The following is a 144,179-nucleotide window of genomic DNA, read 5'->3' as shown; positions in this document are numbered from 1 at the left end:
TGACAATAGTTAACAATATCATATGTTACATTTAAAAATTGCTAATAGAGTAGATCTTAGAGGTTCTCATCATAAGAAAAAAAGAATTTGTAACTGTCTGATAATAGATGTTAGCTAGACTTATTGTGGTGATCATTAAATTAAAATTAAAACCATCTTGAAGAACTATGGTATGCCATAGGATTTGAGGCACAAAAAAATTTTTTTCCAGTCTCACATTCAAGTCCACAAAATTTCTTCTACCAGGTTCTAATTTATGACTTAGCCATTATTGTCCTTTCTCACAGGACACATATAAACACTCATACACACACACACATTCTCTCTTTATAGTCCTTTATTAAAATGTAACCATTTCCACTATTATAAGAATAGGTAAAATCTGCTAATGAAAGTTGACTTTGTGGAACGCCGACTTTATGCATTATGTCACAAGGTCTACGGGACACTCCTGTGGGGAGGTGTTTGTGTTCCCACTTTGCCCCTAGGAAACTGAGGCCCAGAGAAGTTAAGGACGTGCAGCCTCTGGAGACTGATCTGAACGTTTCTCTGTCAGACTTCATGTGACTTTACCTCCTGGAGCCTTGGGTTGCTTTCAGGAAAAATGTGAATGCTGATTGTCTTACTTCATAGGTCTCTATAAGGATTAAATAAGATAATAAGCCCAAAGCACTCACCAAGGCACACAGCAAGCATTCAAGGAATGTGTTGTTTTTATTATGATGTGATTGGCCGATGGTCAAGAGCTTCTGGGAGGCATGGCTTGCTGCGCCTTGACCCCAGGGAGGTGGGAGCATAAGGGGAAAGGGTATCTATTCACCTCTTTGTGACAGATTTTGAACTACCACAGATACTATTTTCAAGATGTATCATGACCTTGGCCTTTCCCATCAGTGTTTGCTGGATGATGAATGGCAAAGACTATGTCTTCTAGTTCCCTTTGATCCCTGCAACAGACAATAGAACTAGTGTTTGACGACTTGATTTTGAATATTTAATCAATCAGTCAACATTTATTCAGCATAAACTACTTCAAGGGTACTTTCAAGATGGGGGTTTAAAGAGAAATAAAACCCAGCAAGTGGTCTCCAGGAAGTTCATGGTGCCCCGATGGTTCTGCAGGAGAGCATCATGTTGAATGCAAAACTGAGGTCGGTTTCATGTTTGTTTCTTTGTTATACTCTTCACAGAAGAACATTCACAAATCATCGAAAAGTTTCTTCTCCAGACCACATGACCCCCACTTGGTCATCAAAATGGTGGGTATTCCAATCACGCCGTGGCTGTTCCTACAATCAGTGCACGCTACCGGTTGTCCAGAAAGGCAAGGCTTCAGGTTCAAGTCCTACTCTGTGTACCTGTAGGCAAATCATGGTCCCTATGGTAGGACATGTTTGAATCTGAATCCAAGTCATAGGGGTAGGCAGGCTCCCTCTAAACAGTGTGTACCTTTCAAGTTCTGGCACTGGGTCCACTGTTCGACGCTTTGAAACGAAATCAAAGCTTCCTTTGGTCTTGACTTCAGCTTTAGTCTAATAATAGTCTGATAGGTAGGTCTTGGCAGCCTTTTAAATTTTAACTCTTCCCATTTAATGACAGGAACACAAAGTCTTTGAATTTCTGGGCATGTGTGAGGTGAGTCATGCATCTTATAGATAGAGAAACTGACAGAGGCATGGCTTGCATAAGGCAGGACAGCAACTCCAAGGATCCAGGGAATCCAGGGCCATAAGGTTGCCTGGAATGACTGGGCACGCTGCCCATTTTCTTCTCCCTCCACTGTACCAGATGCAAACATACAGAGAAAAGCAAACTGTGGCTCACTGAGAGGGGAAGAGACAGAAGCCAAGACTTCACAGCATTTGAAAGGGTAGAGACAGACCCAGGTTGCATTTCTGCTCTCCCCATTTGGGGTGGAGAACAGGAGGTAGCGGGTTTCTTCCTTCTTTTATAGGCCTGTGTCCCACTTGGCCCTTGGAAGTCTGCCAGCACTCTTTCTTCAGCAAATGTATGCTGGCTTCTGGGCAAAATGATGTTATAATAAAAACAGAAAAGGTGAACCAAGACATTGCTTCTAATTGCCCCACAGGGTCTTTTTTTCTGAGCCAGAAGATAAGCAATCTTGCATTTTCCTGTTAGGGTTGGAGACATTTTACCTGTCAGCCAAAGAAATCTCCCACTTTCTCGGGAATATGGCTTTTAGCAAAAGCATCCATGATATACTGAACACCAATTTGAGCCAGATACCACTGGGTATTTTGTGGGGTCTCATTTAATCCTCATGACAGCAAATCTTTATTAAGCAACTCCCATGTGCCCGACACTGTATTGGAGACAGGAGATACAGAAAAATAAATTGCACATAGTGCCAGCCCTCCAAAATTGTAGTCTAGTGTGGAAGATATGATCAAGATCAGTTTTATAATGCAGTATTACAAGGACAAAGAGGTGAGCCTAGATTGCTGTGGGAGCACATAGAAGGAGACCCCAAGCCAGGGTGGGGTGCCACGGACCTATTCTTGGAGGCAGTGATATCTAAGCACTATTTGATTGAAATTACTATCTCCAGAGTTACCCTTCAGCCTAATAGAGTTTGGGGAAGCAGAATACTGGCCCCCAAAGACGCCCACATCCTAATCCACAGAACCTGTGAATATGTTACCTTGTGTGGTAGGAGAAGCTTTGCTGATGTGATTAAGTGAAAAATCTCTAGATGGGGAGATTATCTTGAGTTTTCTGGGTGGGCCCAGTGTAATCACATGTAATCCTCTATAAAAGGGAGGCAAGGTCAAAATCAGCATGGGGGGCACCTGGGTGGCTCAGTGGGTTAAACCTGTGCCTTCGGCTCAGGTCATGATCCCAGGGTCCTGGGATGGAGCCCCATATCGGGCTCTCTGCTCAGCAGGGAGCCTGCCTCCCCTCCTCTCTCTGCCTACTTGTGATCTCTCTCTCTGTCAAATAAATAAAATAAAATAAATCTTTAAGAAAAAAAAAAGTCAGCAGTGGGATATAGAAGCAAGAGATTAGAGTAGTGGCAGGAAGGGGCCATGGAATGTGGGCAGCCTCTAGAAGCTGGAATAAAAACAAGAAAATGGATTCTCCTTCCGAGCTCCTGAAGGAACCCCTCTGCCAACACTTGGTTTTTTTTTTTTTAATTTTTTATTTTTTATAAACATATATTTTTATCCCCAGGGGTACAGGTCTGTGAATCACCAGGTTTACACACTTCACAGCACTCACCAAAGCACATACCCTCCCCAATGTCCATAATCCCACCCCCTTCTCCCAACCCCCCTCCCCCCAGCAACCCTCAATTTGTTTTGTGAGATTAAGAGTCACTTATGGTTTGTCTCCTTCCCAATCCCATCTTGTTTCATTTATTCTTCTCCTACCCACTTAAGCCCCCATGTTGCATCACCACCAACACTTGCGAGACTCATTTTGGACTTGTTCTAGAACTGTCATAGAATAAGTCTGTGTCTTTTTAAGACACTAGGTTTATGGCAATTTATTACAGCGGCAAATAGAAAACTTGTCCAATGTCACGAACCAGAGGGGATGAAGCCAGGATTAAAACCAAGAGTGATATCAATTATATCTCCATAAAACTGTGGGGAAACCTCCCAAAACCCAAGAGTGAATATTCCAAAGCCGGGACAGTTTTCCCCAAAGCTTCTGTTACTTGTTGAGATTCCTTGGGTATTTGCTCGACATGTTTTGAAGAGTGAGTCTACCAGTCTCCTTCTCTGCTCTCTCGCCCACAGCAGACTGTACACTTGGGGGGATAGCAGGTGGGATCAGATGATTCTAGCATGCTAGAATGCTAGCTCATCCACGGGCCAGTGAACTGTTTCTTGAGTAGTATATAGCGGAGAGAGAACTGGGTCAACAGACACTCCAGTCCTAGTACTGGTACTAATTAGCTCCATGGCTTGAGCAAACCTTTCACATTTTGGGGCCTCATTTTACTCATGTGCAAAAAGGGCTTGTGTAGGATTTTTTAAAAATTTAAATTCCGTTAATTAATGTGTAGTGAATTATTATTATCGAGGTAGAGTTTAGTGACCTGTTAGTTGCATAGAACACCCCGTGGCCTCCTTCATGCCCATCACCCAGTTACCCCTCCCCCCACCCACTTACCCTCCAGCAACCCTCAGTTTGTTTCCTGGAGTTAAGAGTCTCTTATGGCTTGTCTCCCTCTCTGATTTCACCTTATTTTATTTTTCCCTCCTTTCCCCTCTGCTTTATTTCTTAAATTCTACATGTGAGGGAAATCACATGATAATTATTTTTTTCTGACATATTTAGCTTATCATAATGCCCTCTAGTTCCACCCAAATCATCGTAAATGGTAAAGTTTCTTTTTTTGATCTCTGAGTAATATTTCACTGTATACATATGCCACATTTTCTTTACCCATTCATCTGTTGATGGACATCTGTGTTCTTTCCATAGTTTGGCAATTGTGGACATCGCTGCTATATACACTGGGGGGCAGGTGCCCTTTTGGATCACTGTGTTTGTATCCTCGGGGTAAATACCTAACAGTGCAATTGCTGGGTCATAGGGTAGCTCTATTTTTAACTTTCTGAGGAACCTCTATACTGTTTCCCAGGATGGCTGTACCAGCTGGCGTTCCCACTAACAATCTAAGAAGGTTCTCCTTTCCCCACATCCTCACTGACATCCGCTGTTTCCTGACTTGTTAATTTTAACCATTCTGACTGGTATGAGGTGGGATCTCATCAAAATCCCAGAGGAGACACAGGCAGCAACCTCTTTGATCTTGTCTGCAGCAACTTCTTGCTAGACAAGTTTTCAAGTCTTTGTTTCAAAGGGAAACAAAAGCAAAAATGAACTACTGGGACTTCAACAAGATAAAAAGCTTTTGCACAGCAAAGGAAACAGTCGACAAAACCAAAAGACAACCAACAGAATGGGAGAAGATATTTGCAAATGTCTTATCAAATAAAAGGTTAGTATCCAAAATGAATGCATCAGACTCAACACACAAAAAACAAATAATCTAGGCAAGAAATGGGCAGAGGACATTAACAGACATTTCTCCAGAGAAGAGATACAAATGGCCAAGAGACCCATGAATAAATGCTCAATATCACTCAGCATCAGGGAAACAGAAATCAAAACCTCAATGAGATGTGACCATGCAGGATGGTTTTTTCATGTTCCTTTAAATTTAGCACTCTACACTTTCTAAAGTCTACCAGTACATCCTATCCCTCTTCTCCAGAACACACGCTCCAAAGCCATGAAGCCCCTGACGGGAGTTCAGTCATAGTGACCTGGATGTCAGTTCATTTATTATTTAACCAAGGAAAAGGAAAGAAAGCTCTCCTCTTCCAAAGGGGATCATCTTAAATTCCCCGAGTTTCAGAAACTGGGCAGCTCAAGCTGAAAGATGACTTAGCAACTAGCAAAGTTGAAGGGGATTGTCTTAGTTTGTAAGTTCAGCCAATGTGTATATTTGAGTGGTTCTAGATGAATGAGAGATGTAGCTAATTCTGGAAATGGCCATACTCCATGCTTCCTGGTGCTGGAGCCTGAAAGGAGAGCTTGAAATCAGATCTGGATCTTCGGCAAATGATCTTAGGGGCCCCTGTGCACTGGAGTCAAGGCTCTCCCAGATTATGTGTTCAAAATAAACACCAATTTGTTAACCTACCATGATCCTGAGGCTTTAGCTAGACTGGAATGACACCCTGTGGGTTCCAAGCAGCCTAATGATGATACCTGCCATGTTACAGCTTTGCATCTTTGAAACATAGAAGCCACAACACACATTCCCCTTTACCTTTCTGGACTGGTCCCCGGTACAATTCTGTGTGTGCTGTTCCTTCATGTTACTCTGCCTTCTGCACTGTGGATGCCTGGGAACCCTCAGGAAAACATGCTGATTATTAACCTGACCAATGAGCCAATAAGAAACAATCTCTTGGCCTTAACGTACTTTCTTTTCTTGACCTCTCTTTACAGCACTTGACACCTTCCTTATTCTCTTCTAGAACATGTTTCCACCTTATTCTGTGATGCTGTACTCTATCCACTTCGCCTGTTAGCTACTCCTACTTAGTCTGCCCCTCTGGCTTCTCTTCTTACTTCTGCCTGTCCATTTTCCCATTTCCATTCTTGATTCTCAACTCTCCCCGCTGTAGGCCATTTCCCTTGATGACCTCATCCCAATCCAGGGCCAGGAGGTGTGATCAGCCTCTCAATGTGTACTGCCCCGTGGTCACAGAGAGCTCAGTGCCCTCTCTCTTTCTCTCTCTCTCCCCCACCTCAGGTTCCACCTACCGGATTCACACCAGGGGGAATCCCACCCCTGCCACCCAGAACAGCTGTGCGAATGTGGACAAGTGACTTTAGCCTCAGCTTCCTTGTCTATAAAATGGGAGGATAATAGATGGTACCTCTTGGTGGTGTAGTAAGCGCTACAGAAGTGGATTTTGTAACGTGATTGGCACATAGGAATCATTTGATCTGTGCTATCTGTAATTTTTATTTGGATAGTTGAGCTTTTTCACTCACAGACTCTACTAGCCCACCTCTCCTCCTCAGCCACCACCACCTGACACAGGCCCTCTCAGGATTCCTGTCTCTGTGTGTGGTATTGCCTGCTTTCCCATAGTCTAGACTCAAGAGTTTGAAATCAACTTTGAACCTCTTTTTCTCTTTTGTCTCTCTATCTAACAAATTGCCAAGTCCCTCCTCTCAGTTCAAATATGACTCTTCTGCTCTGTTCCCATCCCCGATAGCCTGATTTATGTTGATTATTGTCATGCTTCCCCAGCCGATCTCTCTGGCTCTCACATTTTTCTTACCGCCAACCCATCTGATACCTGGTGGAAGCGTTCATCTTGGCACATAGCTGTAATTACACACTTCACTGGTCCTAAACAAACTTCCACTGACTCATGCTTCTTGTTGAATAAAAGTCAATTCCTCAAAGTAACATTCAGGTTCCTACACGGTAGGGTTGAGGCTTGGCTCAGAACGTGTGAGGGGGCGGGGAGAGGGCGGCCTTCCGGATGGCGGGATGAGGTGTCAGCTCGGGGTGGGAGAAAATATGAGTCACTTGCTTGTTCTCAGTGAGCAGCAGAGAATATATAAAGAGAACGGATAACTCTGCGCAATAGAAAAAAAATATCAAAAGTCATATGGGCATGAATAACCTTCAGTCACAATTGACCAGGTATCTTCTAAAGTGCAGACCGTAGAGCAGGGTGTGGGGAATGTGACAGCGAAGGGAAGTAACACCCTCATTGCTCTCAAGGATTTAAGGTCGGAGAGACAGAAGGGTAAATTGACACTGTTACATCACGGTGTGAAAACCACTGAACCCTTTGGTGGGAATATGGAAGAACGTCACCCACACACGTGGGGGTTGGCAGGGCAGGGGAACCGCTCCGAGAGGAAATGGCATCTTAGCTGAGACAGAAGTGTGAAGACTCACTTAGCCAGGGGAGGGGGAGGGGTAAGGGGTTGGGGGGTTCCATGGTGAGGGGGTTCTGTGGGCCCACAAGACACAGAGAGGCCCTGGCGCATTGTTCCTGCAGGACGGATGCCTAGCTGTGGGCAGAGGTAAGGGGTGTTGAGCAATAGGGAGGGGGATGTAGAGGATGGAATATGGGGAACTCTCTTCACCATGACAAGTGTCGGATTTTACCCCAGGGACAAGGGGGACCCACTGACAAGGGAACGTCCTCATAGGATTCTCTAGTCTCAGAAGCTGAGAAAAAAGCCAGGATTTTAGTGGGGAAGAGGTTAAAGATATCAACCATTAGAACTCAAATAATTTCTCAGACAATTTCAAAGAGTTTGATTTTGGTAAATCTGTTTCAACGACTCAAATGATTTCAGTTTCAAGGCACCTAATTGAACTTGGCTCTTTACCTTTGACCCTTGCAGTCTGTAAACAACCAGAGACGTCAACTGATTTACGTGCTGTTGGCTGGGTAAATGTGTATGGGGTCATAACTGTAGGCTGTCGGAGACGAAAGGACCTCAGAGGGAGTCGACTTGAGTATAAAAGCACTTTTTAAAAAATGTAAATATTTTTATTTTTTATTTAAATTAAATTAGCTAAGGTAGAGTACTTATTAGTTTTTGATATAATGTTCAGTGATTCATTAGTTGCATATAACACCCAGTTAAAAAAAAAAAAAGCATTGATGCATTGATGCTTTTTTCTGGTTTGCTGCCTTAATTTAGCTCCATCTGGCTTCTGCACCTCCCTCTGAGGTGCAGACAGAATCTGGGAGGGCACTGAGGGCCTTTATTTCGGTCTGGCTGGCCCTGATATCCTTGCTTCTCGGGTAGACGAGGTCATGGTGAGCTCCCCACAGTGAGACCAAAGCAGGTTCACTAGGAAAGAGGTGGGACTGAGCTGGAGGGGTCAGGCATCCCAGAAAAAGGGAATCCAGTCCCCATTACGTTAATGGATACCACCCCTTTTAGCCCAGTTGTGAAAGGCAGAGATACAATCACCTTCCAGGTCCAGACTCAGAGGCTGGCTTAATCGAATTTGGTCCTTGCAATATGTGTCATTAGGAAAAAAATCATCGTGGCTTGGCCATTACAAGGGCTACAGTAGCATAATTCGACAGTCCTGGAAAAGAGTATTAGTCACAGAGTGAAGATGACTTAGATATGATTATTTCCCACAGTGAAGGTCGAAGAAGTATCTCCTGCAAACCCCAGGTATTTTTTTAAGGTTCCTGGAAATTTCCACGTCACCATTGTCCTACAATGGTGGAACATGAGATTGTATAGATGTGACAGCTATTTTTATCCCACTTCAGACAAGAGGTTCTTTAACAGAGAGGTTAAGTAACTTGCTCGTTGTCACACAGCAGGTCCTGGTGCCAGACTGAACCCAGGAAAACCTCTAGCAAAAGCCTGTACTATCAGATATTGCTTGCCCCTAAAATATCAGCGATGGATAAAATTAGGCAAAGAGAGAGTTTAATCACTTACTAGATTGACAAAGACTGGGAGGCTGGATGATGTCCAGGGTGTGGAGGGCTTGGGGAAAGGTGTGCTCTGCTAGCCAGTGTAGATAAAGTGATGGATGTCCATCCCTCCTCTCCTCTCCCCTAGCAGAACTCAGAAGTCCTTCATGAAGCTGCCTATGTCCATACCAGAAAGGACTCTGAGTTTGCAAAGCCAGAGCTTTTCCCACTGCAACACATTTGTCTGGTAGATCACAGTCCCTATGCGCTTTCCTTTCCCAAAAAATGACATTGGGTACAAATAGACAATGTGACACCTTTCATCTGGAGTTCTGGTTTATGCCAGAAAAATCAAGCCAATTTGTGTTGGGATTGTTCCTTTGCAGCCAAAAACTTCCTGGATGATTCACTAGAAGTGTGAACTTCTAAAAGCGCACAGTCTTTCTGGACGGCAACCTGACTCCACATGTCAGAATCTACCAGACCTACTCACCAATCCTCAGCAACACCTGCTCTAGGAACAGATCTCAAAGCAATGGATAGCGGCACGGGCAAGGCTAAAGGATGCTGATGGAAACAATATTTCTAACAGCAAAGAAAGAAAGAGAAATGACTTGAACCATCATTAAGAAAGGTTCTATAAACTGTGTTGTATTCCAGGTTCTATGCAGCAGAGTGCTACGGCACCAGCAATACGATGAGATTTAGGAAGCAGTGAATTATTCACATCCGGTCTTAGCATAAAAGACACAAACAGGATATCAGTCAAGCCATTGAGTTAAAATGAAAAGTTAAGACGTGTGTGTTTTCTGCAACCGTTGATGATGATCGATAGAGGCAAAGATCATCACTAGACACTAAAGCCACTGGGTAAGTGATTGTAGGAGGAGGATGTCACATGGTCTCAGAGGATCTCCCTCAAGGTTATTTGCTGCTTGCAAGGAAGGAAAGGCTCCTTTTTATCAAAGAGATCTGGCAGATGCCGCTTAACCAAGAGATCAGTTTCTGTAATCCCAGTGAGACAAATGGATACGATGCCTTCTCGAGTTACCAACCTCACTTAGGCTGTATTCTTGTTGGAGAGACTGAACCAGAATCTAATCAAGGGAAACAGACAAAGGCAGATTGTAGGCCATTCTACAAGAAAACTAGCTTGGATTCTTAAAAAATGTCCATGCCCACAAAAGAAAAAAAAAAAAGGGCAAGAGAGAATATTTTGGAACAACATTATCCAATAGAAATACAATGAGAGCCAGACATGCAATTTAAAAGTTTTACATGGCCACATTAAAAAGAAAAAATGTAAAATGAATGTTAATAATTTTCTTTAATAATTATTAATTAATCATTTTAATCCAGAATTCTAATTTCCTATTTTTTAGTCCAGTGTAGTGTGTGTACTATCATTTCAGCATGCAGTCCGTATCCAGGGTTGCTGATGAGACAACTCACAGTATTTTGTGTGTGTGCTGAGTCTTTAGTACAATCAGTGGCCCAGCCACCTTGGCCATGCTCAGTAACCACGCTGGTCAGGGGCTTCTGTGTTGGATGGCATAGCTCTAGATTACAGCAGATTAAAGAGTCATAAAACCAAATGAAATGTGGGAGCCTGTTTTGGAAGGAAAAAAAATACCTCTAAGGGAGGTTGTGGGGATAACTGGGGAAATTTGTAGACTGCATGGAGTGTAGACTGTGTATTTGCCATATACTTGTATATACATTAAAGTCCTTGGTAATAAATGTACTCAGTTATGCAGGAGAATGATGTTATTCCTAGGAGGTATTTACTAAATTGGTTATGTGTGATGTCTGATGTCCATAACTTTGTTTTGTTTTTTTAAGATTTACTTATTTATTTGAGAGACAGAGCAAGAGAGACCATGAGTGGGGAGGCAGAGGGAGAAGCAGGCTCCCTGCTGAGTAGGGAGCCCAATGTGGGGCTCTATCCTGGGGCCCCAGGATCACCACCTGAGCTGAAGGCAGACACTTAACCAACTGAGCCACTCAGGCACTCCTGTAACTTACTTTCAAACGACTTGACAAACTACAGACAGACCACAGACAGAGAACTAGGTAGCTATAGATAAAGAGAGTGAGCAAACACTACTAAGTGGCAGATCCAGGGAAAGGACGGTCGGTTCTTCATTGCACAGTTTTCTTCCAGCTGTTTTGAAGGTTTGAAAGTTCTAAAAGAAAAAATAGATTCTAATCATGCTAATACCATCCTACGTGACTTTATAGTTTACAGTGTATTTTCACATATACTGTGAATCGGGTCCTTTTGGAAGTCCCTGCAGGTAGACATAGATGGTGTGTTTTACCATCATTTTACAGTCAACAGAAACATTCCTTAACCGGGCCGGGCGCGGTAGGCACACTTTCTCTTCTAATTTCTGCAAGAGCTCCCAGAGACAGGCTGAGTCTCTCCCGTTCACCCAAGCGGACACCCGAGGCTCTGGGAGGTCAGGGGGCTGCCAAGGTCGCCGGACAAACAAGCCCAGGGCTGGGTGTGAAGGCACCTGTGATCCAGTCCATGGCCTGACCTCCTTTTTCTCTTTGCTTCCTGTTGGAAGTCCTCTTGGACGGATGCAGACATGGGAGACCAGAGACTTAACTAACTTGTAGGATGTCGCACAGCTACTGAGGGGCAAAGCCGGACTTCAAGCCAGACATCAGCCTCCCCTTCCAGGGCTTTATTTACAGAGCCCCCAAGCCCCGCGAGACGGCCCTCCCGCCCAGGAACGCTCTGAAGTAGGTTCAGGCCCTAATGTGGTGACTCACGTGAGACGTCTTGGCTCGAGGGCACCTCAGCACAGGAAAGTCCTCGAGCTCTTGAAGTGGAGCCAAGAAAAGGCCCACAAGCTCCGCACGGGCCTCGCCAGGGAGCAGCTTCATAAAAATAAAACATAGCCGCATCGACTAAGTCATCTGATGTCCTGATTAAGAAGCATGAGTTGCCGCATCATGTGACCGAGAGGCGGTGAGCACCAGCCCTGGAGACAAAGACTGGGCACAGATTCTGCCAGGGATTGGGAGGCTGGTGTCCAGGCAGGATGATGTTTCGGGAGGGGGCGGGGGCACGGTCAGGCCTCCAGTCTCACAGCTAGGCTGCATCTTTAAATGTTTTTATTTTTTAAAGATTTTATTTATTTATTTGAGAGAAAGAATGGGGGGAGGGGCGGAGGGAGAGGGAGAAGCTGACTCCCCGCTGAGCAGAGAGCCTGATGCGGGGCTCGGTCTCATGACCATGAGAGCATGACCTGAGCTAAAATCAAGAGTCAGACTCTTAACCAACTGAGCCACTCAGGCCCCCATGCTGCAATTTTTTTTTTTAAAGGAAACAGAATTCAGTGGTCATTTAACTTTAAATGAAATTTAATTTTTTAAATGGGAATTAACATTTTCATTTAATTTTAATTATTTTTTTAAATGGAAATATCTTTTTTTTAAGAGTTTATTAATTTGAGAGAGAGCATGAGTAGGGTGGGGGGCAGAGGGAAAGGGACAAGTAGACTCCCCGCTGAGCAAGGGGCCCAACACAGGCCCAATCCTAGGCCTCCAAGACCATGACCTAAGAGGAAGGCAGATGCCCAGCCGACCGAGCCACCCAGGCACCTCTGATTTTAATTATTTGATTAAAAAGCCTTGTGCTGGGGCACCTGGGTGGCTCAGTGGGTTAAGCCGCTGCCTTCGGCTCAGGTCATGATCTCAGAGTCCTGGGATCGAGTCCCGCATCGGGCTCTCTGCTCAGCAAGGAGCCTGTTTCCCTTCCTCTCTCCTGCCTCTCTGCCTACTTGTGATCTCTCTCTGTCAAATAAATAAAATCTTAAAAAAAAAAAAAAAAAGCCTTGTGCTTTAGTGAAAGTCTTAGGCTGGAGAGCAATGAAGTCATGTGTCAAGTACTCAAGTAAGTAGACAATAGCAAATGGATTCTAAGGGAACCATGAGTTTTGCATCAGAACAGGCTCTCCTTCTTGTGCTTGCTCTCTTTCAAATAAATAAATAAATAAATAAAACCTTAAATAAGAAATCCCAGAAGAGGCTCTGCATGGGGACTACTAAAGAGGGCTTGATAGATTTCATTCCTTAGAGGACCGTCCCCTTCTGTCCCTTTGGGCAGGGACTCCAGCAGTGATCCTCCAGGACCACTTAGCTATAAAGCTAAGAAGGTCACCCACTGAGCATTGATCTCAAACCACCAAGCACTGCTTGAACCGCTGGAAGGAGCTGCCTGGCTGCCCCGGACACAGCAGGGTCCTGGTCTGCAGGGGGCCGTCAGCGGCTTGGCTCTACAGGACTGTGGGCACACGGAACGGCGAGGCCTCCACTACGAGACCCTGACTCTGACTGTGGCAAGGCCTGAGCTTTAGAGTCACACCTTCTTCTTTTCAAATAGCTTCTCAGCCGAAGATGGAGCAGTGCCTGTCAGTCTAGACCCTGAATGCAGGGATGGTCAGTTAGTGCTGAGCCCCCATGAGCAGGATAAGATTCAGCTAGAGACCTGGGAAGCAGCCTTGGCTTTAGGGTGATGCTGGTGGGTCGCTAGAGCCTACCAGTAGACTCCAAACCCCTAGCAGAGTGGTCCTGGGGGTGTGAGTCCAGACAAGCAACCGAGATCAGTGGTTCTGCCTGCCGGTGTGGACTAGACTGGCCCATTCATGAATCCTGCAGAACTCTGTCTTCATTCTGAACCATGACCTTCATCTGGGCTCCTCTGAAAGGAACCTGACAGAAGACTGGCAGAGCCAGTGGTGAGGGGCTCATGTAGAACACGTCCTACGTGAACGCCCACCAGGCAGCTGGTATTTGATCCAGTCTTCACCTTGCCAAGCACTGGGAGAGAGAGGACACACACAGTTAAGAGGTGACACAAAGGGGTCCCTACATGTGGGTTAGTGACTCAGCAGCTCAGAAGGGCTTGCTCTCCCTTGGGACCTCACAGGCCCACTGAGCCTCCAGGTGCTTGACCAGACCTCAGGGCCAGAAGGACCTTGTGTGCACATCTCAGAGCAGAGTCCACTGAGCTGGAGGCTCTTATGAGGGAGAAAGCCAGAGGGGCCTCAGCAGTCGAGCTGTAGACTTCATGGCGGCCAATACGTCTTGTGACTTCCGGTATCCAAGCAGCTCCTGGTGAATGAAGGCCTGGAGCTCCCAGCGCTCAGAGGGGCTCAGTGGAGGGCTCTGTTCTATTTTAGGGACACAATGGTCACATTATCCTTAAGATGAAGAAAATGCTCTCTGGGCATCCTGCTAGTGCGTCCCTCGTGCTCTGTCCCATTCTTCCTTCCTGTCCTCACCACACCCTCCCTTACTCTTTGCTCTATTTTTACTGATGTGAAATTCATAGAGCATACAAGGAACCACTTTAAAGCATATGACTCAGTGCCATTTAATGCCTCACACTGTTGCGCAAGCATCACCTCTGTCTAGTTTCAAAACTTTTCATCACCCCACAACGTCCCCGAAGGCATGATGCAGTTGCTCTAGCTACCCCTCCCTGTCCAGGCGGATGTGGCTCCTGCAGACATTTCATAGGAAAGTAATCCTGTGACATGTGAATTCTCGTGTCTGGTATCTTTCCCTTTGTGTTGTGTATTTGAGGCTCACGTAAGGTGTAGCATAGAATAGGAGCTTGTTCTTTTTTTATGGCCAAAGACTATTCCCTGGCGTTGATGTACCACAACTCAGACCATCCTCACCAACGGCCATTTGGGTGGTTTCCACTCGGGGCTGTTATGAATATTCACACACATGTTTCTGTGTGGGTGTTTGCTTCCCATGCCCTAGGGTCAGAGGTAACTCCAGGTCGAACACTTCAATGAACTGCAGAACTGTTTTCCAGAGCGGCTGCTGCATTGTGGACCTTCCCCTCCCCCGGCACAGTAGGGGGTTCTCTTGCCCTTTTGTCCAAGGAAACAAAACAAAGTCAAGAAAATAATTGGCTCATCCTAAAACACAGAGTCTGCCAAGGGCATTTACATAGCCCAGCACATTTCCTAACAACGTTCACAAAGCAGCCACAATAAAAGGTGAGCCTAAAGCAGCTGGTCGGCAAAGTACCTTGAAAGGCAGAACCAGATGGTCTGTCTCTCTGGGGTCAGGGAGAAGAACAGTGCTGAGGTCGTTTGGCTCCTACGCTTGCTCCCCTGGCCAGCTGCCCTTCTCTCCATTTGAACAGGTCCGGCAGCGGGTCAGCCTGGCTAGACTCCTGCTGAGCACGGAACAGCCACCTCTCCGGCAGGTGGGAGGACAGGCAGATGTGGAAGGAGAGCCGACAGAGTTCAAGGAGCAGTGTAGACAAGTCTGAGCCAACACGGACAGGGATGGCATCTGCAAACTGGGAAGGACTTGAAGATCTCAACCTGAAGTCAAGCACAAGGTCAAAGTTGAGGAAATGGAGGTTCCCCCAGGTTCAATGACTTCAACCCGGCAGGTCTGCAGCAGGGGAAGCCAAGGTGAGGAGTCAGGTCCCGCCATGCCTGTGTTCCCAGACTTGCCCGATAAGGCTCACCCAAGGAGCCGGTAAAATGCAGGTCCTCTGACCCTGCCCTGGCAAACCAGGCCTGACTCTATGGAGAGAGGGTCTGTGCTTTCAATAGGTCTGGTCAGGAAGTCTGGGGAGCATGCCGCTAACTGTGGAGAAAATGATAAGGCTGATTCTAGGTGTACCAAAAGCGCTTCCTTCTTGATTATATTGCTGACATTCCCTTGCATTTGAGCGAAAACTTGAAGTCATCACATTTGTGTGATACGTGGTCTCCGTCGGTCTGCATCGGGCTCTGACGGTCGGATGATTTAGATAGTTCCAGCCTTTGAGGCACACCTGGGTGCGCATGCGCCGCACACACGCACGTAGGCGGGACGGCGAGCTGCCTATCTCTCGGCGCATCTCTTTGAACCCAGATAAAAGCACTAACTCCATCATTCTGTACTTCACCTTTAAAAAGGAAAAAAAATTAAGTGCCATATGTAATCTGATAAAAATTAAGAAAAATAGTGTGGTAATTTTAATAGGTATTTTTAAAATCCAGATTTCACAGATAAATTGAGATTCTGTGAGTCTCGATTACTTGCTCAAAGTCATGAATCCATTTACTGGCTATTATGGGTTGAACTATGTCGTTCCCCACTCCAACTTCACCCCCCACCCCCCGCAAAAGATTATGGGGGTGTCCTAACCTCTAGTCCCACAGAGCGTGACCTTTTTGGAGACAGGCTCTTTCCAGAAGCAATCAGGTTAAGATGAAATCATCAGGGTTGGCCCTAATCCGATTTGACTGGTGTCCTTATAAAAAAAGGGACATTTGGACCCAGACATGCACCTAGGGAGAGCGCCCCACGAAGACAAAGATGAAATTGGGATGAGCCTCTATGAGGCAAGGAATGCCGAAGGTTGCTGCCACTACATAAGCGAGGGGAGATGCTCTTCCCAGCCCTCCTTAGGAGCCAGACCTGCGGACAACTGATTTCAGCTGTCTGACCTTCAGCACCACAAGACAATATGTTTATGTTGTTCAAAGCCACGCAGTCTGTGGCACTTTGTATGGCCGTCCTAGTAAACTCACAAGCCAGCCAAACTGAGGGGCGAACCTGGGTCTGTCCCCATCTAGTTCAAGTGCCCATGTGTCAGCACGGTGGCCACCTCAGCCCAGAGTATGATGGGGAAAAGACAGGGGAGCAAATGAGCACCTGACAGTTCCACACAGCTCTGTGGAAAGATCACAAGAGAGCAGAGGAGGGAGTGGCTCGGGCGGGGGAGGCTGGTGAGAGGTGGCTTCTAGCAGGTGATGCCTGGATGTGGCCTGTGTGCTCCAGCTGGTTCCAAAGTTATGGTCTAGAATGTGGACCAGCAAGCAGGTGGTGAGGGCTCATAGATCTTGCCTCCCCCCTCAACACACATGCACACAGGTGCACACGGGGACAGTACCATGGACAGTGGAAAGAGAAGCCCTCAGAAGGCAAACACACTGAGTCCTGGCCCCATTCTATCTCTTGGACAAGTTACACAGTCTCTTGGTTATTCTTATGAAATTGCGATAATAATACCTACCGACCCTCATGCAGGTAATGGATTGATGCCCACTGAGGGACTGTTTATGAGGTTTATGTCTGGGTGGCTTGCCTTTAGGATAGCAGTTTCCAAAAGTGGTTCAGTCTGCTGAGTTGTTGAGATACACAGATTCCTGGGGCTTCTCCCAGAGCCTCTGATTTGGTGGTCTGAGGAGCTGCCACAGAACACGTGGGCAAACACCCTCTCTGAGTGATTCCGATGGGCTGCCGGGGAGAGGGTTCTAGATCATTGCTGAACACTGGCACAGACAGGCTGTGGGTGTTGTAGTAAGGTAGCTTATGTATGCGGGCACAACCAGATACAGTTTTTCAGGCCCAATGCAAAATGAAAATGCAGAGCCTACTTGCTCAAAACTTGAATACTGCAAGACATCAGGAGAGCATGCAAATGAACACAGGCTTTTGCTGAGTGCACATCCTGCACAACTCTGCAGGTCATTCTCCAGGGAGGCTAACCCTGTGTGCTAGCTTCATGGGGAGGGAAGGCAGTGAGCTCCCAGCTACATGTGTTAGAGCAGAAGCTGTTGGGCACCTCAGGGTGACACCTGCACTGGGGAAAAACAGCTCTGAGACCGCCCACTAAAGTCTCCCTAATGCTGAGTCTTTCATTTTATCAGCTAAAAACCCTTCAGGGCTTTGTCAATGACATAGCATGGGCCAGGCAAGTCAGCCTAAAAGACAGAGCAAAGGTCCCTCAAGGCTCCTGCCCAAAAATTCAATCACAGGGACTTCCTATATCAAATTCTGCAGCCTGTCCCAGCCAAAGATTACCGTTCTGCTCTAATTTAGACTGGGGCACAGGAACAGTCACAACGGTGCAAATAGTCCCCAGGAGGCGGGGTGCTGCTGGCCACATTCATCACTTTCCTCATGTTTCCCGTGCAGTCTTGGCGCCAGAGAAAACAGGCCTCTCATCTCTTCTGAAGGGTCTATTTCCTTTCTATCATGAGTTCAGCACCGCTGACGGGTAGAAGAGTGGCAACGTGGTAATTGGATTCCTGCTCTGATGTTGTAACACTCCTGCCTGAGAACAGGTCTTGGGGAAAATACCTGCTTCCATCAAATTCAGGAATCGAGGGAATGTGTTATCTCCTCTCCTTCTGGAGGGAAAAAAAAAAAAAGATGATCTAGTTGTTGAGGCTAGTAGCCCGCAGATCTAGCTCAGAGGTGACACCTCAGTCCTTTAGCTCTCTGTATGTGCATATGTATGCATATGTGCTTGTGTGTATACAGATATGTGTGTGTATACATATACGTATATACAAATATTTGCATATATGTGTACACATTTGTGTATATAGTATCTATAAAACACTGACTATGAAGACAACTTTTCAGTCAATATTTATTTTGGGGGAAAATAATGTGTTAGGGAAGCTATAAACTCCATTCTGAGAAATCTGTCACCTGTATGGGGGAGACTGGGCTCCCCCACGTCTGCTTGTGACGGGGTACTGAGATCACCCATGTGCAGATCTCAAGCTCCCTTCCCTAACCCTGCCCACCCCGCAGATTTGCCAAGTCATAAAGTTCCTAAAGCACATTTCTCTGTCCTGCAAAGAAACAGGAACTGGGAGTTCGAAGACCATCAGCTGGGAGTGCCAGGGGCATGACCCGTAGCACGTTTCCCCCAACGTTTGAATTGGCAGGTAAGAGCCTCTACGAGGGGCTCCTGGGTGGCTCAGTTGGTGAAGCATCTGCCTTCCGCTCAGGTTGTGATCCCAGGCCCCACATTGGGCTCCCTGCTCAGCGGGGAGTCTGCTTCTCCCTCTCCCCACCGCTCACCTTCTCTCTCTCAGTATCTTTCTCAAATAAATAAATAAAATCTTTTAAAAAACAAAGAAAAGATAAGGAAGAAAGGCTTTGTGAGCAAAAACACACTTAAAAAGATTTTTGATGGCAGGCTGGCCATCAAAGCCCTGCTCTAGCAGAATTGTAACTCGGTTTTACATATCAGTGGGAATTGGTTCCAAAATAAGGATGGGGAGCCTTCACGGTCCACTGACTGTGTGAGGCTGATGATGTCCGGTTCAGAGAAATCAGATATGGAGACAAACAGCTCAAGACTGTGAAAGACACCTGCTAGGTCTTTCCCTGTGTTCAGTGGAAAATTGTCTTACACATCATAGTGCCAAGGTCTCCCACAGTGAGTCAGTAATAGCTCAGGCCATTTCTTATGTTGTTTTTATGACATACCAAAGCCGTCTGTGTGTATTGAAAAAGAATGAGGAAACTGTATGCCCATGTACTCTCCCTCATGCCAACCGGCCACTTTTGGGTTTGGTCCCTGCATCGTCTAGGGGTTCCACTTTCCACCAAGAAAGAGGAACTAGTTCTTGCTATTTTAGGAGAAAGAAGTTCTAGCTATTTTAGGAGAAAATAATTCATTGTTTAGACAGATCTTGAAACCCCAAACCTACAAAATCATGATGTTTATAACTGCATGTTTAAAACAATATTAGGGGGGCGCCTGAGTGGCTCAGTGGATTAAGCCACTGCCTTCGGCTCAGGTCATGATCTCAGTGTCCTGGGATCGAGCCCCGCATCGGGCTCTTTGCTCAGCGGGAGCCTGCTTCTCTCTCTCTCTCTGCCTGACTCTCCGCCTACTTGTGATTTCTCTGTCAAATAAATAAATAAAATCTATAAAAAAAAAAAACAATATTAGAATAAGAGAAAAATAAAGACAAAATATTAAGATAAATTAGACAGCTGTTATTTTCCTGAAAATCGGACTCGCTGTTTTCATTTCCCTCTCCGACTCTAACTCCAGGAAGGCAGGGTCATTGCCACGTTTATGCAGAGTTGACCATTACTTGCACGGTGGAGCCCCCTCCTCTAGGTATTGGACACACAACCTTCAGAGGAGAGAAAGAATAAATTAACAGCGGCATGAAGAAAACGTTTTGGGACCGGAGAGAGTTGGTGAACGTACTTCCTGCCTGTCACAATGGTGAGACTGGTGGTTTTTATCCTACATGTACTTCATCATAATCAATTAATTAATGGGTGTCCACCAGACACAGATCCAGAAAAATGGAATGAAGAGATGAAAATTGCACAGGAGTCCTTGGCATACACTTCACAGATACACAAACCACATCCACTTAAGAAGACCCCCCCCACACACATACATTGGGGTGAGCCTACAATGGTAGCAGTAAGTTGAGCGCACATTAAAAGAAAAAAAAAATAACAGTGTCTAGCCATCCAAAGGAAATCCTCTAAACCAGGAAAGAGATTTGTAGGGATTGGCAAACTAGGTCCTCTTTGCAAGTCCAGCCCCGTGCCTGTTTCTGTGTGGCTTGTGAACTAAGAATGGTTTTCAGATTTTCGAATGGCTAAGAAAAAAGATCAAAAGAAGACATGCATTTCGTGAGCCATAGAAATGAAATGCAAGTGAAATTTCCATGCCCCTAAATAAACTTTTCCTGGTAAATGCCCATTCGTGTAGGTATTGTCCTTGGTGATTTGGAACTCCAAGGCAGAATCAAGTGATGGTGACGGAGAGCATATGGGCAAATGATCACAAAGTAGTAAAGGTTTCTTGTGTTTGTTTGTTTGTTTTTTTTTTAATTTATTCATGAGATACAGAGAGAGAGAGAGAGGCAGAGGGAGAGGCAGGCTCCCTGCTGAACAAGGAGCCTGACACGGGACTCGATCTCAGGAACCTGGGATCACGACCTGAGCTGAAGGCAGACACTTAACAGGCTGAGCCACCCAGGCGCCCCTCCTCTGGGGCTCTTTAAGAAGAAGTTTGCCAAAGCTTGCTCTGGAGGATGGATGATCCTTCAAATGAACCGTAGACTGTCCCAGAGTCTTGGGCTTGTCCTGGGGGCCACCATGTTGATCCAGCAGCCCCCGGAGAGAGGTTCAACAAAGAGAGAGAGAGTCTGGTCCAGTGCCTCCAAGGGGCCTGCCCTGCTGAGCGGCAAGCTGGAGGCAGAGGGATGGCAGAAAGGACAGGGGACCTTGTGGGTCCTAGGCTGCTGTGGGTAACAACACTCCCACCTCCCATGTGCTCCAACACACCATCACCCACAGCATCTGCTTCCTGCTTTTTCTCCTTTCACACCTCCCATGTGTGCTCACGGTAAGTGTCTGGGTGCCCCAGCGTTGGAAAGGGAGGGACGGAGGCACAACTGAGGGCCTGGTGGGCGCCCAGTACGGAGCTGGGGCTCTTTGTTCCTAAGAGTCTCCCATAAGGTGGGCAATACAAGCCCCGTTTTATACATAATGTCAACTCCTTTTTTCTTTTTCTGAGCCATTCCCCTGGTCCCCAGGGTTCTTCCACGAGCTTTATGTAAATTAAATCATTGAATCCTCAGGACTAGTCTATAAGTAGGTACAATTACTATTCTCCTTTTATAATTATGACAACTGGGTCCAAGGTGTATGACGTTACGTTGCTCAAAAAGAGAACACAGAGCCAGGATCTGAACCCCAGCGCTTTGGCACAAAGGCCTGGCCCTCACTGCTCGGCTAGACCGTCTCCCAGGGCAGACAGCCCAGAGTGGTTCTTGGTTCTGCTCGAGGCAACGCAGATGGCCACAGCAGAGCGCCATTCAAACCACGCTGCCCCCCTTCACGCTCTTCACTGGATCCTCTGCATGAGCGCTGGTGCCGGGACACGCACAGTCAGACCCTGCTCTTTGATCAAGAAACCACGACACCTGTCAATTCTAAATCTCCTCTGATACCTAGTGATGGATTTGACGAGGAGTAAAGGGAAAGGCTGTCCTCCTGGATCTGAGCTGGAGTCCTAGCTTTTCAGCTGGCTCTTTCCAGAACTGAGAAGATCAACTCCATTACCATTGTCTGTAAGACACTGACTAAGAAGATGAACTTGCTCTGATAGATGTAGAGTATCCAGGGAGGGAGAGAACTTCTTTGGCTCTAAACTGGCTCAGAAGGCTGGGGAAACTGAGGGAAATTTTCCATGCATCATCATATATTTGTAGTCATTTGTGATTCAGGTAGCAGAGACAAGCGCGCGTTCTAAACAAAGAGGTGTTCACAGTCAACAGCCTAATAAGGGAGTCCGCAGGGAAGGGTGAGAGTGTAGGTTCATGAGACTCCTGTCTGCCCAGCATGGACTGCGGTTGGTCGGCAGCTACTTGGAAGAACAAGACACCTTGAAATGACCTGGAAGACCAGACGCGAGACACCAGAGAGCAAAATGAATCTCTGTTTCTTCTTTCTTTATGTGTGTGTGGGTCCGGCTCTGCAGGTTTAAAGAAAGACTGGACCCCAGGAGGCAGGAGAGAGAAGGAGCCTTTCCTCTTCCCCTTCCCCAACTGCCACTCCTCCCCCACTGCCCACTGCTCTGCTCCCAGCAGGAGCCAGCAGTTGTAGACCAGAGATGCCCCGGGGTCCTGGCTTTGGTGAGTGTGGGAATGAAGAATCCGAGCATTTGGCAGGTGCCTAGATGCTATTCCATTGATGCAAACAGGAATATAGGGTTGAGCCAGCGAGAACGTTCCTGGTAATTGCACCCAGGGAAACCCTGCAGTTGGCATTTCTAAAGGGAAAAAAGATCTTGGAAGCCGATAAAGTGGTGGTTAGGTGCCCTTCTGTACATAAGAGCTGGTATTCATTTTGACAGCAGCCCTGCAAAACGATAGGACAGATACCTTTGTTTTTAGCTTTAATCAAATTCCCTCAACCCTTGGTTCTATTTTGCAAACCCTGAATGGCTGCTTTGAGCCAGGCCTTGTGTCAGCCTCTGGGAGAACAAGGTCTATTAGTCACAGTCCCTGACCACAAGGAGTTCGCCGTCCAAACCTTCTGCGGACCTCTGAGGAGTCAATCCCAAGCGTCGTGCTTGTCGACTTGTGTTTTTGAGGGCAGAAATGCAGCCGCCTGGGACTCACAGCTGCATGTCCCTTTCCTCCCAGGGGACCCTTCTCTCTGTTCCCCAACCACTCAGTGGGCTAAGCACTCGTGACAGCTCTGTAATCTCAGCCACAAAGAGGTGCCCCACCCTTTGTTCCGGTGAAACTCTGGATCGGCCTGTAATTACCGCCACGCTGCAACCTGGAGCCTCTGATAAGTACAGATTTCCAAACAGTGCTCATAATTCCTGCCAGAGCTACCCTGCCAACTTCAGGCATAAACGCCGGCCTGAGCTGAGGGTTGAGTGCTGGTGCCATAACATGAGATTTGGGGCCATACAACAAACAGATGGAAACTCAGCAAGCACCTGCAGTAAGCTGGCACACCCGTATTCACACACACCGCTTCTTCCTGCGGCTCTGACCCTGTCACTTGTGGGATCCTACTGCAAATTTCTAGAAAAAAACAATCCATCTGGAGCATAGTCCGTTGAAAAATAAACACGAGTAATCTGATACGTTCTCAGATCAGCAGGGCCGTGTTGGGTTTCCTTGGTTCTTCCACAGGAACACGCCCAGGTAGGGTTTGTACCGGAGTGATTTCCAGCCCCCGGTCCCAGGAACTGACCAAGAAGGGTCAAGTTTGCCGTGTTTAGAAAGCGAAAGCCATAGCCATCATTTGACAAAAGTTACCAGACTCTATCAGCCGTCTTCCGAACAGGCTGGGGCACCCAGCGGGGTTGGCAATCTTTTCACGGCAGCAAAAGATAAGGACATTAATAAAGAATTTCCAAGAATGCACTGTGAGCCAGGTCTTGTGATGAGAGCTTTACAGGCCTCGGGTCCTGGACTCCACACAGCTACGAAATGATTGCTCTTATCATTCCCATTTCACAGAGGGGAAAACTGAGCTTTCCCAAGTGGAGCCATTGGCCCCTCCTCCTGTTACCATGCTCACCTCTGCCGCTCCCCAGGGCGCTGAGCAGCACAGACAGAGGGAGAAGCACAAAGACTGCAGGCCGCCCTGGTTCCAGAATGTGGGGGGTGGGGGGAAGGTGTCCTTTTCCTTGTCCTTGATGACAGAGTCTCCCTTCTGGGGCTTTTGGTCTCAGTACATTCAGACACCTTGGTGCCCGGCCTCCTGTCCTTCATCTGGGTGGAGCTTGTCTGTTTCATGTCCATCTTTCCCGTCTATCCCCTGCCGACTCCCGTCCTCGCCCTGTGCCTTCCACACTTACACGAGTACATACCTGTCCCAAGGTAAATGTGCACTCCTGCCCGTGCATGGGGTATACGTGTGTGCGTATACACACAGACACCGTGTGTGTGACCCTAAGTTCTACAGATGGGACTGCGGCGTCCCCTCTGTTGCCTTCTCTCAGCTGACTGTGTTCTTAAGTTTCCTTCTGTTCATGAATCTCGCTTATTGCTTCTGGCGGCCCAGAGTGTTGTACCCCTGTGCCTCTCTCTGCACTCCGATGTGTGTGTGTGAGTGTAAGTGCGCTCCCATGGGTGTGTGCACGTGGGGGATAGTTGTGCATTGTCAGCTAGCCATCACTGAAGTGTGTGTTCCTTCAAGATAGGGACATTGCTTTATAGCCTCCGCAAATAGAACCGTGCCAGGCCACAGAGGTTCTCAGTAAATATTTGTTGAACAAATGAATGAATCCACATCCACCACAATGTGCTTTTTCTCCGGTGAAGGACACACAGGTGGTCTCTTACTCTGCTGCTGTAAACCCAGCACGGAGGAGAGTGGCTGGGTCAGGAGGTGTTTTCCTACTGAGTCCTCCCTTTCCCCATCCCCAGCCACCCCCACCCGTCCTTCCCTCCCCTCCCGCTCCCTGCCTTCCCCCTCACTCCTTCCCCCACCCTCTCTCTGTCTCTCCTTCCCTCCTTCTTTTTTACATTCATTCCACTCCAAGTTCCTTGTCCGAGTCCCCCACAGGCAGATGAAACAAAGAATGTTTGTGCACCTTGCGCCTCACTTCAGTTCAGTATAAATGAAATCTTTCTTTACGTCACCATGATCGAGACATTAATCCTGACCAGATACCCGGGACCTCTGATCACGCATGTTTAACATTTACTTAGATTTAACAAGTATTTATGGAGTCCCTCTCTGTGCAAACCTCTGCGACAGGTGGGGAAGGGTGAGGAGGAGGCATGGGGAGCTGACCCCGTCCTCACAGTGGGGGAGAAGGGGGAAAACACAGGGGGGACCCACAGCGGGACGTGGGCGGACGTGGGCAGCCAGGTGCAGACTGGGTGTCTGTGTCGTGGAATGTGTCGCTTTCTGGTCTGTGCTAGAAGCCCCTGGGTGCAAATTTGAGAGGAGCAGGATATATATAGTCCCCTGGTATGTCCCCACGAATTCAAAAGAACATCATGTCCTTAAGGCGTGATGCACTAAGGACATAACGTTATGTAGCGGTTCTGCCCAAAGTGCGTCATCTGAACCTAATCCCAAGGAACCAATCAGACAGGCCTAGGCAAGGGGCATTCTAGAAGCCCTGTGTGGTTCGACACGAGCGACACAGCAAGGCTTAAGAGCCTGTCCCAGAGTGAAGGAGATGAGCGCGACACGTAACTGAGGACAAAGTGTGATGCTGGGTTGGCTCCTGGAACGGGGAAAAGCAATTTCTCTAAAAGATAGTATCGGGTTGATAGGTGAAATTTGAATATGGGCTCTATAGTAGATCGTATGTCATATTAATGCTGAATTTCCTGAATACAACAATTGTATTGTCACTTTAGACGTGTGTGTGTGTGGTCAATTTATTTATATATGTATATATCTGTGTGTGTGTGTGTATTTATATATATATCTAGAAACTGAATTCTGAAACTAGCTCTTGTAGTCCACCAACCAAAACTAGTGCAAACATAACAAGGAACAGGTCAGAAGAAAGTGAACCCAGGAATTATAACTAGCTAGATATATCTCCCAATTCCTAGAAGCAAGGGGCAAAATTCTACAATTACTGCAATTCACTTCTCAGATGGTCCCACAAAAATATCCGTAACAATAGCATGTACACAGAAGAGGAAAAGATTTTAAAAGGCAGCAAAACATTAGTACTCGGAGGACCTGAAGGCTGTAGAGAGTTCATTGTACTTGTCATCTGCAGAGTAAAAGGTTTGTCAGTCTCTCCTGGTGTTCGTAAACACGAGGCAGGGGTGAGTGAGCCACATGACGATGAGCCTGTGACGGCCCCGAGAGTAAGTATCATTTATTGTTAGTGCCCCGAGTCACAGGTGCGGAAACTCACCCAAGGCTCACAGCCGGCGTGCGACGAGCAGGGACTGAAGCCGGGCGGGTTGGCTCCAAGAACTCCGTCCTCCCCCGGCGGGGACCACAGCGGAGACTCCCGATCCCACCCCCATCATGTTACTGACGGGGCGGCCGTAGGCAGGCTACTAGCCTTAGCTGCCAAAAGTGATTTTTTAAAAATAAGGTTTACATGAGGTGCCTGGCTCGCTCGGTCCATAAAGCATGTGAGTCTTGATCTTGGGGTCATGAGTTCAAGCCCCATGTTGGGTGTAGAGTTTACTTTAAAAACAAAACAAAACAAAAAAAACAACGAGGGTTATAAAAGCACCGTTCTGGGGTTAAATGAGGTAGGGTATGTTAAGGGCCCAAAAAAGTGTTTGGGGCACGATAAACATATCATCGTGTGGAGCTTTTTGGAACCTGGGCCCGTCCGGTGGTTGCTCCTAAACTGTATTGGTGCCCACAGGTGATTAGACGGAAATGAGCGACCGCAGAGACGAAGCCGGCTTGAGACAGGGAAATCGTTCCATGTGAAATGCACGCAGAGCAGGGGGACCTGCCACAGAATGACTGGAATCCACGGCAGAGCACTGGGCGGTTCTCCTGACCACCTTCGATTCCGAGGCCCTTCCTGGCTCGTGGGGTAAGTGTCCAGCACCAGAGCTGCCGTCGCCTGCAGGGAATGCCAAAGGGAAGCCATATTTCTCTGTCCTGTGAGCAAACAGCTTGTGCTCGCCCCGGCCCCACATATACTGAACGAACAGCTCCTTCGCTTTGGGTCCCGTCTATGCTGACAGAAGCCCCTTGGTAAGAATGCTCAACTCTGTCTTCATCTCTGTCTGTCTGTCTCTCTCTAGACACACACACATACACACTCCATCACACTACCGGGGGTCCTTTGGACCGAATCCCCCATAAACATGTAGAATAACACCGCCCTCTGCCTGTCCACACTAACCACCATGACTCTGCAGGTCATTTCTGTTGGAGATGACACAGTTCCCAAGAGTCCCTGTCACAAGTACCCCAGAGACGAGCACAGGAACTATGCTGTTCAGAGGCAGATAGGGTCAGTGAGCTATCTTTGACTACAGTTGTTCCTTTGGGGACAGAAAAGGCTGAAGCTGGAAGTTATTTGTGGAGATTGAATGTATATATAGAGTCAGACAGAGAGATATAGACAGACAGGGAGACAGAGAGAGAGAGGCACAGACTCGATTAGCAGCCTGGAAATGGATTAGCGACCTGGAAGTCAAGGTTTGGCAAAAGTGGTAACCAGCAGGCAGTGGGGTTTAGGAAGTTTGGGATCCAGGTATCCACAGAAAGGGGAAACCTGAAAGGAGCGCCTGTAGTCTCTCAGCCCGAACTAGCCCAAATTTATAACTAGGAACATGTTGGAAGAAAGCAAACCCAGGAATTTAGGCCTTTTTGAGGCGACCAGCTTGGCCAAGGGTTTCCTGTTCCTTCTCAGGGCCTGGCAAGGCTGGTGGAGGGTCTTGCCTGGGGTGCTGGGGGCCGGGCGGGGGCCTAGCAGCTGGGCTGGTGGGGGACCTCGAGCCTCAGCTGTCCTGCAAAGGAGACACAACTTTGAAAGTCTTGGACCGCTTTAGTGTGGGTTTAAACTACTTTTAGGTGGCTGCCTGTGGGACGTGAACTGTCCTCTGGGATATACTGTAGCAGACTTAGAAAAGTCTGCTTATTTCAGCTCATTAGCTTAAATCTGCCATCACATCCCTCACTGTCCCTTGCGTCTACCTTGCCCATCAGCATGACTCAACCTAGCCCAGGTTCTTAAGAGTCTTAAGGTGGCCAAACTTCAATAAACGTCCCCCACGAGAGAGTAACCATGGGCCCGACTTCCTCCCGACAGTGCGTGTGTGTATGTATGTCACACGTACAATCACAACCCCTGTGTGTTGCCGGACTTGCCTCCGTTGAAAGAAAACACTTTGTTAAGGAGCCTGAGCGCCTGGAAGGAAGTTGCTCAATCGAAGTGGAAACCAAACCCTGACTTCGGTTTCCTCGGGAAATTTTGCAGTAACTGTTTCTCTATAGTTAGGTAGCACGGGTTTGACCAAGGCCCCAGCCTAGACCCAGCCACAGCATAACAGACGAGAGCTGTGCGCAGACCTAGAGCCGTCCTGCAGGTCATTTGTGCCATCCTGGGGCCCGGAGGCCTTTGAGTCTTGCAGGAAACCACCGAGGCTGGCAGTGTAGCAGCTGTTTTTCTGAGTCTGCTACGGATCCGAGAGAAGGAGGAGGAGGGAGGGAGGAGAGGGAGAGGAGGGTTTGGTGCAAAGCAGATTCACTTCCACCTATTGTCTCTAATAAGCCCACATTTGGAAGGGGATTCTGTTGTCAGTGAAAAGGGACAAGGAGTTAGCAATTACAGATCTGCCTTCGCTTTTTCACTGATGAGGAAGTAAGTCCAGAGATGTGAAGTGGCCCGAGTTGTGAGTTTACGGTAAGTGCCGAGGCTTCTGACTTCCCGCCCAGTGCCTGTTCTCACAAACCACCCCCTACTCCCCAATCTGTCCACAAATAGCACTGAGGACAGCAGAGTGACAGGTGACAATCCGTCAGTCACTCAATCATCTATTGCTGTCGGTCAGGCCGGCTTACCATGCCGGCACCTTGAGGCCCAGACAGGCTTTAGATCGTGTCGTCTTCCCCACAAAGAGCTTCATCTGTACTCTGAGATGTGACACATTTTCAGAAGGTGTAACTATCGTGCAAAACCAGGATGAAAGAGTGTGGACATCAATGCCATGACAATCAGAGGAGGGAGAGTGGTCTCCCTGGTGGGCTTCACGGAGAAAGTAAGCCCAACCCTGGGCCTTGGAGATGGCCTTCCAGGCACAAGGGCAGGAGGGCAGCCAGGGACCCTGTAGGCGCAGCGTCAGGGGCAGAAACAGAGGGGTCCGTGAGGACCTAAGAGGGTATCCTGGCGTCGGGGGTACATTCACACTAGAAGAGATGGCCTGCACCTGCTGGGTTCCCTCTCCCACATGACTGCTGGGAAAGTCACAGTAACACAGTAGCTTGTCAACAGCCACTGCTGGGTCCTTAGATCAGACCTTTATCGCCCCTCTGTCCCGGCCTTCTCTCTGCTCTTCTAGCCCGGGACCTGGCTTCCCCACCCTTCTGATGGCCCCAGAATTCTCTTGCTAAATAGCCAGTTACTATGTCCTCTGTCCTCACTCTGCTTTTAGACCCAAGCAAGCCATTGCCCGTAGGATAAGTCCACACTCCTTTGCAGACGAGCCTGGGCTCATGTCCTCACAGCCACTTCCTGTAAACAACATCCATTGCCCCCAATGAGGCAACGGCAGCTGAATCCTCCATGCCTTCCTGGCATAGTTCCCACCTCACAGAAAGTCTTTGGAACTATTTATCTGCTACGTTTTCTTTGAGACTCACCTCAAATGCATCACCTTCTCCATGAAGCCTCCCTTTCTTTCAGCTCAAGTTCCCAGCCCCGAGCTCTGATGTCACATCATTGTTCCTGTTCCCATATTTGTTTAAATATCTACCTCTACTAGAAGCCAGAGCCGGGCGCCCGGGGCCTGATTCTCAGTCTGTTTTGCCCAGGGCCTGGGGTAGCTCGTGGGTCATAGAGTGCGACTGAACAAAGATCGGCTGAATGAAAGAATGAGTGGGAAAATATGACAGAGAAGAGTAAAAAATGGAGGCAGATTTTTCAGGTTTGGGGGGCAGAAGGTGTAGAGAACACTCTGTGCACATGTGGGCCCTACTCTGCCCTGAGAATGGCTGGGGTTTACCCCTGTTGGGGTCGTCCCCCACGTGCTACTGAGCCCCCATCCTGGCTCTAGGGGGGTGCAGGGAGGCACTCCTGGTCCGAGCTGACTGCAGTGACCACAACGCAGACATTTCACACACTTTAAAAAGCCTATTTTGATGGTAAAAGCCAAAAAATGACATAGAAAGTCAGGACGAAAAAAATGAAGTTAGCCATGTTCCCACGACCTCAGTATGATCAATGACCATCATTTTTTGATTTTCCATCCAGTCCTTTTCCTCATGTCTTGTGATGGTTAATTTTATGTGCCTGCCTAATGGGCTAAGGGGTGAATAGAGGGCTGGATAAACATTATTCTGGAGGTATCTCTGAGATCGTTTCCTAAAGAGATTAGCGTCTCAATCAGTAGACTGAGCAATGATGGCCTCACCAATGCCAGTGGGCATCATTCGTCCATGAGGGCCTGAAGAGAACAGAAAGGCAAAGGAAGGGTGAATTGTCTCCTCCTGAGCTGGGACGTTCATCTGTTCCTGCCCTTGGCCATCAGTGCTCCGGGCTCTCAGGCCTTCAGACTTGTACTGGTACTTACACTATTGTCTTCCCTGGATCTCAGGCCTTCGGGTTTGGACTGGGATGACCCCGTAGGCTTTCCTGGGCCTCCAGCTAGCAGACAGCCAATGGTGGGACTTCTTGGCCTCCGTAACTGCTGAGCCGGTCCCTCAGGATAAACCTTTTTCTGAAACACCTCTATGTTGTACATCTTAAACTTAGACAATGTCATATGCCAATTACATCTTGGTAAATTGGAAAAGAAATCTCGTTTTTTGTCCTGTCAATATTCCTAATGGTTCTGTTTCTCTGGAGAACCCTAATTCATGTCTAGAGTTATAATTATGGCTTTTTAAATCCAGCACAGAAGCAGGAAATAAAAATTCTTGAGAACAGCTCTTTTGGTTCTTTTCTAGGGCTCTGCATACAAGGGGCGCTCCATAAGGAGTTTAGGTAGACTGATATGTGTCCTGTCCAAAAGGTTTTCTGAAAGGTCAACATGGCAGTGACCCTTCCAGAAGGAAGCCTGTGATCACATCTCTCTAGCTTTCTCTTTTCCTCCCTTTACTTCGAACTTTTCAGTACTCAACCAGTAATTCGGTCAACATTTAGTGAGTGGCAGTGATGGTGTGGACCCAGTGACAGAGTCGGACTAGCAAGCCAGTCCCCACGCCTGTTGTCCGCCCTCGTGACAATCCTGCAGCCTCAGAGACCCCTCAAGACCTTTTACTGGTGGCTCGTTGCTCAGCACTTGTCTGGTTCAAACGAAGAGTCCCTGCGTGCTCAGGTCCCTGCTTTTGTGTGTGCCACACCCAGAAGCAGAATAATCGTCCAGCTGTCCTGGGAACAACCAACAGTTGGGATTGTGTCAGCGAGTCTTTGTTTGGTTCCTATAAAGGATGGTCTATTGGGTAATAATCTGTTCCAAATGGAAAACACGCCTTTCAGAAGGCCTGAAATTAATTATTGCCACATCCCCCCTCAGGCCCACAAAAAGTTCTTTCTCTGTGAAAGAACAAGCTTTCCTAACTAGAAGGAGTCTCGAAAACATCTTTTCTAGCTTTAAAAATCATGGGATCTGGCCTCGGAGACAAGCAAAGGACCAGAGCCAGAGCGTGTGAGAAATGCTTCCTGACAGAGGCAAGGCCACGGGGGCTCGTATGGGCAGAACCAGCGTGTTCTTGGAGGGCAGTCATGCTTCTCAAACTGTTCCTCTGTGCAGGGAACGTGAGCGAGGGTGGGCTTGTGAAGGCGAGGCTGTCACAGGGCAGCACTTGGGGAAAAGTGTCACCTAACGCAGATGACACACTACGGGAATTTAGGAGGAGTTCGTCTCCAATCCTGACAAGAATTGCGTGAACCTGTGGCAGGTCAGAGCTCTTCAGCCTCCCTCATTAACTCACAAGCCCAGGATGAGGCAGATTTCTTATATGCCAGGGCTCCTGAAGGACAGGCCGCTGATGAGGGTGTCCTCTGGAACTTTCTGTAAGCACAGGCACAGACACACACACATACACTGTCACAGGCCCAACTCTCTCCCCCTGAGATTCCTGTGTTGAAGTCTTGACTCTCAGTAAAGTGATAGCATTTGGACACAGGACCTTTAAAAGAGGCATTTAAGGTTAAATGAGGTTATTAGAGAAGGAGTTACTCCACTCTAATTGGTGTCATTATAATAAAATGAGATTAGGGCCCAGACACACAGAGGGATGACCATGTGAAGACACAGGGGAAGGCGGCCACCTTAAAGCCACTGACAGAGGCCTTAGAAGAAGCCAAACCTGCTGAAGGGGAGAGTATGTGACCTCAGAATGTGCTGCTTTTTGATTATTTTGAGCTGAAGGCAGTCAAGACCCAGAACATTCAGAGAAAAAATTTTCTCTCTCTCTTAATTGCCTAGAAGAATTTAAATGGGGTCCTGGCCTCGAATGACAGCAATGGCCAGAGATAACGGTCTTATCTGAAAGACGAATCTGCAAGGCACTGTTCTTCTCGTGGTCTGTGCCATAGACCACCCCCTCCTCCGCCAAAGCCCAGGCCTCTATCTGATCCAGCTTAGGATGGTACAATAAGCCTCAGTTGTCAGACTCCCTCAAGGTCTCATATTTTTATGGGGCTCCTGCACATACAAAGTTAAATTTGATTACTCCCTGTTAATCTATCCCGTGTCAATTTAGTGCATCAGCGAAGAACATAGAGGGGTAGAAGGAAAATATTTCCTTCCCTACATGGTCAACCTCTTGATCTCAGAACTCTTGCCTCCAGATCTGTGAGAAAATCAACTTATATAGTTTAAGCTGCTCGGTCTGTGGTAATTTGTGGCAGCCCAAGCAGACTAGTACACCCACATTCACACGTCCTCTCACTCCTATAGAAACTCACATAGAAACACCCTCATTCACACACACACAAACTCACATACTTAAAAACCATCCAGACTCATATCTTCACACACTTATACACACACAAATCATACACCTTCTATACTCACCCACCCAGAAATGCTCACACTCATCTCAAACACACTCACTCATGCTCTTGCTCACTCACACTTATTACCCAGATTCACACTCGAACACTCCCATACTCATTTCCAAAGATGAATACGCTCTCTCTCACATACTCACAGACTCACATATTCAACACAGACTCACATATTCAAACACACTCACTCACACTTATATACTCATGCACAGAGACACACACTCATCTCCCATCCCCATCCACACCATCTGTGTAATTATTGATCTACTTGCACACCCACGCCTTATCCTCACATACACTTCCTTGAGCCCAGAGACTTAGGCTGCTGTGGCTCAGGCCTGCACTGAGGCCTGTTCCCTTCCTTTGCTCCCTGTCAAGCTAAGTCCTCTTGCTAGAACCTTGGATGCATCCTGGAGCCCTTTGCCTGGACTCTGACTTCTTGCATCTGGTGCTCCGTGGGTGCCTGCCACTTTGCTCTCCTGTCTCCAACCTTGACCTGGACAGGAGCTGGGAAGCCTAGATTCTGTTGACCAGGGGTGAGGAACAAACGCTCTGAGCCTCAGGACTCTTACCTCTAAAATCAGTAACGTCGGCTACCGCAGTGTTTCTGAGTGTGGTCCCCGAACCAAGAGCATCAGGATCACCTGGGACTTATTAGAAACGCACATTCTCAGGCTCTACCCAGACATACTGAATCAGAACCTCTGTGGGATAGAGCCCAGAAATGTACATGTTAATGTGTCTTTGGGTAGTTCTGATCCAAGTTTGAGAACCACTGGACTGGATGATCTCTAAGATTTCTGCGAGGGAATAAACCTCCCAGACTCATTGTACGCATGTATGATAACTAAGATGGGTGTTATTTATGGAATGCCTCTCATGTGCCCATTCCCTTCCAGACGTTATCTCTACCATCCCCTAAAAGAGGCATCATTAGAAGTGTTTCCCAGATGAGTGAAATGAGGCTCAGAGAGGCTAAGTAACTCATGAGGGGACACACAGCTGGAGATGAACAGGAGGAGGACTGACATGAGGCCTCCTCACCATGCGATCCCTGCAGCCGCCACGGGTTACCACTGTGACGAGTGCCTGACCTCTTCTTGGCACTCAACGAGCGTCATTTTCTGGTGGTCCTGTGACCCTCGGGTCCCTGCTCTTCCCACCTTACCTGGCCTGGCTCCCATCCAGCTCCTCCCACCCCACTAGATCCACCTTCTTCTGATTTCCCCCGGGGCATCCCCTCCACTGCTCCGGTGCTACATGTCTGGAGTCAGTTCCAGACTGTCGAGGCATGGAAAGAAACGCATCTTCTCTCCTCCCAACCTCTCCTTAAAAGAGAGCAGCCTGCAGGCAGATGTGGAGACTCCCAGAGATCCTCACAGCGTTCAGACCCTGGTGGGAGGAACAACACTTTCCTAAGGTTTCCCTAGATGAAGCCCGAGGCCTGCGGGCACTGAGCGCAAGGTGAGCCCCGCCCAGGATGGGTGTGCGTGGCTGGGTCAGCTGGAGACCCGCTTCGCCTTCTTCTGGTGTTAGCGGCGTGGCCCTGCCTGGTCCTGTCACCTCAAAACCCTGCTCTTCTCAGCAGTGGCTGCCGGGCCGTCCCCCACCGGGCCGTCCCCCACCGGAAAGACAGGGATTTTGTTTTCTCACTGCTCTGACCCTGGACCATGCACACGGAAGTTCCTAATCAATGTTTGTTGACTGACTGACTGGATGTTGTCCCATCTACCGGCTTCTACCGGCTTCTGCCTCATGGGGGAATGTCACACACACACACATACACAAATACACACACAAACACGCATGCACACATACTTTCTGGGGCTGCGGGAGGACAAGGAGGCTTGACAAAGAGGGTGGTGAGGGGCCTGGGCCAAAGCCTGAGGGCATTGGGGGTGAGAACAGGTCATTCACAATTGAGGTCTGGAAAAAGAAGCTACACTGAGCCTAGAGGAAAAATTCCAGAAATTGAAAATTAGGCCTGAGACCCGAGAATGATGTTTTTCAAATGACAGGTGAGATCTGCTTACAAAAATTAAGATTTGCGTCGAGGGCAGAAAGGTCACTCACAGGGGCGAAGAGGGCCCCAGGCCGGCGCACTTCCCTGGGAGTCTGGGTCACAGCCGCTGTGGGGTGGCCCCGTGGCCAGGGCTGATTTGGTGACATGCAGAGGCACGCCGAGGGGGGTGGCTCGTGGGCTGGACTTTCACCCGCAGAGACGGAGCTTCTGTTCCGTTTTCTGCCCGCAGAGAATTCCCGCCCGCAGAGAATTCCCGCCCGCCTGGCCCTTCAGGGAAGCGTCACTTTGCATCAGGGCACTCACGCTGGCCTTGCCCAAGATCGCGTTGCAACAGGGCTGGGCGGAGACTCCAGGCCTTCTGTGACCCGATGAAGACCCAGTCCTCCCAGTCCTCCCAATCCTCCTACCCCAGCTCCTCCTCTCTGCCGGCGCTTGTCCCCTCAGATTCAGCGGGTCATCCAGAAATTCCGGCAATTCCATGACCCGGGCCGGCGATCCGCAGCCTGGACTGGGCTCACCTTCCCTCGCGAAGCTGCCCATGGCCCTGTTCTTGGACCTGCTCAGGCTGGAACTCGTGTGTCGCTGCTGCCCTCTAGATGCAGGTCATGGTCGCTGAGAGAGAGGAGGATTGTGGACAAAACACCAGTGAAGGCCGGTGGCCCGAGACAGCGAAGGCTGGTGGCCCGAGAGAGCGATACATCAGCTGTTTCGCAGAGATAAGCCTGTGGGGGAGGTTAACAAGTTAACATTCACTGGGGGCACACACAGGTCCCGCCCTCCGCCGGCTGCCCTCCTGCGGGCATTTCCCTCGTGATAAAGAAGGACACACGGCTGCGGGACAGACTGGCTCCCTGGAGTGCGATCGCAGAGAGGCGGAATTGTCCCCGTGATGGATGGACTCAGTCCCGGCAGAGACCTCACGACCCGTATGGTCCAGCTTTGAGAACAGCCTCCCCAGTCCTGTCGTGCTCCCGGCTTAGGGGTGCGCTGGATGTCAGCCGAGGCTCTCCGGCACCAGCACCCCGCACGGAGAGTAAGCACCGGCACGTGCTAGGTTCCTCCAGCCCAGCCCTGCCAGGAGTGTGGATGCCTCCTAACAACAGTTTTGTAGAGCAAACAATACATGTTTTTGGGAATTTAAATAACTGTGAAGGAGGCCAAAAGATGCAACCTTCCACTTACTAAATGAAAAAAATAAATCCCGGGCTTGTGGATACCTTGCTGACTATGTCGTCAACGATACCATATTGCATGTTTGAAAGTTGATAAGAGTTGATGCAAGTTTTCATCACAAGGAAGAGAACATGCAACTCTGTATGGTGATGACTGTTCTCTAGATTTACTGTGGTGATCACTTCGCCATGTGTGCAGACGTCAAATCCTGATGGGGGACACCTGCAACTAATATCATGTTATCTGTCAATTATAGTTTGAAAAAAAAGGAATTTTTAAAAATAGCCATGAGGTTTTGTAAGCAACACATAAGCACGGCGTGGGTCTTTGAGTAGTGAATGAAAAATACAAAAAGAATATGGCAGAGGAGCTCTAATCGCTAACTAACCCCACGCTAAAATCCCAATTTTCCTACGTGTTCAAAGTGCTTGTTAATAATGAGCACATGATACACTGTCCCAGGGAGAGGAGATTTTATCTTTGCTTCAACTCCAGATGCACAAGCAAATACTATTTAAAAAAAAAAATGAAATGGATGACCATCAAATTCTAGCTTTTCAAAATAGAGGAATGATTCCTCCGTAGTATCACCAGGGTATATCAAAGGCAGGAAGATCGAAGGAAATGAAAATATTAAAGGAGTCACCGAGCTCAGGGCTGGGATGATCATAACATCCCAGTGAAATGAACAGATAGAGCTTCTCCACCCGGTGGCCAGTTTCTGGCCTCTGAAGAGAGCAGTTCAGTGAGGTGACCCACCCCCCAGGACCGTAGGACCCGCTGAGGAGGACTCCCATAGCGGCCAGTTGTTTCCTCCCCAGCTCCTTGGGCACACCCTATTCTGCCTGACACAGTTTGCTTGGCTCAAGGCTGCTTTACTCCCCACTGTCCCCTGTGACCCTGTGACTCAAGCCAGGGTCACAAGAATCTCACATACAAATGGCCACAAAGCCTTTGAGCGAAGCCTGAAGCCTTCCAGAACACAGAACTCCCTAACATACCAAAACCCACTTCCCTGAAGATGTGGGCAGCTGTCTCGATTCTTTTTGGCAAGAGGAGAAGCACAAAATATTCATATTCATTAAATAGAATCATTTGTCTAAAATAACATGTCCGTTTACCTCTGGGCAGAAAGCGTCATCTGCTTATGCTTAGGGCCCCGGTGCCCAGCTTCTGGGGGAAGTCTTCAAAAAGATGTGACCACCAGTTGACCCAAGCCAGGCCCAGGCAATCAAAGCTTCTCGGCACCTCCCCCATCCTCGGAATGGGGGTCTTGCTTGTCTCTCCTGTTCCTAGAGGCGGCTCCAAGGACGCAGCCTTGAGATAATGACGTGGTGTCGAGAACACCTGCCCCGTCTACTTAACTGGCCCCAGTTAAGGCCTCTCCCTGTAGAAACTGTTAAGATCTGGTGAGCAGCTGTACGGATCCGTTTGCCTTGCTGCTGCCCAAGATGAGACTTGTATGCAAGTTCCCTTTGTACATTAGACCTGACACCAGGGGCGCCTGGCTGGCTCAGTCGACAAAGCATCTGCCTTTGACTCAGGGAATGATCTCAAGATCCTGGGATCAAGTCCTGCATTGGGCTCCTTGCTCATCGAGGAGTCTGCTTCTCTCGCTCCCTGCTTGTGCTCTCTCTCTTTCAAATAAATAAATAAAATCTTAAAAAACAAAACAAAAACAAAAACCACCTCTCACCCACCAACCCGGAGTAGCCTGCCTCTTCCTTCGGCCTCCCCCTGACCTCCGTGTATGGGGCAGTTTCAGATTATACTGGGGAGGCTCCCACGAGTGTCAAATCACCCCCTAGGTGAACAGGCAGCGGCTGCGCTGTTCCCTCACTGGGCTCGGTCACCAAAGCCGGGTTCTCAACTCCAGAGGCTCACCCCAGACCGTGTTTCAGGACTCAAGTTGCGCTCAGTCTATGTAGCTCTGCTCTGCGGTGACGCAGGTGTGACTCGGGACCCGGCCAGCACCACGGCAGACTCCCTGGCCCTGGGCTGGGCTGCACAGCCTGCATCTGTCCCGCATCTGTTTCCCACTTAGTGACCCCCCATAATTAGTGGCCAGCAGTGCTCACGGCCGACCTGTGCCACCTGGGGCTCTGCAAACCAGCTTTCATAAGGCTGTTCTCTTCTTGGACACCTGGGAGCACCAGTGAGGACAGACACCCAGTGTCTCTGGGGTGTGTTGTGTGTGCAGAGCAAAACACACCTCTCTGGCCCACACTCACAGAGCAGCGGGCTGGTGTGTGCGGGGCCACATCTAGGCAACAAGAGAGAGTTTGAGCTGGAGGCACGTTCATTTTGGTAGGAATATGTCAGCTTCCCCTGCATTAGCCCCTTCTGTGCCTCAGTCCCTCCCTCCAAAACTTAGGGTGCGCCTGTTATGTCCCTGCTGTTTGCCTGCAGGACTCCAGGCACCGGGAAAGCAAAGAGGAGCAAGGCAGAGTTCTTGCCTTCAGAACACTCACAGGCCAGTGTGGGATATGGACACAGAAATAGGCCATTTCAGTGCTGTGTGAAAAGTGCCCTGGGGAGGGCGAGTTGTTGGGTGCAGTTGGCTGCGGGCAATGGCACAAGGGAGAGAGAGAGCCAGAGTGAAGACTTTATCCACTCCTGGGTCTCCAGGGATCCCTGAAGCTGCACTGGGGGCATGGCCCATCCTGATGAGCCTTTTGCAGGAGACCTTCATCCCCAAAGGGCAGGAGCAGGCGGCACTCCCCAGAGCCACTGGCTGATACAGACACAACTTCCTCTTTGTCACTTCCACATGGTGCCCTCGTCCGTGGACAGGAACTGCTGCAAGCCCTCACGAGCCACGGCTGAGTGGCCCTGGAGATGGGGTCAGCGGTCTGTGCACACCCCAGGGACAGCCCGCAGCCTCATCTTGCAGGCAGTGGCTACAGCGACACACCCAGCCTGCCCCCGGGGGGAGCACGGGGCACGACAGGGACAGGTCTGTTCCCACAGGTGTATATACCTGCCTCCCCCGCCCCCGCCCCTGCCAGGCGCAGCCTGTACCCGGGACCTTCAGAAGGATGGAGTTACTCCACAGTCACCACAGTGGGGAAGGGGAACCGAGGAGCTTCTCATTTTCAAGATTCTGCAATTGGCAACATGGGGACCTTCTTCCCCATCTCTCACAACTAGAAATTCTTTTAATTGTAAAGGTAACTCATGCTTATAATAAAGCACTCTGAAGACAGCAGAGGATAGTCTACAATGGGAAGTTAAAATCCTTCTCACTAACCCCGCTAACCCCACCAGCACCCAACCATCCCCCCACCTTGAGCCACTGTGAGGAATTTCTCGTGTCCCCTCCAGGCCTTCCCTACGTGCAAACACATGTGCCTGGTTGTTCCAGAATGGGTAGTAGGATACACAGTGTTCTGTGTCTTCCTTATTCACTTAGCTTGGCATTTTGGACATATTTCCATGTTACTCTAGATAACCTGATTTCTCTTTCGTTTTTATCAATCCCTCATCTCTCTTTAAAGGCAATTGATTATACCAATAAAATGCCCTAAACCAGAACTGGCTGGGGGCTGTCTGCCTCCTTACTAGTGAGAAGAGGCAGCAGATTGAAGGAGAAAGAGCACTAGACAGATCAAGCTCGGAATTCTGGCACGTTCGCTGTGTGGTCTTTAGAGGTGTCTTAACCTCTCTGGGCCTGGATGACACATCAGTAAAAATATGATTATATACATGATTTAGGCTAAGGACCAGAGTGTCCTAATCGCTCAGGAATTGTAGTTCTTCTTAAATAAATGGAGAGACTTTCCATATTGGTGGATTGGAAGCCTCAGTGTTATCAAGATGTTGATTCTCACTCTGCCTGGGTGGCTCAGTGCATTGAGCATCTGACTCTTGGTTTTGGCTCAGGTCGTGATCTCGGGTTGGGTCGTGCAAGCCAGCCCCACATGGGCTCCACGCTCAGTGGGGAGTCTGCTGGAGTTTCTCCCTCCCCGCCCCCCCCCACCAACGCTCTCTCGCAAATAAATCTTTAAAGGAAAAAAAAAGATAATGATTCTTCCCCAATTTATCTATGGATGCAACCAGTTCCCTATCAACATCTCATAAGGTTCTTTTTTCCCCCAGAAACTTTTTCAGTGATTCTCACCTTGCCGCGCACCAGAGTCACTCGTGCAGAGCTCAAAAGAATACTGAGCCTGCTCCCAGCCTCCAAGGCTCTGATTTAAAACGGGGCTGGCCCGGGCAACACAGGACTGACTAGGGTCACCGGACTGCGGCCATGTGGTTGCTGTTAGCAGCGTGGGCTGTAGTCACCTGGGAAGTCGCCTTACCTGAATGTCTGGTGGTCGATGCCTGCTCTAGGCTGGGGCCTCATCGGGGCCTCCAGGCCAGACACGTCCACGTGGCCTCCCCATGCGGCCTGAGCCCCCTCACATTGTGGAGGCCGGGATGCTAGAGAAAGAATCCAGTGCGACCAGGAAACTCTTCTATCTCGCACAGTCTAGCCCAGGCACGACAAGGTAGCCCCTCTCTAGTCATGGGCCCCCTTAGATTCAAAGGAAGGAATGGAAGTATTCTTCTTGATGAGAGGAATGACAACATCACATCAAGACAAAACTGTAAGAATATGTGGGATGCGGGGCGCGTGGGTGGCCCAGTCGGCTAAGCCTCTGTCTTTGGCTCAGGTCACGGTGCCAGGGTCCTGGGATCGAGCCCCATGTTGGACTCTCTGCTCAGCAGGGAGCCTGCTTCTCCCTCTCCCACTACATATAGATTAAAGCCCCCTGTAAGGTAGAGAAATCCCGAACCCCAAAATCCCTGGGATGTATTATTTGCAATATATGAGACAAAGGCTAATTAACTTAAGAATAGGGTGTTTGTAAGTCAATAAGATTGTTCCAATTAAAAAAAAACAAAACAAAACAAAATCCAAAAAACTTGTACAGGCAATTGATAGAAGAATTTACAATGACAAATATACATTTAAAAAGTTGAACTCAACTAAGAGAATGTAAGCTTTACTAAACAACCAGCCCTCGATGGTCCTGTGTCTGACTGGCAGAGATGAAAAGAAAAAAGAACTCTTCAAGAATAAAAACGCAGGGAGCAGGTGCTCTCAGACACTCTTGCTGGTGGGAGTATAAGTTGGTACAAACTTCTGGACAGTATATATCAAAAGCTTTACCATTTTGAATAATATTGAGTCTTATTCTAGAGAAGTGAATAAGGACATTTTGATAGAGGTATGATGTTGTTTATTAAGTGTTATTTACCATAGCACAGAGAGAGAGAGAAAAGAAATATTCTAAATGTTTGTCTATAAGAGAGTTTGTGAGAGTTGATTGTCCATTCATAGAATATAATACCATTACGGGCATTAAAAGTGATGTTCATATGCACATTTATTTAAATGGAAAACAAAATACCTAAAAGTATATTAAGCAGGATTCCATTTTTTGTTATATACGTTTTACAATATACACATAAGACGATTGTGTGTGTATGTGTGTGTTTACATTTCTGGGATAAGAGATCAATGTATTAATGGGATGATTGCTAAATAGTGAGCTTTCTGGTGATTTCTTTTTCTTGAACTTAACCTTGACTTTCCAGTTTTCTTAATGTAAATGTGTTAAGCACAAAGAAATACAAGTAAAATACCATAAAATTTTTTTAAAAATTAAAAAATACAGTAAAAATAAATCTCTAATTTCTACTTAAAATGTTCTCTAAAAAGGGAGGTGGGAAGGATGTGTTGAGTATGGCCCGTAGAGCAAACCAGATCCAGAAGCACCTTCTGCTCTGATAGTTACTGACTGACTGGCCTTTGGGGAGTTACATCACTTTGGGCCTCAACTTCCTGACTCGTGCAATGGGCACAATAAATTCTACTTCACAAGATTATTGTGAGGAAGGCATCCCCTTTTGCATTTACATTCATCAAATGAAAGCTTCTTCCTGGAGGGTCCCTACGTAATATTTGAGCCAATCGTTTTGCACCACCAGGCATTAATATCTCCTAAGCAACTAGATACACACTCGCTGGGTCTCCCTGGCATAGCACCCGCATTTTCTGGAATTCCGTGGCAACCTGCAGTTAGATGCACTGGGAACCTGGTCTCCGGAGGGGTGAGTATACACGTGCGTGTACACGCGAGCACACTTAGGAAGGCTTCCTCCTAAACGGACCGAGCTGCTGTGGCAGAGGCGCCATGGACATCTGCAAACGTTGACTGAGGAAGACAGGGCGCTGGGAGGAAGCACGCTGGACTCTGTGGGGGAATCTGCCATTGAGAGGCTTGAAGACGCTGAGAAATTGTGACATATCGACTTCCTTTGGTAGCAGGTGAGGCAACTAACCAGTATTAGGAAAGTTCTAGAGCAGGACGATGGGAAAGCCTAAGCAAAGTCTTTTGGGGAAGTTATCTGGGCCTTCAGGCCTGGGAGCCTCAACCCCCACCCCATAGCCCCACCCTCCCCCCAAAGCAGGCATCGGGAGGCTTTCCCTGCCCTCTAGTGGTCTCCTGTGGCATCGCCTGTGACAAGACCGGCGGAGGGAAACCTTGGATGTATCTCAGGTTGTCACCGGGACGCATCAAACCACCTCGCTTCAAACCACCGCGAAGCCAGGCCGGGAGCCGGTTCTTGAAGATCCCGTGGTTCTTCCATCCCTTAACCCTGGCTATTGTTGTTTAACAAAGGCCCCTGCGGTCCTTCCGCACGGTATGGTGCTTGGCCTGCGGCGGGACCTTCTGACCCCGGAGGAGCCATGGCCAGCGCCAGTGCAGACTGCGGGGCCGCAGCCAGGGCAGAGACGGCGCTGCGGGGGTCCCGGCGCCTCCTCCTTGCGGACCGGTGGTCCGCGAGCCGCTTGCTCCGGCTCCCACTGAAGGAATTTTTCAAGACCACGTTTCCCCTCAACATAACCATTATCTTTTTATTTATTTATTTATTTTTTATTTTCAGCATAACAGTTTTCATTATTTTTGCACCACACCCAGTGCTCCATGCAATCCGTACCCTCCATAATACCCACCACCTGGTACCCCGAGCTCCCACCCCGGCCCCATATCCATTATCTTTGCAACATCTTTGTCACAGGTTTTCTTAGTTCTGCAGGGACCAAAGCTCCAGCGTGTGGTCTGTGTTGGCAATTAGGAAATCAAACCCTTAGGGCGCTGCGCAGGTGTGCCCGGCGGGACCCCGACGTGAGTGATTACAGCCCTTCCCGAGAAATCCTAGTGAGTCGGTTTGTGCTTGTCATTCCCATTCCCCCATCAAATGTTGTTGTGATGTGATGTGCTTCTGTCCTTCGAAATCTTTCAGGGGCCACCCTGGAATGCATCACCCAGACTGGAGGGCAAGGAAGGGACTGTGGAGGGAGGCGCCCAGCCGGGAAGGTCAGGGCGGTCGGTCAGGCGGTTTGCACTGGGTGGGGGCACGTGCAGGGCCACCTTCCCTGTGGGAAGTGGCCTGAGCGTTTACTGTTCTGACCTCCCCCGCTCGCTTCAGGAGGCTCTGCTGTGACAGGAAGTGGGGGTCTCAGGGGATGATGGCAGCCGGGCCTGCAGGGCGCGGGTGGACATCAGCATGGGGGTCACGGAGGCCCCTGCGTAGCCGCTGGGACCACAGACCCACGTGATCAGCCGCGGGTGGACAACTGGGCACCGACGTCTGATGCCATCCCTTCCCCAGGCGAAAGTGTCAAGGGGCTTGCTCCAGCCCCTTCCCTGCATCTGCCGAGCTAATGTGAGGGAGCGGCCCCTGCCTGCTTGTCGGGTCTGAAAGGAGCACTGACTGCAGAGTCTGGAGCAGCCCTTCTGCTCTTCCGCCCTTCAGGAGCACCTGCCGCCCGTCACCCATTGGTCCGCAGCACTGATGTGTCCCCACGGTACACACACCCTCTCATCCCTAGGGGGCGGGAACAGAGACTCCGCTTTGTACCTCTTTCAGTGTCTAACATTCTAAATTTACCGTTTGTTTTTTGAGTCAGGAGAACCAATGCATGGAGGGTTTTGTTTTTGTTTAAGATTTATTTATTTTAGGGGCGCCTGGGTGGCTCAGTGGGTTAAACCTCTGCCTTCAGCTTGGGTCATGATCCCAGGGTCCTGGGATGGAGCCCCACATCCGGCTCTCTGCTAGGCGGGGAGCCTGCTTCCTCCTCTTTCTCTCTCTGCCTGCCTCTCTGCCTATTTGTGATCTCTGTCTGTCAAATAAATAAATAAAATCTTAAAAAAAAAAAGATTTATTTATTTTAGAGAGAGTGTGAGGAAGCAGGGGAGGGGCGGAGGGAGAGGGAGAGAATCTCATGCGGGCTCCATGCTGAGCAAGGAGCCCCAATGTGGGGGTTTGGGGAGGACTCAATCCCCACCCCCGACCCTGAGATCAGGACCTGAGCTGAAACCAAGAGTCAGACACTTACCCCACTGAGCCACTCAGGCACCCGTGGTGATGGTTCTTTAAATCCATGAGTGGATGAACAAAACAGAAGCTGTGCTGGGATTACTAGGCAGACACCCTCCCCCCCCAAAAATAAAACTTCAGTTCCTCAGTTAAGAAGCCCCAGTTGCCATGAGTACTGACATGAAATGGCCAAGGTCGCAGGTGAGATTCAGTTCGCTTTAGGACTACGGCCGAAACGATGGCATTTACATGGCCTGCCTTTCAAGACCCAGCATCTGTTCCCTCTGAGAAGCCTTTTTAGATCAGTTATGCCTTATTATTTATTTATTTATTTTCAGGTGGACAACGTAGTGATTCGACGATCATACACATCACACAATGCTCATCACAATACGCATAGCTGCCGGCTGTCACCATGTGTCAACGCAACTATCACATTATCACATTATCGCTTTTCATCTGTGATGCTTTTCTTTCTTTCTCGGATTCTTGAATTATGCATGTGTATGTGTTATGTAAACTGATCATCTGAGGCAACGTCCTCTGAGATGTCCTTTCTCTCTCCATCCAGCCCTGAGAGACTGGCCACGGAGGCTCCGCACATTTCCACATGTCCTTGGGGTGCTGGTGAACAAGGGATAAGCAGGAAGAGAAGTGCAAGGCCACGCCCGTGCGTGGTGGAGCCCCCGGGGGGCTCAGAGCCGAGGGAGAGGGTGGTGTGAAAGGAAGAAGGGGGCAGCCCACTGACTGCCCTGTCCCCCTTGGGGCATGGAGGGACAGCTGCACCGTACCCCTCTGCACTAGTGGCGAGGGAAACACCGTAGCCCCTGTCGGCCAAGGGGCGGGGATAAGGAGGCTACAGAGTGACCCGTGAGAACCACAGGACCAAACACCCCAAGACGCAGAGAGAGACGCTGTAAAATGAGCCGCCAAACACAGCCACCGCCACTGCGACTTGAAGTCCAGCCTGAGACTGGGGGTGGGGGGACGTTGGCCTGGGGGCGTCCTAAGCAGCAGGTCCGCAAGCTGTAGACAGTCTAGATAGGGGTCTGGGGAGAACCCTGAGGAAGGAGGGGGTTCAACAGGACTCCTGGATATGACTGAGTTTGAACCCACAGTGACTAAGAAATGACTGCATGGAAGTCGAATCCCCCTAGAGTGAGTTTTCTGCCAACGCAGGGCTCCGAGTCTGCAAACCAAAATGAGCTGTGGAACAAACAAGGCTTTTTGAGTACATTTTGTGTACACCTGTACAAGCCCCACCTATCAGTTATGCTGTAACATTTTATCCTAACTGGATGCAAGTATATGTGAGATGATTATGAGGTAGCTTTTTTTTTTTTTTTTAAACAAAACTACAGACAACACACTCAAAAGTAGAGATCGCCAGATCTGCAGGGCCTCGCCCCTTCCTGGAGGCTCTGGGGAAGAACCCGCTCCCAGGCCCATTCAGGTGGTAGCAGTTCCACCTGTTCCTTGTGGTTGTAGGACTGAAGTCTGTTTGCTGACTGTGGGCCAGGACTTGTTCTAGCCGGTAGAGGTAACCTTGCTCCTGGCTCGTAACTGCTTTGCTCCACTCTGAAGACACCCGATGGCCAGTGGCGTCCTTCCTACCTTTCAGCCTCATCTTGCCAGCTTTGTGTTTTTGCCTTAATTGATTCTTCTACCTTCCTCTTCTGGCTGTCAGGGCCCACCTGCATTGTGCAGGATAAAAATCTCCGTTTTTAGGTCGCTAATAACTATAGGTAACTAATAACTATAACTACTTCTACTGGCAAAGTCCTTTCACGGAAGTATCCAGACCAGAATCTTGGAATCTTTTGAATGTAGCCAACTACCACGTGATCAGCACTTGGCCAATTTCGGTCACAAGTTTTTTTTTCTTTCTTTAATTACAGTGATTAAAAAAAAAAAACTATACTGAGGTATACCTCACATGCCATACAATTGACTTATTTAAAGTGCACATTTAGGGGTGCCTGGGTGGCTCAGTGGGTTAGGCCTCTGCCTTCAGCTCGGGTCATGACTCAGGAGCCCCGCATCAGGCTCTCTGCTCAGCAGGGAGCCTGCGTCCACCTCTCTCTCTGCCTGCCTCTCTGCCTACTTGTGATCTCTATCAAATAAATAGAATCTTAAAAAAAAAAAGATAAAGTGCACATTTAACAGTTCTTGGTATATTATTTTATATTAAGAATATATATTATATTATTTATATAAAATTAATCAATATATATATTAAGAATATATGTTATATTCTTAATTTTTTAAAGTTGTGGTAGAATATATATATATGGGACATGTGATAAAATTTGCCATTTTAACCATTTTTGAGTGTGCATTTCAGTGGCATTGAGTATCACAATGCTGTTTATATCCCAAACTCTTCCAATGACCCTAAATAAAAACTCTGAAACCATTAAGTGATTTCTCTCCCTTCTCCTGCCCCCAGCCCCAGTGACACCGAGTCTACCTTTGGTTTCCGTGAACTTGCCTAATCGAGGGACCTCACATACACGGAATCGGGTAATAGTTGCTCCTGGTGCTGGTGTATCTCACTCAGCAGTGATTTTGGATTACATCCATGCTGCAACGTGCTGGGACTTCCTTCCTTTTCATGGCCGAATGTTGCATCACAGGAGTACGACACTTACTTATTCTTTCGTCTATCAGTGGCACCTGGGCTGTTTCTACCTTCGGTTATGAGAAAATGCCGCTGTGAACAGTGGTGGACAAGTAGCTGTTTGAGCCTGACTTCAATTCCCTCGGCTGTAGACTTAGAAGTGGAATTGCTGGATACGGTAATTCTATATTCAGATTATTAAACAGCTATCATCTCATCACAAATCACCCAACAGTAAGTCCTTTCATTCAAACAAGATAAAGATTTTTTTAACAACAAAAAAAAATTGTTTAATTTCCCGTACTGATATTTGTACAACTGTAAACTTAAGGAATCATCCAATACTTGTATAAATCTGGGGGAACAGTTAATAAGCACCTTCAGTGGGTTCCACAGTTTAAGAATTGACCATTTGACGCTTTTAGAATGAATCTAGTAAAATGAATAAAAGTTATAAACACTATACAAAATCATGACAAACATTTGATATAGAGGGCTTGATATGGAATGATAAATACATAAAAAAAAAAAAAAGCAAAACTAATTCAGGGAGCTGGGCTGGATAAAAGACCCATGTATTCCCCAAATCATGTGATTTGGGGGGATATATTTGGCTCTCACAACAAACTCCATTTATTCAGGGAAAGGCTCTTTTCCCCGTCCAGGCGCCACTGCATTGCTGAAGCAGATGAGGACAATGTGGGGAGGGGTGGGCGGGGAGGAATGAGCTCGCTGAGCTTTGCAGATAAAGGCAAGGAGCTCTGCCCCAAGGGGAAAAACAAGCAAATTCTTCCATGTCCTCAAGTGTTAAGTGTTCTTTGGCAAAAGGTACCATTTTTTCTTTGGGATTATTAAGGAGCTTTTCTCGTTGCTGTTGTTAAATAGCCCTCTCTACTCTTTCCTCTTGACCAATCTTTGTGAGACTTTCCGCTGTGCCTTCGCTACTCCCTTACCCTAACCTTTCCTGACTCTGACACCTGATGTCCAGCTTTCAATTAAAAATTCCTGTTATTTTGCACCTCTGGGATACAGCTGATAAAAGGTAACATTAGCTACTCATCTGGCCTAGAGATGTTTTTAAACACATCAGCATGACAGAGGGCAGCGGTCTCTTTAATGACACCGAGGAGCAATTGAGGGTCTGGGTCAGGGGTATAAATACACGATCTGGTCTTCTTCGATGAGAAGACTGCCAGCAAGACCATGAGCAGAGGGAGAGACAGAGAAGTGAGCTCTTGGTGACTGGCGGTCAGCTCTCACCGGCGGGGGAGGGTGGGGAAGGTCTAGGGGGAGGTCATCAACTTGGGGGAGGCCTACCAGCCCCCAGCTATGCCTAAAGTGAGGGAGGGGGGATCGGTGCCAGCCACGGGGCCAGGCCACTCAAGAGACCAGATGCTGGGATCCAAGTGCTTTGCACAAAGAGGAATACGCTTGTCACCATTGGTGTAACTCAAGGAAGCACTTCCAAACAATCCTTACCCTCAAGCACCTGACTCCACACCTTGAAATTCCTACCACCAGATACTCTTGACTGAAGGCTTTGCTTATCAGAGGCTACTGCTGAAATGCCAGTCACTTTTCTGGGAGGGGCTGCTCCTCACGGCCCACAAGTGTCCACGCAGCCCTAAGACAGGGTGGGTTTTGATCGAGGGGCAAGGTTTGCTCACTGTGATGGGGGTCTTGGGCAGGATTCAGGTGGGACATAACTCAGGGAAAAGCCAGGGGTGTGGGGAGGGAAATCAGAGCACCAAGGGCAAAGAGGGGGAGGGGTAACACCCTCCTTCATTCACAGGCTCGCCTTGGTGGCCCTGGCTGGTGTGTCAGGGAGATAACAGGATGGCAGGTGTGTCAGAGTGAGGCTGAGCTCATAAGGCCACAGAGAGGACAGTTCAGGCCTGGGGAGGCTCCCCTCACCACTGGGGTGCGAAGTTGGGGAAAGGTTCCAGAGCACTGGTACGGGCATATAGTCCTCCCTCAGGAGGGTTTTCTGTGTGCAGGGGAAGAGGCTTTCCCATTCTAGAAGCCCAGGGCATATGTTTCGGGGGACAGTGAGGGGAACACTGTTGGGGCTCAGGCTGGGTAGGACCTGGGCGTGGTGGCCACCAGGTCAGATAGTTTTCAGTCTGGACCCTTTCAAGCAGGGTGTTGAATATGTCCAGAGGGAATGAGGCACTCTCGTCTTCATTTCCGCTCGATACAGTCGACCCCCAGCGTGTTGTCGGGGCAACGGCAGGTCCTGCTTCCAGGGGTGGCCAAGCAAAGGTGGGTGCAGCCACCATTGTTCACTGAGCAGTAGTTGTGACCTGGAAAAGGCAGAAATCAGCTCAACTTCCCCCTGAGAGAGCAGCCCCCTATGAGCCCCCTTTTTGGTTTCCAGGGGGCCGAGCACATGGCTGCTGCAGGAACAGGGAATCCTCACTAGGATTTGCCAGGTGGGCAAGACTATCATTTCGAGGTTCCTGAGCCGGGGACCGTGCAGATTTACCACCAAAGCTGCTGAACGGGACCTGGGAAGGCTTCTCTGGTTTAGATCGTAACGCACAACTGGGGGCTGGATTTCCAAGCACAAAGTGTGCAGTGTCTCTCTTGTCCCCTCGGCTTTGCACTGGGCCAGGGGAAGGGGGTGTGGCGGTGGGAGCCGGGGAGGATGAGCTCAGGGAGAGCAGGTTCTGGAGCCGGGCTGCCCAGCTCAGCCCCCACCGTGCCTCTGTGAGCCGCACACCTCTGGCCCATGGCTTCGGCTTTCCCTATGCATGGAATGGGCACAAGCCTGGTGCCCACCTCGCGGGGCTGCTACAAGGACAAGGGAACGAAGGAGCACCCAGCCTGAGCACGCAGGGCTGCCGTGTGCAAGGCACCCGGCTCTGGCACGAAGCTCCCTGGGTGCGTTTGGGACTGTTAGGAGCAGCGATGAGTACCGTGGCTGGGGGGCCACGTGGACGGACTTTTTTTTTTTTTTTTTTTTTTTTAAATTTGACAGACAGAGATCACAAGTAGGCAGAGAGGCAGGCAGGGGCAGGGGGAAGAAGCAGGCTCCCTGCTGAGCAGAGAGCCCTATGCGGGACTCGATCCCAGGACTCTGGGATCATGACCTGAGCTGAAGGCAGAGGCTCTAACCCACTGAGCCACCCAGGCGCCCCACGGACAGACTTTTTAAAGCAGGAGAGATGGTAACACGGATGTTCCTGTTTGGAACCCGAAGACCACTTAGTTCTAGACCAGCCCGAGACGTGCGCTTTCCCTCCCCCAGTCCACTGTCCCTCCCTGCCTCGTCCCCTAGCGTTTTCCACTTGGCTCAGCCACTAAATAATGAAGACCCATGATGGAAGGGACGGGGTCTCTCCTGCCCCGTGGTCAGGGCTGCGAGGGGCCAGACAGGTAGCGGCCGGGGCTGTGGGCTTGCAGGCCAGGGCCCTCCCAGTCCCTGAACAGGAAGAGCCCACGTGGGTTACCTTGAGGACACTGAGACAGGGCCGTGGTGACTCCGTAGAGCCGGGTCTGCTTGAGGGGCTGGAAGATATCGATCTCTTTGGAAATCGCAAGATCTATGGTGACCACGGAATTCCTGCGGAACACCAAAAGGCGGAAGTTAAAGGCACATCGGCTGGCTCGAACCTTCTGTCTTCTGTGGTTTGGGGGACAAACCGGAGGCCACACAGGGACACGCTGGCCTGAGCTCCTCCCAGCCATCCCCCCTCCTCCTCTTGCGGAGGGACAAGCCTGCGTCTCTCTGACTGCTTAAAATGGGACAAAGGTTAGCGAAGCTCTCCTCTCCGCTCTAAATTCCAAGCTGGGGAAATGGCTTTCTCTCCAGATGGCCCTGGCTGCAGCCGCTGGCGTGGTCTGACCCCTCCTTTGTGCAGGAAAGGGTGGGAGCACGGGCTGTGGGAACACTGCAGCCTTAGAAGCAAAAGGAAGTAGGGGCACAGCAGGGGCATGGAGCCCACCCGCCGGGGGTCCCTGGGCCAGCTCACTAGGACAGAACAGACATGCTCCAGAAGTCTGAGGAGGTGCCCATCCAGGAGCAAACAGACGAATAAACGGCACCTCCTGCCCCCAAGGCGCCCTCAGCCCCCGAACTCCTTCACCCTCCTCTCCTGACAACTGGAAGGGCGAGGCAGAGGGCAGGCATCTCTGGACGCTGGAAGGTCATGCTAAGAGTCCCCCCCAGGGAGGGCTTGGCCTCGCAGAGACAGGGTGGCAGGGCCACCTCCCAGGCCCCCGCTGACATACGTCTTCCAGTCCGTGTAATACAGATGCTTCCCATAGCTGGTGACCGCGAAAGGGTACTGGAGCCCTTCGAGAACCTTGCGTCGGCCCGACTGGCCGGGCTTCAGACACTCCATCCGACTAGTGCCTGTGTGGGGCGAAAACAAGGCGTTCATTGTGTATACGAGACACGGCCCCTTTGTGTCACGATGAGTAAGGAGGGCAAGGGTGAGAGGAGTCAGCACGACGATGACAGATCCTAGAGAACACACGTGACCTGCTCTTCTTGACAGTGGAAAGCTTTCTCTCTGCCTGGTCAATCCCCACCTCTACGGGGGTAGGGGGGGAGCACCCAGATCTGGTCCTGACGTGGGCTGGAGCCGAGGGGCCCTTCCTTGCTCCCACCCACTCCCGGAGTGCCTGGGGACATAGTAGGACTGATGACACTCCCCAGATCTTGCTCAAGTCCCTGCCCCCCTGAAGCCTCCCAGGCCTTCCCTCCTCGCCCTCAGAGCCCCTGCTCCAGTCACAAGATTGCCCTCCTCGCAGCCCCCCACCCTCCATGGCAGCTGACAGCTGCGAACAGCGCAGGGACTCCACAGACACGTGGGGGACGGCTGACCTTGCTTCCCTATGCAGCACCCACCCATATCCCTTGCCTGAGGGACACCCCAGGGCCGGAGCGGAAAGCAGGACCGCATGCTTTTCTCTTCCTCGGCTCCAAGTCCTGCCTGTGCCCCGAGGGACAGATGCAAGCGAGAGGAATGTAAGTCATGAATTGCGTAACGGATAACATTAGGATGAGGACAGGCTCTAGGGGTCAGCACACTTTTTCTCCAAGGGCCAGATGGTAATTAAGTTAGGTTTTGTGGGCCAAGAGGCAAAACTGAGGACACAGAAGCATTTATGTAACCTCTTAAAATGTAACATTGAAAAATGTAAAAACCACTTATAAGACCCGGGTGGTACCAAAGCAGGTGGCGGGCTGGACCCGGCCTGCGGCCTAGAGGTGCTAACCCCCGACGGAGAAGACTGAGAACTCGCCCTAGACAGTGAGCATCAAGCCTAGAGAAACCATACGTTGCAGAGCAAAGACGGGAAGCAATTCTTGGGGGGGCGGGGAACAAAAGAGCTCTCTCATACTGTCTTCCCATTACAGACACCAGCCCACCGTGGGTAGGAATAAAAGTTTAAAGAAAAATAAAGCACTGTTCCAACCCCAGGAGTCAGGCCTGGGGCTTTGGGTCACCTGCGTCCACCCAGCAGAGCTGAGACGAGTAGGCATCGAACGTCAGCCCGTTAGGCAAGCCCAGGTCCTCCTGCACGAGAACCCTCCGGTTCGTCCCATCCATGTACGAAGTTTCAATTTTGGGGCTATCTCTGTTCCAGTCCGTCCAGTAAAGATTCCTAGAAGAGGAAAAGGAAGGGAAAGAGGCAGGGGAGTAACGACGGTGGGTGAGACGTCTACAGAAGCAGGTTTAAAAGAAACCACAACGAAGACATCAGCAGACGTTCAAACACGGGATGGCGAAAACGGTCTGGAGGCGCTAAGACAGGTCCTTTGCAAGAAGACTTGGAGTTGGCTCTTTGTTTGGATTTGGATACTCTGTTACTGGTGACTTCCCTTCCCTTCAACACAACTGACATGTTCCATCTCATGTTAATCCGCTGAAAGCAGTTCAAAAATAGAGCCCAAGACAGAACACCACAACCGAGACAAACACGTGGGAGGTCCTGTCTGCTGTCCCTACACAGGGTGGCACAGCACCGGCCACTAGGGAGGTGGGCATGGGGCCACAGAACTAGGGATGTGGCCTCGCAGGGAAGGGGTCAAAGTGTGAAGGCACGGAGGAGCCTTGTGTGTAAGATTCAAGATTGCTGTAGGGAGCAAGAGAGAAAGCATTGATGGGATGACAAAACCCGGGAAGGGGTCTTCTGGGGGCCCATGGTATGTCGGCCTGAGCCCCAGGGATATCGATGCTGCTTGATACCCTTCCAGGATTGGTACAACTCAGGTACTGATCCACATTCAACTCAAAGGGAAATAACCAACTTCTGAGCTGCCGACTTACAGAGCCCCTTCCTAAAAGTCTTAGAGGGGCAGCAGGGGATCAAGTCCACAGTTGCGGGGAACAGGGATCAACGTCCTGGCGTTTCCCTGTGCATATCTCTAAGCCACCTACTGGGACTTGTTCATCCTACGAGGCCCTCATGTCAGGAGAGTAGTGCCAGAGTTAGAGACTGACGCTTGAGACTATATTAAAGAGCAGCAGCAAACAGACTAGACGCGCCCAGATGGACACCAGGTTACCCCTGCACGGAGTCGGTCACGATGCCTCTGGGGTTCACCAGGTCGGTGTCAAACAGCACCCGGCGCTGAGTACCATCCAGCTTTGCAACTTCTATTCTGTCCAAGTGAGAATCCGTCCAGAAAATGTTGCGGCCAAGATGGTCAAGGGCGATGCCTTCTGGACTTCCAAGATCTAGAACCAAACACATGACACTTCTGGTTTTTTTCAGCAGGTGAGATTCGTTTTTTCTGATTACTCGGTGTTATTTCACACAGTGTTCAATCCTTGGACTTTGGGAAAACAAAAGAGAATGTGGAATGCTCGTTGTGATAAGTTAACCAACATTCAAAGTGATGAATTAAAAAATGTCGTTCATTGACTTGGCAGACACCTACCCTGGGTACCACGTTGGGAACCAAGCCCACTATCACACCTCAGCTGTGGCCCTGGCTTCCGGGAGCTTGTAAGCTCTCGTAATTCAGACGGAGTTCTGATTTTATGGGAACGTGGAGGCAGACACCGGACTCAGCCTGGGGAGACCCAGGAAGGATTTCTAGGGGAGGTGACACGTGAAACTGGCTCCCAAAGGACCAGTAGGAGCTTGCTCGGCAAAGATCCTAGTTGAGGGCTGCCAGACAGAGGGACCAGCACATGAGTATAAAGGAAGACTGGACACGGCTTGAAGTGGACTATATGTACTTGTGGGTGGCTGGAGTCCATGGGGGTAGGAGAACTGCCAGAGATGGAAGAAAACAAATTTGCCTTAGAGATTAGTTATTGGGGGAAAAGGGTCACCTCAGAGAAGTAATAGCAAGAAATCATAGCTGTTATTTCTTTTCTGCAAGTATTAGAAGTACAAAGAAGGGGTGATCACAAGTAACACTCCCAGAGTCCTTACTAGCTTGTCAGTGACTGACTTTGCAGCCAGGGTTGCCACACGGCAAGCCAGCTGCAGTACGAGCCTTCAGTGCCCATCTAACCTCACCACAAGTTCCAGGCTGCACTGATTCCCTGACGATGTATAAAAGCAAATTAAACATTAGATCCCAATCCAGGGTTTTACTTGTCACTTAGGATTCTGTTCTCTTACTGATTTGAGAGATGAAGGTCACTTAGTACGGCTGGAAGCCAATAGGGGAAGTGGTCCAGGATAGAGCTACCCTAACCCAAGGAATCCGGTTGGAGGAAATCCTCCCTCAGCATCTGAGGAATCATGTGCTCCTTTGTCAATGGGTAAGTGGTTCATACCCTCAGCTCTCTCACAGCAGCCTTCCCTCGGCGCCTAACATGACCTTGACTGGACCTTGGAAACACCAAAGCCCCACCCCCCGGAAAGGACCCTTGCCAGGGCAAGTTTATTAAGAATGAGGAATAGTCCTTGAACAAGGTTTTTATTATTCAAACCAGAAGTAGAGATCTGTGAGGTATTACAATACTTCCCATATCCCTAGAGGAGAAGGGGCAGCGAGACTGACCTCTGCAGACCTCTTGTGTCTTTCAGACAAAAACCAGAATAAATCATTCTGGGGTATATCTGGGATGAGCACGTCCTCTGCCAGTGACACTGGTGCACTCAGACAGGGGGAAAGAAAGGCTGTTCAATGGCACTATTTCACAAGACACCCAGGGGCACCCAGAAACCCTGTGTCATTTTGTCTCCTTATGAACAGCTCTGGTCCCGACTTTGAACCCAAGAGCAATCAAACTTCCTTCTCCAACCAGGAAAATATTTCTTCTTCTTCTTCTTCTTCTTTTTTATATTTTATTTATTTGACAGAAAGATACAGTGAGAGACAGAACACAAGCAGGGGGAGCAGGAGAGAGAGAAGCGGGCTCCCCACTGAGCAGGGAGCCCGACATGGGGCTCGATCCCAGGACCCTGGGACTCAGTCCAGAGCCAAAGGCAGTCATTTAACCAACTGAGCCACCCAGATATACCCGGGAAAATACTTCCTCTTGAACTATCATGCCAAAGAAGGGTCTGGAAAACCTCATCCTTTACTGTGCAGTCAGGGCAAGAAGGCAAGACAGCAAGGCAGTATTTTCCGGACTGCTTACATCATGAGGGAACAGATTATGAGACTTATTAAAGATATTTGGTTAGTTTAACTCAAGGAAGGAGAGAGATGCTTAGCATGAAATAAAGAAGAGCTCCTCACTCTACCTTTACTCACTAGCAAGGCATCAACCTGTACTGACGTGGAAATTTCTTTCTCTCTTTTTAAATAAAAGAAAATTTATCCCCAGTGATCTTTCCTCTACAAAGGTCACATTCTAGTTTCATTCTTTATTTTCCCAGTGGACTTCTGCCTGGAATGTTTCTTACTGAGTTTAAAGCTTTCTTGGATGATTATTAGTTCCAGAAGCAACAGGAAATAGCAGTGATGACCTACTCCCCTCTTCCACTGGGTTCGCAAGTCAAACCAAAGAAAACAGCAACATTTTTAACACACACACACAGAGAAGACACAAAAAGGCATTTTCAAAATTCTGCTCATTACACCAAACCATGAAAACTGGCAGACATTATTTAAGCAGCACCTTGACTTCTAGAAAAGGATGTGGGATCTATGTCCGAAGCTAGACGTGTTTAACTCAACCTCATATTGATTCCTGCTCCTGCTGTATCAGCTTTTATGAAGGAGCCAAGGAAGGGAAAAAACAAAACAGAACAAAACAAAGGAAACTGCCGCACAGGCTGTTCCACAGACACAGGGACCCTTCCAGAATATCAATTTTTACGGAGATATTAAATTGGAAATTGGGAAAGCAACATTCAGCCCTAAGTTGAAAGAAATACCAAATGAGGCTCAAACATTTTGAAGGTGTATCTTCGATTTGAGAGCTCGCAGAGGAAGCAAGATGATGTTATACAAGACCTGTCACTGGCATGACAGACAGCGTCTTTTGATTGAAAATACCTGCAAGCCAGCGGATGAGTTACTGACTTAGCAATATGTAACATTTGACCTTTTCAGTAAAGGGGAATCTGTGCAGGTCCTTGGGTCTTTATAATCTTGATAAAACATATCCACATAAAATAGTCATGACTTGTTGAAAGTAGACATTACAACAACGAAAAGAGTCCTTGACTTAAATTGACCTCTATAAGTTAAGGAATCGAGGTTAAATGTCGAGGGGTGGACTGTGCCAAAGTGTTATGCGCTGTGTTATCAGTGATGCAACTAAAACTGGAAGGATACCTGTGAAAGCTCAGCCTGCTCTGCTGTACTCGGTCATAGGCGGTCTGAGAGAGTGCCATGCGGGTAAGGGAGAAAAGGCCCCCCCCACCGTGATGTCATAGGGTTAAGTGATAGCTTCTGACTTGAAAACTGTCTTGGGAAGAGACAACCATCAGGGATAATGTTTGACAATATGCTTGTAATCCTCCTGACTTTATGATGCAGCTGCCTAATGGAGCATATACCATAAGGCAGACATTCTGAGAATCAATTCTAGGCTCAACAGCCAGTTTTAATTTTATTCTTCTTAGGCTAGCAATAAATCCTAGATAAGGTGTTCACGATTTCATGATGAGTCCTTGGAGGACTTTTTAGAGAAGGCTGGAAAGGGTGGTGTTGAGGCCAAGAACCCAGCCCCACTCAAATCCCTATATCCTGTATGCAACCACACACCCCTTCTGCTCTTCCCCAAGAGCCACTTGGGCTGCCAGAAGCCAAACCAAGAAGGGAGAGTGGTGTTTGCTTGCCCACCTTGTCGAATGATGGTGGTTGGCTCTCCACCATGCAGACTGGCTCTCCCAATGGAAGGCTCACTGATGTCGGTCCAGTAAACCATCTTGTCCACACAGTCGAAGGCCAGTCCAATGATGACTTTATCCTGGAAGTACAGACAGCATAAGAATGGCCACTCACTAGCATCTGAGTCACCAATGATGGTGGGAATCTTTCATGTGCTTACAGGCATCTGGACAACTTTTTTTTTTTTTTAAAGATTTTATTTATTTGACAGACAGTGAAAGAGAGACAGGGAGGGAGAGAATGAGCACAAGCAGGAGGTGGAGCAGAAGGAGAGGGAGAAGCAGACTCTCCACTGAAAAGAGAGCCCAACGTGTGGCTTGGTCCCAGGACCCTGGGATCATGACCTGAGCTGAAGGCAGGCGCCCAACTGACTGAGCCACCCAGGTGCCCCATGGACACCTTTTTTAATGAAGTGTCTTTAAGTCTTTAGTCTACTTAAAAATGTTTATTATTGAGGTGTAGGAGTTCTTTATGTAGTTCGGATGAAAATCTTTTGCATTATACATATATATGTATGTGTGTGTAGGTGTATATATATTTCCACTCATTATATAGTTTGTTTTCTCACTTTCTTGTTTTTGTTTTGTTTTATTTTCATTTTCTTAATGGCGTTCTTCAAAAAAACAAAAGTTTAAAATATTTATTTAGATTTATTATTGTTTCTCTTATGACTAATGCTTTTTATATATCTAAGAAATTTTTACTTACCTAAAGATCTTTTTAAAAAAAAGACACAAATAGGGCACCTGGGTAGCTCTGTCGGCTAAGTGTTTGCCTTCAGCTCAGATCATGATCTCCAGGTCCTTGAATTGAGCCCTGGAGGTAGGTTCCCTGCTCATCGGGGAGTCTGCTTCCCCCTGTGCCCCCCTCCCCTGCTCATGCATTCACTCTTTCTCTCTCTCTTTTGTGCACATGTGCATACACACACTCTCTCTCTTAATTAAATAAATAAAATCTGTTTTTAAAAATACAGAAATATTTGAAAGGAAGAGGTGAAACCACTCTAAGACAATTTGATGGTTTATGTAGAAAATCCTGGGGAATCTATAAAACTATTGTAACTACCAACTGAATTCAGTCCAAGGTTGCAGGGCACAAGGTCAATATATAATGGTATTTCTACATAGTAGCAAAAAGTAAGTAACATTTATAATAGCACCAAAAAAATAGCATGGAAATATTTAAGAACAAATATTTTTAAATATGTAAGATACTATACTGAATATTATAAAACATCACAGACTGAAAATAAGGAGACTCAAATAAATGAAGAGAAAAATTAGTCTAATGGATTGTAAGGTTTAATATCACTAAGATATCATTTTTTTCCTAAACAGAGTTAGAGATTCAGTGCCATCGAGATCAAAATCCCAGTAGGCTTTTTCCCCCCTTTGGTAGAAACAAGCTTACTCTAAAATACCTATAGAAACACAAAATGAATATATAAAGAAATCCTACCACTCTGTAACAACAAGCCAGCCAGCTCCGAAATGGGCAAAGGATACGAGTAGACATTTTACCAAAGAAGACACACGGATGGCCCATAAGTACATGAGAACATGAGACTATCCCTCATTAGAGAAACGCAAATCAAAACTACAATAAGACCCCGCTTCACTCATATTAGGATGGCTACTATTAAAAACCAGAAGATAGTAAGTGTTGACAAGAAGGTTGAGAAATTGGAATCTTTGTACTCTGCCAGCAGAAATGTAAAATGGTGCAGCTACTAAGGAAAACAGTATGGCAGTTCCTCAAAAAATTTTTTAAAAATCTGCAGAATTACCATATGATTTGGAAATTCCAGGCCTGGTTTATGGTCAAAAAGAGAGACAGCAGGGACTTGAACAGAAATGTGTACACCCATGTTCACACCAGCATTGCTCAAGACAGCCAACGGGTGGAAGTGGCCCAAGTGTCCATCGATGAAAAATGCATGAACCAAGAGTGCTCGGTCTGTGCCACAAATATTATTCAGCTTAAGAAGGAAGGAAATTCGGGGCTCCTGGGTGGCTCAGTGGGTTAAACTTCTGTCTTCAGCTCAGGTCATGATCCCAGGGTCCTGGGATCGAGCTCCTCATCGGGCTCTCTGCTCAGCAGGGGGCCTGCTTCCCCCCCTTTCTGCGTGCCTCTCTGCCTCCTTGTGATCTCTGTCTGTCAAATAAATAAATAAAATCTTAAAAAAAAAAAAAAGGGAAGGAAATTCCAACACCTGCCACACCACGGACGGATAGATAAATACCATAGGGGACGGATAGATAAATACCATAGGATTCCTATGAATATGAATGAGTCAAATCCATAGAGACAACAAGTAGACTCATGGTTGCCAAAGGCTGGTGAAAGATGGGGCTATTATTTAATGGGGACAGTGTTTCTGTGGGATGAAGGGTGGACGGGGGTGCCCGTTGCGTCATCGCGTTGAAGTGGTGAAAACGGTAAAACTACACCAAAGACACACACAATAAAAGAACTCGGTGAACGTTGATCCTGCTGTTTCAGGGTCCCCCCCCTCCACTCGTCCTACCTCAGTGTTTTGCTTTTCACAGCCTCACTTGACATTGGGGCTCTGCCTTTGACTTGGGCGATCAGGACTGTCACAGGGGGCTCAACCCCCTCCCGCACCCTGAGCACATGCTCCAGAGGTCACGAAGGAAGAATGATGATTGACCCCGAAGAGATTTATGCTTCTGAGAGGCAGCGGAAGAACACAACGATCACTTAATTCTGCAAACAGTCTTCGCGTGCCAAACACTGTTTTGGCTCTAGTACCCAGCACTGGGAAACAGGCATGTCCGTGACAGAGACAGCGGTTGCTGGTCTCAGGAGCTTACTTCCTAGTGGGAACAGATTCATCAGATACAGACATGTATGTTGTTATATAACGTATCCAGCAGTGCTAAGGTAAAGACAAAGCAGGACAGGAAGACAGCAGTGTGGACACGGCCAGGACAGCTTCCCAGAGAGGTGCCGTGCCAACAGAAGTGGGATGAGGTGAGGAACGGCACTGCACAAGTGCTGGGGAGGGTGAGGACTCCAGGCACGGGGACGGTAAGTGCAAAGGCTCAAAGACCGGGATGTGTGTGGCGTGTCTCGGACAGACAGAAGGCTGGACGGCTGAAGCTGGTGGGGGCCAGGGGTGCACAGTGACAGGGAATGGGGTGCGAGAAGTGGCTGGGGGCCATGGAAAGAACTGGGTTTTATTCTGGGTGAAGGGAGAACCCATCGGAAGGTTTTGTGTAGGGCAGGAATATGATCGGAATAGTCCGATCAAGGCTAATGACAACAGGTTGTGAAAAGCTTCTTCGCTCCTTATGGGACTTGAGGGTCTCCCTCAGCCCTGGCAACCCTGACCAAGTTGTGCTGGAAGCCCCCAGGTCTCAGGCCAGGTTTCTTGCCGAGGGGGTGGTCAGGATGGCAGATGAAACTAAATGGCTTTTCAGAAGCGTCCAACCCTAGAGAGGCTGGGGGTGCTCAGTAGATTGAGCATCTGCCTTTGGCTCATGTCATGATCCCAGGGTCCTGGGATCGAGCCCCACACTGAGCTCCCAGCTCAGCGGCGAGCCTGCTTCTCCCTCTACATACACCACCCCATCTGGTGTGTGCTTGTTCTCTCTCTCTTGCAAAAATAGATAAATAAAATCTTAAAAAAAAAAAAAAAAGAAGTGTTCAACCTCGAACAGACAAAAGTCCCCCGCTCACAAAATGCATCTTTGATGCTTTGAAAAGCTCAAAGCTGAAGGCTGTTTTTGCCTCGGGGCAGATACGAGGCTCTAGGACCAATGTGCCAAACCTGAGCCACCGCGCTAACTTGGTACGGCAAGATGGGACCTGGGAGAGGCACCCAGATGAGACACCAACTCCATGATGCCCCACGCACGGGGTCAGATGCCACGGTGGTCTCCGAAAGGCCTTCCTGCTTCTGCCTCATCCCCTCCTGATGGGAGGGCAGCTCAAGTGGCCCCATTCAGAGATGACAGCTGGGGGCCCCATGGAAATCCCGAGGCTCCCGAGTCCAGGGGTCAAGGCCTGGGGCTGGTCTAACGACCCCGGGCTTGATTTTCCAGGTCCCTGAAGCAGGACGGTTAGCCAGCACTCACCGGGGCGTGCAGCAGTGTCCTGGCTTCTGTCTTCTGCAAGCTGCTTCCTTCCAGGGGGAGGCGCTCAATCTTCCCTGTCTGAGCGAAGAGTAAGTGGGTCCCAGGCGGCAGGGGGATCACAGCGGTAGGAACGGAGGGTCTTTGGTGAATCGGGGGAGCCACTGTACTCAAACCTGGGTGTCAGGAGAGGTCAGTGAGCAAGGCCTGCGTGCAGCAGGAACACACACACCAATGCACGCGCGTGGGCGCACGCACGCACACACACACACACACACTCGCCCGGGGTCAAGCCACCTTCATGGCACCACAAACGGCACAACCACACAATGCTCACTGTACCTCTAAAAACACAAGGAGCGGAAAGACCACAAAGGGCGTTTGTGAAGGTGATAAGGCAAAGCCTGAGGTTCATATTAAAGGTCATGTGGAAAGCAAAAACAAAGCAAGGGCTTAGCCTTCCCTTAGGAACAGAAATACTGTAACCACTCCTGCCCTGCTTTGGACACATGAACCAAAAGGACAGCAAGAACAGACCCCCACCCCAACCCCTGCACCCAGGGAGTTCACACTCCAGGGGAAGATGCTGGGCTTCCCCAGGCTGGAGGGGCTCTCAGAGCAAGCTGGCCCTGCTTGCCCCCGCGGACCCAGCCCCGTGAGCAGACACACAGCCTGCCCCGCCTTTCAGGAACAAAACGCGGGTCAGGGGCCCGTTTTCCCCGAGAGTCAGCCTCGCCTCCTAAGTGCTGCCCCTGAAGCTGGCATGACTCCCGGCTCCCCCCAGGACAAGAGAATGTCCTGAGGAGGGACAGGCTGCCTCGGCTACAGGGGGAGGGGCCTGGATGTGGCCCTTCCATTGCTCGGGCTCTGGCTCCGGTTCTCCGACCAGAGAGAGCCGGACGGTCCTAACTGGGGCCATTTCCCCTTCTTTCCCCTGCCCGCCTATCCTGCCCACTGCAACCAGTCAGTGACATGAACCAGGCGGGCTGACCTCTTCTCTCTCTGGAATCCATCCCGCCTCTCCAAACTCCCTGCCGGCCTGCTGGCTGGTCATTCGCTTGCCTGTTAGGCACCTGCCGGGGCGACTCACTCCAGCTCAGCTTCTACCCGTCAGCCACTGTATTTCTAAATTCCAAACCTGGCTGCATCAATGTCATAAGCCTCTGGGTTTTTCGGTGAGCTCCTCTCCCTGCCCTGCCCCTGTTCACCTGTCCTGCCAGGTTCTGGGGGCCGGCGCTGTGACTTACCCCTCTGGACCCCGAGGACTGATCCCAGCATTGGAAGCTCAGTTAATGCTGGCTGCATGAATTAAGACCATTTCCTACTCACTTGGCCTCTTAGCGGCTTTGCGAAAATAGCTGGTCACTAGCTGAATTGAGAAAATGGAGATTCAAGGACTGATTGTGTTTGATTTTGATTACTTGCAACAATGACCATCTCCTACATCTGAGACAGAAGCAGGATTGTAGAGCTGGGATCCATCCTAGATAGAGGCTGAGAGGTCCCAAGCAGCACAGACCCACTGACCTCAGTCTCCCCGACCCTGCTTCCGGCCCCACACCTCCCAGGGAAGGCCTTCGGGGGGCCTCTTCCAAGCCTGCCACAAAGCACGCAGCCGGAAGGCCAGGAGGCCACTGCAGGGAGTGTGCCCAAAGGACCCACAGCATACATACCCTGTGCTACCCATGCAGGATGGCTGCAGTGGGTCCCACCAGCATTTGTACACGACAGGTGTGCAGAGAGAAGAGAACAGGTATGGGGGATAGAGAATAGGTGGGGATAGAGAGATGGAGGGGGTGGGTGCATGACCAGGGAGACAGAGAAGAGAGGTGCAGAGGGCAGAAAGGGAGGGGGGGAGCGGGGTCTGGGCTGGCGGAGCAGTGCTTGATTTAGGGTAGACAGAACGTGCCACCAGTGCCCTGGGCAAGACCCCCAGGGATGCTCAAAGGCACTGGGACTCTGGTCCCTGAGGCCCTGCTCAGACCCAAGCCCAGTACAGTGTTGCCCTCCGACTTACATGGGGGCCTCATCCCGGGCCTGGTCCTTGTGCCCTCCAGCTCCCGACCATCACGATCCACGCACCAGCACTGGCCCGTGCTGCCGTGGCACTGGGTGGGCATGTAGTGCCCATGCTCGTCACACTCAGGGACAAACAAGCCGGGCCGCTGTGGGATCATCACCCCCGCTGTCCCGAGGATGTGTTCTCTCTCCAGTTGGCATCGGGTTTTCTCCATTTCTGCAACAGAGACAAGCACAGGGGAGGCGGTCAGCTGGGTCGCTGGGCAGGAGCCCCATGGCGGACGCAGACCCATGAAAACTGATCGTTGGGTTTTGTGTTGTTCATTTTCTAAAATTTAAAATATCATGTTATTTAATGGATGTCACTGTCAAGAAGATGATATTTACATTTTCTTTTCTCTCCTATGTGATTTGTTTTCAGTTTGTAAACATTGAGGCAAAACGGACAGAACATAACATTCATTGTTTTGAAGTGAGCCCATCAGTGCCATTTAGTACAGTCATGATACGACATCAAACCACTACCTCTATGGGATTCTGATCCACCATCCTTGGCTCCACACCTAGAAGCAGCATGCTTTCCACTCCCACCTCCTCCCCGCCCCTGGCAGCCAGCAACCTGCATTCTGTCTCCATGGATTGCTTCTTCTGGACATTTCCTATAAATGTGACACGTGCGGTCACGCGTACGGCACATGACCCGTTGTGCCTGGCCGCTCTCACTCAGTACGTTTTCGAGGTTCATTCACAGTGTAGGATCCAGCAGTGTATCATTTCCTTTTATGGCTGAACAGTGTTCCACGGGTTGGCTAGACCACATCTTGTTTATCCATTCATCACTAGGTGGGCATCACAGAAATTTGTTTTAAGAGACTTCATTTCTCTGAAATTGAATTCATCTCAAGCTTCTTGATTATCCACGCTGAGTCGAGATCAAAGATTTGGAAGACCAAACACCCCAGGGCACATTTTCCAAATCTGTGTTTCCTTTCAAAGATGACCTTGTATTTGGCATGAGACATGGCCTTTTAACCGTGCAACTAGGACCCCCAGGTTAGGAAATCCTTCTCTATCTGTGGGAAATGGCCTGGAATCAACGATCCCCCAGTACGCAGAGCTGTAGCTGGTTCCACACTGGCTGGAGGGCGGCCACACCTCTGCAGCTGTGGCATGGAAGCAACCCAAATTTAATACGTAAATAATGAGAGTTCCAATAAAACTTTATTTATAAAAACAAACAGTGGGCCAGATTTGGCCTGTGGAGCTGGTAGCTATCAACCTGTACTCTAGGGTATTACTAGTTATGTTAGGGAGAAATTTTATATAAATATGCTCATTCACATATTAATACGTGTTAACTAATATAATGTATCAGTAATAAGATACATTGTAACATAATCTATTTCACAGAACTTTGTGTCTGAAAAGTGTTTTCGACTCTCGGTTCCACCATTTTTGGTGTTATCTTGGGCGCATCCACAATGCTGGATGTGTCACACTCCTCACCATAGGACCACGATGGCACCAGTAACTAATCTCATGCATTATTGTGAGGAGTAAGGGAAATATGATGGGACAACATGTACAGACGGAATTTGAAATTCCACACTCAAATGTTCATTTGTCACTGCAACATGGCCTCCATGGTGACATTGTGTGCATGTTGCCAGCAAATATTTAAAGTACCTTCTGTCTATGCTGCCAGTTCTCACCCTAGCCTGCTTCATGGGGTTGCTGCCACGATCAGAAGCAGTAAGTGAGGCCAGGAAAGTGTGTGTTGAACCTGGCAAGGGAAAGAGTGGGTATGCTTTCCTTTTTGTTCTAGGAGCTAATACTAAAAAACAAATAAACAAACAAACAACATATTTGATGTAGGAAGAGCCAAATGAAGATACAAATAAGCCATCTGCTTGAGAATAAGATACTGGGTTTTGTTGGCTCTTGGATGTAGAATTTGTTCCTTCCTCAATATCTTGCAGGTACGCAGGGTTTGCAAGTTTCCCGTTATCAACTGTCTCCATTCACACGTGTTTCATTTAATTCTCTACCAGAACAGTATGCAACAGGCAACTCCATTTTTATACCACATGAAAGAGCCAAGGCTCGGGCTGGTGAGGGAGTTCCCAGGCCACAGCACTAGGAAAGAGCTCAGCGCAAGCTAGAACCTGGGTCTTTGGATTCTTGGCTCAGCCCCTCTGTATCCACAAGCCCAGAGCCCAGAACAGCTCATGGACACCAGACATGTTATGTCATCGGTGATATATACAAGCAAGCTTAATGCACGCACTGAAATTATCTGTGGCCCACAGACTCAGTTTCCTTTTTTTTTTTTTTTTTTTTTTTTTTTTTTAATTTTTATTTATTTATTTGACAGAGAGAAATCACAAGCAGACGGAGAGGCAGGTAGAGAGAGAGGAAGGGAAGCAGGCTCCCTGCTGAGCAGAGAGCCCGATGTGGGACTCGATCCCAGGACCCTGAGATCATGACCTGAGCCGAAGGCAGCGGCTTAACCCACTGAGCCACCCAGGCGCCCCCTTTTTTTTTTTTTTTAATAAAGATTTTATCTATTTATTAGACAGATCACAGGTAGGCAGAGAGGCAGGCAGAGAGAGAGAGAGAGGAGGAAGCAGGCTCCCCGCTGAGCAGAGAGACAGATGTGGGCTCGATCCTAGACCCTGGGATCATGACCTGAGTGAAAGGCAGAGGCTTTAACCCACTGAGCCACCCAGGTGCCCCCAGACTCAGTTTCCTTCCACCGGCATCTGTATACGATGCTGCCTTTCCAACTAGAGAACAGGCCTGGTATTGCGTGTGCTGTCAACAACGCCTAGCTTTTAAGGAAACAGGGGTGACTCCATTTTATGTGGCTGACAGTTTTGTGTTGACATGGTGTTTGGCCAACATACAGAGTCTCAAGTGATCTACAACTTATAGAGGAATTTTTAAGTTGCTGTATCTTGAACTTACAAAGAGGAGGAGAAAACTACCAATTGGGACTCAGGATATGGAATTTCAAGTGTGTTTACGGAAAGCTGCGATGTCACTGGGTTTCCTGGGATGGCTTCCCAGCCCGGCTAGCAGGAGCAGCCCCAGTGGGAGCCGCCTGCTGAGGGTCTCAGCCCTCCATGGGGGATTTTCCGTTGCAGGCAGGGATGGGAGGGGTAATAAAGACACATTTCCTGGCCCTGTTCCTGCCTGATAAAATGAAAACTCAGGCAAGATTCTTTTTACTCATCTGCTCTGAGCAAGCAGTCAAGACCTGATATTTATCCAGGGACGAGCAGGAAGTCTGGGATGAATTTCTCAAGGTTGGGGACAAAGAAAACGAGAGAAAAATGATAAAGAGAAATAAGAAAAAAAAAAGCACCTTTTAAATCTCTTCACTTGTATCTCATTTCCTTGCCTGATTAAATTTCTTTCTCCGTGTTAATCCAAAATAAGTAACTAGTGTAGCCTCTGATATTCTCAGGGTGGAGGGACTCGTTTTGGGGGAGCCTTCCTTATGTAGCCTCTTCCTGTCTACTCTGCCCCCTCCAGGGGCCAGCTTCCCCGCACATGGATTTATCTATAATAAAAATAATCCAGCAGCAGAGACCATAGGAATTTTTTTTAAAGGTCTTACTCAATTTTGAGAAAAACTGCCATAGAAAATTCTCTTACATAAGGAGTTCAAGGAACTTTTTGTAAACCAAAAAATTATTCATACCTCATGTTCTTTGTTTATAAAACAAAGTAGATGAATTATAGAATTTCTAGAGCCCTTCTAGCTCTCACTGGGAAATTCAAGTTTTCTAACACTGGGTTTGTTTGAAGCAAAGTGCACAGGGAAACAGAAACGATATGATACAAACAAAAAGTGTCCATTAAATTGTTTCTCAGTTTTCCTTAAGTTGTATTATCTAAATGTTTTCATCTTTCCTTGAAGCCTGCTCTCTGATCTCCTGAATTCCTTTGTGTCTAAAGATGTATACTGTGTCTGCTTGTGCAACATGCTGGTAAGCGTGACGGGTGCCAAGCATGAAGAGACGCAATCCAACATCGGCAGGTGTGGTATGTGCCCTTAAGGACCGAGCTTTACGACTCTAGCCAGGACTTTGTAGATGCCTCTTTGATCTGCTACTAATCCAGTCTCTTACTTTCCAACACTCTAGACAATTACATTCCCCCAGACAAGGCTAGCAGCCGTGGTGAGCAGCCTCCAAGATGGCCCCAGTCTCCTGCCCCCTGCCATTCTCATATTTAGGCAGTTGCCCTCCACAACGTCCAAGGGTTGCCCTGTGACTAATATTATCACCAGAAGTGACAGCCTGTCATTTCCCAGATGAGGTTACAAAAGACTCTGGCTTCCATCTTGGATGTACTCGCTCTTTCTCTTACCACCTGCTCTGGAGGAAGCCAGCTGCCAGGTCTTGAAGTCACAGAGGCAACCATGTGAGAGATCCAGACTGTGAGGACCTGCAGTCCTCAGTCCAGTGGCCTGTGAGGCGCAAGGGCTTGCCAGCAACCACATGGATCCCTCAGGCCCTGGTGAACCTCAGAGAAGACCAGAGTCCCAGCAAATGCCTTGACGACAATCCAATGAGAGACCCTAAACCAAGACCACCCAGCTAAGCTGCCCCTGAGTTCCTGACCCTCAGAGCTGTGAGATAGTATTTATGTCTTCGGCTGCTAACTCTGGGGATCCTTTATTACAATACAATAGATAACTACCATGAACCCTTGAGCAACACAGGTCTGAACTGTGGATTTTTTTTTTTTTTTAAAGATTTATTTATTGAGAGAGAGAGTAGGGGAGGGACTGGAAGAGAGAGAAAATGCACGAGTGGTGGAGAGGAGCAGAGGGAAAGGGGAAAGCTCAAGCAGACTCAGCTAAGCGTGGAGATCAACTCAGGGATCGACCCTGCGACCTTGAGATCATGACCTGACCTGAAACCAAGAGTCAGACACTTAACCAACTGAGTCATGCTGGCACCCTGAACTGTGGATTTTTTTTAAAACTGTATTTTCTCTTTCTTATGATTTTCTTAATAACATTTTCTCTCCTCTAGCTCACTTTATAGTTGGAATATAGTATACAAGACATATATAACATACCAACTATGTGTTCATCGACTGTTTATATTATTAGTAAGGCTTCTGGTCAACAGTAGGCTATGAGTAGTGAAGTTTTTGGGCAGTCAAAAGTTATACACAGATTTTCAACTGTCCCTGTCTGCAGGGTGGAGGGGGGGGTCAGGGCCCCAACCCCACATTGTTCAAGAATCAATGTAATATGGCAGCCCTCAAACTTTCTGCCCATGACCCACAGAAATACACTTCACTCAGCAACTACACACACGCACACACACACACACACACTCATCCACACATAGAGACGAGCGTCATTTCACCAAACGGCACTTTTTCCTACTATGCACACTCTACCTACTCGGTTGTTTTCCTGATTGTTTTCTGTTCTATTCTGTTGAAAAGGAAAGATGATAGCAGTCGGCTGAACTGATTCCACAGTCCACACACGGGTTGTGGGCAAGAATGCAGAGGCGCAGGGGGCACAAATCCGAGTTTCTTGTCTTGCCTGTCATTAGGTTGACACTGCTATAGCCGGGACCTTAACTGGCTGACTCACCCTCAAAGCCAGTTTAGTGTGAATTTTTTAAAAACTTGTCCCCTACTGTATACAGTAGGACCAAGCTAAGTGCTGACTGATTCCCCGTACCTCACTATGCTTGGCAATAGCAGTTGGGATGACACACATATTATTTTTCTCCCTGTTAATATTTCACAGAATAATTTAGTCAAAGTTTAGAAAAATATGATGAAAACCTCTGTGTTCATTTTCCAGCTGAAAAAAAAATTGGAAATACAAAGGCGGGGCACTTGGGTGGCTCAGTGGGTTAAAGCCTCTGCCTTCCGCTCAGGTCATGATCCCAGGGTCCTGGGATCGAGCCCCGAATCGGGCTCTCTGCTCAGCCAGGAGCCTGCTTTCTCCTCTCTCTCTGCTTGCCTCTCTGCCTACTTGTGATCTCTGTCTGTCAAATAAATAAAATCTTAAAAAAAAAAGAAGAAAGAAAGAAAAAAAAGAAACCCAAAGGCAGCCCCTGTGTAGCCCTCCTCAATCCCATCTTCCTCTCTCTCACGGCTCAGGTGACCTTGAGCCCCGAATTTTTGTTTTTCATTCCTATCTATGCATTTTGTAGCTTTCTTACATATGTATACACACGTGGCTTTATTTTCATAGTGTTATATTTTACATAAACGGCCTCGTGCTGTATATATCCTTCTGTCACTTTTTTCCTGCTTACCATGTTTTTGAGAATTATCCATTGATTCTGGCTCACGCATTTTAACTGCTGTACATGATTTCATTGTAGGAACTGTACCAAAACCCACTGGTGCAGCCCTCCAGTTGACAATCATTTAGTTTGTTGCTGTCGTTGTTACCAGCGATACTCAACGAACACTCACGTACACTTCTAGCACACTCCTCTCTTGACGATGTAACTAGATGCTAAATTTTTTAAGAGAATGGGGTTGAGTCCATCAGCAATCCTAGCAGACAGCTCTGATTGGTTTTGTCCTTGTCACATCTTCCTATTCCAGTCTGCAGGTCTGAATTTGTTTCTGTTTTGTTAACAGAGCCTTAGGGAAGGGGCAAGGAGTGAGGTTAAAAATAAAAAACGGGCGCCTCGGTGGTTCAGTGGGTTAAAGCCTCTGCCTTCGGCTCAGGTCATGATCCCAGGGGTCCTGGGATCGAGCCCCACATCGGGCTCTCTGCTCAGCGGGGAGCCTGCTTCCCCCTCTCTCTCTGCCTGCCTCTCTGCCTACTTGTGATCTCTGTCTGTCAAATAAATAAATAAAACCTTTTAAAAATAAATAAATAAATAAATAACAAAAACCAAAAAATGAAACACCTGCTGCTTCCTGAACCAGCAATATGAAGCAAGCCTAAAGAAATAACGAGCATCAGTCATTTTTAGTAGCTGCTGGAATGTTTGATTGAGATTATCTCGAATTCTTCCCTGCTTATCAGAATCTATGGGCAGCGAGATGGTTTTTATCCACAACTTCAAGAATAAAAGATTAGCTCTGCCTCAGTTCATCTTGGCTGGGGGTTGGGAAACATTTCCTGTCAAGGGCCGAGTGGTAGAGATTTCAGGCTTTGTATGCCTCTTAGTCTTGGCCACAACTACTGAACTCAGCCTGTGTCAAATGAAAGAAGCCATTGGCTCTACATAAGCTAACGAGCATGGCTGTTCTCCAATAAAACTTCATTTACAAAAACAAGAGCTGGGCTAATTTTGACGTGCAAATGACAGGACGCAGATCCTTGTTCTAATCAGAAGAAAACAATGTAGATGAGAAATGTATAGTGTTATATGTTCAAATTTTAACCTTAAATCTATTATTTTTCTTTTTGATGGGCGACTATCCTAAAAACTGGTCACACCTAGCCCTGATGAGAGGGTGGAAAATAAATACTTTCCTACACTGCTAGTAGGAGAGGAAACTGGTGCAGTCACCTGTTTCTTCAACAACTATAAACTGGGGTCGGGGGGAGCACAATCATGGGCCACGTCCTCCACCGGATATTGGGGACATAGGAATAAAATGCATATGCAGGGCGCCTGGATGGCTCTGTGGGTTAACCCTTTGCCTTTGGCTCAGGTCATGATCTCAGGGTCCTGGGATCGAGCCCCACATCGGGCTCTCAGCTCAGCAGGGAGCCTGCCTCCCCCGACTCTCTCTGCCTGCCTCTCTGCCTACTTGTGATCTCTGTCAAATAAATAAATAAAATCTTGAAAAAAAATAAGTAAAACTCATATGCAGCCTACACTCACAGGTTAGTGTAGACAGGCATTGAAATAGTTACTAATTGCTTAACAAGGTGGTGGTAAAATGGATATTTTGTTGAAACATTATGTAATTGTGCATATACAGGACATATTTACAGTGGCATAAATACACCTAGCAGTAACAGTGGCAATAATTAATATGTAAATATTAATTAATTATATATTGTATATTAATTATATATTTATTAATAATATATAATATATTTATATACTATAAATATAATTAATATTTATTAATTAATAAATATCAGTTCATACTAAATCAAATGAGTGACCACGTGACGCCAGACTGAGGCATCCGGCATATTCTTGATATCATGACAGAACAGCATATGGTTCCGGGGACTGAATCCGGGCTGGAGTCCATCTGACAGAACCGGGTTTGGATCTTGGTTCCAGCACTTACTACCAATGGGAACTTGATTACACCTTTATCTTTTTCAGCATCAGGATCCTCGGTGTAAATGGAGATTGTAATTGTGTTCCTTTTAAATTTTTAAAATTAAAAAAAAATTTTTTTTAAGATTTTATTTATTTATCTGACGAGAGAGATCACAAGCAGGCAGAGAGGCAGGCAGAGAGAGAGGAGGAAGCAGGCTCCCCGCTGAGCTGAGAGCCCAATGCGGGACTCAATCCCAGGACTACTGAGATCATGACCTGAGCTGAAGGCGGTGGCTTAACCCACTGAGCCACCCAGGTGCCTCTTGTGTCCATTTTAAAAAGATGATTATGAGGCACCATCAGTTCAGCATTGGATTCTTGATTTCGGATCCGTCGTGATCTCAGGGTCATGAGCTCGAGCCTCTTGTCAGGCTCCAGCTGGGCATGGAGTCTGCTTGGGATTCTCTCTCTCCTTTGCCCCTTCCCTCGCCTCTCCCCCATTTGCTCTCTCTCTCTCGGAAAAAGAAAAGAAGATTACGAACATCACGTGAAACAGTACAGGTGAAGCACCTACACAAACGGCCACCCATTACGTGTATTCATTCGGCTGCATCTATGGAGTGCCTCCTATGTTCCCAGACCAGCTCCAGATATGGACCTAGGACTATCATTATCTTTATTGTCTAATGAGACACCACGCAAGCCTCGGGTCACCAGGTCACTTCAGAAACCACACAGTCAGGTGTCATAGTTAGCAATGTGGACAGTTCTGTAGGGTCTTTAGCCAGCATCTTCCCCCAGTGGTGGCCCTTCACCCCTGCTCCCCTGCCCCGCCCGAGCTCCATTCCCTACGACTCCCAGGAAGCTGGGATGGCTTAATTTTATGTGTGAACTTGGCTGGACCACAGGGTAAAGATATGCTAGATATCTGGTCAAACACTGTAGGTCTTTCCGTGAAGACGTTTTGGATAAGATCGCCCTTTAACTTCATGGACTGAGTAAAGCAGATGGGCCTCATCTAATCAGTGGAAGGCTAGACTAGAACACAAAGGCTGGCCTTTCCCTGAGTAAGAGAGAATCCATCCTTCCCAACGATCAATGACCTGGGACACCAGCTTTTCTCTGCTTTCACACTCAGATGGAAACATGGGCTGTCCTGGGCCCCCAGTTTGCTAACTGCAGATCTTGGACTCGCAAGCCTTTACAATTGGGAAAACCAATTCCTTATAATCTCTTTATAATACACACACACGTGCATGCACACACGCACACACACATCTATTAGCTCTGTTTCTCTGGAGAACCCTGACTAATACAGAGTATTCTTACCCTCAACTGCTTGCTCAAGTTACAAGGATGCCCAGACTCGAGGTTGCCAATATAGTTATGGTCTGCGTGGTACCCCCTAGCGTTGTGTAGTGCACAACCGGTTGTACACTGCAGCTGTGCTCTCATCTCCCACCTTAACATCCCTTGAGACTCTCCATACAGACTCCAACTTCCCCACCTTAGTGCCTCTCCCAGGGCCATGTGCTCAGCATCAGAAACATGGCAAGGCCTACCAGCTCCAAACGTCTCCGACACCTTACCTCCGGGCACACAATGGAAGCCGTCTCCGTGATAACCAGGTTTGCACTGGCACTTGAAGGAGCCTGGAGTGTTGTAGCAGAAGGCATCGGGGTGACATCGGGTTGACTGACACTCATCCACATCTGCAAAACAGCCACCAAGCCCAGGGAACAGTGAAATTTCTTCTGGAATTCATAGATGACACAGTAATTTAAACCACTTTCTCAACCCTGGGGGACTCTGTTTCTGATCTGGGAATAGCGATTTAAAATTTACAAAACGTGACTCATCAAAACACGAGCTCTCCAAATTCTATCCAGTGTATTTATAAATGTGTTTCACTCCAAGCATGCAGAAGGAAAAAAGAGAAGATCGGTTTGCATTATAAAATGAGCCTTCTCATCACAAGAGAGGGCTTCAAAAACCTGGGAGAGTTTGGAGACATCATTAAGGGTGGAGAGAAAAACCTCAGAGATAAGAGAAAATTCACATGTTCAGTAATGAAAGTATCTCAGAATTTATAATCTTAGAAAAGCTTGGACTTTTCAGGAACACTGTTGGCTGTACTTTTAAGTAATTTTTCAAATCAGGGGTTGGGGGTAATTATCTCATAGTTCTCTTTCCTGAAATAATCTTTAAAGAACATCTTGGGAGCCATGAAGGACTGACCACAGGTCTAAAAGAATTCTGGGTAATCATTTATTCTTTGACTGTAGTCATTTATTCAATAAGGGCACTGGGCTTGTTTCGGAACACAAGGTGAGAGCAGGTCAGATGAATTATATATACACATTTATATATTTATATATCTCTTACTGAACAAAAACCTAGACCTCAAACCCCATGTATCCAAGACTTGTTTGCCTTTTCCCAAAAGAAAATCTCCTCAGTTCCTAGTAGACAACAGGAGTCTAATTGTTGCCTGAGTGAGCAAGTCACAGAGAACAAAGTAGTAGGGGGAGGCTAAGCATTTTCTCCAATGACAACAGCCCCCAAAGGAAAACACAGGGTTCACACTATGCAGAGAGACAAAACGCAGCCCATATGCTCAAAAGAGTTGAAAGAGTAATTCTCTTAATTTCAGGGTGAGTCGGTAATTGGCAGATGGATTTTTTCTTTCAGGTTCCATGGAGAGAAAAATCAGAGCAAGCACGCACCTTGGCAGGCTTGGCCATCCCCAGAGAAGCCCGGCAGACAGGAACAGGTGTAGGAGGACCCTCCCACGTAGACACACTGAGCCCGCTGGGGTATGTCGCAGTCATGGAGGCCAGTCTCACAGTAGTTGATAGGGCGCTGGTCCACGACAGCTTCAAACAAAAGGTTGACACACAGTGTTTGGAGAGAGGCCCCAAATGGTCTCGGTAGCCTTCTAAGCAAGTTCCCTCTACATCAATGGTTTAGTCCACTGAGGGGACTGTGCCTAGACCCCGGACCTCCAGACATCCTGTCAGGCTTCCTCCTCTGCCCCCCAGTGGGTTAGTACCCCTGAATTTTCTGTTTTCTGCCACCTGCCTCCAATCAGTCTTCAGAGACGGACACCATGGCTGTTCATCCCACCTGGTACTCAACCTTGACAAAACCTCTCTCTATATTGGCTCTCTCAAACCCAACTTTCCGTTCACTGAGACATGGAGGTGGGCATGTGTGGATGTATGTACACACTTGCTGTGGCGACCCTGCTGGGGCACCTGGAGCCAAGGACCTGAGACTTCTGCATGGTGGCTTGACCCCTGGCCCACCAAGCAGGTCAAGCACTGACTACAAACGCTGAAGGCATTTCCCGTGACGGAAGGAGAAGTTAATGTTTCCAGGGTGGTGAGACAGGTGTAGAGATACTGTGGATTCTGGGGTGTAAGCATCCCCGAGTGTCTACCAGGTACACATGTGTCTGCCGCATGGCTTTTATACCTCACTTCTCAGAGTCTCACATTTTTCCTCTGTGGGGAGGCCGGTGGATGAGCTGTCATTCTTTACAGGGTCCCAAAGATAGAACCCACAGAACGAGGGCTTGGGAAGCGGGTAAGTGACTAAGGGGGTGGCCGGTAATAACGTCTTGTGCTCTTGCCTCAAGATGGAAGTCAAGGGCTGAGGTCTCAGGGGTAATTTCAGTGGCAGTGCAGGATCTCTGGGGTTCCCACGGCACCATTTAGCTTCTGGTTTTAAAGATCTAAGACCCACGACAGAATTCTGTCCTTCAGAACTGATGTTCCTTTCCTTCCCTTCAAGGAGGCCCTTGGTGGCTAGACTATCCCAAGCAAGGAGGGCTTCTCTTCCTTCTCCTCCTCACTGTGTCTTTCCAAGACTGATTCCAGTTTTTCTTGTCTTTGAGAGAAAGAGAGAGCTCTAAGCACGGTCAGGGGACACGTCAAGGAGAGGGTATTCCTCAAGGTTCCAAATTTCTGGAAAACAGTCACCCAGATGATACCTAACAAGTGCAAGAACACACTCGGCTTCCTTGGGCCCTTCTTTCTTCTCTCCCGTCCCCTCATCTCTAAGTCTCTTCTCTTCTCTAGGGTCCCCTTCCTCCCCGCCCCCACTCCTTCAGCTTAGCTGCCCGACTTTCAAGAAATTAGGGTCCCTGAAAGGTCGGGAAAGTACCCACAGACAAAACCACCAGGAAACGAGTCTCACTCAGCTTTCTTTTCTCTATCTCTTCCGACACATATTTGTGTCATTTATACCTCATAGGTGGCCATTTTACAAGTGACATCTGCTCACGGCTCCGTTTGCTCCACCCTAATGAACAGAGACCCTCCGTAAGGGACACGCGCGGGTAGGTCTCGACATTCCCTCCCAGCCATCGCGATCGCACGTGAGTTTCTATAATCCTCAAATCATTTCTAGAAAAAAGGCAATTTAGAGCTGCGTTTTTTTTTTTATCACTTTTTTTTAACGGAAGATCACTTTTCCATGCCAAAGCCATTTGCTCCTTAAAGAAGTTTTAAAAGCCAGCCCTACCATTCCAAACTGTTTCGTTCGAACTGTTTCATTTTCAAAAATACGTGAGGCATTTTTTAGGGAGGTTTCATGTCAGTTAAGAGGGAAAGTCTCTTCGACATTCAGCCCACAGCCCTGGCAGTGTGTCTCAGTTCTCACACAACTGGAATTTCTAGATGGCTTTGCTGACAACATTCATTCAGAGGGGTCAGGACAGTCATGGAGGACAGCGGCTGCCTGGAGAACCTAAGCCACTGGAGGGGACACTGGGGCACCACGCAGTGCTCTCCTCAAAGGCTCCTGACCTTGCTGAGCTGGCAAGTTCTCTACAACTCTGATCCCACCCCTTTTACGAATGGGAAACAACATGCTGGGAGGAATGGGGTGCATTCCGGAAAGGAGAGAAAACCAGGCTCAAATGAGAATTAAAATTTAACTAGAATCCCAAGCAGACTGTAAGCTGGGGTTGTGCTTTCCTAGCGCCACCTTTTCTGAGGAGAAGCATGGAGAAGGACCCTTCCCTGACCTGGAAGGAGTAAAGTGGGCTGCTGGTCCTGAGCTGCTGCCGCCCCCCGGCAGCAGTCCCCCAGAACCACCTGCAGGCTGGTTGGGCTGGAAATGAGACCGGAGAGAAGGGGGAGATGCCAAGAAGGAAAGACAACCGAGGGTAAGAAGTCCCAGGTTAGAAGGAGGGAAAGGTATACAGGGTGTAAACAGCTCTAAGGAGGGTGGTTTCCCTCGTTACTTTGAAGTTCTGAAAATAAGGTCACAAAAGTGAATGTTTTACATTAATTTTTCCCAACAATACAATAGGCAGGGAAGGGAGAACACTGGGTGAAGCAAGTCCTCTTCCTGGCCTGTGGGATGGGGAGGTACATGGTTTTGTGCACTGCACGAAGACACCCACGTAAGGGGGTCAATGGAACCTCAAATCTCCCCACATTCCACACACAGAGCAGCGTATCCTAGGGCTATGGCCACGCAGAGGGGGATTGTCTGTGTCTTCACATAAAGGTGATTTATGGGCTGTTTTCGTACTTTGCACATTCTAATTAACTGTAAAAGTTGGCATGCAGTGGCAAAGAGAAAGGTCGCAGGTTTACAGGAAATGCCAAACACAGAAGTCCACGAGGCAGTTCCCCACAGGAAACCGAACCTCACAGAAAGAGGCAATGACCCCAGCCAGCCCACAGCCCCTGCACGAGCCCCAGCCCTTCACCGTCGGCAGCCACTGCACTGGCCTCCGCAACTAGCCCAACTGTCTTCTCTCCCTTCTCTGCTGCGACCTGGGATAAATCTTTCCAACCCGGGCTTTCCGTGCAGCATACAGTTGTGACAGAGAATTTCAGCAGAGGTGACCCGGCGACAAGCCAGAGCGACTGGCTGGAACGCATTTAGGCCGACGTGGTTTTCCCCGTGAGCTGCCTCTCCATGCAGTGGCTCTCGAAGGAGCTGGGCAATGGGGGATGGTGGCCAGGCCTGTGGGCAGGGGGGACTCGGGAAGCCTGGTGGCACAGCTCCGGGTGACTGTCACATGTGTTCCTGAGCAGTGGGATCCCTGGTTCAGACAAAATCTCACCCAGACTGTGACGTGCAGAGAAACGAAAGGCTGGAGGTCATGGTTGGGGACAGACGGGCCCCGGCTCCCACAGCTCCTCCCCGGCAGCTCCCGAGGGGCCTCCAAGGGCTCTGGGCGACCCCGTGAGCCCATGATCCAGCCTGAGGAACCGAGGTCCAGATACGTGAGGTGTCCTCCTCAAAGTCCAATGCCTCGGAGCGGACATCTGTTCCCCCCAGCCCTGCGGTGAGTGCGCTCGGCAGGAGGACGTCGCGCTTCCCGGCCACCCACCCTGGAGCCATGTCCCCCCACCCGCCAGGGCTGAGTCCAGACGTAATGGAAACGGGGCCGTCATGAAAAATAAACGTTCAAGTCACCTCCATCTCCAAAAAGCAGGGAAGGAGCTTGGGCCAAACACATAGAAATGGTTGTTCTCTACCAAGAGAGAAAAAAGTGACCTTAGCAGGGCCGGGATCTGCACTCTGTGTAAGGGGACCGGCTTCCCAAAACGTGCAGATGTTTGGGTCACGTTCAAAACCCGAGAACGGCCTGTTCCTTTCCGCCCCCGGGCTGCCACCTCACCCTGGGACCTCAGCAGCCCTGCCTGAGCGTCCGGGTGGAGCGAACGGAGCACGTCCGGCTGCAGGGAGCAGCAAGGCAGCAAAAAGGGGGCGGCTCCGTGATGAGACACAAGAAGAATCTGTTTTAAAACTGGGACCACAAGGCACCTGGGTGGCTCTGTCGATTAAGCCTCTGCCTTCGGCTTAGGTCATGGTCCCTGGGCCATGGGATGAAGCCCCACATCAGGCTCTCTGCTCAGCGGGATGCCTGCCCCCTCCACCCCACCGCCTGCCTCTCTCTGCCTACTTGTCTGTCAAATAAATAAATAAAATCTTTAAAAAATAAATAAATAAAATTGGGAGGACAAGTTGAGCTTGGAGGCCCATTCAGCATGCTGCCCTCCGGAACGGACATCTCCAAGAATCTTTGAACTTAAACTTCTTGGCCCCCGTCAGGTCCAAGTGCAGCAGCAGGAAAAAAGTGGAAACGTCTGAACAGTCAGGCCCTTGGGGCAGGCCCACGAGCACCAGTCCCCACAGCACCGGCCTGCAGTGCGGTGAGCCCCACAAAGAGCTTCTCCTCACCTCCTCTGACAGGGCCAAGAAGCTCTGCTACAGCTCGTGGCTTATTCTAGCACTGCTTCTGCCTTAGGTGCGGGACCCTCTGGTATGTGGAGGGAAGGGACAAAGTCTGGTTCGTCTTTGTAAACGGCTTCCCCAAACAACAGAAGGCGGCGCCCCCATGTCAGCCAGATGACGACAGGGCAGCGCCTGCACTCAGACCGCAGGCAACACACTCCGCATGCACGAGCGGTGTGACAAGTCACCCGCAGAACTTACTGGATTTGACAAGTCACCTGCAGAACTTACCGGATTTGACAAGTCACCCACAGAACTTACCCGATTTGACAAGTCACCCGCAGAACTTACCGGATTTGACAAGTCACCCGCAGAACTTACCCGATTTGACAAGTCACCCGCAGAACTTGCCCGATTTGACAAGTCGCCCCCAGAACTTACCCACACAGGCTCCTGCCTCTGAGAACCGATAGCCGTCCACACACTCGCAGCGGAAGGTTCCAGGCTGATTATTGCAGACGGCGTGGCTCCCACACACCGAGGGCTGTTCTGAACATTCATCGATATCTACAACAAATTTTTTTTAAAATCCACACTTAAAAAAAAAAAAACCACTTCAAATATGGGTAAATACAATAAAATAGCATTTTGGACCGCACAATTGGATCAATTCTAAGACCGCACAATTGGATCAATTCTAAGACAAACTCTTCTATGGTCCAAAAGTTACATGAATACGATTTTTTTCCTATTTATTTTTTTATTTCATCATCAGCGAGAGAGCAGAGGGAGAGAGAACCTCAAGCAGACACCACGCAGGACACAAAGCTCAGTCTCACGACCCTCAGATCGTAAGCTGACCTGAAACAAAGGGTCGGACGCTTCATTAACGGAGCCACCCTGACACCCCAGTAAGAGTTTTCTTCCTGCGTGCCACTTTCGAGAGTGACCCCAAGGCCCTCCTACGTAACCACGTGCTTCCCCTGCCTGTCCTGGAGGCAGGCGCTGAGCCTGGGGCTCGCTAACACCAGACTGGCCCGTGCACGTCAGAAAGCCAGGTGCGCAAGCGTCCAGACTGTGAACACGGCTCCTGAGGTCACGGAGCATATTTAAATGTGCTACTCAAAAATATTACTTAACCCACTTATAGGTACAAAGCAAAGCTGAACAATGTCAGGCCTAATTGTGAATTTTTGAATGTTGTCTAGAGCTTAATGCACTAAAAGGAAGCTTGTCAGTGAACCGGCAGGGTGATGTCCTCTCATGACAATACCAAAGCTATCACAAAAAACCATATGCTTTGGAACTGGACATAGCTAGGCTCCAATCTGCCTCCTTTAGTTACCAGCTTGTGTGGTCTTGGGCAAGCTACTAACTACTCAGCCTCAGTTTCCCCGTTGGTAAGTGAAGCACAGTATGACTGACCTTGAGGGATTCTTCTGAGGACTACAGGAGTTGGATGTAAGCCAGAGGAACACCCAGTATGCTCAAGAAACGTAGCTATTATTGTAATTTTTAGGGGTTCATCCTATAGCCGTGGGGATGGATTGGGCTGATCTAGGGCCACGGCCCTCAGATTGCCACCAGGCATCAGGGTCCAATCTGCATGCAGCTAACCCCACAGCAAGGCTGGTTGGCCCAGACGAGAAGCTGAGCTAACTTGTCATCGCCCTGATTACCTGCCCACTAATGGACTGAAATAAACACAACCACATGAGGTTCTTCCTATGCCAGCCTCATCCTCAGAGTATGCTGAGTATGAGTAGTCTAGAAATGCTGGTATTTCTAGAACCTTGAGACATGGGGATGTCATTTCATGAGATCATGAGATCTCATGATCATACAAGTTCCCTCCTCTTCCCACCCTCCTCCAACACCTTCACGGGAACTTTCACATTTGGAAGACAAAGCCTCATGCGTCTATCTCCAATGGCCAGCCTCGCCCATCTCCTCCCTGGTGAGACATATCCCTCCTGGCCTATCAGAACATGTTGCCAAGAGAGGCACTTCTGCCACATCTGCCCCAGAGCCTGACCTCTACCCATGCAAACACCCAAACCAAATGGTATTCAGCTTTTTAAATATGTACCGCCAATGTCACGTTCCTGTGCAATGTTTAAGATACAAGATCTCACACTAGAGGACTGCTCCGGGCACAGGTGGGAGGTCACAGCACACAGCCCCTCCCGAAGTAGCCCCTTCCACGAACTGGAGCTGGAGTGCGGCTGCGGGATACTCAGCACGGCCCCATCCGCCAGCTGCTGCTCCGACAGCACAGGAAGAAAAAAAAAAATCGGTCCGGCTTCCACGGTCTCTGTGCCCTGACTCTCAGAGGACACTCCCTGCACAGATGTCTGCACGCCCTGTTCAGACTTCAGGGCTCCAGAACTCGGACTCCACTGCCAAAGCCCAAGAGCCCAGAGCAAGAGTTTTCAGTCAAAGGGACAGAGCGAAATCACCCGGGTAAGTGTTCCAAGTTCCAGTCCTCCCCCAGCAGTTTGTGGACAGGGATGCTGTGTGTTTCTAAAAGCTACTTGGGTGATTAAGAGGGTTAGCACTCCCTTAGCCCCCACCTACTGCTGCCCAGTAGGACCTGCGGGCCCGTGGGATGAGGGAGGGTATGGCCCCTTGGCACGCGAAGGTCCCTCTCTCTATACACCCAAGCACGGTGACACCTTTTCTGTAGGGCAAGACTCTAGGAGTTTCGTCCTTATAGTGAAATTCTTCTGAATGTCTAATCTAAAACCTCCCTTCTGTAAACCAAGGGTGGGACTTTAAACCTTCCTTTAGTCGAAACAGTAAGCTGGTGCTAACTGCCCCCTCGTAAAATATCACAAAATCTCCTTCAAGTTTGTTTTTTACTCTCTGGGAAGAGATCTTGCACATAGATCAGTCTCTAGCCCAACAGGAAAGTCCTAGATAATTTGTGTAATCATTGCTTCCTAAGTTTTTTCAGAGTGGCTACTTTTCATGTATTTTCAGCCAATCTTAATTTGCCCCTTTTCTGAGGGCCAGGCTCTCTGAGGAGAGTCTCATGACTGATTTGTTACGTGCCTGTGTGTGCCCAACATTACCCGAAGAGGGGTCATCCAAAACAATCTCTACAGACTCCCGGCTGAGGAATGTATGGGAGTCATCCTGGAAGCAGATCTCTGCGATTTGTCTGGAAACCTTCTCCAAGCTATGCTGGAGGAACACCATGCAACGTGTCGCCAACACCGGGCTTGCTGGGGATGCCATCTATCATCACATCAGTGTTACACAACAGAGTTGCAAAGGCTCATTCTCATTCTCTTCTAAGTCACTTCCCAGGTCAAAATAACACACGATGTGATTTGCCTAATGCAATTTCCTACCAACAGCCTCACGTCTCGATGCTTTAACACTCTGAGGCATGTTCTAGTGACCCTGAACAAAACAGTAGCCTGACCGGGAATATACTCACATTCCATCGTGCTAATCCCCCAGAACAAGGACTAACCAGAGAACAAAAGCAAGTCCACACACGACCACTTGTCTTCCTGAGCGAGCACAGAGAGGGTTCTCTGTGACAGCAACAGAGTAGGGAAGGTACGGCCGGGTCGTGTGCTGGGAGGTGAAGCAAGCGTTCCCACTACAGTCCGCTCAGGTGCTGGGAGTGGATGAAACAGCCGGAGGTCATGGCTCAGCAGCAGTGGGTTGGGGTGTCTCCAAGCTTTACTCACATGTGTTCGTCTTACGAAGTTGAGGTAGGGCCATGTAAAGACCAAGAAGGTATACGCTTCCAGCAGAGAAGTGAGGGAGCTCCCTCACTGCACGGTGTCCAAAACCATCTTCCTGGCCCTGGGAGGGCTCTGCCCCCCACTCCCCAGCTACCATGCTGCTTCAGACTGGCCTGAGCCAGCTCAGCCATGTAGGATTGCTGGGCCATGTGGGGGAAATTCTGGAACACTCTGATGATTAGAGGCACGTAGGAACTCTGTCCCCTTCCCAGTCGTCTGTTACAAGGAAGGAGAGCATTGGACTGGATTCTACCACCTGTACAAAGCCATCAGCAGGCTAAACTGTTACACGGTCTGTTCCTACAAGCACATGTCCCTGCTCCCCATTATTTCAGATGCCCCAGTGAGCACCTTACTCTGAGCCAAATACAGGAACATAGTGACAGTAGGACCTGCCAACCTTTATGTTAAATCAGCACATGAAATCTGCCACTCGTCAGAGGGCTGGATGCCAGACCCCAGGCATCACCCCTCGATTTCATGGCTCACCGGGTTCTCAGACCCCAATCCTTCAAGAGGACTGGTCATCTTTCTGGCCAAACATACAGGTGCATGCCACTCTTTCACTGGGGGTACATCCTTCTAGCATCTGCGACACCTGCTAGCGAACCCTCGGCTGCAGACTTAGGCTGCTCTGATTTAAGTGCTTGACACTCCTGCACTGCTTGCTTCTGCTGGATGGGCTCGTCACTGAGTTAGGAGTCAGCTAACTGACCCTCGGTAATGTCCTAAAACTTAGTCACAAACACATGAGTAAGTATGCAAAATTATATTATAATCAGGAGCGCCTAAGGGGCTCAGTCAGTTAAGTGTCTGCCTTCGGCTCAGGTCATGATCCCAGGGTCTTGGAATCGAGTCCCGCACCGGACTCCCTGTTCAGCAGAGAGCCTGCTTCTCCCTCTGTCTGCTGCTCCCACTCTCTGACAAATAATAAATAAATAAATAATGAAATCTTTAAAAAAAAATCTTAAAAAAAGAACATATTAGTATGCAGCTGTCACGGGTAAGTATTCAAAGTTAAACTACAATCAAGTAAGTCTGGCGAGAAGGCAGTGAGCGTAACGTTCGTGCGTGAGTCAGACCCCCGGTCAGACGTTCCAGTGTCACCGGCTCGCTCAGATGAGCCACAGCATTTCTCAGCTACAGAAAAAGGAACGAATCTGCCACCGGTGGAACAGCTACGATCAAAGTAAATATATAAATAAACCGCATTAGCAAGTGTTGGCCGGGATGTGACGGAGGGCAGCCCCCGTGCGCTGCTGCCGGGAATGTGAAATGGGACCCCCGCCGAGCGGAGAAGTGTGAAGGCGCTGGAAGAGCCAAACCGGTATTTCATACACTCGGGTTCACAGCGGCATCACCCACACCAGCCAAAAAATCGAAGCAACCCAGGAGTCCACAGACAGACGGAGTTAAAAAGACAGCAGTGTGTGCAGGCCACGGAATCGATTCCCGCCTCAGCAGGAAGTGATTCGGGCCCAGGCTACCACGTGGTAAGCCCTGAGGACACTATGCTCAGAGAAGTGAGCCAGTCACAGAAGGACAGGACCGTGTAAGTCCACTCTATGAGGTATGTAAAGAGTCATATTCATGGAAAGTAGGGCCAGGGGGACAAGGGAATGGGGAGTTGTTTAATGGGGACAGTGTTTCAGTTCTGCAAGACAACCAGAACCCCAAGTGTGGGGCCTGGCACATGCCCTGGTGCTCCCCTTGCCCCTCCCTCTCTTCACCCAGCCCTCTGGTCTGCAGACTTCGGACACCTCCTCCTGGCCTCTTCCCCAGCCCCCACAAGTCAGAAGGGATGGTTGTACCAGAGCAGATCCTTCCGTCCCCTCGGAAGCCTATGGAACACTCGCAGGTGAACTGAACCCCAGGGCCAGGGCGACAGGCGGCATTGGTGTCACACCCGTGAGTGCCGATGTAGCAAGGGTTCTGCAGGGCATCCGGGGAGCCATCTGTGAAGGAGAGACACAGAAGCCGAGTGAGTGATCCAGGGATGCCTGCGGGTTTCCTCCTTCCACAGAGAGCAAGGCCCAGCTGATGACCCAGAGGGTCCTGGCCTAGAAACCACCGGATTCCCATGTCACCCTCGGGCGGGATCGGCAAAGCATGTCCCTCCAGATCCATGCCTGTTTTTGTAAATAAAGTTTTATTGGAAACCAGCCGCATCCATTCACTTGCAAATAGTCTATGGCTGCTTCCGTGTCACAATGGCAGAACTGAGATCTTCAGACACTACAGGGCTGGCAAAGCCTAGAATGTTTAATGCGGAGCCTTTTAAGAAAAAAAAAAAAGTACCACCACCAATGCCCAGGGCCCAGCTGTCACAGGAGGGAGAAAGACACCTGTCCTCCTCCTGCTTTATAGAGCTAAGCAAGGATGAACACGGCCGGCTGGGGAGGTGGCTTGGGTATGCAGGGAGCACCAAAAGAATTAAAAAGAGAAAAGCCTAATGCTGGACCCCAAGCATATAGAGCCCGTAGGGCTGGAAGATTTGGGTGACACGCAGACAGCATGCAAGCTCTCCGAATGCCAGCTTCCCGCATGCAGCCCAGAGCAACCCCAGACCGGACCTCGGAGCCAGTGACGTGCTGCCCCTGGGCAGGGGTGCGGAGGCTCCATGCCGGACCTGCACTGGCTTTGCCTAGAGCCTCAGACCCTGAGCACACGCTCCTTTCATGGCCAAGCACGAGTGCGCTCAAATGCCCTGCCAAAGCCGGCTGTGGCCTTGAACAGTCCGCTCCGCCCCACATGGAAGGATGAGGAGAGAGGTTATGTCCAGGCTGCCACTCCTACCCCTCACAGGACCGATGGAGTTGCTCAGTGCATAGCGCAAGATCTTCTCCTCGCGGTTGTACAGGACAAACACACTGTCCACGGACAGCTGCTGGGTGCTGGGCAGGTCCGGCCGGGAGGGGTCGTGGGCGCACTCCTGGAAGGTGATGGTCTGGCGCCACTGGTAAGCGTGGATGTCGGAGGGGGTGGCGCCGTCCTGCTCCGGGCCCGTCACAGTGTACTCCCGGGACGAGGACGACGTGATCACTGCGATGCGGCGGCCGGAGAAGGGAGACAAGGCAGGGTGACAAACGGGGCAAGAGGTTTAGTCGAGGGCTTTCAAACAGCGAGCAGAAGTCTCTGCCCAGATGAGCGATTGGATGGAACAGTACCTAAGACCGTTTACTTCTGTGCTACCTCGGTCTCCCATACTGTTATGGTCTTGCTGGCACTGGTAATATTTCCCGCTTTCTCGCCTCAAGGGCTCTCTGTGGCTTCTGAAGCCACCCAGAATCAACCGAGAGATCGAGTCTGGTGGAAAGGGCACACACGGAAAAGCAGGTTCACCTGAACCTACACCGGCGCGCGCAAGCTGTGCAATCGTGGGCCACTTACAACCTCTTTAGCCCCCATTTCTTTTACAAGTGGGTAGGGGTGAGAATGAGATAATGTGTGTCAAATTTCTGGACCCACACAGGCTAACGCTACTATGATATACTACCACTGATGTGGCATGGACATCGTGACTAGCAGAGAGCTGGCAGCTTTCTAGAGGTTATCGCATCTGGGATTCAACAAATAGTGGCTGCTATGTATCACTCTAGATGAAGTAGTTCTCTGATACAAAAAATAAAAAATAAAAAGAAGACACTAAGTGGGTTTCATGTAGCCAATTTCTGGAAAATTACTAAAATGCTTTGAGCAAACCTCAAGAGAGAAGAAGAGAGACAGTCTTCCCGCTCAGGAGAGAGCCTGATTTTCAACCATATGATGAAACTCTCAACTTCCTATTTAAAAAAAAAAAAAGAAAGAATAAAAGGCTCTTTATATTTGTGTGCTCTGCTGTAGTTCATAACAAAAGTCAGAGGATAAATAAAAGATTAGTATAAGCTGTCTCTTGTCCAGCTCCCACGTGCTACGCTGCCAGAAACACCATCTGGTCGCAGGCTGACTGCAGCCAGGGTCCCGCTGCTCATTCCAGCTCCCATTTACCAAGCCACGTGGTCTCCAGGAGAGCCTGATCAGGCCACAAGCCGTGGTAATTAGTACAACCTTGCTGGATGGCAATTTAATGAGAGACTTCAAAAAGTTTCTATTGTTTGGCTCAGCAACTTTACTTCTAGGAATTGAATCTTAGGAAAGAATCGGAAATTTGGTCAAGATTTATGATGAAGATGGTCCTTGGAACTCATTATAGGATGGGAAAATTGGAAATAACGTAAGCTTTAGAGAAGAGAATGGTTTAAATTAATGGCCATATAAAAGAGTAGTGCCGATTCATTAAAAAGGATTTTCAAAGCCTATTGAATGAACTATAAAGTATTCAGGATTTCAAATTAACTGGAAAATGAAGATATAATAATGGGGTACCACTGCAATTCTATTTAAATGAAAAACTATATACCCAACTGTAGAGAACATGATAATACTGCATCAATGTCAAGTTTCCTGACAGTGATCATTGTGCTGTGTCCACATAACAGAATATTTTTGTTCTTAAGAAAAACGGGGGACTTATTCAGAGGGTGGACAATCACAATGACTACAACTTATTTTCCAAAAATGTATTATTTGCAAATATATATATATATATCTCTAGGTAAGAGAATGATAAAATAAATATGGCAAAATCTTAACAATTGGTGAAACTGGGTAAATGGCAGGTCGAAATTGTGTTACTTTCAACTCTAATGTAAGTGTGAAATTATGTGAAATACTAAATTAAAATACAGGTATATACATATATACAAATGCACATATATTTACATACAGATACAACAGCCATGCTGTAGGTTATATCCCTAGGACTTACAAGATCTATACTGAAATATTATATATATATATATTTTTTTAATTTATTTGTAATGGGTATTTTTCAAGATTTTTATTTTTAAATAATCTTTAAAAATCCTTCAAATCCTCCAGTCCACCCCCCCACCTACCACCCAGACAGCCAGGAGCCTCTGCTGGGGTATTTTATATGTAAATGGAGAAAAGGCTGAAAGGAAATAATTTAAACCTAATAATAATTATGCCCCAGTTTTACCATTATGCGTAATTTCTTTTTTGGGGGCACTATTTTTCTATGTCTTTATTATGTCTGCAATTAGAGGAAAAGGTGATTTTAATAAGCTAGCGCCCATCTGTTTCCTGCCAGGAAGCCCAGGAGACCACCCTGGCGTAGTAGGGCCGCTGGAGCAGTGGGTGGGTCTGGAGTCAGTGGGGAGCTAGGGTTGTCCCCACAACCCTCCCGCTACCCCCGGCCCCTCCCTCCCATCTCCTTACCTCCCATCCCCCCTGCCCCCCATGCAGCGCTGGCGGCTCACCCCCACGGGAGTAGTGGTAGAGCTCTGTGTAGGGCTCGATGTGCACGGAGGAGCCAAACGGGATGTGGGGCACGTGGCCCTCCAGCTCTGTGTCGATGGTCAAGTGTCCGTGCTCGTCAATGCCGCTGAACTGCTGCTTGATGATCAGCTTGCCCGGGGACCCCACAAAGGTCACCTCAGCCTGGCGGGTGAACTCGCCTCCTGGAAAGCAAGGCCCGTCATTCTACCATCTGGGAAGTCCCCCATTCTACCGTCTGGGAAGTCCCCCTCAGGCCAGCCCCAGGCGTGGGGGTGCTGCCCGAGGAGACTCGCACCTCCTCCATGAGCGCTTTAGTTGGGTCGGGAGACACAGAGCTGGTGACACTGAGGGCAGAGCCGGGACCTCCACGGGGCCCCGCTGAACACACACAGAGGAGAGAAGCTGCTTTCCAGCCCCGCACCAGCCTCTGGGACGTGGTGGGCTCAGGGACAGAGCTGGGAGATGCCAAGGACAGGAGTCTGACTCCCAGCTGTGCCAGGTACTGACTGAGCGAACGGGAACAAGTTACCCAACCGCTGAGCCTCCATGTCTTGATGATAAAGATGGATACAGGCTACCTTGTGGAGACTAGATGAGATAAAGCATGTTACAAAAGTGCTCCGTCAAATGTCAAGGGCTCCAAGATGCCAAGTGGTGGTGACAACTGCTGGAACAGCTCAGTGCGCTGCACACCATCACCGGTCCCCAAAACCGCTCAGGGAGCACTCACGACGGGGGTTGGCGCAACAACTCCCCTCAGCCTGTGCAGCCCCACAGTGGCAGAAACCCTTGCTCTACTACCAGCTTCTTCCCTTTTCCACATGTGCAGACCCCCAGGACGGTGAGGATGCTGGCAAACTACAGCCCCGGGGCGAACTCTGGCCGGCAGCCCTGGGGCCAAGAATGATGTTTATGTTTTTAAATGGTTTATTAAGAAGCCAAAAGAATAACATTTCCTATTATGTATATTATCATACATATTTCACATATATAATATGTGAAAATTATATGAATATTAAGTTTTAGTGCCCACTAGCAAAGTTGCATCAGAACACTGCCACACTGATTCATTTACATACGAGCTACGGTGCTTTTGCTCCCGAGTTGCAAGGGAGACGTATAGACAAAAATATTTAGGCAAAGCAAATATTTACGATCTGCCCCTTGGCAGAGAATGGGACAACCCCTGCTTTATAATAAGGACCCCAGTCCCAGGCAGATATCCAAGTGCTAATCCAGGTCCCAGGGCAGTTAAGAGCCACTGTCAAAACGAAACACAGATTTGCTGTGGCAGGGGATTTGTCAAGTCTCCCTCGGCTGGGCTGACGATAGTTGTTACGAAATATGGCCAGTTTACATGAACCCACAGACAAAGCAACACCACGTTGAAAAGCTGTGCAGGAAGGAGCAGCATCTGTGGTCTGACTGCAAAGCTCCACTGTGTGTGCAAAGGAAGGAGCATGTTTGCATGAGAACATGAACTCAGTAATAATACTCGGGATATATGTGCCTGGGCAAGAGAGGGAAAAAATATTATGCCATGCATTTGATATCTTATGGGTAGGTGCCCCCCTTTACAAATATATATCCTCTCCTTTCTTAAAATGGTCACATTTACAGAAGCCTCTGTAGCTGTTGGAGGGTTACCCATGCAAAGCCTAGAGACCCTGCCTCACGGTGTCTCTGCGATAAAGTCTGGCTGAGGCTCCAGCCAGGCGAGGCAGTGGGGAGATAACAGACTGAGGGGCTCAGAGGCAGCGATGAGTACTGTGACCCAGAGCAGGCTCCAGGTCCTGGGAGTGGCCAGAGAGGAAGGACACAGTCTCTCGTATCCAAGCTGTTCCAGGAAAGGGCCTCCAGCATGCACAGGGGAGCTGGCCTCAGCAGGACGTGGGAGGCGTCACGGCCACACTATGAAAATGCTCCCTCCACCTGACCATCTGTCCATGTGTCTACTAAAGACTGAACTGTCCCTGACAGGGCAAAGCCTCTAAAAAGCTCCAAGGAAAGTCAGGTTTTCTAAGACTTGAGAGGATTGTGTCTCTCAGGTTTAATTTTCCAGCTAGAAATGAAAAGTTTCTGTTCTCCAAGCAGATACCGAAGCAAATATCAGATCAGGTTGGCTGGGAATTTGGAGGCTTGAGAAACAGAATGAGGCATGGGAGGCTCGAGAAACACTTCGGGATGGGAGGCTGGATGAGGTCACCTCATGGGCCCCGCTGGAGACTTCTAAAACCTCTACCACGAAATCACTCCCTGATCAAAATGCAATTCTAGATGGCCTTAGTGAGTACATACTAATGACAAAATTAATGATGGTTTTACCCCAACATCTTCTTTCTGGAGCCCCCAAACGCTCATCAGTAAGTTGTCTGCAGACCTGGAATTCCCCTTCCATTCACGCCCAGGCTCCCCAGGCACCCCCGGGCGGCCCACTGACTGGAATGTCTGAGACAGTTTACCTGTGATGCTGAACCCATTCTTGAATCCATCCTGTTCCACTGCAAACATCCATCCAATGATGCCTCCGACAGGGGCCAGGGGAAGCAGAGAGTAGCCAACGGTCTCGGGAATGGTGCTGATGGCCGTGTAGGAGCGCCCGTGGTTCATCACCACGTAAGAGTGGAGGTCAGTGTTCTCAAAGACGATGGGGACCGGGCTGTTCCCCACAAAGATCCTTCCTTTCACCTTGCCGTTAACTCGCTGGGGGGAGCCTGAGCAGGAAACAAAAAGGCCAGCCCTTTCAAAAAGAAGAACGTGCCTGGTAGGACCTATACCTATATTTTTTTTAAAAAAATTTTTTTAAAGATTTTATTTATTAATTTTTTAAAAGATTTTATTTATTTATCTGTCACAGAGAGAGAGTAAAAGAGAGAGAGAGAGCACCAGCAGGTAGAGTGGCAGGTAGAGGAGGAGGAAGCAGCAGGCTCCCCACTGAGCAAGGAGCCTGATGCGGGAGTCAATCCCAGGATCCTGGGATCATGACCCGAGCTGAAGGCAGACGCTTAGCTGACTGAGTCCCCCAGGCATCCTGGACCTGTACCTATAAAGCAAAGAGGCAGAACAGCATTGGGGTAAAGGGCCTTGGGTTAAGTCAAAGTAGTTGTCCTCAAGAAGACAGTACATACAACCATCTGTGAGCCTTAGAAATTCCAGCATCCCGCCTCCCTCCCATGCTGATGGATAACAGCACGGAAGGAGCTCCGACGGGAGCCACGTGTGATGGAGGAACTTCGGGGACAAATGAGATAATCTCAGGAGAAGAACAGTGTCACAGGTGATGCAGAACTAGGTGATCCCATCACTGATCACTTTTGAGCGTCTAATGGACAGAATGAGTAATCTGGGTGGGAAAGAGGGCCGGAACGGATGGTCCTGGGAGTCTGGGACATTTGGCGGCCTGATCTATCACACATCTTAACACACAGCTTAGGCTCAATTACGGTCCTCTTGCCAAGTGTGAGGACTGTCCGTCAGCCCAAGAGGCAACAGCCACAGGCACCACAGATGTCACGCACCACACAATGTGGCCAATGGCCCCGACCAGCTTGTAGGCTGGAGCGTAGTCACAGCTGACTGTTCCATTCAGACAACTGGGAAAGATACACAGCGTACTATGGAAATTTAAAAGCTTTTGCCATAAATTCCCTAATAATATATAAAGAATAATATTTTTGTTTTAAAAAACACATTAATAATAAGTGTCAGCATATACCTGGGGGAAAATACCAAAAGAGATATACACAAAATTGCCAACAGGGATTAACTCAGGGCAATACAGTAAACTTTCATTTGCTGTAACATATGCCTCTATGTTTCATGAAGATCTAGGAGGTGCATCTGTTCCTGTTTAATCAGGAAAATGTCAGATCTAAAGAAATGAAGTTGTTCTTGCATTCAAATAAGAAAAGTTGGGGTACCTGGGGGCTCAGTGGGTTAAGCCTCTGCCTTCAGCTCAGGTCATAATCTCAGGGTCCTGGGATCGAGCCGTGCATCGGGCTCTCTGCTCAGCAGGGAGCCTGCTTCCTCCTCTCTCTCTCTCTGCCTGCCTCTCTGACTACTTGTGATCTCTGTCTGTGTCAAATAAATAAATAAAATCTTCCTAAAAAATTTTTTAAAAATAAGAAAACTGAAGGTTACCATATGATCCAGAAATTCCAACTCCTAAATATATTCCCCAAAGAACAGAAAAGCTAGGTCCACACAAGAACTTGTACACAAATGTTGTTAGTAGCCTTGTTCATCACGGCCAGAATGCCCATCATTGGTATAACTGTGCAACAGAACACATAGCTAGAAGAAAGGAACCAAATACTGACAGATGCCAACACACGGACGGACCCCAGAAACACCTGCTAAGTGAAAGAAGCCAGACTTGGACGGTTCCATATTGTATGATTCCGTGGAATGAGATGGAAAGATTTCTGAAGAAGACAACCCATCAGGAGAGGGCATGGATTAGTTGCGGACAGGGACAGGGGACCCGGGGGAAGTGGGGAAGACGGCTAGTAGGTACAGCGTTTCTTTCTGGACTGATAAAAGTGTTCTACAACCAAACAGAGGTGATAGTTGCCCAAATGAGTGAAGAGCCGAAAACCCACCAAACTCTATGCTTTAAACAAGGGTGTTAATTATAGCTTTAAGAAAACTGAAGGACCATACAGTTGAGGGTCTATTTCTGGGCTCTCTATTCTGTTCCATTGATTTGTGTCTGTTTTTGTGATGTCCACAGTAGCCAAACTATGGAAAGAACCTAGATGTCCATCAACAGATGAATGGATAAAGATGTGGTTCATATACACAATGGAATACTATGAAGCCATTAAAAGAAATGAAATCCTGCCATTTGCAATGACATGGATGGAACTAGAGGGTATTATGCTGCAAAGTAAGTTAATCAGAGAAAGACAATTATCATATGATCTCCCTGATATGAGGAATTTGAGAGGCAAAGTGGGGGGTTGAGAGGGTAGGGAAGAGAAAAAATGAAACAAGATGGGATCGGGAGGGAAACAAACCATAAGAGACTCTTAATTTCATCAAACAAACTGGGGGTCACGGGGGGAGGTGCGGTGGGAGAGGGTGGTTGGGTTATGGACATTGGGGAGGGCATGTGCTATAGTGAGTGCTGGGAAGTGTGTAAGCCTGATTCACAGACCTGTACCCTGGGGCTAATAATACATTATATGTTAGTTTAAAAAAAAGGTAATTAAAAAAAAAAAAAGAAAACTGAAGGAAGAGGTCAACAAGTCACCTTGGGCTGTTCAGGATTGATGCACAATTAAATTCGATCAGTTATTGATTGCACATACATTGGTTCTCTTCCTAGATTACCAGGGACAGGATGTTCATGCCCAGCTCCTTCCCTTGGGACTCAGCACAGTTTTCGGAATGCAGTAAGTTCCCAGTAAAGTCTGTTGAGTAACCCTGACAGACGGGCTCACCCTTGAGCACGTGCAACAGAACACATAGCTAGAAGAAAGGAACCAAATACTGACAGATGCCAACACACGGACGGACCCTTGTGCAGATCTTTTGCTGTGTTCAGGACACCCAAGCCATTATGCAGGGTCACTGACCAGACAAGGCATGCTCGATAAACACAGTGCTTCTACACACAGATTGTGTCATTACACCAGGGAGTGCTATGCAGTTGGAAGACTAATAGTGAAAAAATGCATCCCCCAAACAATTACAGAAACAAACAGGAAAGCCAAGCGAAGGAAACCAAACGAATTTTTTCCACCAAACCTTGAGCCAGAAAATAGTTTTATAAGTAGCAGGAATCCAACAAATATTTAAACCACAGAACTATTATGGGGCGCGTATATAATGTCAAAATATGCAGCTGGACAGTCTGTTATAGCTGAGCTTGCCTCCAAACAAACTGCTCAGCATTTCCAGCTCTGATACTGGTGTGGGAAGAGCTAAGAGGTTGCTCTTTGAGAATGAGCTCTCCTTGCAGATTCTGGAAGCTTCTCTCAGGGCGAGAGAAGTACAAAAGCCAAGCCAGAAACAAAGAAGCAAAGGCACGTCACACCTGGGGTAGTGGGATTTCAAAGAAAACAGAACATATTTACAGTTCAGAACATCCCCCCGAATTTACATGAGACATAGACATAATTTTCTTTCATTTCTTCAGATGGTATTTAGCAAAACTCACTTTATCTCACTGTGACCCAGAAGGAAACATTTTTTAGCAAATTGAAATAACTGATTTAACTACAGCTATGGCTGGCGATGTGAAGAACAGAAACCAACTGAGTTTAATTACTCCAACTGAGTTTAATTTAGTCAAAATTTTTAAAAATATTTTATTTATTTATTTGACAGACAGAAATCACAAGTAGTCAGAGAGGCAGGCAGAGAGAGAGGAAGGGAAGCAGGTTCCCTGTCGAGCAGAGAGCCCGATGCAGGACTCGATCCCAGGACCCTGGGATCATGACCCCAGCGGAAGGCAGAGGCTTTAACCCACTGAGCCACCCAGGCGCCTTAATTTAGTCAAATTTTGCAGAACAGTTGAGGTTCCTCATTCAACACGAGGAAAATGACCAATGAGTGACAAGTGAGGTAACTTGGTGTCTGAGGGGACAAAGGTTCAGTAGGGTCGGGTTTCTGTTGCTCTTGTTTTAATTTTAGTTTATAGCCCCAGGCTCCCAGAGGTCTCACTCTCTGAGTATCATTATCCTGACCGTCTAGGCTTTCACCCAGATTCTCCTGCTCACCCGAGAGCATCAACACCGGTTGGTCCTCTTGGGGGCAAAGCAAGGAATGATGCTGACCTACAGCTTAATGGGTTTTGGCGTCAGCCCCACAATGGGTCTTGTGCTCCAGAATTAAGTGGCGTACTTCTCATGTCCCGCCATCATCATGCTGGGACTTCAGGGGCACAACGAGAGGACAGCCTGAGGGGAAAGGTGCTGGAACACACTTTCCCCACTACAAACTTTGGTCCACGCCTGCCCACTGTGGCCCCGCTGGGGTTTCACAAGCTCTCAGGTCTTTGAACAACACCATGGAGGAGGTTGGAAAGGAACAGAGGAAAAAGAGAGGCATTCACCATGCCTGGTCCGGGCTGCACTCTTTCAACACTTCAGCCTTGGTCCCACACGAGGGGCAGCTGTGAAGCTGGGCTCCCACGGGCAGTCATTTCCAAGACGGTGAAGGACAGAGCACAGGAAAGAAAGAGACCTCACCACGGTGCTAAAGTGGGCATTCCCTGAGAAACGGGCGTTAGAAAAGGATGAGAAAGAATGGTAACGAGAGATTAAATATCACTTAAAGTCTAGTATCTACAAAAAACACTACTCCCCCTTCGCAGAGCTGGGTAGAGGCCAACATTTCAAAACAAAAACTCCACTCCCTCCTTCTCCCTGCACAAATGGAACACATAAAAGCCAAATGCCTTCTTTCCTTTCCTGAGAGAGAGAGAGAGAGCGTGAGAGAGCCCGCGAGCAGAGGGAGGAGAGAGGGAATCCAAAGCAGGCTCCACGCCCAGAGTGGAACCCAACCCTAGGCCTAATTTCACAACCTGAGATAATGACCCTGAGTCGAAACCAGGAATGGGACTGTTAATGGACTGAGCCCCGCACGCACCCCCAAAGCCAATTACCTTCCGCAACACACTGCCGGCCGTTGCCGGTGTAGCCGGCCACGCAGCTGCAGCAGAAGCCGGTGGCGAAGTCCCTGCACTCGGCGTGCACAGAGCACTGGTGTCTGTTGTTGGCGCACGTCTGGCGGAAGTCCGTGTTGTAGCTGAACACTGTTCGGAGAAAACACAGCGCGCCGTCAGCACTTTGCACGGTGGGGGGCCAGGCTTCCCTGTCCCGTGCGTGCCCAAGCCTTGCAGGAATTCCCATCTGTGGGGGCATTCTGGGCCGGCGCTCACTGCCGATAGCCACCTAGGTCCTGCGGTGGCTCCTGCAGTCCAACCACCACGGCAAGTGGATCTAGAAGGAGTCTGAGAAATCACAGAGGTATTATTTAAAAATGCTATAATCCAATGGGTTGGATCACTGAATCCGTATTATCACTGTATCAATACTAGGTCACCGCCACCCAATACCAACCTTAATATGGTACCTGTGTAATGGGGTCAGATTAGCTTCACATTTTGGGACAGAACTCAAATTTTTTTTCGTACTATCTTTTAATTGTGGTTAAAAATAATTATATATGTATATACATATATCTTAAAATTTGTCATTTTGATGACCTGAAAATATTTTAAAACTTTTTCCTTTTTCTCCCCCAGGGGAAAATTCAGAAGCTCTTATACGCAGAAGCTGATTAGAAATAATTCCCTGGTCACACTTGGTCTAAAGCTCTTTGACCCAAGAACAAAAAGTATTTCTATTTCAAATTCCTACCTCCCGGCTTCATTTTGTGAGAATTACGAATCATCTCATTAAATTTTATAATCCAAAGCAAATTAACTTAGAATGAAGTTCAAAAGCTTAAGGAGCCGGAGGAGGGATGGGCTTTTCGAGGGGATAATGATCCAATTTATAATTGAGTGTTATGAGGGAAGAAGAAAGTAAAGTTTAACCTAGGTAGATGGGATTTGTCTACACAGGCGGGAATTCGTCTACACAAGCGGGAATTTCCAGTGCGTATAAAGGAGGCGTTTGGCACTGGGAACACTTGGGCCCTAAGCTGAGCACAGGACGTGACTGACTGCTTCGGCTCCAGCTGTGGCCCAGCTCCCAGTGTGTCCCTGATGGCCTGTGAATCTGCAGGCGACTTTTCAAATAACACCAGGAATGTACGGCTGCCTACAGAAAACTGGCCTTTCTCATAAAAACAGTGAAAGAAAGCCATGGGACAGAGGAACAGAAAAACATCTGTTTTAGACACACTGGGGGTTCAAATCTAGGCTTTGATCAGGACCAAGTACTATCTATATACCTCCCTAAGTCATTAGTGCTAGCTCTGATCTCATGTCAAAGTGATGGCTTCATAGATAAGAATCCCACAGACACCTAGATAGGGGAAAAGCAGAGTAAGACTCCAGACTCCACACGGGCGAGTCAACATACTCCCCATATCTGGGGGAATTAGTCTGGAACCAGCTATTTAAGGGCAGAGAACTGTGTGCTGAGGGCTGTTAATGTCGCCCCAGGAAATCCAGGATGTGGAGGGGAGCTCTGAGCCATGAACCCACATCCTCCTCATGCCATAATGGGTAACTTCGTCATGTCTGTGCCTTGGAAGCTGAGCAAGCACAGTTCCCAGGGCCACCAGATCCTGTCCGAGCTTTGGGATACTCAAAGAAGAACAGACATTTAGAACGACTGCTGTGAAGCAAATCGGAAGTAAAGAGAAATAAAAATTGAGTGAATCTTGTGGATGGAGTTGATTTCTCTGGGGGCCTTATAACCTCATACTAGAATCAAAGCATCATGTGGAGGCTTGGACCATCTCATGAATGTGGATGTCAGAGGTTACAGGTCAGCCTGAAGCCGAATCAGTCCTTCAGCTCAGTTGGAACATCTGTTATAAGACAAATCAAAGCACGCTGGCGCGCCAATGGTTTTTCTATCAAAAATGTAACAAAAATCCGAAAGAATATGGTTGACAAGAAAGGATTGTGTTTTAAAACTCTCTTTCAAAAAAAGGCATCTCTAAAAGGGTAACTCCAGGGGCGCCTGGGTGGCTCAGTGGGTTAAAGCCTCTGTCTTCAGCTCAAGTCATGATCCCAGGGTCCTGGAATCGAGCCCCGCATCGGGCTCTCTGCTCTGCGGGGAGCCTGCTTCCTCCTCTCTCTCTCTGCCTGCCTCTCTGCCTACTTGTGGTCTCTGTCTGTCAAATAAATAAATAACATCTTTAAAAAATAAATAAATAAAAGGGTAACTCCATTGGTTTTGTATTTTTACATCTTCACAAACCAACTCTGAAGCTGACAGGACCTGGGAGGAAAAAAATAATCAACCACCCTCATTCCAAAACCAAGAGGAAACAAACGTCAAAGATAAACGGGGTAAATAGCCAAAGAAATTTCTAAACTGTTTTTTCAGGTGGGTGAATCTATTTCCGATCCCAGAAGTCACAAACAAGAAAATCTGACTTTCAAAATAACTCCAAAGCCATCTTCTCTTTAAAACAGGACCAAAAAGGAGGCAGGAGACACTTGAAAGAGCGCCGGCTCAGCAGCCTCATAGCCACAGCCCTGATCCCCAAAGATCCCTCGGGGTCTTTGAAGCCATCAGGCCCGTCCAGCAAAGCCCCACAGCCGCGAGGGCCGCCTCCCTGTCCCCAGCTCTCATCCTCCCCCCAAACCGTCACGTAAGGCGACAGACACCCTCCAGCAGAACTCCCACCGGGAGATCCAACTGCCCCTGGACAGACCCGCTGGGTGGCAAATGGCCTCACCCACTCCCGTCTCCTCGACTTCGTCCACGTCTATGACCTGCACAGGCTGCCGGGGAAATGTCTCCGCGGGCGGCTGGAACGACCTGGTCCTCTCCGTGGGAGGCCTGGGGAGTCTCTCGGTGGGCAGGCGGCGGGGGGCGAGGACACGGGGCCCGCTGTGCGTGTCTGGGTCTCCCCTCCCCTGGGCCTCGTGGGGGAAAGGTGTCGTGCTCGCGTCTTCCAGGTCCAGCTGTGTCACCGGCTCATAGTCCTCGTCATCGTACTCCGCTCCATCGTCCAGTCCGAGGCTCACGTCGGATGGCACCACGCCGCTGGCTGTGGCGGGGCTCCCGATCTCAAACACCCAGACGCCCTGCTGCCCCGAGTTGCTGCTCCTGGAGGAAGGACAGGTTTCTTAGAAACGGGCCAGCAACCCACAAACCGCCCCCACTACGCAAGTTGGAGTCGTCCCGGGGATCTGGGGGTCAGCCTGAAACCCACTGCCTACTCTGTCTTGGTCTCTGGTTCTGGCAGACAAGTTCCTAAAATCCTCGTAATCTCCGTCCCTCGCATGCTCATGAGAAGACAGGTGACTGGGACCATAGGGAGCTGCAGGATGGAGACAGGATGGACGCTTCCATCCAGCGGGGCACGATGAGAGGGTTGGAACTTTCAGCCCCAGGACCTGACTTCCAGAGATGGGAGAGGGGTTGGAGACGGAGTTAACAGCCAATGGCCAAGGAGCCCATCAAACATGTTTATGTAATAAAATCCCCTAAACGATGAGGTTAGGAGAGCTCTGGGATTGGTGAGCATAGGAGGATGGTGTGCCCAGAGCCGGCACGGAAGATTGAAGCCCCCTCTCCCTCCAATATCTTGTCATATACATTCTTTCTATTTGCCTGTTCCTGAGTTGCACCCTTTAAAATAAACCGGTGTAGTAAGAAAAGTGCTTTCCTGAGTTCTGTGAGCCATGCCAGCAAAGTTATGGAACCTGGGGTGGGGGGTGTTCCAGAAACCCCTGACTTATAGCTGGCAGACCAGATGTGCAGGGAGTATAGCACCTGGAGCTTAGGGCTGGCTTCCAAAGCGGGGGCAGTCTCTCAGGGTCTGTGCTCAGCCGGGGCTGTCTGCATCAAAACCCAGCTGAACTGTAGGACAGTGAAGAGATGCCCGGAGAGTGAGAGAATCGGTAGGTATTGGGAAAAAAAAAAACCCATCCATGTGGTGTCAGAAGTGTTGTGAGTGAACATAGTACAGACTTGGATTATCAGAAATGCCAGCTCTATCAGCTGTGGAATCTCGGACAAGTCTCAGTTTACCTTTTCCTGTCCCTATAGTGAATTGCAAAGGACATTCAGATCCGAAAGGCCTTGTGTAATTAAAAACCACAGTAGAATGACCCTAATCTCTCTTCCTTCTCCACCATTTTTACTGTGCGTCTGTGTCTATGATTGGAAGCTCTCCTCCTGCAAACTATGGAAAATGACCAGCTTCTACATGGGAAAAGAGGGGACAGACATTACCCAGTGGAGAACCCAACATCGGGGGTGGGACAGGGGATGAGGAATCGAGAAAGCCTTCAGAAGGAGAGGGATGTGTGCTCAGTCTGCCTGTCCAAGGACTCCGGGAGAGGCAGTGGTATGCAGGGACCCGCCAGCCAGCTCAAGAGATCCAACGGCTACGTTTTAGTAATTTTGCAAGCCAGTTATTAGACAGAGCCACTGCAAAAAATTAAAATCACAGAAACTTACAATCCCATAAATGATTATAAAAACAAAGGCCATAAACACTTGAAACTCATCACACTGAATTATTTTACTATTATCTGTGTTCTGGAAGTTAGTTAAGTCTACTGCATCTGTGTGGTGTGAAGAACGGTTCTCTTCTCAGCTTCCTGTGGAGCAAGACAACGTGTGAAGCTGGCACCCAGCCAGGCGAGGAGTGATCACACCAGTGAAACACGCAAGCAGCAGAGACGAGGGGTCTCTCTACCACACAGAGCCCCTTGCTAAGCCAAGGGCAGGGGGGTTTTAGACTTAGTTGGACTACATGAAAATGGGAGGGAGGCTGCTCTCTCTTCACTTTTTAAGGCCCAATGGGAGGGGAAAGATTCTAGTTTTAGAAGAAAGCAGTCTGAGCTTTCCCCACTTTTCCCAGATTCTGCAAAATAGCCCACGAGAACCCTAATTTTTTTTTTTTAAGATTTTATTTATTTGACAGACAGAGATCACAAGTAGGCAGAGAGGCAGGCGGGGGTGGGGGGGAGGAAGCAGGCTCCCCGCTGAGCAGAGAGCCTGATGCAGGGCTCTTGATCCCAGGACCCTGGGATCATGACCTGAGCTGAAGGCAGAGGCTTAACACACTGAGCCACCCAGGCGCCCTGAGAACCCTAAATCTGTTGTAAGAATTTCTCTCCTAGTCCATGTGGGGGGAGAAGATTTTTCTCAGCTTGGGTTCAGGAGACAGGGTTTGAATAGCATTTATTTCTAATTGTAGACTCACAGAGGAGCTGGTAGAAACTTCCAGATGAGCATGGTATCTGAAAAAAGGTATGTCTATTTGTTCTGAGAGTATATTACTTTGAGTTCATCAGGAAAAAAGCACTACATAATATAAAAACTATATACAACATTTAAATCTCTGGGAACAATTTTAGGTAATGTTCTTTAGGGCCCATTATATCATCCTTAATAAAATAATAAAATGATCATCTTAACAATAAAATGATCATTACGGGGAGAATCTACTGGAGAACAAAGAAAGCATACTTGGCCAAATTTCCAATTGATTCTCTGTCGTTAGCAAATATGTTATAAGCTCCTTCACTCTTCCAGAATAATCCCTGTGCACCTTGACTGAATGCAACCACAGCAGGAACTTGGCTCTCGTCTTTCTTCGAGAATGTCGTATAGAACTGCAGACCGTCTTCAGGATAGAGGAAGATGGCATACGAGCTGGAGTCAGAGGAGGCCAGAACAGCCTGGAATGTATTTCTCTGTGAAGATGAGTTGAGATTCAGTTACTCGGGAATATACTGATAGATTTAAATCGTTCGATTCACCAGACTATACAGAGAAAGCCCAGAGGTGGCCGTCATCTTACCTCATTCTAGAAGTATTTTTGTAGCAAGAACCAGATACTCCAGGACGGCTCCACTTAAATATCTCTAAGGCTTTGTCAACATGAAATTTTCCAGTCATTTAATGAATCACCCTCTGCATGAAGGGTAGCCAAAAATTCTAGAGATGCTACCTCTGGACAGTGACCTAAATCTCATGCCACGTAGCAAATCCTTACCCTTAGAATTTGTTTCCATGGCCATTAAACATATTAACCACACTCACCATTCGTCATACATTTATTGAGCCCAAGCAACATACAGTAAGTGCCCGAAGCTGGGGGGTGGGAGCAGACGCGGCTGTGTGAGTCTAGAGCATCAAGTATGGGTTGGACACCAGTAGTGGGGGGTCAGGGAGGAGACGCAGCAAGCAGAGAGGGCAGCTATGTCAAAGAGTGTGCAGAAAAGGAAGCGGGTAAGGGGAGATGAGGCCCAAGAGGGGGGCAAGGGCTCTGTCCACGGGGCTGGGTCCTCACTACTCAAGTAGAAGGGACACACAGTTGGGAAACTGAAGTTTTTAGGCAGTTTTCAAATAGAGCATCAGACAGATAAAAAAGCAAGATGTGTCCCGCAGGCCCATAGCAGGCTTTCCCAAAGGGTGTTCTGCAGGACGTAATGTATTTTATTTGGGAGGGAAAAAAGAGTATGGTCAAAAGGTTTGGGGACGGCTAAATTTTTTTTTTTCTTTAAAATTAAGCAGGTTTCTTTATTGCAGGGCTTTTCAGAGTGAGTCATCAAGGGGGAGATCAAGTTTTGCATTTCCCGAACTTATCTGAGCATGGGGGTGCTTTTTCCCAAGGACTATCTTGTAGAACTGGTGATCTGTGGTACCCACTTTGGGACATCCCCTGTCCCAAACCTGGAACATCCTCTGTTTAAATGGAGTGCTTTTGGCCCTTTCCAGTTTCTCTCTACTCTGTAATATTATAAAAATTAAATAATGGTGGAGTGAAATTGTTTTTTCTAAGGAAAAAGAGAAGCATGTCCTGGAAAGTTACCTTAGGGCGCCTGGGTGGCTCAGTGGGTTAAGCCGCTGCCTTCGGCTCAGGTCATGATCTCAGGATCCTGGGATCGAGTCCCGCATCGGGATCTCTGCTCAGCAGGGAGCCTGCTTCCCTCTCTCTCTCTCTGCCTGCCTATCTGTTACTGTGAACTCTCTCTGTCAAATAAATAAATAAAATCTTAAAAAAAAAAAAAAAAAAAGAAAGTTACCTTAGACCTAGAGATGACTTTTTAACCTACTCCAGTGTCTCCCTTCCTTCAAGGAAGACCAAAGTGTGCAAAACCAACCTGCTGACTATTTGCCCTTGTACCTGGGAGGTCCTTACCTTGCCTTCCTGGTCGGGGTCCTTGCTGGGTCCCTGGTAGGGGGCCACAGATTCCCAAGTGACAACTACCACGCTACTGGGCTGGAAAGGGACTTCTGGGAACCCTCTCTGGACACACTCTGCAGCCAGCTGAGTGACGGACAGGGATAAGTCCTCCCGATAATAAACCTTCCCGAGGCCATCTGTCGTGTCCAAGTCCGCCAGGAAGGGTGCGACCGCTCCGAATGTTGGTGGGAAGAAGCCCGGAGAGATCTCTTTGGCTGGGGGTTCACTCATGGCAATGATGCCATTTGTGGTGACCTGTACAAAACAAAGCAGAGTTAAGAGGAGAGTAGGAAAAAACGTCTTTCTTGGGGACTCTGATCTCCCACGCACAGAATGCTGTCACAGGTACCCCCAGTCTGTCAGATACAATAGAACTAGAGAAGGACATGATCCCAAATTATGAAATTCAGCTCCTCTCTCCTACACAGGATGGGCTGTGTGGAGGGGGCGTGGGGCAACAGTCACAGGACCTGACCCTGGCACATACATAGCCATCACTAGACCTTGGATATGTGTCTTGAACTTCGAGTCTTGGGTTTCCCATGTGTGCCTGCTTGACATGCAAAGTAGCACTCAAACCTAAGCCATTACTGAAGCCTTCACTAGGAGCACCTGGGTGGCTCAGTTGTTAAGCCTCTGCCTTCGGCTCCGATCATGATCCCAGGCCCTGGGATCAAGCCCTGTGTCGGGTTCCCCGCTTAGCTGGAAGCCTGCTTCCTCCCTCTCCCACTCCCTATGCTTGTGTTCCCCCTCTCGCTGTCTCTCTGTCAAATAAATAAATAAAATCTTTTAAAAAATAAATAGAGTGTTCACTAATTTACCTAACAAACTGATAACCATTACAAACCAGAGCTGTGCTAAGTGGTGTGGGTCCCACAATGGACAGTACACGTCTCTCACTTCAAGGAACCCACAATCCGAAAGACTATGGGAAAAAACTGACACACACAGATGATGATATAATGAGTCATGGGGTCAAGAAGTCATTTTGGGGGCACCTGGCTGACTCTGTTGGTATAGCATGAGACTCTTGATCTCAGTCGTGAATTCAAACCCCACTTTGGGTGTAGATCTTACTTAAAATAATAACAATAAATAAGTAAATAAATTGAAAGGGCATCTGTTAAAAGGAGGAAGTAAATTTGAATGGGGCCTTAGGGTATCATTTTATTGTGAATAGTTTAATGCGTCAGAATAAGAGCTAACACTGAACGTTTACCAAGTTGCAGGCATCTTATTAGCAATTAATTCTCAGAAGAACTCCATAAGACTAGAAAATATTATCCACATTTTCCTGATGGAGAAAATTAAGTAAGTTAAATTTATTCAAAGTTACCAGTAACTGTCGGCACTGGGATTCAAACCCAGGGAGCCGGACTCCACAGCTGGCCTCTTAATCACTGCACACAACCTTCTTGAAATCAGTTCTAACTGCCTATAAAAGAGACTGGTGTTCTTACCCAGCTAACCCCCACACTGCTGGGAAAAAGGAAAAGGGACAAAGACCCCCTTGACTGTTGGAGGGTACTCGGGGTGGGGGTACTTGGGTTCCCTACAAAGCCATGGTAAGAATGAGGCTTTGAGCCCCCCCCTTCCTTTTTAGTGCACATCCCGCTGATGACATAGAACACCACTTCAGTGCCCCTTTTACTTCGAAAATCTGTGAATTTAAAAAAAAAAAAAGCCCAAATCAAATGGGAGAGACTTTGCAAATGGCCCCTGGTCTGCACTTTTAAGAGGCAGGGGATGAGAAGAACATGAAAGCAGAAAAGGGGCTCATTCCTGTGCAGGGGTTGGTTGCAAGGCCTATGGGTTTTCCAAGTCACTTACCTCCCTCCCCGCTCCTCCCACACAGCCTTCTCCCCTCCTCCCTCCAGACCTCATCCTTAGAGGAGGGGGTGGGGTGGACACAAAGAGGAGGAACTTCAAAGCAAACCCTGCAACAGGCCAAGAACTGAGTGACAAGGTTCTGACAAGGTTCGAGGGCGTGGTGTGGATCTGGGCCCAGGGAAGGGAAAGGAAGGTGAGTCCGAGTCCGGGGGGTTGCGGAGGTGGTGTGGGGACTTAGCAGAAGCCCTGCTCCCTTTTCACCCGTCTGCGGCGATTTTCTGGAGTCAGAAGGAGCTCGGCTGCTCTTCCCCATCCCACCCCTGGTCCCCATCCCGCCAGCCCATCCACACCTCTCCCTGCTGCGGAGACATCCCAGTGGGGCTGCCATGCGGGGGGCGTGGGAAATAGCTCGTTTCCCAAACTGGCAGGAGCTGGCCAACCCGTCGCTGATGGGAAGCGAGCACGCAGAGGCCACAGATGGAAAACTCGGTTTTAAAAAAGCTGTTTTCCAGTGAGATTTAAGTCAGTTCAACAGTTCTGAAAACACGGGTGTCTTTTACTATTTCGAATCTGAGTACAGGACTGTGTCTCTTCTCGCAAGGAATGCTTTGGGAATCGAGTTTTGAGACAAGTATCGAGAAGCAAATGCTTTGGACACAGACCACATAACCCTCATTATTATTAGTGCTGTTAAATTATTTTTCAGCCTTTTTTTATGGCATTTGCAACCCAGCTGTTGGTGATAAAGAAAGACGAGGGCAGAGACAGATGTCAGAACAGAACACCCGGAAGGTTCATTTGAGTCTGAGCTTTAAACTTTCCCCCGGTCAGTGTTCATCTGTTTGTTTGAGATCGACCAAAGCCCAGCTGACTGGAATAATACTCTTACACTTGGGGGCCAATCCCACCGCGATCTGTCGAGCGTGTGAGGCTCCTGTCGTCTTGCTCCTTTTCTTCATCTTCTCAAAGTTGAGCAAATCGACAGAAGCACGGGGAGCACGAAGGGAAGGGCCTATTAAGTACTTAGGAGGCCAGGAGGACGGACTCCCTTTCTCCCCCATGTCCTGTGTGTCCCACCTCTGAGGTCCCTGGCACTTGCTCCATCCCCACAGCCAGCGGCACCTGCTCCCCAGGGCCTCACGAGGCCCTTCTGTCTACCCAGCGTGGCTACTCCTGCTCATCCCGCCTCCCTTCCCTCACTCCTGGAGCCCCCATTTCTGTCTCCACTTCCTCTTTGTTTCCCTCCAGGCGCGGACCACCAAGTGTAATGACCTTATCAACTCCTCTGCTGGCTACTTGCCCCCCCAGGCGGTATGTCCCATCAAAAGCTGGGACCGTGGCCACCTTAGTCACTGCTGGAGCTGCGAAGCCTCTACACCATCCGGTGTGTGTCAGTCCCCTCCCTTCCCGACCTCCTCCAGAAGATGGGGGTGGGGAGGTTCAGACAGAATAGGGCCCAAATACCAAGGCTGTGTGAGAAATAGTGCCTGAAAATGTGTGAGTTCCATTCATGAGCCCATGAAAGATCCTGCATTATGTATCACGGCTCCTTCCCAATGGAGCCCCACGCCGGTCACTAAAACAGTCTGCACAATGACCCGATGACTCAAATCCAAGCAAGTCTCCAGATCTAACTCCCAGTTTACAGGAAATAGAGGGGACAGAAGGACATGTTCAGTGATACTACATGGACATGACCAGCCAAACCCAGAACACGGGACACGGTGAAGGACAAATACACAGTTTCTTCAATAAATAGATTTCCAGAAAAAAAGGTGGTAGGGGGACCTGTAGATTTAGTCCTAAGTCCTAAGAAAACTATCTGCCAGATCTGGGTCCAGGGTCAGACTGGATCCGACTGAGGCTGGACTGGGTCCAGTACGAGGCTTTGAGTGAATAAAATTTCGTTTTAAGGCTGAGCAAACAGGTTAACCCTACCAAAGATAATCTTGAAATAAAGGCCACAGTGGAGACCTTTAAACCTAGATAAGCTTAGCCATTTATGAGATATCCTAGAGAAAAAGGGGCCCCAGCCAAGCACTCACCATAAAAAGTAGAGAGAAAATTCTTTCTCCTGCCCTCCCGCCTCTGGTGACTGGGATATGACCTGCCAGGACACCCCACTCGCTCCAGAGCATGCAGATGGGATCCTGGGAAAACTGGCAAAAGCCGGCAAAGGGTGAGAATTCTTGCCAAAGTCAGCTCTCCCACATCTCTATCTGCACAGCCTGCTTGAGAGAGGAAGGTCAAATTTCATGTTTTCCTTTCCTTTCCAGATTCAGATTGGCAGGCAAAGACATTTGTAACAATTAGGTCTTTGAATGGTGACTTGCAGATTTACTTTTGGGTACCCATTGGTTGTTGATGCTTTGTCTCTCTAAGGAATATCTACTGCCTTCTTATTTATCTGGTTTTGTGTCAGGTGGGGGGGTCCCCCAAAGCTGGCCAAACAGAGATGTGTGTTGCCCTCCATTTGCAGCTAGGGCCCTATCAACTACTGCCAACTCCTCAGGAGAATTGTCTAAGTCTTCCTTGGTTATCTTTGGGAGTGGAGAGGGGAATTACCTTGGGGAGGCAGTATTCTTTGTACCCCCTTTGGGGGACGCCTCTAGCATCCAAAGGGTTGTTCAATTCTGCCGGGAATATTGTTTCTGCCGGCTGAAACCTGATGAGATACTGGAAGGGATTTTTTTTAAGTAGCTCTATGGTCAGAAGTTGGCCGAGTGAGAAGCTGATATCCAGAGATGATAGGAATATGTTTTTAGGATTTCTCACCTAAGCTAAAATCAAACTACGGACCCAGGGGAAAAGAAAAATATTCTGAAGTCTTTTGTGGAAGGATTTACTGCAGCTCCAAATCTAGAACACGAGAACCTTTTGATTTTCACCTTGCTAGAAGACCTTCACCCTGATACAAAGAAACAAACTGAAGATAATATATATCGATGGGAGGTTCAGCCCCTTGATATCTTTAAGGCCAGATCCCAATTGTTTGTGGAATTAAGAGCAACTGTCCTTATCTCACAAATCTTTGCAAAACCAGCAACACAGCTCTAGAAACAATCCAAGTCTACCTATCATTATCAACCCTCAAAATTCCCTATTCATCTCTGAATGCCTACAGATATTGTAAAAGATCAGAACTTTGGAAAAAGAACTAGCCTGCTTTAGAGAAAATGAAGGGAAAATTTAAATAGCAAAGGCCCTACACTTCTGATAAAAGAAAAATATACCCTAAAACTCCTAGAAGAAAGTTTGCATTTCTTCTCTGTCCTTAGAAGATGAAAATAATACCTCATCCTTGAAATATAAAACACAGCCCACATTCACCTGAGACTGAAGAAAAAAAAGGTGGGGAGAAGGAGGCTTTTTCAAAATATAAACACTTAAAAAATCTCACTCACCCCAAATCTAGCCCGCAGCCTCCATAAGATTACTTGCCAAGGACAAATACAAGTCTGAAGTCTCTTCCACGAATATTACTAAAAAGCATTAGCCACCTGCCATCTGACCAGATAAACTTTCCATCTGCCAGAAACAAAACGTGGATCCAATTGTCCTTCCATAAACTAGTGACTTTTTGCAGTATCATACCAGTCCCACAGCTAAAGTTTTAAAATAAAAGCTAGGAGATCTCTGTGTGCATTTGTCGGCATGTTTATGTATGTATATTTCAAGTGTGTGATTTGTCTTCTACCTCCAGATGGTAATGCCAAAATGAATTTGTAAAGAGCTCTATTTAATTGGTTAAAGACAAATATGCATTATATCAATCAAGTGTACTCTCAGAAATACAGAAACTAACCCAAATGTTTTTAAAGCTTATAAAGATTAAACCAGAAATCAATGAAACAGAAACCAAAAGAATAGTAGAAAAGATCAACAACACTAGGAGTTGGTTCTTTGAAAGAATTAACAATATCAAGAAACTCCTAGCGAGACTTATCAAAAAGAAAAGAGAATGAACCCAAATAAATAAAATCATGAATGAAAGATGAGAGATCACAACCAATACCGAAGAAATACCAACAGTTATTAGAACATATTATGAGCAACTATATGCCAACAAATTAGGCAATCTGGAAGAAATGGATGCATTCCTAGAGATGTATCGACTATCAAAACTGAAACAGGAGGAAACAGAAACCTGAACAGACCCATCACCAGCAAGGAAACTGAAGCAGTAATCCAAAATCTTCTAACAAACAAGGGTCCAGGGCTGGCTGGTTTCCCAGGGGAATTCTACCAAACATTTAAGGAAGAATTAATACCTATTCTTCAGAAACTGTTTCAAAAAATAGAAATGGAAAGGAAACTTCCAAAGTCATTCTGTGAGGTTGGCATTACCTTGCTCCCCAAACCAGACAAAAACCCCACCAAAAAGGAGAATTACAGACCAATATCCCTGATGAACATGGGTGCCAAAATTCTCATCAAGATACTAGCCAAAGGATACAAGAGTACATTGAAAGGATTGTTCACCACAACCAAGTGGGATTTTTTTCCTGAGCTGCAAGGGTGGCTCCACATCCCCAAATCAAAGTGATAGAGTACATTAATAAAAGAAAGGACAAGAACCATAAGATCCTTTCAATAGATGCAGAAGAAGCATTTGACAAAGTACAGCATCCTTTCTTGATTAAAACTCTTCACAGTGTAGGGATAGAGGGAACATACTTCAATATCATAAAAGCTATCTATGAAAAACCCACCACAAATATCATTCTCAATGGGGGGAAAACTGTGAGCTTTCCCCACTAAGCTCAGGAACATGACACGGGTGTCCACTATCACCACTGTTGTTCAACATAGTATTAGAAATCTTAGCCTCAGCAACCAGACAACAAAAAGAAATAAAAGGCATCTAAATCAGCAAAGGAAAAGTCAAGCTGTCACTCTTTGCAGATGACATGATACTTGGAGAACCCCAAAGACTCCACCTCAAAATTGTTAGAACTCACACAGGAATTCAGCATCACAGAAGGATAAAAAGCAGTTGCATTTCTATACACTAACAATGAGACAGAAAAAAGAGAAATTAAGGAGTTGATCCCATTTACAATTGCACCCAAAGCTATAAAGGTACCTAGGAATAAACCTAACCAACAAGGCAAAGTATCTGTACTGAGAAAATGATAGAATGCTCATGAAAGAAATCAAAGAAGACATAAAGAAATGGAAAAACATTCCATGCTTACAGACTGGAAGAACAAATATCATTAAAACATCTATTCTCCCTAGAGCGATCTATACATTTAATGCAATCCCTATCAAAATACCACCAACTTTTTTCACAAAGCTGGAACAAACAATCTCAAAATTTGTATGGTACCAGAAAAGACCCCAAATAGCCAAGGAAATTTTGAAAAAGAAAACCAGAACTGGTGGGCTTCAAGCTCTGCTAGACAGTATGGTACTGGCACAAAAACAGACACACAGATCAATGGAACAGAATAGAGAGCCCAGAAATGGACTCCCAACTCTATGGTCAACTAATTTTTGATAGAGCAGGAAACAATATCCAATGGAAAAAAGACTGTCTCTTCAACAAATGGGTGTTGGGAACACTGGGCAGCCACATGCAAAAGAATGAAACTGGACCATTTTCTTACACCATACAAAAAAATAGAGTCAAAATGGATGCAAAACTTAAGTGTAAGAAAGGAATCCATCAAAATCCTAGAGGGGAACACAGGCAGCAACTTTATGATCTCGTCTACAAGAACTTCTTGCTAGACAGGTCTCCAAAGGCAAGGGAAACAAAGGCAAAAATGAACTCTTGGGACTTCATCAAGATAAAAAAAACTTCTGCACAGCAAAGGAAACAGTCAACAAAACCAAAAGACAACCAACAAATGGGAGAAGATATTTGCCAATGACATACCAGATAAAGGGCCAGTATCCCAAATCTATAAAAAATTTATCAGACTCAACACCCAAAGAACAAATAATCCAATCGAGAAATGGGCAGAAGATATGAACAGACATTTCTCCAAAGAAAACATTCAAATGGCCAGACACATGAAAAGGTGCTCCACATCACTCGGCATCAGGGAAATACAAATCAAAACCACAGTGAGACACCACCTCACACCTGTCAGAATGGCTAAAATCAACAAGTCAGGAAACAATAAATGGGGGCAGGGATGCAGAGAAAGGGGATCCCTCTTACACTGTTGGTGGAAATGCCGATGTGGGACTTGATCCCAGGACCCTGAGATCATGACCTGAGCCGAAGGCAGCGGCTTAACCCATTGAGCCACCCAGGTGCCCCAAAATAATAAGAGTTTTTAAAGCATGCTACAATATCAACGTATTCTGCTCTTGACAAGAGATTGCGAATGGTTTTTCTTTACCTTTTAAGTAATCTACCTGGAAAGCAAAGATTTTTGTCTTGCTAAAATAACTCACTGTGCTTAATGGTATCTTTCTTCTGACTTTGATTACTTAAGAAAATACAGTCTTCTCAATTATAAGAGAGTAAAATTTTATTCACAACTATGTAACCTTCTATATTTTCCCTTAACATTGTCTATTGTCACTTTGACTAAATAATGAAGTATTAAATCATAATGATCTGTGATCCTAATTAATCAGATATTCAAGCCTTTTGACATCTTCTAAAAACAAAATTCTTTAAAAAATTTTATTTATTTATTTGACAGAGATCACAAGTAGTCAGAGAGGCAAGCAGAGAGAGAGAGAGAGGAAGCAGGCTCCCTGCCGAGCAGAGAGCCCGATGTGGGGCCTGATCCCAGGACCCTGAGACCATGACCTGAGCTGAAGGCAGAGGCTTAACCCACTGAGCCACCCAGGTGCCCCTAAAAACCAAATTCTTTTGGTTTGGAGGTTTTTTTGACACAAAGTAATTTTAAGATTTCCCAGAGGGTCCCTTTCAAATCTCAAAAGACTTGTCTCTCCTCTTGTAAAAGAGAGATGTTAAATTGCTTAGGTTTACTTGGTATGTTAAAGTACATGGGGTTCATTGTCAAATAAGTAACAGCCCAACCAGGTGGTTAAGGGCAGTCACTTGCTGGTAGCCCCAGGAAACTCAGGATGTCCTGGGGACCTCATGAAGAGAGAAATTCACCCAAATCCATGGGTATTTTCAGGCTAAGTCTGACAGTGAGTCCCTAGCCTGGCTTCTTAGTCTGGAAAGGCTTTTAAAAGTTCCTAAAATTCCTTATGAAAAGTTCCACCAGAGGTGCAGAGGTGGCTCAGTCAGTTAAGTAAGTGTCTGACTCTTGGTTTAGGCTCAGGTCATGATTTCAGGGTCAGGTCATCATTTCGAGGTCAGGTCATGATTTCAGGGTCGTGAGATCAAGCCCTGCCTTGAGCTCTGTGCTCAGTGTAGACTTTGCTTGAGATTCCCTCTCCCTCTGCCTCTCTGCCTCCGACAACTCCTGGGAGCGAGCTTTCTCTCTCAAATAAATAAATCTTAAAACAACAGCAACAACAAAAAGTTCCAGCAAAGCAGATTTAAAAGGAGCCGATATAGTCAATCACTCTTCTTGTTGTGCTTTACACAAATAATCCAGTCAAATTTAATTTTTCAACTTATTTTGCAAACAGTTTAGTTTGCATGATTACCTTTGACAGAAATACGGTGACTGGTTCAGAGAAACTAGTAACACAACCTTGTGGATGCCACATTTCTACTCTTGTTCATTGTGTCTAAGGATTTGTTATATCCCTGTATATTGGACTGAATCCTCCATTCTTTGTGTTTCTTCAAATGTCTGGCTACACTTCCAGACTAATGTTTCCAATCTTCTCTCCCCCTTCTGATTTGGAATCACTACAAACAAAGACTGCCTTTGAATATCCCTCTAAGGGACCATACCAGGTCTTCCATACTGCCAAGAAAGCAGTTAAACTTCATGGACTTGAACCACGGTTCTCCCAGTTCAAAAGGGTTCCTCCAGACCCTTGGAACTGCAACCCAGCTGGAGATATAAAATTAATATCAACAAGGGACACAGATGGCATCTTGAGGTGGACAGACCTCCCAAGGTCATGGATCAAGATCTTCACCTCCTGGGGGCCTTTCTGTCTTAGTCAGTGAAGTGTCTGACTCTTAATTTCAGCTCAGGTCTGAATCTCAGGGTCATGAGGTCAAGCCCTGCACCGGGCTCCACGTTAGATGTGGAGTCTATTTATTAAAAAAAAAAAAAAGACTTTCATCTCCAAAATGAAGTCTTTATTCCTTTTTCCTTTTCATCACTTGTGTTTTCTCTCTGAATGCATGGGAAGGCGATGCTTCCGGGGTGTGGTCCATCTCTGAATGTATTGTTAAAGTAGCGCCGACCCAACAAAACCCTTAGACTCCCTCCCCCAAATTTTTCTTGGTAAGAGGACAGCCCTTGATTATCTTTTAGCCGAGCAAGAAGGTGTCTGTGCCATGGCCAACACCACTTGCAACACTTGGCTTAAGAAAGCGCTCCTTCAAGGGGGTCTCTCTTTGACTTACTTGATGTTGATTGGTTTGCTTCTTAGATGCCATCGCTCCTAAGTGCCCTCGAGACACTGGGAATTATCCTGCTTGTAATAATCATGGTGGTCTCCCTGAAACACTGTGGTATTCTCTCTAAAGCTTTAAATGTATATTGGAGCCACTAACCACCAAGCAAATGATCTTCTTAAGACTGATTCATCAGAGGGTCACTCGGGTGGCTCATTCGTTAGGCATGTGTCTTCGGCTCAAGTCATGATCCCAAGGGTCCTGGGTCCTGGCCCTGCATCTGCATCCGGCTCCCTACTCAGCAGGAAGCCTGCTTCTCCCTCTCCCACTCCCCCTCCTGTGTTCCCTCTTTCTCTGTCAAATAAATAAATAAGATCTTTAAAAAAAAAAAAGACTAACTCATCAGAAAAGAAACAAAGGGAACAACTGACCTAAAGAATGTAAATCCAAGGTCATGACCTGCAAATACTCTGGAAAGATTCAGGAAAAAGACATAATAACCTGTGAATACCATATAGAGGATGAAAAAAAAAAAAAAAAACAAGAACTCCAGAGCTGAGAAAAGAGCTAATGCCTTCAGTTTTGATCACATCTCTTAGGCTGAGAGCCTGATCAAAAGGGGAGAATTGCTGAAAACAAAACAAATCCCCACAAGATAACACGACCAAATGGAGTCGCTTATGCCAGGCTCCACATCACCAAAACCAAGACTTAGCTTTTTTTTTTAGCTTCAGAGACAGACGTTAGTGATTCATCAGTCTCGTATCATACCCGGTGCTCAGTATGTCATGTGCCCTCCTTAATGTGCATCACCAGTTACCCCATCCCCCCACCCATCACCCCTCCGGCAACCTTCCATTTGTTTCCTATAGTTAAGAGTCTCTTATCAGGGCACCTGGGCAGCTCAGTGGGTTAAAGCCTCTGCCTTCGGCTCAGGTCAGAATTCCAGGGTCCTCGGATCGAGCCCCGCATCGGCCTATCTGCTTGGTGGGGAGCCTGCTTCCCTGCCTCTCTGCTGCTTGTGATCTCTGTCACTAGCAGATAAATAAATAAATTTTTTTTTAAAAAAGAGTCTCTTATGAACCAAGATTTAACTAAATTACAGTTTTGGCTTTCCCAAAAATGGAATCTGAAACCAATCAGGACTCGCCTGACCAGCACTAGCCAGAAGATCTGCCGGACGGACCCTTCCCATCCTCTTAAGGAAAGGGACCTTGCAACGACCAATCCCCTTTTGTCCACAGTGTAACTTCCTTGTTCCTCTCCCTTCTGGCTATGAAAGTCTCCTGTGTCATACCGCTTCTCAGAGCTCATTTCTATCTGCTACTTTGGATACTGCCCAATTAGAACTGATTTTTGTTGGAGTAAACTCTTCAAGTTTTCAATAAGCCTCAGTTCATATTTTAACAACAGTTCACGATTAGCATGTTGGAGCCTGGACTCAGGCGCCCTGACTCCCAAAGGTCCCGCACACTCTCTGCATAGATTACACCACGGAACTGTTACGGATTGAATGTATTCCTGAGAAAGACTTTCTGAAATATTGAGAGGAGAATAATAATAATAATAATAATGTTGTATTATTGTCCACACCACTTCTTTATTGAAAACAGCTACTTCCAGTCCACTGACCAATGTAAATATTGCCCTGAGATCCTACTTAGAGTTTACACTGGGGAAAAAGATGCTCCTTTGGCAAAACTAAACTTCAGTTCAGTGTGCTCGCAGCACAGCTTAATGCACCCTTTACAGAGCACATCGAGGAGCCCCTGACTGGCTCAGTCGGTGGGGCTGGCGACTCTCGATCTTAGGGTTGTGTGTTCGAGCCCCACGTTGGGTGTAGAGCTTACTTTCAATAAATAAAAGAAAGAAGGCACATACGTATTCTCTCACTGCAAGGAACACACTAGACAAGAGCCCGTGCATCCAGCTGCACAGGGCAGAACACGTCACTCCTATCACAAAACACCCGGGGGGAAATGCCCAGCCCCACACGGCTGACAGCTGGAGCCACTTACTATGATTGTTTGAACTCAGCTGCCACGGTGAGGAGGGAGGACAGAGCAACTAACTCGTGACGGGGAGTGTTTCGTGATCATCCTTAAAGACAGCAGAAGTAACGGGGGAAAGTCATTCAGTAAACTGCACGTTAGACTCTACATTTCACGCAGGCACTGCGGATGTTGAAACGACCCTCTTTTTAGGCTTCAGTGAGTCTAGTAGCAGTGCCCAGGGCAGAAAGCAGCCAGCATGAGTGGGGGATTCTTCAAAACAGATGTGGTTCAGAATACTTGAGGCAGGCACAAATAAGAAACAAATGGGGTCGTTTTTTACAAAAGCAAAGGGCTCTACTGAGAAGACCATGAAATCCCCTGCTGTTGCAAAAGCAAACTGCACGGGTGGGAGGAAGCAGGAATTTAAGGTAAATTTAGTTGGTGTAAAGAATGGAAAGGCAACATTTACTGAGCGGCTGCTGAGTCTGAGGTCCTTTACTAAAGCGGTCCGCCTTTTTCAAAATTTAATACAAGCACCCTTCTTTTCACATATATAAGAAAGACAAGAAAATGAGACTCAATTTAGCTTAATATCATATAGCCAGCAAGCCATGCAACCAAGATTTGAACCCACTCCTGCTCTTTCTGTTATATTTGGCTGCTAGTGCAGAAGATTCTTGAGCCAAAGTCATGAAAATTGCAGTTTCGTTGGAAAGCCTGGGTAGCTAGAAACCGTGAAAAAACTAAAAGGGCCTAAGGAAAGAAAAGCTTGAGAAAGAAGCCCAGGAAACAGCCAGGTTCATAATACCATCAAGAAAGAGGTTGACTGGGGCGCCTGGGTGACTCAGTGGGTTAAGCCTCTGTGTTGGATCAGGTCATGATCTCAGGGTCCTGGGATTGAGCCTGCTTCTCCCTCTCTCTGCCTGCCTCTCTGCCTACTTGTGATCACTCTCTCTGTCAAATAAATAAATAAGATCTTTTTAAAAGAAAGAAAGGAAGAAGTTGACTGATTTTAAGCCTAGGGCAACTAAGGGACCTGGGGCCTGACCCACTTTCACGGTACTTTCCAGTTTATGAAGCACCTTTATTCCAGTTATTGGAGTCAATCTAGTAAAGTAGGCATTAGTATCATCTTCATTCTCCATTTCAGAAAAACTGAGTTTCAGTTTACAGGTCTTGCCTAAGATCATACACTAGAAATGCCAGAACAAAACTCTTGAGTCCAAATTGCAAATTTTTTCCATTAACCCCACAGAGCCAGAGAAATGGCTCTGGCTTGAATTAGAAATAAAAACAAAAGTCTTACCATTTAAAAACAAGGGACAACTTAGGGGTAATAGTTAAGAGATGTGTCAGTGTTTTTAACTTAATCCAGTTAACATCTAATGAGAGACTTTGGATCGATCACCCATCTCTTCTGTACGAAATTACCTGAGGTACCTTCCAACATTTAAAAATGGTGGAATCTTTAAATGTCCACTTCTAGTGTGTCTATCAAAAAGGGGGGAGAAATGTCCCTCAGGATTCCAGAACAGAAGCCGGTCAGGGAAAAGGGGGAAGGGCTTGTCTAAACTCTCAGTCGCTGGGGAGAAGCAGGCTCCTCTTTGACATTTTGGAGGTAGATATCCGAAGTTGACCAAGTGGAGCCCCAGAAACTCCCTAATGTGGATTACAGCACTACTTAAATTGAACACCAATCCCTTCATTTGAACATTAGAAATTACAGAGAAAGAATTAAGTCTCCACCTGCCTATTCCAGAATGAGAATGAGTCAGTATCACCCAAAAGCCCCAGCCAGGAGGGCAAGCTTCCCTTTACAGAAGTACAGCAACTAATAAATGTAGAAAGCATGAGAGAAACAAAAAAGCCAACAACAAAACAAACTAAAACACCACTTGACAGCACTTAATTTAATAACTGATTCAAGCAGAAATCATCAATGGATACTAAGATTAATTAAAAGGTTGGTGGGAAAGGGGCAGCTGCGTAAGGCTTAAGTTTCATCCCACAGCTTGCTCAGTGTTCGCAAGGGGGAAAACATGACAGACAAGATCCGGCCGTCATCTCATTAGCAGGAGCAGCTAGTACAGTAATAATCAGACATCACTTGTTTCCTGATGTTATAACATACGTGACTTCACTCGTAAAATATCCTAAGTAAAGTTTAACCTACTCTGTAATAAAAATACTAATATGCCAAATAAAAAATGATCAAAGGACTTGAGTAAATGTTCTCTAAAGATATATAAATGGCCAATAAGCACATGAAAAGATGCTCAACCTCACCAGCCATCAGAGAAATGCAAATCAAAACCATAGTGAGATACCACTTCACACCCATTAAGTTGACTAGGATCAAAAAGTGTAGTAAGTTCAACAGAAGATGCAGATACATTGGAACCCTCATACATTGTTGGTGGGAACATAAACTGGTGCAGCCACTTTGGAAAACAGTTTGATAGCCCCCAAAATGTTAAACAGAGTTACCATGTTGATGAAGTTCTAGAACATCGGTGAGGTTCGGTGGGGTGGAGTCTGGAGCCAATGACCAAAAAAGAATTCTTGAGACATCTTTGGTGCAAAATGGTTGTTTATTAAAGCACGGGGACAGGACCCGTGGACAGAAAGAACTGCTGCCCAGGGTTGTGAAGGGTGGCATTTATGTACCCTGGAGTTGGGAGAGGTAAGGAAAAGGGAGGTTTCAACAGAACTTTCATACAGCTGAACCTTGCCATTGCCAAGGTCGTTTTGCCCTTTTTAGCAAGCTATTAACATTAAGGTAGTTGGGAGACTCCTAAAGAATGTCACATGTGTCCCACCCAGGAGTGGGGGTGGAGAAAGGCTGCAGGTGTCAACTTTTGCTTTGTCCTCACAGCCAGCCTTCTGTTCCCGCATCAACATGACCTAGTTTGGGGAGGTGAAATTTACCTCTACCCTCAAAATTTCTTCTGACTGGTCTAAGAATAAAATTGACACAAGACACATTAACAGGATAAAATTAATTTCGAATGAATAGGAGCACCATATGTGGGGGTCACGTTCACATGTTCCCAGACAGGAAGGTAAAACGAGGCATATACACCATTCTGCACTAAGGAATGAGATAGGAGAGTAAGGACATTCACAGGACTCTGAGAGCAGATGTTTGATCATTGGACGTTTGTCTTCCATGTAGATGGGTCACTCAGAAAAAAACTTATCTCTGATAAAAACTCTCATTCTGGGAAAGACTGCCAACTTACTTTCTTCTAGGTCGTTAAAGCGGGGATGAACGCTTTTCTCAAGCCCATTTGATCTTGATAGCTTTCTGCTCAAAATAACCCACATGCTAACGCGCACACTTTTAGGGAGACTTGTTTTGAACCCCACAACTTGCAATTCCGCTCCTTAGTACACACCCAGGAGAACTGTAAGCAGATGTCCACACGAAAACTTGCGCACAGATATTCATGGCGGTATTATTCATGAATCGCCAAAAAAGAGAAACAACCTGGATATCCATTAACTCATGAATGGACAAAACAGCAATATTATTCAGCCATAAGGAATAAAGTACTGATCCACACTACAACATGGAAGAACAACCTTGAAAATGCTATGCTAAGTGAAAGAAGCCAGTAACGAATGATAACATATTGTATGACTCCATTTATGTGAAATGTCCAGAACAGGCAAATCCATATAGACGGACAGTAGATTAGGGGGATATGGGGTATGATCGCTAAAGGATATGAGGTTTGTTTTGAGGGCAATCAAGATATTCCATAGCTAGACAGTGGTGGTGATTGTACAACTTTCTGAATATATGAAAAATCACTGAATTGTATACTTTAAAGGGGTGAATTTTATGGTATGTGAATCATATGTCACTAAAGCTGGTATTTAAAACGTCAAGGAGATATATAAAATCAGCAGGTGGCTATACATGTACCTATGTTTGTACATTTGAGAATCTCTTTGCAGGGAGATGAATAAACAATCATCAACAGTGATTGTCTCTAGGGAGGGAAGTATGGGGCTCAAGGCCAGGGTGGGACAGAAATTTCCCTTTTCCCTGTTTTTACAAGTTATTTTTTTTTTAACCATTTGCATCTAGTTCCTAAATTAATTTAAAATTGTGGGGCGCCTGGGTGGCTCAGTGGGTTAAAGCCTCTGCCTTCAGCTCAGGTCATGATCTCACGGTCCTGGGATGGAGCCCTGCATCAGGCTCTCTGCTCAGCGAGGAGCCTGCTTCTTCCTCTCTCTCTCTCTTTCTTCCTATTTGTGATCTCTGTCAAGTAAATAAATAAAATCTTTAAAAAAATAAAATAAAATAAGATTGTAAGTGTTTCTAAAGGAAAAAAAGAGTTTAACCTGAATATTTTCAAGATGGCCAGTTTTCAGGAAATACGGAGATGGAATTAACAAGCCAAACCCCGTTCCAGAGAAACAGTGGAATGCAGAAGGTGGGGCATCCTACAGGACAACAGGCAGTGATTCTTAAATAAACCAATGAATCAAATGGGGGAGGTCAATATTAAAACAGACTAAAGAGGGACTCCTAGGTGGCACAGTCAGTTGAGCCTCCTACTTCTGGTTTCCACTCAGGTCATGATCTCAGAGCCTCTGTCGGGCTCCATGCTCAGTTCAGAATCTGCCTCGGATTCTTCCTCCCTCCCCCGCTGCCCTCCCCCTCCCCCTTGTGTGCATGAGCGCCCATGCTCTCTGTCTCTTTTGAATAAATAAAATCTTAAAACAAAACAAAACAAAAACAAAAACCAGACTAAACAGACATAGTCACATGGAATGCTTGTCTTTCTGTAGACCAGTTTGAGTAAGTCTACCTGTAAAGGACAGCTTTGGGACTACTGGAGAGCTCTGACATGGAATGGACATAAACTAAAAAGGGGGGGGGGGGGCAGGGTGGCTCAGTGGGTTAAGCCGCTGCCTTCGGCTCAGGTCATGATCTCAGGGTCCTGGGATCGAGTCCTGCATTGGGCTCTCTGCTCAGCAGGGAGCCTGCTTCCCTCTCTCTCTCTCTGCCTGCCTCTCCGTCTACTTGTGATTTCTCTGTCAAATAAATAAAATCTTTAAAAAAAAAAAAACTGATAATAGAGAATTATTATTGATTTTGTTATGTGTGATAGTGGTAGGCTGGTTGTATAGAGAAATGCTTATTATTTTAGGACCGCCTACTAAAACATTCAGCGATGTAAATCAAGAAGACTGTAATTTACCTTGGTACACCAGCAAAGGGAAATTAATGAAACAAATATGGAAACTGCAAGCAACCTCTATTAGGTTAATGTGCCTGTGGGTGCCCATGGAATTATTTTCTCCCCTTTATGTGTGTGTTCGAAACATTTATAATTAAAAACTAAATGGAAGAAAAAAATTTACTTGAGGACAAAAGCAGTTATGAAACCTCCTCCCGAAGAGCTAAGAACCAGCTTCCCTCACACGCAATGTGGAGGTGAACGGGGGTCATGTCGTGGGGAGGAGCTGGATGCACGGGTGGGTCCTCTCGTGCACTCGTGAGCCGTGGATGCATGCGTGACCTTCAGAGACCATTGCACAATGCCCCGCAGCACTGCGGCCCCACAGTCTGTACAGAACCGGGGCTCTTAAGATACCGTCAAGTAAACAGATGAATAGAAAGGAAAAGAACAAAGTGTTATCCAATGTGGCACAGTATAAAGACCACAGAACTGGCAGGCAGAGGATCAGAGTTCGAGCTCCAGCCCATACTCGGTAAATGAATTCCGACAAGTGCCTTAGCTGTGCAGGTCACTTTGCTGCTCCACAATAGGACGCTCATCCCATGACCCACCTGAGCTACTTCGCAGGGCTGCTGGGTGTCTCAGATGGGATAACACGCGAGCAAGACCCCTCGCTCCCACCTTCCAGAGAGGTCTGGAACCTACCACTGCCACCACCTCTCATCTGGAGGTCTCTCTTCCTCCTCCACCCTGTCCCCGCAAATCCTCCGCCTGGGAGACGGCATAAATTTCTAAAACTTTCTATAACCAGACGACTCACACTGGAAAATTGCGACACACAAAGGAGACCAGCAGCCGCACACCGGGACACTCACCCATTAGCTCCTGCGATCAGCAACAGCCTCCCATTCCCGATTCACCCATCCCTCCCACATGTGTGCATGTTTACTTTTTCTTTTTTGAAGTATTCTAGATTTTATTTAAAAACTAAATTTTATTTTATTTATTTAATAAAATCTCGGACATCAAATCACTTCACTTGTCAATCTTTTCCTAGGCATCTCTTCTAGAAAAGCAGTGGGTCTCAAAGATGTCCTTCATGGTTACTTAGTTTCAATCGGGATCCAACAAGGGCCACTTGGTTAACATGTCTCTCATATCTCTTTGAATCTATAAGGGTCCTCCCTCCTTTTTCTCCCATGCCATTTTTTTTTGTTGAAGAAAGTGGGATGGGGACCTGGGTGGCTCAGCGGGTTAAAGCCTCTGTCTTCGGCTTGGGTCATGATCCCAGGTTCTTGGGATCAAGCCCCGCATTGGGCTCTCTGCTCAGCGGGGAGCATGCTTCCTCCTCTCTCTGCCTGCCTCTCTGCCTACTTGTGATCTCTGTCAAATAAATATATAAAATCTTTAAAAAAAAAAAAAAGTGGGAATCTTCTCAAAATAAATCATGTCTCTCCTCTACTTAGAAAGTGCTAATGGCAGTCCCCTGCTTAACAGAATAAGATGAAAAATGCCTAGTATTCGTTCACTCATTCATTCAGTAAATCATAACAGAGCGCCCACTGTGTGCCACAGGCTGCTAGCAAACCAGGGAACGGGGGCGAATATGGCAAGCAAACCCTGCCTTCCTAGGGCTCAGGCTTTAGAGGAAAAGAGAGCCAACAAACAGGTAAGTGAATAAATGATCAGCCTGGTTTTTAGAAAGGGACGCATGCCATGATGAAGATAAGGCCGATCGGAAAAACAATCACAAAGGGGATCCGGGTGTCCCGTCTGCAGGACAGGAAGGTGCAGCCACAGGACATCAGGGCCGTGTGTCCCAGGCAGAGCCGAGTACCAAGACCCAGATGGGACAAGCTGGCTGTGTGGTGGGGGGCAGAGAAGGCAAGTGGGTGCGGCTGGAGCCTGGCTGGCATGGAGAACAGAGAGGGGGTGGGGGCGGGAGACTAGCAGGTGGGGCCACGTGAGGCTTTGGGGGCACGGTGGGAAGTTTGGAAGCCCTGCCCTGCGCAGTTCCCCTGGAGGGGAGGGTTCTGACCGGGGTGACAAAGTCTCATTTAGCTCTGCCGGGTCCTTCTGCAGGCCTGCCCTCTCACATCTGGGTTTCGTGTCATTCCTGTGATGTGACAAGCTCCTTCTCTCGACACTCATGATCTCATACACAGTTAGTTTTCCTCCATTTGAACCACAGTCCTGAGCCTGCCTTCTTCACAGGGCTCAGCTCTACTCATCCTGTAGTTCCAGCTGGGTTGGGAAAGTTCTTCCCTCCAGCTCTCTTCCCTCCAGCTAGCTCAGGTGGCACCACAATATAAGGACAGACTTCTCCCTTGTAGCACACATCACAGGGGCAATTGGCCAGTTATCGATTTAATGTCCGTCTTCCCCAGCAGGCTGAAAACTCCGTGAGAGCAGAAACAAGCTGATGTTTCAGTCTGCATCTCTGAAGCCTCGCACGGTGCCTGGAACAGCAGGCGGCCGATGAAGTGTTTGCTGCATGAACAGGTGGCCTATCCTAACATTGCACTGCATCTTACAAGAAATAATATCCAGTGTCTTGAAATAGTGCCTGTAACTATTCAACACTGGGTCACTCAAAGAATATTAAAAATCCAAACTCTGGGGCGCCTGGGTGCCTCACTCATTAGGCATCTGCCTTCCGCTCAAGTCATGATCCCAGCATCCTGAGATGGAGCCTGGCATTGGGCTCCCTGCTCAGCAGGAAGCCTGCTTCTCCCTCTCCCACTCCCCCGCTTCTTTTTTTTTTTTTTTTTTTTTTTAAGATTTTATTTATTTGACAGCAGAGATCACAAGCAGGCAGAGAGGAAGGCAGAGAGAGAGAGAGGAAGCAGGCTCCCCGCTGAACAGAGAGCCCGATGCCGATGCTGGGCTCGATCCCAGGGGGATCATGACCTGAGGAGAAAGCAGAGGCTTAACCCACTGAGCCATCCAGGCGCCCCCCGCCCCAGCTTCTGCTCCCTCTCTTGCTGTCAAAAAAATAAGTAAAATCTTTTTTAAAAATCCAGAATTAAATGGGGTTCAGAGCTAATCTTGTCAAGCCTCTCCATTTTATAAGTAACAAGACCAGAAACAACAAGAGGGTGAGAAATGAAGGGATTTGGCCTCAGTTATAAGTTGAACTATGGGGTGCCTGGCTGGCTCAGTTGGTAGAGCACATGACTCCTTATCTCGAGGTTGGGGGTTCAAGGTGCCACCAGCACCAGCGTTACCTCCATGGAACAGACTGGCTCCGTTTATGAGGTCGAAAGTAATTTAAAGAGCTGGTGCTTCCAGTCTGTGTTTATATAGGTAAGTTGCACTCCAGTTACACTAGAAACACAGTGTATGGCCTGAAAGCTGAAACACTATTTGTACAGGATGCTTTCTCTTGCCTTGCTGTACGTCCCCATACATTAAGAAATTCCAGGGAGCTGGGGAGCCCGGGGGTTCAGTGGGTTAAGCCTCTGCCTTCGCTCAGGTCATAATCCCAGGGTCCTGGGATGGAGTCCCTTGTCTGGCTCCTTGCTCAGTGGGAGGCTGCTTCCCCCTCTGCCTCTGCCCCTCCCCATGTTTGCACTCTCTTTCATGCACCCACGCTCGAGCTCTCAAATAAATAAATACATAAAATCTTTAAAAAAAAAATCCAGGGAGTTTTCACCTTGACAGATGTTATGGTTCTGCACATTTGTGTGTAAAAGTACAAGAGGCATGTTTTTGTAGAAGCCTCTGACAGAGCCAGCACGAGCCTGTTACATTCGAAATGTCCTTCTCAAAAGTTACATCAAAAATATAGCACCGGGGCGCCTGGGTGGCTCAGTGGGTTAAGCCTCTGCCCTCAGCTCAGGTCATGATCTCAGGGTCCTGGGATCGAGCCCCGCGTCGGGCTTTCTGCTCTGCAGGGAGCCTGCTTTCTCCTCTCTCTGCCTGCCTCTCTGCCTACTTGTGATCTCTGTCTGTCAAATAAATAAATAAAATCTTTAAAAAAAAATATATAGCACCAAAGTACTAACAAGAATAAAATAGAGAATGAAGGTTTTGACTTTAAACACACACACACACACGCATGTGCGCACACACACGCACACACACACTCTCAGCTATCAATGCAGAAGAAAGCCTGTAGTTTGAGAGCACATTACCACACGATAAGCAGTTTCAATACATTAATTCAGGGATATTCAAAAAACTTCACGGGAAAGGCAGTGATGTCTCTGTTTTCCAGATGAACAAACCACGGCTTTCAGAGGCTGGATAACTTCTCCAGGATCCACAAGTCAGTGGCAGAAGGGAGAGTCAAGACCACACATACCAGGCTGCAGATACCTCCCTTTTTCTACATCACCTACTGATAGTCCAGGTGAACAGTTAAAATGAAAATGAAGACAGACGAACATCTGTCAATAGTTAAGCTCCAAATCAGACAGCACCGGCGTTCGGAGAGTTTAAGGACTGAGAGATGAATGCAGTCGCTGGCATGAGTCAGGTAGGAAGGAGGAAGGACTTGCGTTGACTCTGAGAGAATGGGAAAGAATCTGAGAGGTAAGAGGTAAGTGAAGTGGAATAAAAGAATAAGCAAAGGGCAAAAGTAAGGCATAATTTCCTCTCTGCAAAGGGTTAAGACAAAGCTAGAAATGAAGCCACAATGGTAGACTGAGGCTCTGAACCCAAGCCAAAGAGCCCACGGTCTTCTGAAGTCAAGATTGTGGGGGGGGGGGGGGGGCGGGAAGCACTAAAGAAGCTGAAAAGAAGCTGGCAAGTGTCATTGCCAACACGACATGAAAGATACAGATGGGAAGGCCTGCCATGAACGTGAAGGCATCGTGGGGAACCGAGCACCATGTTATTCAAGCCAACAGGCAACTCGCATTCCCCACCTTTGGGGCCCATTTAACATGACGGTTCACTCTCTCCCTCTTGACACACTTTCCTCACTTGGCTTCCAGGACTCCTCCTCGTTGCATAGCCCTGTCAGCCTCCACTGCCCACTGCCGTCTCCTCTTCTCCCTGATCTGTTGGAGGCCCCCTGGGACCTTATCTATCTACATATTCTCCCATGGTGGGGTTCATTTAGTTCTCTTGTTTTAGATACCATCTGTATGCCAAGGACTTCCAAGTTTATAGTCAAAGTCTAGGATTCTCTTCTAAATTCCAGACTCCCACCCAACTGCCCACTCCTTCCCAGACCCCTGACATTTGTGGTATATCACCTACTAAAATACTATATAATTTACTTTATTATGTTTGCTGTTTATTTTCTTGGTCCCATTCCCTTGCTAGAACATAAACTTCTTGAGGATAGGATTTTTTGTTTTGGTCACTTGTATTTTAAGTGCCTAAAATAGTGCCTGGCTCTTGATAAGTATTTGCAGAATAAATGGATAAAGGGATGGCATAAGGCAGCCTAGAGGCAATGTAAGAACCCTCACAAGGCACTGCGAGCAAGGAAAAGCAAGTGGTAGTGACAGTAGCTGGGGGGAGGAGGGACGTGAGTACTTCTCGGTTTACCACGTGGAACCTCAAGGGACCGCACAGGCATTTGGGTGGAAACATCTGGCAGGATTTTGGAATTCTGGGACCAGTGTTCATTATTATTTCTTCATCTGAAAAGAATATTATTATTTCTTCATCTGAAAGGCGGGTTGTTTTGAGGAGTAAATAACCTAAAACTAGCAAGTCCCTGACACAAGGAGATACATTCACCCAATAATTGTTTTCCTTCTCGGGGACCGTTCATTCCCTCAGCCAGGTGCCCAGGATGGTACAGACCACCTAGCTCCTGAGCACATTCCCATCCATTCCCCTGTCCACTCCGGCCATCACACTGGGCCCCCCTGGACTCATGTAGCCCTCCCTTGTCAGTCCTCTTTGAGGACTGCCTCGACCAGCCCACTCTTCCTTCCAGGGCAGCCCTCATCCAAGGACTGACTGATCAACCAACCGATCACTGTGAGGCACCGTGAGTCCTCTCATACCTCAAAGCTTGGGAAAGCCATCTCACTTCAGAGCTCCCAGGGTTGGCTGAACCCTGTGCCTGGACTGCCAGCCACTCAGAGTCAGCCTCAGCTCAGTCCCTCTGCACCTCCCTCCCCTCCAGAGGTGTGGATTTGAGGGGCTCACCCCTCCCAGTGAAATAACCTGCCTGCTGATCTCCATTTCAGACTCAGTTTCCTGGCAACCCAATCCTTGGCAGACAGAACATCCAACAGTGCTCTGGGATTTTCTCATTGAAATGCAGATTAAACCTAGGGGACCTGGAAGGTAGGGTTTGACCGGAAATCCTTTTTTAGCAATAGATTTTTCTAGGTTTTTAGAATGCGATGTGGTTAGTCTGATGCCACAAATAAAGGGGGAGGAGGTCCCAAATTTAACAAAAGAATTCAGTGGGTCTGTTAAGAAGGAAAAAAAAATTGTATTTTCAATAACCCCTAACTGGTATTTAGCATTTCCTTCCATTATGAATGCAGGCAACAAAGTATAGCAGTAACTCTTAATGACCTCACCACAAAGAGAAGTCCTGCCCATGTCACGTTTTAGTCAGGGCAGGTGTCTTCAAATACTGTTTACTGTCCAGACAATGTTGAAAATAAAGTAATTATCTGACCCCCCCCCCCACTGGACACATTGTTACACCTATTTAATAACGTTAGAAATAACCACATATGGGGTGCCTGGGTGGCACAGTTGGTTAAGGGTCTGCCTTGGGCCCGGGGCATGATCTGGAAGTCCTGGGACGGAGTCCCGCATCCGGCTCCCCGCTCAGCTCGGAGGCTGGTTCTCCCTCTCCCTCTGCTCTCCTCCACCGCTCCTGATTGCGTGCTCTCTCTCTCTCTCTCTCTCTCGCTCACTCTCTCAAATAAAAACTAATTTTTTTTTTTTAGAGTAAGCACATATATTATTACTTCAGGCACTTTTTGTTTTAATATTTTTATCTGGATTTCAACATAATGACTTCCTGGGCAATCCTGCAGATTTTAGTTTATGTAATTAAAAATATAATGGCAGGACAGACTCCAGCCCCTGTCTGCCCCGGCCCCCCCGCCCAGTCTCTGGAATGCGCACCGCGTTCTATGAAATCCACATGGCGAGCGGCTGGGGAAGGCGGCGGCGCGGAAGACTTCACCGAGGTGACAGCGTCCCCGGGCCCGGCCAGTCCTGAGAGGGCTCCAAAGAGCTAAAGGCCACCCGGGTCCGCTCCCCGGCGGGGCCCCCCATGGTGACAACGCTCTGCTACAGGAGACTGGACCTCCGGGTCGCCCAGCTTTCCCAGACCGAAACTCTGGACTGAAACGAGCTCAGCAGGGAGCGGACTCGCTGCCAGGACAGGTCCGGGGTCCGCGCGCAGACGCCCGCTCCCGCGGTCTTTCCCTGCCCCCGCACCCACGCAAGTCCTAGGGCCCGCGCGCCGTCCGGGACCCCGCTCCGGCCTCTGCCCTGCGAAGGCTCCGCGCCCGCGCCGGGCTCCTCCCGGGCCGCGTCCGGTCCCCGCAGGCCCAGGACAGCGGCGAGACGAGGCCCGACTTCCCGGCGGCGGGGCCGCCCACAGCTGCCGAAGGGCAGACTCGGCCCGGGGTCCCGGGGTCCCGCGATGCCTGCGTTTCCCGGTCGGGCATGGAGCGCGCGAGGCCGCGCAGACGGGGACTCCCCACACCCGCGTGCTCCTCCGGCGGCAGCGGCCAGGCGGCGCGGAGACGTCGGCCGCCCGGGAGAGGCCGGGAGCCCGCGAGGGCCCGGAGACCCCGCGCCCCCGCCCACTACGCCCACGTCCGTCCGACCCCGCGGGCCTCCGCGTCCGCCCCCGCCACCCTTCCGACGGCGGCTCGGCCCAGTGCCTTCCTCCCCCGCCGCCCCCGCCGCCCGCCCTGGAGGTCGCACTCACGTAGACCGAGTCGATGCCGGATTTGTCGAAGAAGCGGAGCGGCCGCCTTAGCTCCAGGGCTGAGGAGACGCGGTCGTCCCCCGCCTCCAGCTCCTGGTCCCCGTGTCCCGGGCCGAACGGGAAGAGCTCCTGGCGGCTCAGGCAGCCCCCGGGCCCCGCCAGCAGCAGCTGTAGGAGCAGCGCCCGCGTCCACGCAGCCCCGCTCCGGCGCATCGCGGCCCCCGCGTTCCCGAACCGAAGTCCTGCAAACCTGGCGGCTCCGCGGGCCAGTCTGGGGAAGGCGGAGACGTAACCGGACGCCCCTCGGCAGCCCCTACGCGCCTCCCCTCTCCAGACGTCCCCACCCCAGGAACTAGGGGAGGGGAGCGAGGGGAGATGGGGAGCGCCCCGCCCCGTCCACAGGGCGCGCCGCCCAGGCTGCCCAATGGCCGCGAGGGGGAGGGCGAGGGGCGCCGCCGAATCCCCCTGCGGCTCCCGCGGCGTCGCCCTCGACCCTGCGGGGTCACGCGCGCTGGTGGCTGCGAGTCCCTAAACCAGCCCAGTTGCCACGGAAGAGCAGGGCGCGGGACTTTGTGCCACGGTCCTCGGGTCAGGGTTAAGGCAGAGGGCGGGCTGCGTGGAAATGCTCCGGTTTCAGGAACATTGTCGCCCCCGGTGCTCCTGGCGGCGTCCGGAGGTCGGACTCGCTGGGTCAGACTCTGTTGGGCTGAGGGAGTAGGTGCCGAGTGAGTAAGAAGGGGCTGGACCAGGAGCGTGTTCCTTTATCCATCCCGTTTCTCAACTTTATTGAGGCCAGATCTCTGCTTGGTGACATGGAAGTTCGGCCAAAACATGCGGTCCCACCCTCGGAGACCAAGTCACGAATGTGTAAGATGATGTGGTGTGAGGGGTGGTGGGGTCCCCAAGTAATAAAGGATTTTAGGGATGGAATAATGGGCCAAGGAGAGCTTCCTGGGGGGTGTGGGGATCAAACCAGGTCTTCTGGAAGGGATGGAATTTCATCAGGAGGCTAGGGAAGGGGCGTTCTGGAAGGTGGAGCTGTGGGTGAGTTGCTTTGAGTCAAGGCACCATCCCCCAGCTGAGAATTTGGAGAATGGCTGTTGGGCGGGAAGCCTTAATACCAAACCTAGCAATCTGAACTCGCTCTAACACTCAGAGAGCCACGATGGAGAATTCCCGACCAAGGAAGATAAAGCACGTCAGTGGTGTCCTAACTAACGGGTTGATCATTAATTTGGCTTTGGGAAGTCATCAGAGGTCTGTTGAAAGGGAAACAGGGGTGGGGGGCCCTGCGAAAGGAAAAAGTGGAAATTGAGGAGTATTGAACCTAAGAGCCATTACAATGAAAGAAAGACTGAGACCTGGTTATGATTTTGATATGGGGGTTAGGGAGAGAAGTTAGAATTGGGTGTAAGGTTTTAACCCTGCAGGACTGCAACACCGGGCTGTCTTTTGAAGTCAGGGTGGACAACCAGGAGCGGTGCAACTTGGATATTCGTTTGCTGCCAGACTTCTTAACCTGGAGAGGTCAACAGGACATTTTTGCTGCCCGTCACCATCTAAAATTAAGGACCTGGGACCCAATTTGAAAGAAGTCTCCCAATAAACAGCAAATGCAATATAATACTTAAGGAGCATGAGTCCCGAACCAGTAAAAAACATAAAAAGCAAATGAAATCCACCCTTGAAACATAAAGTCTTTGATCGACTCTGGATGTCTTTTTCTTTTAAGTCCATTAGCCAGCACGGAAAACATTTATTAAGTTTCTGCATGTGTCAATTTGTTTTGCAACCTTAATAACCCTAGGAGACAGAGACCATCCCCATTTCACTGAGGAGGGGCATAGTGATTCAGAGAGGTCTAAATCATTTTGCTAAGGTCACACAGCTGAAGCCTGCAAGTGACCCACATGGTTCAGCCTCAGGACCACCTTAACCACTACATTCAATGGCTTTTGTATTGCATTTTTCCCTCCCGTTAAAAAGTGACTAATGCTGCCCGCAATCTGTTTCCTTCAACTCCCTCCGGAACTGCAGCGCTGGGACCTCCTGTCCCCCACCCCAGAAGCACTTCCTGACTGGCTGTCTGGAGCTTCAACAGCAGCATTTCTGGGCTTCCAGGTCCCCAGCACTGCTCATTCCAATTGCCAAGGACTCTGTCTGGAGGCTCCTCTCATCCTCTGTGCTCACCTGCACACGGCACGGGCCCAGAACACCCCGCAAGCCTCTAATGGCCTGGGCCTCAGAATCTCGTCCGTCAAACCCCCAACTTCTGACTCATTTCAGAGCTGCTGAAGCAGAAGCTGTTGCTCGGGCCTGGAATGCTCTCACCCCCCTCACGAATTCTCTCCGTTTTTGGTGCTCAGACAGCTTCCAAAGCTCCTATTGGCTCACGGGATTTTCCTCGGCTCATGCAAGAGTGAGAGAGAGCCTTCTCCAGTGTCCTGGTTCAAAGCACCAAGCCCCTTAGGACAAAATCCCTTTTGCGAGCAGCTCCCAATCTATTGAAGAAGACAGAGAGACTAACAGTAACACGGTGAGATGTTAACTCATTTGAACAGAATTAATGCTGTATCAGCTGCTGAAGTTAGTAGCCTCAAGCAGATGTGGGGAGATGAGATTTGCAGAGGTTAGATAATGCGCCCAGTTTTATAGTTCGTGCAAGAGCCCGGATTTGAAAGTTTTCAAATTTCACTGTACCTGAAACCAAAGCTCATAGTCTTTCTGCCACACCCTTCTGACTTTCTAGAAAAGGAGAGGTTTCTCCCTCAGTTGCCATCCAAAGCTGTATTGACTTTGTTGTTTCTACATTATGTTCGTGCTCCGTTTGTGTGTTCATTTATTTCATCAGAATGCTCTTGCTCAACTAAGACTATAGATACTGTAAACTGTCTGCCTTTTCCTATTTATAGCCTGCACTCATTGCATGTCACTTGGGACTGGGGAATGTGACATCTACACTGTGCCTCTGACTGGGACAACCTGGGCTGGATGCCAGCCACTCCTTTAGGATTTCTAGTTTTAAATACATTTAAATACAAAATCTTCATCACAGAATATTTAATTTTATGTCATGTCCTGGTCATTTTCTAAGTGTATATAATAATTATGTATTTGTTTCTAGTTGTTTCATGTGACCCCCATATAAGCTCTTTGGGGGAAGGCTCATGTGTTCTGTTCTTTTCCAGAGTTCACAGAACCTCATCTAATGCTGTGTTGACATTGATAAAAGTTAATAGTTTGAAAACTCAGTAGTACTTTAAAAAGACATTTGATATCTGGCGTAGCATAACACCAGGGTTTTTTAAAATTATTTTTTATTAAACCCAGCACTGAGAGACTCGTACTTTTTCACTGAGTGCTATCTTCCGGATGAGACAGGAAGACAAAATTCAGGAAGCAGGTTATATCTATATGTTAAACTTTCTGTGTGGTTTATTCAGACAAAAGTCCAGGCAACTGGGTGGGGAAATAGCTCAACTAGCTATTTCACTGAAAAAGATATCTGTTGTAATTTCATTCTCCTGTGAGCTTTCGCCACTGACCATATATGGTCACGGAGGATTCCTTTATTTACTAGATGTTACGTAGAAATAAATTCGTTAGTGTTCCAATTCAAGGGAAATTCACCTGATTTGTGAGTAAGATGATCACTATTTTAAACAATTTAACCTCAATTCTGATCTCAGATAAAGACAACATAAATGAAATAACCATCCTCTAACAAAGGAAGATGATAATTTGTGAGAGTACTTCTGTAACTATATCAGGTTCCAAAACAATGTTCATTGCAAGGCGATATCATAGGAAACTATTAGGAGATTGATCCAAAAAGTTTATATTTATGGCTTCTCGTCTCCTATTCTTAATTATCACTTTCTAACAATGGATTTTCATATGATAATCATTTTCCCCCGTTCTTTATTGAGGTAAAATTGACAAAAATCGTATACATTTAAGGTGTACAATGTAATGATTTGACATCCATATGGGAAATGATTACCCGAACTGAGGTAATTAACACATCTATCATTTCACATAGTTACCCTTTTTTATGTGTGCAATGAGAACACTTAAAATCTACTATCTTAGTGGGTTGTCTGGATGGCAGTTGGTTAAACATCTGACTCTTGGTCTCATGTCTGGTCTTACTTCAGCATCTTGAGTTCATGCCCCCTTCATGCCCAGCATGAAGCCTACTTACACACACACACACACACACACACACACACACATATACAATACAGCATTATTAACTCCTGTCATCTTGCGGTACATTATATCCCCACAATTTATCTTATAAACTGAAATTTTGTGCCTTTTGACCAACACTTTCCCATTTCCTCCACTCTCCATCCCCTGGCAGCCACCATTCTACTCTCCCTGTATGAAAGAACAGCAAAGATTTTTGATATTATAACCCATATTCATTTTAGAGGCCTCAAGAGAATTTTCATTGAAAAAATACTGATTTAGCCACAGCAATTAGACAAGAAAAACAAATTAGAGGCATCCATATTGGTAGAGAAGTTAAACTGCACTATTTGCAGACAATGTGATGCTATATATAAGACTCCACCAAAAAACTACTAGAACCGATAAATTAATTCAGTAAAGTCACAGGATACAAAATAAATATATGGAAATATGCTGCGTTTTTATACACTAATAATGCAGTAGCAGAAAGAAGAATTTAAAAACAATACCATTTACAATTGCACTAAAAGGAATAAAATACCTAGGAATAAACTTACCCAGAGGTGAAAGACCTATATGCTGAAAATTATGAAACACTGATGAAAGAAATTGAAGATGACACAATCAATGGAGAAATACTCCATACTCATGGATTGGGAGACTCAATAATGTTAAAATGTCCATATTATCCAAAGCGATCTACAGGTTCAATGCAACCCCTATCAAAACACCAACAGCATTTTTCACAGAATTAGAACAACAACAAAAAAAAATCCTAAACCTGTATGGAACCACAAAAGACCCTGAGTAGTCAAAAACTCCTCAGAAAGAAAAACAAAACTGGAGGTATCACAATACCAGGTTTCAACATACACTACAAAGCTGTCATAATGAAAACAAGATGGTGTGGACACAAATATAGACATATAGATCAATGGGACAGAACAGAAAGCCCAGAAGTAAAGGCTACAACTATGTGATTATTATCACAATTAATCTATGACAAAGGAGTCAAGAATATAGAATGGAGAAAATATAATCTCTTCAATAAATAAGGCTGGAAAAAACTGGATAGCTATGTGTAAAAAAATGAAAAAGAAACACTTTCTAAACACCACACACAAAAATAAACTCAAGATGAATTAAAGATCTAAATGTGAGACCTGAAACTATAAAAACTCTGGAAGAGAACACAAGGAGCAATTTCTGACATCAGTCATGGCAACGTTTTTTTAGATATGTCTTCTAAAGCAAGGGAAACAAAAGCAAAATTAAACTGTCAAGAGTACACCAGAATAAAAAGCTTTTGCACAGCAAAAGGAACTATCAACAAAACAAAAAGACAAGCTACTGAATAGGAAAAGATATTTGCAAATGTAATATCGGAAAAGGGGCTAATATCCAAAATACATAAAGAACATACAAATAAATGAAACAAGATGGGATTGGGAGGGAGACAAACCATAAGTGACTCTTAATCTCACAAAACAAACTGAGGGTTGCTGGGGGGAGGGGGTTTAAGAGAAGAGGGTGGGATTATGGACATTGGGGAGGGTATGTGCTTTGGTGAGTGCTGTGAAGTGTGTAAACCTGGTGATTCACAGACCTGTACCCCTGGGGATAAAAATATATGTTTATAAAAAATAAAAAATTTTAAAAAAAAGAAAGAAAAAAAAGGACATACAAAACTCAACACACACACACAAAAAATCTAATTAAAAATGGACAGAAAATCTGAATAGACACTTTTCCAAGGACATACAGATGGTCAAGACATGTGAAAAGATGCTTGATACCACCAGTCATTAGAGAAATGCAAATAAAACTACAATGAGATACCATCTTACACCAGTTAGAAAAGCTAATATCGAAATGACAAGAAATAACAAGTGTTGGTGAGAATATGGAAAAAAAGAAATCCTTGTGCACTGTTAATAGGAATGTAAACTGGTACAGTCACTGTGGAAAACAGTGTGGAGTTTCCTCAAATAATTAAAAATAGAACTATCATATGATCTAGTAACTCCACTACTGGCTATTTATCCAAAGAAAACAAAAACACTAATTTGAAAAGATGTATGTACCCCTATGTTTAATACAGCCTTATTTATAATAGCCAAGATATGGAAGCAACCCAAATGTCCATCAATAGACAAATGGATAAAGAAAGTATAACACCCATGCACATGCTGAAATATTATACAGTTATAAAAAAGGACAAGATCCTGCCATTTGAGCCAACATGGGTGGACTTAGAGGATATTATACTAACTGAAATAAAGCCAGACTGAGAAAGACAAGTACCATATGATTCTGCATATAAGTAGAATCTTAAAAAAATTAAACAAATGAATAAACAAACAAAAGCAGAATCAGACCTATAAGTACAGAAAACAAACTGATGGTTGCCAGAGGGAAGGGGGATGGGGAGTTGGGAAAAATGGATGAATATGGAATGAATAACTTCTGTCTATGGAATGAATAACTCATGGAAATAAAAGGCACAATATAAGGAATACAGTCAATGATATGTAATAGTGATTTAACAGGACAGATGGTAACTGCACTTGTGATGAGCACAGCATAATGCATAAATTTGTCAAATCACTAAGTTGTACACCTGAAACAAATGCAATATTGTGTGTTGACTATACTCAATAAATAAATAAATAGAAAATAATAGAGATTTGTGATGGGTCATACACATGGCCTAAGATTGTCAAATAGCATTCAATCTGAGTCAAATGTAAATAAAGGTATTATTTCTTCTTAATTTTCTTTTTAAGTAGGCTCCACATCGAGCATGAAACTCAACACAGGCTTGAACTCAAAACCTTGAGGTGAAAATCTGAGCTGAGATCAAGTGTTGGATACTTCCCCGACTGAGTCACCCAGGCACCATTTTTAATTTTATTTTGTTATTAAATCTTAATCAAGTCTTATTCCCACATGGCAAATTCAGTATAACCAAACTTGAACATGCCAAATTTGCATAAATAAATGAATTCAGCATAAATTGTGGTAACTGATTGATTATAATGTACATCACTATAACTGAACGCACTTAGTCATAGAGCAAGAAGGTTGTTAGACCGTGATGACTCATTACTTTGTCTTAACTAATTAGATCACAAGTATCCTCAAAACTGTATTTGTAAAAATTTCGTTGTTGTTCTGTGATTGAGCAATAGTCATCATTTGGCTTCTGGTTCTATTTGATGCTGAGACCCACTAGCCACTTAACAAAGTGGGTAAGGACCAGATCTTCCAAAATTAAGAAAAAAATTGTAACACATTTACTTGTAAGATCTTTCTGAGATCAAGTGCGCTTAGCAGGGTAAAGTAAGTAAGTATGTTGAACTAAAACTTTTTCAGATAATCTAGGCCAGAGGAATGGGCTGCATGTCACCTCTTAGTGCTTATTTGTACCTTCTGAGGCTAGGTTGCATTAGATAGTGTCTCTGGATACTTTACCCTTCAGTAAAGTGGATTAGACAACTGCCTTCAGGGGATTATCTTAGAAGATACAAAAGACTTCTTCAACTGATTTACCCACTGGTTTTAATTTTGTCTAACTTAGGTTTTTCTTCCAATTAAAATCAGAGGGCACCTAAGTTTGTAAGTCATGTAAAAGTATGTTTTGCTACAGCAGAGAGAATTTCAGGGGACTAGAAGAAGTAGAAGGATACAAGTGAAGGCTGAAAAATTACAAGAGATTGAGAAAACCAGGATACTTAAGACACAGTTGGTCCACTTCACAACCCCCCTGGGGTCACCCGTTCAAGTATCTGGCACCTATCTGGTGCTTGACTTTTTTGGTGGGTTAATTGACCCCTCAATAATTTTATCTAGCATTTATATTCATACCTTCAGAACGCTATACTGATCATTGTTCATCAATTACTATTTACTGAGTACCTACTATGTACGTGACACTGTTCTAGGCATTGGGACACACCCAAGAACAAAATCTTCTAGTGGGGGGAGATGGACAATAAAGGAATAAATAAGCATTTAGATATTGTGTGAAGGGTGATGGGCAGAAGTGCTATGAATAAAAATAAATGGGGAAAACTGAAGAGTAGAGTGATGTGGGTGGGTGTGAGAATCATTCTGTTTATTATAGAAAATCAGGGAGGTCCTCATCAGTGCCTTTTCTCCTGGAACAGGGGTCTGAAGAAGTGAGGGAGCCTTATGTGGACGGGAAGAAGGAGCATTGTTAGTAGGGATCAACCCTGGGGGCTGCATTCAGGGTATGGGGACCACAGATATAAAGCTCCCCAGAAAGAATGGGCTCCCTCTGTTTAAGACCGTCAGGTTCGGGTGGGTAGAGCTGGGTGAGCAGGGGTAGACCTGTTGCCCCTACTGACCAGAGTTAAGAGCTTTTGATGGTTAGCAAGCACCTGAAAGTCATTCAGAAGGCTCATCAAAACTGGAAGGAACAACCAAATCAACAGAATATTTCCATCACTGAATTAGAAGGTTGCTTCTGGTTTTGGAAAACATTGAAAATGGAACGAATCTAGTCAAGAAGGATGATTTATCTAGTCAAGATGAATCTAGTCAAGATGATTCCCATGTGAGACTAAATGAGATATCATCACTGGAAAGGTATAAGTACAAAGAGTAAAATTCTGTTGTCTTCTCATCGAATTAGGTATGCTCACTTTTTGCTGTAATGCTTGTTTCGAAAACACAGAACGGTCCAACATGAAATATTAGCAAACAATTTCAGCATAACGCATTTTTGCATTTGCACGTGGAAAACTTTGTCTTTGAGAAACACTAGATGAACCCAGAGCCCCGCAGCCACTTGAGCTGAGCCATGCAGGATGCGCACAAGCTCAGCCCTCGCCCAGATGGTGGGCCACGCCCTTCCCCATCTGGGGTTTCACATGACTTTCTGTTCAAATTCACATACTTCTTCCGCCCCTTACACTAACCTGCAAACAGCCCCTTCCGCGAGGGCTGACCTAGCCCTCTGGCCTCCATTGTATTTTCCCTCTGTTATTTGTTTTGGTTTTTTTCTCCCTTTATCTAGTTTCTTTCATTTTTCTCCTTTTTGTTCTCTGTCTTCTCACACCCTGGCAGTGGGCCTGGGAGCAGGGCACAAGCTCCTACAGACTTTTAAATGTTTTTCAAGGGCAGGTGCCACAGGTGCTGTGGTATATATGCTTTCTCAGCTATTTAACATACGTTAAGCGGCTATTATATGCAAATTTCTGTACAGTGTTGCCACTAAAGTACTATACACTGTTTTGTATTCACCTTTTTCCAGTTAACACTATGATATAATGATTTTCCATGTTGTGACATAGCTTTCATAATTATTTCCTACGCACCGCATTTGTTAGAACATAATTAATCTGACAATTTCCTAACTGTTAGCCTTTAGGTTGTTTCTTTTTTTTTTTTTTTTTTGGCTATTTGTTAATCACATCCACAGTAAATATTGCTCTTTCTCTCTGGGGATTATTTCCTGAAATCCTCTTCCCCAAAGTGGGATCACCAGGTCAAAGGATGTGATCTTTTGTTTTAAAAATCAACTTTATTAAAATGTGAATTACATTTATTATTATTACTTTATAAGTAATAAACTGTAATAAGGATGTGAACATTTTCATGGTCCTTGGTATGTCAGTGTTGGGAGTGACGGCAAAGGGAGATGAGAGGTAGGACGCGGACAAAAGTCACCAGTGCTGGGGCGCCTGGGTGGCTCAGTGGGTTAAGCCTCTACCTTCGGCTCAGGTCATGATCCCAGGGGCCTGGGATCGAGTCCTGCATGGGGCTCTCTGCTCAGCAGGGAGCCTGCTTCTCCTCATCTCTCTCTCTGTCTGTCTCTCTGCCTATTTGTGATCTCTCTCTCTCTCAAATAAATAAATAAAATCTTTAAAAAAAAAAAAAAAAGTCACCAGCGCTGAAGGAATAAGCTGCATGTCTTTTCACTTTTGTACAGATCCAACTCCGATGGACTTCCTACAAAAATCCTTCCCAGATCCCCCCAGAAGAACTCATCTCTTTCCTATACCCTACTTGTCAGTGATTTTAACAACACCTCATCTTGGCTGAGAAGTCTGGTTTGCAAAGTGTAGGCACAATCTCATTTATTCTGCGGTATTTTTATCCCCACGTTATAGACAAGGAAACTGAGACTCAGAGTAAATGCCTTGCCCAAGGACACTGAAGGAGCAGGAGGCAAGACCAGGTATTTAAACACGGGTCCTCTCCATTACAGAGATATAAAAGGACAGCTCCCATCAATGGTGAACTTTTTATTTCGGCTTTTGAAATAATGCTGATTTTCTTCCACAGCCTCCCTAAACAGCCGGCAGCCTCTTCAGCTTTCAGAAACTCCATAGGGACAAGAACAGTGATTCCTGACAGGAAGGACTAAGAGGTGCGAGGCAGGGAGGAGGGGAAGAGAGTCCGAATCGCCTTCCACAGATTCTGATAAACCCTGGGGGTGGGTGTTTGTAACAGGATCTGGGAAGGCGGTGGGGAGGCAAGTACAGCTTGCAATTTAAAAGATAATCTGGGTCCATAGGCTCTCATGGCTCACCTCCCCTTCCAATTTCCCTGAAAAACAACCTGAGGGTTTTGAAGGGGGGGGAGTTTGGGGGAACCAGGTGGTGGGTATTGGAGAGGGCACGTATTGCATGGAGCACTGGGTGTGGTGCAAAAACAATGAATACTGTTATGCTGAAAAGAAAAAAAAAGATAATCTGGTAAACTGACTAGGTAGAGAATCATTGATCAAAATTTAAGATTTGCAACTGTTCATGCGATCATGTTTGCTCATCTGGTTCCTGGTTCCATTCAGGATAATTCCCATACAGTGGGATTTCCTATCTACAGAACTTCGTGTGTGTGTGTGTGTGTGTGTGTATTTATGTGTTTTATTTTATTTTTTTAAATTTAAATTTAATTAGCATAAAATGTTTTATTTGTTTCAGGGGTACAGGTCTATGATTCATGAGTCTTCTATAATACCCAGTGCTCATTACAACATATGCCCTCCCCAATGTGCATCACCAAGTTACCTCATCCCTCAACCCCCCAACTACCCAAACAACCCTCAGTTTGTTCCCTAAGGTTAAGAGTCTCTTGTGGTTTGGATCACTACATTTGTACCTTTGGGGTAAATCTCTAGTAATGCAATTGCTGGGTCATAGGGTAACTCTATTTTCAACTTTTTGAGGAACCTCCACGCTGTTTTCCAGAGTGGCTGCATCAGCTTGCATTCCCACCAACAGTGCAGGAGGGCTCCCCTTTGTCCACATTCTTGTCAACACCTGTCATTTCCTGACTTGTTAATTTTAGCCATTCTGACTGGTGTGAGATAGCATCTCATTGTGGTTTTGAGTGATGTTGAGCATCTTTTCATATGTCTGTTGGCCATCTGGATATCTTCTTTGGAGAAGTGTGTCTGTTCATGTTTTCTACCCATTTTTGATTAGATTATTTGTTCTTTAGGTGTTGAGTTTGGTAAGTTCTTTACAGATTTTGGACTAGCCCTTCATCTGATATGACTACAGACCATTTAATTCTGGTTACAAACTCTTCATTCCCATATGCACACAAAAATTTATAAGAATAAAGAAAATTTGGGGGCGCCTAGGTGGCTCAGTGGGTTAAGCCTCTGCCTTGGGCTCAGGTCATGGTCTCAGGGTCCTGGGATCGAGCCCTGCATCCGGCTCTCTGCTCGGTGGAGAGCCTGCTTCCCCCCTTCTCTCTCTGCCTGCCTCTCTGCCTACTTGTAATCTCTCGCTCTCAAATAAATAAAAATCTTAAAAAAAAAAAAGAATAAAGAAAATTTGAACCCATACAATGGAAGCAGATCAAGGAAGGGGCATTTCAATCCCTCTTTATTATAATCCTGGGAAGCGATGTGTTCTACATGGCTGAATGGCCCAGTGGGAAAAGGACTGGCCTAGAAATCATGCATGCCAATAAATATAAAAATCAATGGGTTCTTAAAAGTATTCTCTATATATACATAGGGAAAGACTCCTGGGAAGTTCCCCTTCCTTCCTTCATCTGCTGCCTGGGATGCAGATATTAACCAGAGCTCAGCAGTTGACTGAAACCATGAGGCACACGCAAGAAGAGTGTTGTAGCATTCTGCAAGGGCCCCGAGGAGCTCATGGAGCTGCCCCACTGCCCGCACTGGTGACCCAATTAAAATGAAAAATAAATTAAAATAAAAAATTTCAAAACCACTCAATCTCACCTTATTTAATTATTAGATTGAACAGACATAAAATCACTCTATCAGACTGCTATAAAACTTTCTAATCACAGATGCTCTCAGATTCTGTACTTGCCTGGCTGAGTCTGGTATTCACCAACAGATTAGCTCTGGTCTGTAGACCACACTTTGGGTAGCATGGACTTTTAACCTTCATCCCAAGGAATTTTATGGGTGTGATATGTGTATTAATTGAAATGTCTAGTCTAGATAGAGGGAATAATTCTACTTTAGATAATTTTTACCCTGAACAATGTTTGTATAAACGTAAGTCATTTGAAAAGGTCACTGCTGGTTAGTTTTCCCCAAGTTGTTGGAGGCAGTGGAGTGGAAAGCAATTTGCTGACGTTCTTAGATGCTCTGCTCCCATCTATATTGTTATCATTCTCCATTTTAAAATGTGTTACAATTTTAATTGTAAAACTCCTCAAATCATATCTGTGAGCCCTCTTTTCATTGTCTGACTACAGACTGAATCAGATTAATATGAAATTCAAGGGCAGGTTTGAAAGAAAAAAATAATTCATAAAGACAAGGGAGCCTTAAGGATGTACAGAGGGCAAAGAGGTATTTTTTGGTGATGGGAGGGGAAGGAAGAAAGATGTCAGGGGAATAGCAGAAGCAAGTCCTCTACCAAAGAATCAGAAGCCATTTGGTGGGTGAATGGGTTTGTTGTCTATAGCGAAAGCTGCAGGCTTTCTCCACACCACACTAGTGTGCCCAGAAGGTGTTCATACTCCAAAGCAGGGTTTGGTTTGGCTGAGGAGAATACATTTCTTTTGTAAAGTGTGAGGGGGGTACTTTTGAAAAGATTGCTAGAAAAGGAAAATAGTGCGTATGGGCTGAATTGTAACTTCCCCGAACATCCTATGTTGAAGTCCTAAGTTCCTGTACATCAGATGTGACTATATTTGGAAACAGGACCTTTAAAGAAATAAGCTGAAGTGTAGCCATTAGGATAGACCATTATAAGAAGAGGAAATCCGGACACACAGGAAATACCAGGGGTGCACACACACTGAAAAAACCACCAAGTTAGAAGGCATCAGGACAGCAGCCATCTTTAAGCCAAGGACAAAGCCTTCGGGGGGAACTAAGCCCCGCTGATGCCGAGAACTTGGGCATCCAGCCTCAGGCGTTGTGAGACATAAACGTCTGCTGTTTAAGCCGCCCAGTGTGTGGTACTTTGTTATGGTAGCCCTAGCAGACCAAGGCACAGTGGGACGCCTCAGATTTCTGAGTTTTCTCAGCCGTATTTTTCTTTTTAAGTCTGTGCATATGTTTATGACTATGTAGGAACATACACCCGGGCAAAGAAAGACTGGAAGGAAGTCAGCAACATGCTAGTGATACATGCATTAGGATGATTCTATCATAAATGACTTTTGTATCCTCTATTTTAAGAATGTGGCATAGTTCTATTCTTTTCCCCATTTTTTTTTTAGGATTTTTATTTATTTATTTGACAGACAGAGATCCTAAGTAGGCAGAGAGGCAGGCAGAGAGAGAGAAGGGGGGAAGCAGCTCCCCGCCGAGCAGAGAGCCTGATGCGGGGCTCGATCCTAGGACCCTGGGATCATGACCTGAGCCGAAGGCAGAGGCTTAACCCACTGAGCCACCCAGGCGCCCCTCTTGTCCCCATTTTTTAATAACTTTTATTTTGAAATAGGTGAGACTCACAGGAAGTAGGTGGATCATTTAATTAATTTATTTATTTTTAGATGTATTTATTTATTTTGGAGAGAGAGTGAGAGAGGGAGGAGGGGCAGAGGGAGAAAATCATCCAGCAGACTCCCCATGAAGCGTGAAGCCGGACACGGGGCTCGATCTCACACCCCATGTGATCCATGAGATCACAACCTGAGCTGAAACCAAGAGTTGGGTGCTTAACTGATTGAGCCACCCAGGCCCTCCTAGGTGGATCATTTTATTTTATTTTTAAAGATTTTATTTATTTATCAGAGAGAGAGAGGGGGAGAGAGCGAGCACAGGCAGACAGAATGGCAGGCAGAGGGAGAAGCAGGCTCCCTGCTGAGCAAGGAGCTCGATGTGGGACTCGATCCCAGGACGCTGGGATCATGACCTGAGCCAAAGGCAGCTGCTTAACCAACTGAGCCACCCAGGCGTCCCTAGGTGGATCATTTTAAAGAAGAAATGCAACAGGGGCGCCTGGGTCGCTCAGTCATTAAGCGTCTGCCTTCGGCTTGGGTCATGATCCCAGGGTCCTGGGACTCAGCCTCGCATTGGGTAGGTCGGTGGGGTTCCTGCACAGTGGGGAATCTGCTTCTCCCTTTCCCACTCCCCCTGCTGTGTCCCTCTCTCATTGTATCTCTCTCTCTCTCTCTCTGCCAAATAAATAAATAAAATCTTAAAAAGAAAAAAAAAGAAGGAATGCAGTAGACCTTAAGGATCTAGAAATGGATTCCTTTGAAACTAACCAAGTTTGTGTGGCCATTGCAGGGTATAGCCAACACAAACTCCCGTTGGAGCCCCTACCAGTTACATAACTCTCATTTGACTCATTTGTTTGTTATACCCCATTCTGCATCCATCTGATAATAATAGCCACTTGAGGAAGACTCCTCTAATGACAGGAAACTAGCCCAGTGTTTCTGAAAATGTGGGACCAGCAACATCAGCAGCATTTAGGAATTTGTTAAAATGTACATTCTTATGACTACCCCAGACCTACTGAATCAGACACCCTAGGAGTGGGCCCCATATCTGTGTTTTAACAAGACCTCAGGGGATTCTGATGCTGGCCAGAGTCTGAGACCCCCTACATATGTCTATAAGACTCTGGTCAAATGGTGTTTGGACGATCATTTCTAAATTCTCCTCTAGAGCCTGGTATAGGGCCTTGCACACATTAGTTGATGAATGAATGTCTTTAGATCAAATAGAGTAGACGCTTCTTTTTGCTGGAATTGTTCACCCCAGCCTCCAGGAGGAATAGTGAAGCCTTGGTTTCATACTTTCTTCTCACTTTTCCTTGCCCTCTTGCCAGTAAATAATAATATCACTATTATTTATTCCCTATTTTATTTTTCCTTTTACTTTGTCCTATGTATACCTTCTCTTTCCTCCTATATCCTGTAATAAGGCAGAGAAAAACCCATGTACTTCCCCTTCAGTCCACATAACACTGACAATTAAATTCTTCCTAAACACAGACACATAGTTCCTACTTGAGTTCTTCCAACTGAAAGTAAAATGGTGGTCATTCACTCTGTCATTCCCTTATTCCTTCAGGATCTGCTATGTGCTGGACATTGTTTTGAGCAGGAATAGGTAAAATCTTTCTGTAAAGGGCCAAATAGTAAACATTTTAGGCTTTGTAGGCCAAGAACTAATGTTCTCAACTCTTTTTTTCAAAAAAGATTTTTATTTTTTAATTTTTTTAGAAGATTTTATTTATTTATTGGACAGAGAGAGATCACAAGCAGGCAGAGAGGCAGGCAGAGAGAGAGGAGGAAGCAGTCTCCCCACC

At 47.3% G+C, this 144,179-nt stretch overlaps 1 protein-coding gene across 1 annotated transcript; it reads right to left on the bottom strand.

Annotated features, from left to right (window-relative positions):
* Positions 1 to 47,393: 47,393 nt before the first annotated feature.
* Positions 47,394 to 128,629, bottom strand: NID1 (nidogen 1). Its single transcript, XM_059397274.1, has 20 exons — positions 128,245 to 128,629; positions 102,844 to 103,143; positions 101,166 to 101,392; positions 98,416 to 98,789; positions 95,657 to 95,806; positions 90,507 to 90,758; positions 88,026 to 88,226; positions 85,501 to 85,746; positions 84,516 to 84,659; positions 79,385 to 79,510; positions 74,467 to 74,616; positions 73,330 to 73,452; positions 63,505 to 63,723; positions 61,491 to 61,663; positions 57,343 to 57,469; positions 53,650 to 53,821; positions 52,588 to 52,745; positions 51,363 to 51,486; positions 50,582 to 50,694; positions 47,394 to 49,432 (listed from the first exon to the last, which is right to left on the bottom strand). The coding sequence occupies exons 1-20, from the start codon at positions 128,455 to 128,457 to the stop codon at positions 49,311 to 49,313; spliced, it is 3,714 nt and encodes a 1,237-aa protein (XP_059253257.1). The 5' UTR covers positions 128,458 to 128,629; the 3' UTR covers positions 47,394 to 49,310.
* Positions 128,630 to 144,179: the final 15,550 nt, after the last annotated feature.

This window comes from Mustela nigripes, chromosome 4, assembly GCF_022355385.1.
Source record: "Mustela nigripes isolate SB6536 chromosome 4, MUSNIG.SB6536, whole genome shotgun sequence".
In the NCBI taxonomy this organism is placed as follows: domain Eukaryota; kingdom Metazoa; phylum Chordata; class Mammalia; order Carnivora; family Mustelidae; genus Mustela; species Mustela nigripes.
Note: the sequence above shows the minus strand (reverse complement) of the source record. Positions and strands in the feature narration are given on the sequence as shown.

What these genes read in the sequence shown, in the direction of transcription:
- NID1 (XM_059397274.1), bottom strand. Translation starts at nt 128,457, where the DNA reads ATGCGCCGGAGCGGGGCTGCGTGGACGCGGGCGCTGCTCCTACAGCTG. An exon ending in ACCCCGACCAGGAAGGCAAG is followed by an intron (nt 101,393 to 102,843) that starts GTAAGGACCTCC and finishes TCATCTTCACAG; the next exon opens with AGAAATACATTCCAGGCTGT. An exon ending in GAATGGGTTCAGCATCACAG is followed by an intron (nt 88,227 to 90,506) that starts GTAAACTGTCTC and finishes CTTGCTTTCCAG; the next exon opens with GAGGCGAGTTCACCCGCCAG.